Consider the following 121,896-nt stretch of genomic DNA (forward strand, 5'->3'; position numbering starts at 1 on the left):
ATTAATTGCTCTTAAAACTTATTAAAGCTATTGAATTTTTTTGGGGGGTGGTACTGGGGTTCCTGGAAACCCTTCTACCTCCAGGCTACACTCCCAGACCTATTTTATATTTTTATTTGGAAACAGGGTCTCTTAAGTCAGCGAGGCTAGCTTCGAACCTGCGTGACTCTCCTGTCTCTGCCTCCCAAGTGTGGGGATTACAAGCATGTGCGCCACCACGCCCGGCAAGCTATTGAATTTTTAATTTTAAAAAACTATATATTGCCGGGCGTGGTGGCACATACTTGTAATCCCAGCATTTGGGAGGCTGAGACAGGAGGATCGCCGTTCGTGGCCAGACTCAGCTACTTAGTGAGGCCCTGTGCAATTCAGTGAGACCCGGTTTCAAAATAAAGAATAAAAAAATAAGGCTGGGGGTATGGGGGTATAGCTCAGAGGTAGAATGCCCCTGGGGCCCATCCCCAGTACTACACACACACACACACACACACACACACACACACACACACACACTATATACTAAAACTTTGAGAGACTTTTTTTTAAAGCCAGGTTAGGACATTTCGTTTTCAACTTAGTGATCATGTACGTGTGAAGAGATTTTATAGGTGTCACATATCATGTTTTAAAATAAAATCAGATTTCCAAATATCTACTTTCAAAAACGCTTTCCTTGTAGCACAGGTTTCTTCCAGAAGCAGTTATTTTCTCACTCACTGTCAAAACATTGCTTCTACCTTTAAGGTAGAAGGGCTATCTTTAAGTGTATTTTTCAAAACACTTTATAAGCTAGAATCCACTAAAACCATTTAATGCACAAAGGTCAGGCAATTTGGGCAATCTGTCTTTTTGCAAAAGGACAATGGGTAACAACTTTTAGTTCCTCATGTTAAAATAACCTCCGTGTAATAGAAATTTGTTGATATTCATTATCCCTCTTATCACAAAAAAAATATTTTTTTAAAGCCAGTTTACTTTAAAGAACTTTCTTTTATAAAACCAACCAAGTAATATCATCCCACAGCACTTTGTACGCACCTGGCTTTCACTTCGGTTGCTCATCTTCAACGGCTTAATAGCTTGCTTGTAAATGAAGTCGGAAATGAGTTTCATATATGTCACTGTTAGCGATAATGTGTGCAAATCTTTATTCAAATAACCTGCTTGATTATTTTCATTGAGCAGGGCTGCCTTCTGCTCAGATTTCATTAAATTACTTTTGTTCCAAATGGGAATATCTGCCAGATGTCCCCCAATAACCACTCTCTCCTTCAGCAGCACTAGAACCTATTAGTGGGCATACGACTGCCTAGAGCAAGGCCTACGGTTTCCAGGGACCCCCTCCTGTCTCCCGTGGAGATGCACAGAGCCTTGAATCTAAGTTTTGGTCACCAGAATGTAGGTAGAATAATATATACCCTTAAAAGGAGGGGTGGAACTTCTCCCTCCTTTCCTTCTAACTAGCTGGAATTCAGATTTCTTGGCTGTAACTCAAGCAACCACCTTGAAGCAAAACACCAGATGTCAAGGCAGACAAAGCACCAAGAAAAGGGGAGCCTGAACCAGGAATGGTGTTGCACACCTTTAATCCCAGTACTTGGAAGCCTGAGATAGAATCGCAGGTTCGCGGCCAGCCTCAGGAACTTAGTGAGGGCCGCGGCAACACAGTGAGACCCTGTTTCAAACAAAACAGGACTGGGGATGTAGCTCAGAGGTAGAATGCCCCCTGGGTTTACTCCCCGGTATCAAAAAAAAAAAAAAAAAAAAAAAAGGAAAAAGAGAAAACCCAGAAGCCAGGTCTTTCACAACCATGCTGTCTCATTCAGTTCTGGGTTGAGTATATTTATGGGAGAAATTAAAATTAAGCTCTTTTTGTTGCTCCTAGTATTTGGGGTTTCCTGCCTCTCACTGGCAGGCTGAACCCTAATTAACACGCCTGGTGGTGGTTGAGGATGCGTTCACACCAGGTGTCCCAGAAGAGACAGTGCTGCTGTGCCCGCACACCTGTGCATGCTTACACTCGTGACAGAACCTTCCATCAGCAGTCTCCTAACAGAAACCGCTTTTAAGCCATTTGGCCATTTTGTAGAGATTAGTGTAATATTTCAATCCGCTTGATCAGATACGGACGAACTGTAACCTGTGTTAACAGATTGGAAAGCAAAAGTCCAAGGGGGCTGCCGCTGGGCGCGTCCACCTCTTAAGCAACTCGAGAACCATGCGGAACCAGCATCTGACAAGTACAGACCCTGGGAGGACACGGGTCCAGGTTAAATATCAAGAAGGCTTCACTGGGAGGAATAAATGAAGAAATCAATACACAGAGCTCCACTTTCTCCCTGTTCCTCTCCCCCACTACCAGCAAGGGCGTCTGTGCATCTGCCCAGTGTGCATGCACTCATGTGCCGTAGAGCCCACCTTCAAGGCTGTACCCAGACTCGCAGCTAACAACAAATTCTTGGATATTGACACTGTGCTGTGAGATGGAACTGTTCCAAAATGAAAGTCAGCACAAATAAAAGTTCTCCATAAAACTGAAAACTCATGAAAGCAAACAATAAATCAAAAGGTGGACGGACACAAACATGCTGATGCCTTACCTGAATACATCAAGAACAGTCCTTTCTGGTAATTTGGGAGCCACCTGCTTGAAGGCTCTTTTGAAATCTTCTAAAGTTAGAAATCCATGATCTGTTTGAAATCAAAACATAAAACGCCCACTTAATTTGATAAACGCTATCCACTACTTTTATTTTTTAATTTTTTATTGGTGCATCGTGGTCATACATCTTAATGGAGTACAAGATGGTAGAGGCGTACATGCACACATCACCCAGTCAGCGCCTACCCAATTCCCGCCCAATTCCCTTCCCCTCCCTCCTTTCTCATGCTTGGCTCGTGATCGGCTTTGATGTGTTTGTTACTGTACATCATGAGCATTGGAGAGTTTCCCTCTTCCCTCCTCCCATCCCCAGCTAGGTCGCCTTATTTGCTCATCTACAGTATCTCCTTCTTCGTCTAGAGTTCCTCCTTATTTCAGCTATATTTGTGAGAAAAGTAGCAATTAATATTTGATTTTACATATAGTCATCGGATTTTCTCATTGGGAGAATTTAGGACTCTAGTGATGCTCTCCCTCCAGTGCAGTCTCAGATGACCGCAAAGGTCACTGCCGGCCCTGCCATTTTGCTGACAGAAGTCCTAGGGGAAAGACTACACAGGGACATGACTGCAATCATGGATTCAGGCTTCAAGCCTTTGTAAGTTGCCAAAGCATTTCAGTCTCTCAATTTTACTCTTGTTGTTGCTGTGAGAGGAAAACCATAGCAGCAGCCGAGACACTAAAGCTAGACTCTGTGGGTCTTCATCCTGTCTGGGATCTGCCGGCTTTGAGGTCTCTGGCCACCCTTCTCAGCCACACCCAGTGTGGGAAACAACTCTTCCAGCCCTGCGTGGGTTAAAAGAGAGGAGGGCAAAGCCTGCATAATCTCTCGTACTTCCATAGGTGCACCAAGTCTAGATCCCCACGTGGCCCAGTCGTCTTGCTGTTGACATTACAATATATGTTTACTAGCCGGGCGTGGTGGCGCACGCTTGTAATCCCAGCATTCGGGAGGCTGCGACTGGAGGATCGCGGTTCGCGGACAGCCTCAGCTACTGAGTGAGGCCCTCTGCAACTTAGTGAGACCTGGTTTCAAAATAAAGAATAAAAAATAGGGCAGAGGGTGTAGCTCGGAGGTCGAATGCCCCTGGGTTCTATCCCCAGACCCGCCAAAAAAAAAAAAAAAAAACCCTATATATGTATACTAAATAATAAGTTCATATCTATAGTACCTAAGTACAAATCATGTAACTGCAAATATGATTTCACCCTGGTATGTGCTAAGAACTTAAAGATCATAGTGAAGAAGAAAGATTCACACCAATACCTAAAGCAACACTAAAAATAGAGTAAAATAATATTCCAAGTATACTGTATATTTGATTTACTGTGTACGAATTTGAATCCATACTTCCCTTAGCAACAATTTTCATATTAAAACACTTGAAAGATACTCACAGTGCACGTCAAAAGCTGTGAAGATGTGTCTTATTTCATTCTGATATAGTTGGGCCTCCTTCTTTTTCCTTATAGTATTTAAAAACTCTTCAAGTAATATACCTAAAAGTTGGGGAAAATAATGTACCAAAGATGCTGTCTTTAGGAAAAAGTAAAATAGACACAAAAGGTAATAAATATCACACATGATTACATTTCATCTTAATGCCAGTGAATGGTGTTAAATAAATCTTATTTATTTAATCCTAAGTAAAGTCATGCTCCATGTAAACCCAACCCTAGCAATCAACAGTGACAATGAAAGGAACCCCTAGACTCCCTGAGCTTTTTCAAGGGACAAAGGAAGAATGGCCTTGAAAAGTTTAACACTCCTTTCTAACAGATCTAAAAGACAGGCATGACACTACTTATTAAACAAGGTCTCGTAATTTTTCTTTCCGTAGGCTTCTTTGATCCCTTTTTTCCTAGCCAGATGTCGTTTGGGCAGGTTTTATTCCAACTGGGAGATGGGGTCAGAGAAGTAGTTTCTCAAAAGTCAATACCAATGGCACACCACAGATAAAGGTGGAGAGAATATTACATAAACAATGGATCTGGCACCATCCCCAGCCCCGGCGACACCCCACAATGTGTTCAGCAGCCTCAGGCTCGGCTTCCTGCGAGTCTCATAATAAAGGAGCCCAGCATGATGATATGAGATTGGGTACTGTGCTTACAATGTCTATTAAAATGAATTCTAATGTGATCTTTGTAGTAGGTTTAAGGAGCGGAGCCAAGAATTTGAACATTTTAGTGTACTGAGCCCTAAATATATGAAAAGCAGTTCATTTTTATAATGCATGATTTCCATTAAAAGAGTCATCACTCTGTTTTAAAAATAGCCCCAAATGGTATAATAACCACGTGTAGCCTTTTCCTTTGGGTGAGGCAACTATTCTCATGCTGTACACCTTTACTAAAATAGTTTCAGTAGCTTAAAAATGTTGATATGTTTTTATTAATTTCTCATATTTTCTTACTGGTTAAAATGTATAAAATAAAAAATCAATCCAGCCAGGTGTGGTGGCGCACACTTGTAATCCCAGTACTTGGGAGGCTGAGATAGGAGGATCTGGGTTTGAGGCCAGTCTCGGCTACTTGGTGAGGCCCTCTGCAACTTAGTGAGACCCTGTTTCAAAAATAAAAAAAATAAGCCGGGCGTGGTGGCGCACGCTTGTAATCCCCGCGCTTGGGAGGAGAGACAGGAGGATCGCGCAGGTTCGAAGCCAGCCGCGCGCACTGGCTTAGGAGACCCTGTTTCCAAATAAAAAAATGTAAAAATAGGTCTGGGAGTGTAGCCCGGAGGTAGAAGGGCTTCCAGGAACCCCAGTACCACCAAAAAATAAAAATAAATAAATAAAAACTTGGTCTGGGGGTGTAGGTCGAAGGAAGAATACCCCTGGGTTCAATACTCAGCAACACACACCACACACACACACACACAAACACACACCAATCTAGCTTTATGTTCTTAAATGATTCTGAATATTTTCCTACTTTCCAAGATCTTCTCTTTGCTAGGCACTAAATTACATTCTGAAAATAAAGGGGAAGACAACAGACACGATTGCTGTTCCAAGGGAAATACTGGGTTCGTGGGGGGAAATCATTATGCAGGTTCAACGGCAATGTTCACAGAACTGCAAACCATGGTTCGTGCAACGAGGGGAAAATGGGAGCGTGAGGATCCTCCTGTAAAACCAACGGTGAAGGAGACAGCACTGAGAAGAGATACTCAAATACTTAAGATATTTGAGACCATGAAATGATATCAGCTGGCTGGAGGAGGAGGAGGAGAGGAGCACCCCGGCTGGGGGAAAAGGATGTGTCAAAACCTTGGGGCAGGAGAGTAGGAAAACGAAAGGCGGCCATGTGGCTGGACGAGAGAGAGAGGGGGGGGGGAGAGAGAGAGAGAGAGAGAGAGAGAGAGAGAGAGAGAGAGAGAGAATGAATGTGAGAGAGAGGCAGGCTAAAGGTTAAAAGATGAGGCTGGCCAGGGAAGCGGGGCCAGGGCACACAGGCTCTGAGGGCAGCAAAAGATTTGAATTACGAAGTAAGAAGTGATATGATCTCATTTAGATTTTTTTTGTTGCTGTTGTTTGGTACTAGGGATTGAACCAGGGGTGCTCTCCCTCTCAGCTGAGGCTGGCCTCAAACCTGCAACCCTCCTGTCTCAGACTTCATTCACTAGGATTACAGGCATTTTTAAAAGACCTTTCAGGATACTGTATCGGGAAACAGATGCTTGTAATCCCAGTACTTGGGAGGCAGAGACAGGAGGATCTCAGGTTCAAGGGCGACCTTAGTAACTTAATGAGGCTCTCTGCAACTTAGTAAGACCCTGTTTCAGGATTAAAAAAATAGAATAGGGATGGGGGTGTAGCTCAAAGGTAGAAGAATGCCCCTGAATTCAATTCCTGGCGCGTGCATGTGCGCACACACACACACACACACACACACACACACACACAAACACACACACACAGGATTGGAGAAAAAGAAAAAATATAAAAGGGAGACCAGTTAGGAGGCTGTTGGCAAGAGGGTTGGCTGCTTGGGTGCTGGCAGTGGGAGTAAGAGTAGCGGAAGGCATCCAGAGATATTTTAGAAAAGACATGACACAGCGTGATGAAGAAAGAGACGCGGCAGGTGCGAAGGATGTCAAGAATAACCCACAGGTCCTGGATTGAGTACTAAGCGGTTAAAGGAATCGTTTAAACCCATGAAGAAAAAAAAAAAAACACCCTAGGGGAAGACAGGTTTAGGGGTGAGATGAAGAGTTGAGATTCTGGCTTGTTCTGTGTTCAGTGCTCTGGAGACAGTACCAGGAAAACAGTCAAGGAGGCAGCTGGCTTTCCTCTGGGCAGCACACGTATCTCCCAGCACTTGGCCCAATGTCTGGCAGGTATCTGATAATACAGCTGTCCCTGGGTCCCTGGGGGGGACTGGTTCCAGACCCCTAAGGATACCAAAATCTGAGGATGCTCAATTTCCTTATATAATGTCATAATATTTGCATATAACCTACACACACCTTCCCATACACTATAAATCATCTCTAGAATAGAGTACCTGATACAATGTAAGCTCTGTGCAAATACTAGTTACATTGTATTGTTTAGGGAATAATGACATGAAAAAGGTCTGTACATGTTCAATACAGATGCAAATTTTAAAAACTGTTTGCATCTGCAGTTGGTTGATGGCACAGAGGGCTGACAGTACCGCCCTGAATCAACATATGTAGCATTTTCCCCGGCAGTTACTGAGGCTAGAGATTGATGCAACTCTGTTCCCACCTCATCACCTCTGTGACCAGAGAACATATTTTAAAATGTCAGCTGAGGTTAAAATCGAAGTCTAGCCATGCATGTTCCTCCATAACTTTAGTTTCATGAACTCCAAAAGCTATTAAATAGCACCTTGGAGTTGTTGAAATCCTTGAATAATTTATTTTCTGGTGATGGTGCATTTGATGAGACCTATCCCAGTCTTGGCCCAGCCTTTCTCTCCCACTTCCCTAGCTAAGTTCCTGGTGCTTCCCTGAAACAACAGGTTCTTAGCACCTGGTACCTTTGCATGTGTAACACGCTATCTACAAAGCGCCGCATTTATTTTTCTTAAAGTTGGTTTTTTTTTTTTTTTTTTTTTTTTGGTACTGGGAGTGGAACCCAGAGGCATTCTGGGTGCCCCTCCAGTGACACTCCCAGCCCTATTTTTTATTTTTTGAAACTGAGTCTCACTGAGTTGCAAAGAGCCTCACTAAGTAGCTGAGGCTGACTGTGGACCGCGATCCTCCTGCCTCAGCCTCTCAAATGCTGGGATCACAGGCAGCGCCACCATGCCTGGCTCTCAGTCAGGCTTTACATTTCCTTCCAGATGCAATTCAAGCATTTCCTCCTTGTAGAAGGCTTTTCTGACTTTTCTCACCGAGTCCCTTTGCTATGACTGACGGTCCAGTGTTCACAGCACAACCACAGAATCAATCAGAATCAATGGTAATTACTGGGCCACGTCTGCCTCGGATACGCTTGCTAGCGTGGGGCAGGCATTTCACACGTGTGCTGGATAAGTAGCCTGCAGTGAATAAATAAGAACACATAGGAAGATGCTTTCTGGACGATCTCTAGTTTTCAACAAAAAGCATTAAAAAAAGAGTAGTCTAAATCATCGTTATAACTGTGAACTAATACCAAAAAGTAAGGTACATTTTATTCCCACAGCCAATGAAGAAACCATAATTTTAGAAACTCCTACTTTTTACTGGTACATATTAATTACATAGAATGGCAGGGCTCATGGTAGTGACGCAAACATACAAAAATAAACCTCACTGGATCACTGCACTCCCCTATGTCTTCCCTATTCTCCCTCCTCTACGCCTCTGCTTTCCTGGTATCTCTTTTTACATTCTGCCCCCCCATCAGATTCCACATGAGAGAAAACATATGATACTTTAATCTCTCAGTCTAACTTACTTCATTAAACATTATGATCTCCAGTTCCTTCCATTTCCGTTCAAATGCTATATATATATATATATATATATAATATATATAATATATATATATAATATATATATATATTTTTTTGGTAGTACTGGGGTTCCTGGAAGCCCTTCTATATCCGGGCTACACTCCCAGACCTATTTTTTTATTTTTGGAAACAGGGTCTCCTAAGCCAGTGCGGCTGGCTTCGAACCTGCGCGATCCTCCTGTCTCCGCCTCCCAAGCGCAGGGATTACAAGCGTGCGCCACCACGCCCGGCTTATTTGTTCTTCTTGATAAAGCCCCACTGTGTGTACATACACCTCTTCTTGATCCAGTCATCTGTTCTCCTAGACTGACTGTACCTTGGCTACATGAACTCTGCTGTGATAAACAGGGCTATGCATGTATCTCTGAAGTGTGTTGACTAATTCTTTGGAATAAATATAAGGATTGCTATAGCTGGGTCATACGGCAGTTCTGTTTTTAGTTGTCTGAAGAGCCTCCATACTGATTTCCATAATGACCATACTAATTTACCTTCCCACCAACAGTGCAGAAGAGTTCCTCTTTCTCCACATCCTTACCAGCATTTATTGTTACTTGTATTCTTGATGATTACCATTCTAACTAGTAAAACTAGGTCTTAGTACATTTACTAGGTTTTTAGGCCTGGTTAAAAATAAAACAAAACCCAGAGAGGGAGAAATTGTGTGCATAATCTCTATTCTTTATTTATCATTGTATCTGACTTAGAGAAATGATGGGGGGGGGCACAATTCTATGGCTCAATGTGTGACTCACAGGGAAAAATGTATGTCACTGTCAACACAATTTACAATATGTTGTGAGACTATAATGCACTAACAAAAGAATAAAAAGCATATGAGTGATGATATCTTTTAAATGACATATTCCTATAATATATCAGTGTTTGGAGCTATGAAGCATTCAGGTCTTTATTTCACAGGTATTTATTTGTAGGATAAAAAGAAAACGTTCTTTAGTTTTTACCAGGAGAAAAATATACGTGGATTTAAGCAGTATAATTATTACCACTTAAAAAGAGAAAAAAATTTAAGAACACAAATAACTTCGTATGTGTTATCAAGTTTTTCATCCCATTTTCCCAGAGTCATATCACTTATTTTTTAAAGTCAGTACTCTGGGAGTCAAAGGCACCAAGAATCTATTAAACTGTGTAAGCGCACCCTGCTCCAGCACGCCCTGTGTTATCAGCGGAGGCAACACACATCCAAATGCAAGTCCCTTTTCTAAAAAGATGGAGAAGTTTACATTCAGTTTGGCTTTCCTGTTGTAATAGTACAATCGCTTTCCAAAGCTAATGCTTAATAATTTGCTATTCCTACAGCTTTGTAACACAAACACATTAATGTAAGTTTTATATATCTTGCTGCTATTTAAATGGCCAAGAAATAGAATTCCTACTACTAGCTCCACCTGCTGTCACAATATTCAAACCCCAAATTGCCACTTTACACTTTCAATAATTCTATTGACATCGGATTTCATACCCAATAAGGAAATGCATTACCCATGTCACCCCTGGAGTAAAAGAACAAGTTAGGAAACTCTAATCTCAAATACAATGTTGAGTCCTCTGTGTATACCATTTCACTAATAACAGTTACCTAAACACACTTTACGGTTTACATTAATTACAAATTAGGATAACAACATCAGGATAACCACACAGATCTATGTATTGACCTGCATTTTTTAATATGTCCCACCTATACCAGGTTCTTGCAGACCTGACTCTGGAAGCCTGTATGTTGTCCATAAAACTAAGAACATTTTCTACTTTATAAACTATGATTGGCAAAATAGACAGTGGATCAGCTGGGCGTGGTAGCGCACACTTGTAATCCCCACGCTTGGGAGGCGGAGACAGGAGGATCGCTCAGGTTAGAGACCCTGTTTCCAAATAAAAAAAGTATATGAAATAGGTCTGGGAGTGTAGCCCGAAGGTAGAAGGGTTTCCAGGAACCCCAGTACCAACAACAACAACAAAAAAAAAAACATAGACAGTGGGCTTTTTTCATGTTCTGTAATAAGTGTGTGTATTTAATTTTTACTTTCCAAACTACTTATTATGTGTGATATGGATATGTCATATAGAGATATAGATTAGAAATATTTTTCTCATCTTTTGTGTTTTTTTAGCTGTTTTCTAAAAGGATGCTCAAAATTTTTTTTTTACCACAGGGATGAATATAGTCAATAAAGTCCAATAAAATGACATACTTTTCCTTGAAAGTTCTATTATGTATGTATATGTATATATATGTATGTGTGTGTGTATGTGTGTGTGTGTGTGTGTGTGTGTGTGTGTGTGTGTGTATAATTGGTGGGTCACAGTTCTAAGCTTCAGGGTTGGTGCACAAAGAGAAGTCCTCTTGAAAATGAAGTAGTCTAGTGTCTGGCTATCACAATGAGCTCAAGTTAGAAACTGTAATAAACCTGGGGAGAGTGGAGAAGAAAACAATAAAAATGCCAGGCTGTTTAGACTGTAAACCTGGTCTGAATTTAGCAGAAAAGAGAGGGTTCATGCTCATTGTGCCATAAATTAATTTTCCCAAGGACTGAAAATGCCTAAAAATGAGGGCTTAAGAGAATCAAGTGGCCTTTTAAGAAGTATAATGCTAGCCTTCCATAGCTTAAGAGGTAAAATGCAGACTTTGACTTTTGGGGGCCATTGTGAGGAAAAGGGGTATAATGTGTTTGCATAAAGACCGAAAGGGCAGAACGCAAGGGTGGCATCGATATGAAGCGCTGTCACTGCGAGATGGGAAGGAAATTCAGAGGACTAATATTTTCTTCCAGCTGCCTGCAGAAAAGTAGGGGAATAAAGAGAAAAGAATCTGCCTTAATGGAAGAAATCAAGTTTTACTATGTCATTGGGAGGAAAATGAGTAAAAACAGGTTACAGTGGAATAGAGAAATCCAAACCAATAAAACCTTATTTCTATCAAACGTGGACAGGAATCGTTACCCTTTTTATTATGTATATCTTCTGCTCATAAAGCTTCAAAGGTTGTGTGGCTTTAGCAGTGCAAAGTTATCTTATTCTGGGATTTAAAGCCTCATGTTGCTTCTTGGTAAATGGTCTTAACCCCTTCCCCGCTCGCAGCTCCCATCTGGTCAGTGGACCCCTCTGAACCAAACTCGTTTAGTTACAGTCTGGGGCTCTGCTCCTGGCTGGTGCAGGAGGGAACCCCCTCCAAGAGGAGCTTCTGCTCTGCTCATGGGAAGGTGCTTTAGCAGCATAATCGCTTAGAGATTTGGGTATGCAAATCCAAGAGGGGATGGGAAGTGGGTGTTATGAGGAGAGAAACAGAGATATGAGAAGGACTGAGAGAGAAATTTCCCGAGGGAAGATGGCTTGCAGAAAGGGCCTTCAATGGAAAGAAGGCTAGCCAGCCTCCCGGGGCAGCCACAGCCTGGGAGTGACAAAACCCCTCGGGAAATCCACTGTCAGGTGTTTCTACGGGAGTGGGGCGGGTGTGGCCACCTGAATTCAGGCTAAGTTCTGCCCAGCAGAGAAGGAGACCCGCACAGGATGGAGGAGGGATATGGTGGGCATCTCTCTGAACTCGTTTACCACGTTCTCTTCTTGGCTTCGTGGCTTCTCCAAATCCTGCCCATCTGCAGTGTCCAGCTCTAGGCCCACACGCTCTAAGGAATGTCACCCTCCTCAACTCTTGCTTGCCTATTTGTATAAGATCTGGTCCTAAAAGAAGGCCAGTGCTTCCTTCACCTTTCCTATCCCAGGACATATTTTTTGTTTATTTTTTGTTTTTGCGGTACAGGGAATGGAACCCAGGAGCATTCTACCTCCAAGCTACACTCCCAGCCCTATTTTTCATTCATCACTTTGAAACAGGGTCTCACTGAGTTGCAAAGGGCCTAAGTAGTAGCTAAGGCTGTCCTTGAACCGAGATCCTCCTGTCTCAGCCTCCCAAATACAAGTGTGCGCCACCACACCCGGCCCCAAGACATATTTTTAAAAACGTCCTTGGAACCAACCAAGGTCTCTATCAACAGAAGAATGAATTACAAAATTATTGAAAATACACACAATGGAACTGTATTCAGCAAAAAAGAACAAAATTATGTCATTCACAAGAAGATGGAAAGACCTGGAGAACGTTGTGTTAAGTGAGATCAGCCAAGGACAGAAAGAGAAGGGACATATGTTTTCTCTAATATGCTCAAGCTAGGGAGTATTAGGGATACCAGAGGGACTCCAGACAATGGAGGGGCCAGCGAAGCCAGGAAGAAAGGGTAAGGGAGGAAGAAGGCCGAAGTTTATTAATGGAAAAGCTATATTCAACTATGTGTATGCATGTGAATATAATATTGTTAACCTGGACACTCAGTACTGGGAGGGAGGGAAAAAGGGAAGCGGGGGGGGGGGGAGTACTGTGTGAATGTATGCCAGTGTCAACATCGATCCACATTATGATGTGAAACTATAGTGCACCAATAAAAAAAAAGAAAATTCATCCTTAAGTCAATGTCTATGTTTTCTAGTTCTTTCTTGTCCCTACAATGAAATGCATGCACTATTCTATAAATAAATAAATAAATAAATAAATAAATAAATTTATGAGGGACTATCTGTGGGTGATAGCACAAATTTAGCTCATGATTATGATTTCCTGATACAGAAACCTTAATATGTATGTAGTTTCTTGGTCACAGAAAAGAACCAAGAGGCTAACCGAAATCTGAAACCTTCAGCCCTGCTACACGTTGGCTTTTTTTTCCAAAGGAAGGAGAAAAAAAACAAAACAAATATAACTCTAGATATTTTATAACAGAAGACCAGCAGATAGAAATTTAAACTTAGAAAAACAGTATATTTAAGAGTCAACTTACAAGTCAGACAACATAGTAATAGATAAAAGCATATAAGCCGATTGACCATTAACCTAATCATCCACAAATTATTTTCCAATTGCACTTACACCGGATAGCACGAAGAGTCAAACAGCCCATAATTACCATTATGATAAATCAATCTCTTTGATTTTCCCATCATTCAAAATTGAAGGTTAAAAGTAAGTTCCTAGAAAGCTTTTACTTTCCTAGGTACGAAAATAAAGTATGTTCATTATTTTTCAAGGGCAATAATATAAAGAAACAAGAAGGAAAAAAGTTTGCTCGATCTAATCATCTAGTGAAAGCAAAATTCTGAGGTACTTTGTCCTGCTATTTCCTAGAGCATATTTTCTACATACTAGGATAATAACCAGGATAGCTGTGTGCTAATTCAATGGGACAATGCTCACTCCATTCCTGCCAGTAGCATTTAGCAGAGAGTAAGCAAGAGCCCCATAAATCTTACCTGCTATTATTCACATGAAATTCCCCACAATGTATCCCACTAGGGAGCCAGATCACCTGAGATCCATATAGCTGGAGCCCATGGTCTTCGCCATTCACAGAACCGTTCTGACATGTTTTGGTATTAAACATGGGCCTACACAGAAGAAAGTCTAAGGAACAGCTTTATAAACCTATTATATTTAGTGAACCATATGTGGAAGCAACATCAAGTTCATGGAAGAACCATGGCAGACCAGAAAAAAACTGTCTCCCTAGCAAAAAGAGAAAGTACTAACTGTATTGTACTAGATCCATCTAGTGTACTAACCACTGTGCTTGCCTGGGTTTTCCTGTTTGTTCCGGATGCTAGGTAGCTTAGGACCAAATTTGAAATTGGCTACTAGCAACTACACAGAGCCTAGAAATTGGTCAGTTGTGTAAAGAATGACCCCACTCCTGATTTCAACTCACTGATTAATTAAGTTCCTTATGGGAATGAACACTGGCCACAGTTATCACATGTGTGTTCAAGAAACCCATGGCACTCTTACATAGTCCAGGGAAGGGCTTACCAGTTGCTTACTGGGGTAAGTCTGGATGTCAGAGTCCAGATTGTGCTTACTGGCCAGCTGTACCACCATGGGCAAATTAGTTAAGCATTCTAATCTTTGGGTTTTTTTTAAACTTATCAAACAGGGACGGATAATCATAAGATTATAGAGTTGTACTAAATATAATATCCACTGCAAGTGCTCATCACAGATGTACATTGTAATTATTCAGGAAATGACAGCTGTAATTATCATCTAGAATAGTAACAAATGCTGTATTATATATGAAAGTATTTTATAAACAAGGAGTCATGCAAATGTCAGCTATAGATTCTTTTATTAGTATCCTACATTACTTTATTATGTCTCCCTGGAGCTGAGTTTCTTCCACTTACTAAAGTTATGAGCAAGAACTATGACAAAACCCTCTGCCAGCGGTAGCAGTACTATCCACTGAAACCAGGCTCAACAGTGATCAGCTGCTTTCTTGGATAACTGGCTTGATTTTGTTTTCCTCCCACAACACATTTCCTGATCTGCAAAGGCTACCCTAAATAGCCTTTGCTTCCACTCACTGGCTGGCAATAAGAACATCAGTACCACTTTCTGCCACTCATTCTGGCTGTCCTCAGATTCTCCCAGGATGTACTTTTCTTCCAGCCACTCTACTCTTATTTCTGATAGGTCTAACTTAACGTTTCACTCTTCTTAATTTTCACGAGGAAGCTCTACCGCAATGATGCACCTTGTAAGGGGACAAGAAGTCCTTGGGAAGCAGGACTGGGCATTTATGTGCTGTCGCAAATGAAAATCGAAGCGTGTGCGTCTTCGGGGCTCTACCCTTGCTGAGAGCAGCGTGAGTTGGGGTCAGTCCAGGACATGACTCTGGACCTCACCCAGGAAGCTCACCCGCAGCAACTGGGCCCTGCACAGACAGCTGGCACGACCTTGTCTTAAAGTCAGAAGAGCTCTGGGTAACAGAAGGAGAATCCTCAAGTCACAGCTACCCAGCAGAACTTTGGAAAGTTGATTACCAGAATAAATAGCTTTCAGGAAGCCAAGACCAGTATTTCATTTCTTCTTCAAGATTAAAACATTAAGAAGAGAGGTATTATCTTTTTTTAAAAAAAATATTTAATCCATGCACAAGCTTTCCTCTTCAAGAGGAATACCACGTGAACATTACTCATGTTGTTAATAGGGAAGAAAGGAATGGATGGTTTGAAACTGGTTGTGAATTGACTAGTTTTAATAGAAAACAAATCATTTTATCAACACAGTTCAGTAACGATTCTTGTTGGATGTCTATTTAACTGTTTTGCTTGAAGGTCTATGGTCTTGAGTTTCCTCATTCAAGTATACATGAAGAGAGTTAATGCCCTGGTTATAAATCTGTTGCTTTAATTCTGAAGAAAAGTGATGCTTTAAGAGTCAAGTTTTTGTGGTACTTAGGACTGAACCCAGGGGCATTTCACTTTATTCTTTTTGTTTTGACACAGGGCCTTTCTAGGTCCCTGAGAGTCTCGCTATGTTGCTGAGGCTGTCCTCAAACCTGTGATCCTATCTCAGTTTTCCAAGTACTAGTATTACAGGCATACACGACCATGACTGGCTGTTAATTTGATATTGATATCGAGACTGAAGGGAGAAGGAAAAGACCAGAAGATTGTTCACAGTGATTTCTGAACAAGGCACCAAAAGCACCTACATTTCATCTCATTCCTCCAAACTAATCCTCCTTTCAACAGTTCCCCTGAATTCTTCAGATGACTAATTTACTTTTGTAACCTTTTTAAATATATTTTAAAGTTAATTATTAGCAAAAGATGCTGTGAAAGGAAGCATCCTAATGACTCGATTGAAGAACGGATGTGAGAGTCGTTCTTTGATGTTAAATGCAAGAAAATGCATACTGGAACAGGTCGTGTCTAAGCATAGCAAAAAAGTCAGAAAGCCCTCACTCGTAGGGAAGGCTGTTTTCAGTGCCAAAAAATTCCTTTGGCCATAATGAATTTGAGAAAATGTTCCATCTGACAAGACAGTCTTCATTATACATAAGAGAACCCAGGCAGGAGAGAAACCATGTGGACAAACTGAATACAGAGGTGCTCTTGTCTGCACATCAGGACTCATCAAAGAGACGCTGTATGACTGCGGCAAATGCAGGCAACAGTTCTGTATGAAAGCAAAATTTAAGTGCTAGAGAACTCCTAAACGAGAGAAGGCGTTGTAAATTTCATGAACATGAGCTACTTTCCCCCACAAATCTCAGTATCAGAAAGTAAAATAAAATACACAGAAGAAAGTATTGGAGTATCTCTCCTAGAATGCCCGGTTGCCAGTCAGCCCTGCATCATGTCCAAGCAGTCATGCATGGGAAGCTTTTGGTAATGAAGGCGAGACGACTTCTGCCAAAATTTACCCCGCGATGGGCATCACAGCCCCACATGGGAGCACAGCAGTATGAACGTGAGGTGCGGGGGCAAACCTTCTCACGAAGTTGTATCTTGCTACCCCTGAGAAAACGCATAGGGAGAGGCCTACGCGTCCACCAGGTGAGGGGAAACGCTCTGTGAAGGAAGTCGCCTACACTGTCCGTCAGAGAACTCACCACACAGGAAAAGCATGCAGGAAGCCCTTCTTTCCGAACTCACACCTTTCTGTTCATTAGCGAATTCAGGAAAGTTCACTTTCGGTGTGAACTCCTTTAGCGTTAAAGAAAGAAGATCTACAGTGAGAAGTCGAATCCTTGATTCAGAGTCAGAAAACAACACAAGAAAGGAAATCTATGGGACAGTGAATATTAAGGTGCCTACTGCAATGGTCACGCCAGACCCAACAGAAGAGTCACAGGACAGAGAAACGCTAGGTAACAAATGGGGGAAGGCCTCTGTCCAGACAGAAAAACTCACTCATGCCGGGCGTGGTGGCGCACGCTTGTCATCCCCGCGCTTGGGAGGCAGAGACAGGAGGATCGCGCAGGTTCGAAGCCAGCCGCGCGCGCTGGCTTAGGAGACCCTGTTTCCAAATAAAAATGTAAAAATAGGTCTGGGAGTGTAGCCCGGAGGTAGAAGGGCTTCCAGGAACCCCAGTACCACCACCAAAAAAAAAAAAAAAAGAAAAAAAAAGAAAAACTCACCACTCATTACCAGGCGATTCTGTAAAAAGAAAAACGCTATCAAACAAAAGTGTGGGAAACTCGTCTGCCAGAAAACAGAATTCCTGTACACCGGAATAGTCTCAAAGAAACCCCAAGGGGGAGAAAAAGCGTAGGAAAAGCTCCACCGAGGAATTTTGACTATGGCAGTAGACTTTATGCTGAAGAGTGGGTTTTGTTAGGAGAGTACAGTCAGTTATTTTGCTGACCACAGCATGTGTGAGCTCAAAGGCTGTTGCCATGTGCGGCTCAGGTGCTGGGATGTTTTTCTTGTCTCTCTGTCCCACTTCTCTTGTAAACCAGTGTTCACCTAGTTTTATAACTGAGAAGCTACACATTTTTTTCATAGCATCAATTGTAGTGTTTATCTGTAGTCTGGATGTCTCTGTTAAAATATAGCGACCATTACCAGCCTTTCTAAAAAGACGTCTATGAAAGGCAAATTTGGGTGTTGGATTTTCTGGGGACCGTTTTTGTAACTTTTGCCCTTCATAATGTAGACTATGTCGTTTATGCCATTACTTTTTAATTCCAGGTTTAAACCCTGTTGAAAACTATATCTCTGCACAGCTTTCTTCCCCATGGGAAATCAGGTTTGTTATGTGATGGCTCTCAAAAATATTATGTTCTTTTTAAACAGAATTTTATATCTAATCAGTGTCTCAGTCTGGAAGAATCTGCATTGTTGTGTTTGTATAGAGTGTTGCCATGCATGGATTAGTTTTATGCATTTTATTAATGCTATTTGTGTGTGTGTGTGTGTGTGTGTGTGTGTGTGTGTGTGTGTAGTACTGGGGATGGAACCCAGGGCGTTCGACCTCTGAGCTATACCCCCAGCCCAACTTTTTTATTCTTTATTTTGAAACAGGGTCTCACTAAGTTGCAAAGGGCCTCACTAAGTAGCTGAAGCTGGCCTCGGACCTGGATCCTCCTGTCTCAGCCTCTCAAATGCTGGGATTACAAGCCTGTGCCACCACACCCGGCAATTAAATGATATTTCAATGGGGCATTACTGTTGTGGCTTAATACTACTACCTAAACAATGTTTCTACTATTAAAAGTGAATTATGGGCCGGGCGTGGTGGCGCACGCTTGTAATCCCCGCGCTTGGGAGGCAGAGACAGGAGGATCGCGCAGGTTCGAAGCCAGCCGCGCTGGCGTAAGAGACCCTGTCTCAAAAATATAAAATAGGTCTGGGAGTGTAGCCCAGAGGTAGAAGGGCTTCCAGGAACCCCAGAACCACCAAAAAAAAAAAAAGTGAATTATGGACTAAAACAAAGGAAATTACAACTAAATGAACATTAAATAATATTTTGAATATTTATAAAATGTAAAAATTTTCAACAGAAAATTTAATTTCAGAAAAACATTTAACAGTAAATTTCTGTAATGTCAAAAATAAGTTCTTCTAGTAATAATATTGTTCTAAAAGTCTTATTTCATATGGTATATCTAACCTTTCATACAAAAATAACAGATTTTCCATCTAAATATCACCAAGACATTTTACTATCTGATATGCTATATATGAAATAATATCTAACAGAATAATAATATCATACCACCAGAAATCCTGCAATACAAAAATGGCTTTGGCATAGTAGGTAAAATGGCCATTCAGTAAAGATGCCCAAGTGTTAAGTTTTAGGAAACCCTGATGATTCCTCATCAGGGATGTAGTCTATGAAACTATATGACATTTGCCAAAAGATGTTTCATAATTGTTAACAAAACAAGGGAAACAAACTATAACTTGTATACTACAAGTGAAAAAAGTGTTATGGTGTTATGTACAGACTTGCTGTGTGTATGGTGGTGGGAGGGGTTTTATTTATTATTAAAATTATTAATACATTTATTATCAGTTCAATAAGAAAATACAATTCTTGGGGCCAGGATGCAGCTCAGTGGCAAAATGCCTGCTTTGCAGGTGTGGCGCTCTGGGTTCCATCCCCGGTTCCAAAAAGACAAAAAAAAGAACCCCTTTAAGAAAATATAATTCTTGGTTTCAACTAGAGATTGTGTGTGGTACTGGGGGCTGAACCCAGGGGCATTCTACATCTGACCTACACCCAAACCCTGTTTTATTTTTTATTTTGAAACAGGGTCTCACTAAGTTGCAGAAGAGCCTTATTAAATTGCCAGGGCTGGCCTCAAACCTGTGATCCTCCTGTCTCAGCATCCCAAGAACTAGAGCCATTTGCTTTTTACATTTTTCACTAGGTTTGAATATAAAATTTCACAATATACCAAAGTAGAGAGAATACTGTAACAAATACCCAGAGAAACACCAGACTTAATGTTTAGAGAAAAAAAGAGAGAACGAGAGAGAGAGAGAAAGAGAGAGAGAGAGAGAGAGAGAGAGAGAGAGAGAGAGGAGAGAGAGAGAGAGGGAGAGAACGAGCAGAAAATGTGAATCAAAGTGACAACTTCATATAAACTTGGCACTACTTTTCCTTTGGTATTTGGTAGAGAAATCACCAGAAAAGCCATCTGGTCCTAGAGTTTTCTTTGTGGGAAGGGTTTTAACTAGAAATTCAATTACTTTAATAGAGCTAGAACGACTCCACTTACTATTTCTTCTTGATTGAACTCTAGAATCTGGTCATTTCATCTCAGTTGTCAAATCGTTAACATAAAGTTGTTGATAAAGCACCCTCATTGTTCTATAGATAACTGGAACCCAAGCAGACATAGCAGCACATGCCTGTAATCCCAGCTACTTGGGAGGCTGAGGCAGGGATCACTGCAGCCTGGGCAACTTAATGAGACCCTGCTTTGGAATAAAAGACAGCAAGGTCTGGGTGTGTAGCTCAGTGGTTGAATGCTTCTGAGTGTGATCCCCAGAACCACAAAAAACAAAACTACAACAAAAAGCTGTGGTTTCCATGATACCACCTCTCTTATTCCTGATGCTGTAGGGGTGCTGGAAAGCAGACTGGAAGAAGCGCTTCCCCCCCCCCCAGCATGAGAAGTTAAGCCCAGCTGCCCAGGTTGCACGATTCAAGGACCAGGGCAGGGTACCCACCAGGTCAAAGCCTCTAATCTCCAGCTTGCTGGCCAAGGTCTTAGTACATGGGACCCGATCCCCAAATTTCTGAGCCAGATCAGCAAATAAGGCCATGCTAATCTGCTCTCCAGGCAGATTCCTCAGAGCAGAGATAAGCCTGGCCCAGCCAAGGTGGGTGGGAAAGGCAGCCCTAGGAAGGAGCACATATCATAAGGGAGATAAGCAGTCCTTAGCAGGCTCTGACGTGTGTGGATGCATGTTTTAAAATTATTGGTTGTACTTGTTTGTCCTTGTATCTGATTGGTTGTATTCTAAGGTTGGCGGGCTCTGACGTGTGTAACCACTCCCTCCTGGGGCTATAAATCCAGACTGTGGAGTGAGCTCTGGGGCGAAACTCGACCATAGTGTCAGGGTCTCGACCCCTGGCTAGCCGGGACAGAGCTGCAGCACAATAAACCTTGCTTGCATTTTACATCTCTTGTGAGTCCTTCGTTATTTGGGTTGGTGGGCGATTCTCGGACCCTTCAATGCTAGTAACTGTGTTCATATTTTCATACTTATTCATCTTCTCTCCTCTCTCTCTCTCTCTTGCTATGTCGGTTTCTCAGTTTTATCAGTTTAATAAGAAAATATAATTTTTGATTTTCCCCTGTTAAGCTCATTATTTCTCCTCTAATTTTTATTATTTATTATTTAAATTTTATTATTTAGCCTCATTTGCGCTCCACCCCTACTCAGCTCAGAGCTCCTTTTTGTAGTTCAAGGTGAAAGATGAGGTTGAACTGCGACCTTCCTTCTTTTGAAACATACAAGTTAGTGCTACTGCTACACAAGTACTTGTGATGCACCCCCCCCTACCGAAATGCTGTCTGCTCATATTCACTTACGTCAAAATATTTTCCAGTGTTTACCTTTTCATTTTCTTACACCCAAGAGTTATTTAGAAATGTGCTAGTCTCCAAATACCTGGGGCCTGTTCAGACATCATTCCTTGGTATTTCTAATATAATTCTAACACAAAGAACATACTTTGAAATGCACTGATATGTAATGGCCCAGATTAATATCAATCTTATTAAATGTATATACATGAAAAGAAATACTCTGTTGTTGATAAGGGAAATGCTCTATAGATAAAATGCATAGAGCCGGGTGTGGTGGCGCACGCTTGTAATCCCACCATTTGGGAGGCTGAGACCTGAAGGATCATGGTTCGTGGTTCGCGGACAGCCTCAGCTACTTAGTGAGGCCCTCTGCAACTCAGTGAGACCCGGTTTCAAAATGAAGAATAAAAAAATAGGGCAGGAGGTGTAGCCCGGAGGTTGAATGCCCCTGGGTTCCATCCCCAGACCCGCAAAAAATAAAATAAAATAAAATGCATATATAGTATAAAACTTGTACACTATGCCACAGCAGACCTAAATTTGATCACCACTGATCTTTGTGATATTGTCATTGATTTTTTTTTTTTTTTTTTTTTTTTTGTGTGTGTGTGTGTGTGTGGTACTGGGGATGAAACCCAGGGGCATTCTACCTCCAAACTACACTCCCAGCCCTATTTTTTATTTTTTACTTTGAAATATGGTCTCACTGAGTTGCAAAAGCCCTCACTAAGTAACTGAGGCTGTCTGCAAACCACAGTCCTCCTGTCTCAGCTTCCCGAATATTGGGACTACAAGCATGCGCCACCATGCCCAATGTCACTGATTTTAATTCTACTTGTTACAAATCCAATAATTCATGATTATATTTGGTTTGGGAAGTCAATTATTTTTTGATGATATTTAAATAATAAAAGGTAGCCGGTGTGGTGGTGCACTCTTATAATCCCCGTGCTTGGGAGGCTGAGACAGGAGGATCACATAGGTTTGAAGCCAGCCTCAGCTAGTGAGGCTCTCAGCAACTTAATGAGACCCTGTTTCCAAATAATATATAAAATAGGTTTGGGAGTATAGCCCGGAGGTAGAAAAGCCCTGGATTCCACCCCCAGTACCACAAAAAATAAATAATAAATAATAATAAAAGGTATACTGTATATGTCTACATAGTTACTACTTCTGGCGCTCTACCTTACTTTATATAGATACAGATTTCCATTTAGTATCATTCTCTTTTGCCTAAGGAATTCCTTCTATATCTTCTGTAGAGGAAATCTCATGATAATTTGTTTCAGTTTTATATGGCTGAAAGTCTTAATTTTACTTTCAGTTTTGAAAGATATTTTGTTCCATACAAAACTCCAGGTTACAATTTTTGACACATACTTTTACAGATATGCTTCTACTGTCTCTTGGATTGTATCATTTTCCACAAAAGGACTGTTGTCATCCTTATTTCTGTTCCTCTGTATATAATGGATCCTTTTTTTTTTTTTCAGGATAAGTTTAAGATTTTTAAAACATTACCACTGGTTCTCAACAATTTTATGATTATGTGCCTTGGTGTAGCTCCCCCCACCCCAAATTTCTGTGTTTCAGTTTCACTGAACTTCATGAATCTGAAGGTTTATAGTTTTTTTTATCAGATTTGAAAATGTTTCATCCATTATTTCTTTAACTATTTTTTTTCTGTCTCTACCTACCTCTTTCTCTTCTCCGTTGGGAATTCTAATTATGTTTACATATGGCTCCTTAAAATTGTACTGAAGCCCACTGCTGTTTATTTTATTTTTATTTTATTATCATTATTATTTGTATGTGTTTGCAAGTACTGGAGATTGAACTCAGGGGCATTCTACCACTGAGATACACCCCCAGCCCTTTTTTATTTTTTAATTTTTGAAATAGCATCTCACTGAGTTGCTGAGGCTGGCTTCAAACCCATGGTCCTCCTGTCTTGGCCTCCCATATACTGGGATCATAGGTGTGTGCTGACATGTCTAAGCAGCCTTTTATTATGTCCCCTCTGTTTCCTGTTAGACTTTTTATTACTTGTTTTCAAGCTCACCAGTGTTCATCTCTAAAAGTTTGGAACATGTTTATATCTTCCATCTCTCCATCTTTCATACACCTGGATTAAGGGTAAACAGAAACTTTTTCTGTCTCTGGAACTCTTTTGTAAATATAAGATTTACAAATAAAAAGAGTTTTATAAAGAAAGAAAATTCAGACTAGTCAACAAAACAAAAACAGAAACATAGGAGCCAGCTTCAGGAGGCACTCACTGGTCAGATCTGTGACAATTTAAGCACTTAACTAAATACAGTCGTGAACTATAAATTATTAAAAACATAGAAATTGGCCGGGCGTGGTGGAGCACGCTTGTAATCCCCATGCTTGGGAGGCGGAGATGGGAGGATCGCGCTGGTTCGGAGCAAGCCTCACTGGTTTAAGAGACCCTGTTTCCAAATAAAAAAATACAAAATAGGTCTGGGAGTGTAGCCCTGAGGTAGAAGGGTTTCCAGGAACCCCAGTGCCACCAAAAAATAATAATAAATAAAATAAAATAAAATAAAAATAAAGACAGAAATTCACTAGTCCATCTTGATAACAGAGAGAGATGAACCAGGAACAGGGAGGTCTCCTGCTTATAGTAGATGCCAAGGCCGACAGAAGGAAGCACCAGGATTCGGTGATTTTGCAGCCATTATGACGAGCTCAGGCAGAATGATAAATATCAAACCAAGGGTAAATTCTTGATGGGGAGCAGAATATTTGTACTGTCTTAAAAGCATCTTTCCATACACTAATGATTAGTTGTGAGGAAATAATTTATTTTATTTTATTATTTTATTTTATTTTATTTTATTTGCGGGTTTGGGGGTGGAACCCAGGGGCATTTGACCTCCGAGCTACAACCCCTGCCCTATTTTTTTTTTTTTTATTCTTTTTATTTTGAAACCGGGTCTCACTGAGTTGCAGAGGGCCTCACTAAGTAGCTGAGGCTGTCCGTGAACCGCGATCCTCCAGGTCTCAGCCTCCGGAATGTTGGGATTACAAGCGTGCACCACCACGCCTGGCTGAAAGAAAATTTTTTAAAGAAAAGAAACAATATAATAGAGAGAGTGGACAACATCTTGCCTGGTGATAAAAAGTAAGTAATATCACTTATGTGAGGCAAAAGGACTCTATGAGCCTTCAGATGAGTGTCCTGAGGAGAGCCGAGTCATCGCAACAGGATTCTGCCCAAGAAGGCATGATCCCAGCAAACCACAGAGAACATCAGTGACGCAAAGTGAGGAATACACTTTAAAAATAAAAACAGAGCTGGGCATGGTGGTGCACCCTTGTAATCCCCACGCTTGGGAGGCTAAGACAGGAGGATTACGCAGGTTCGAAGCCAGCCTCACTGGCTTAAGAGACCCTGTTTCCAAATAAAATATAAAAAAATAGGTCTGGGAATGTAGCCCGGAGGTAGAAGGGTTCCATCCCCAGTACCACCAAAAAACAAACAAACAAACAAAGCCAGCCTCAGCTACTTAGTGAGGCTCTCAGCAACTGAGTGACACCCTGTTTCTAAATAAAATATAAAACAGGTCTGGGAGTATAGTCCAGAGGTAGAAAGCCCCCTGGGTTCCACCCCCAGTACCACAAAGAAAGAAAGAAAGAGAGAAAGAGAGAAAGAAAGAGAGAAAGAAAGAAAGAAAGAAAGAAAGAAAGAAAGAAAGAAAGTTGGTTGAGGAGTATGCTATTGTCTTCAGAACTATTGATATAGAGCTGGGCGTGGTGGGGCATGCATGTAATCCCAGTCCTTAGGAGGCCCAAACAGGAGCAGGTTCAAGGCCAACCTCAGCAACTTGTGAAACTCTTTAGAATTTAGTGAGATCCTTTAGAATTTGGTGAGACTCTGTTTCAAAATAAAGAATAAAATAGAGCTGGGGGTGTAACTCAGAGGTAGTCCTGGGTTCAACCCCCAAAACCAAAACCACTCCAAATTAAAGAAGGCTAAAAAGTTATAACATCAAAAACTAATTCCTATCCAGGTGTGGTGGTGCATGCTTGTAATCCCAGTACTTGGGAGGCTGAGACAGGAGGACCACAGGTTCAAAGCCAGCCTCAGCTACTTAGTGAGGCTCTCCGCAATTTAGTGAGACCCTGTTTCAAAATAAAGAATAAAAAATAGGGCTAGGGTGTAGCTCGGAGGTAAAAATGCACCTGGGTTCAATCCTTAGTACCATGCAAAATAAATTAATTAAATAAACTAATTCCTGGAATAAAAGGAGAAAGAAAGGAGAAAGATACTATTATGGACATTATTAGAACTGACAGAAAAAGGAATATAGGTAGCAAATTAGATAAAATACAGTATTGATTTAGGAAAGTTGATAGGTGTGCTGTAGTTATATAAAGTATGGGGACAGACAAGGCAAATGTGGGAAAATATTAGCAATGAGTGAATTCAGGCAAAGGGTATACAGGAATACTCTATACTTTTTTTTTTTTTTTTTTTTTGGTGGTACTGGGGGTACAACCCAGGGGCTTTCTACCTCCGGATCACACTCCCAGACCTATTTTCTATTTTATTTGGAAACAGGGTCTCACTAAGTTGCTGAGAGCTTCACCAAGTAGCTGAGGCTGGCTTCGAACCTGTGTGATCCTCCTGTCTCAGCCTCCCAAGCATGGGGATTACAAGTGTGCGCCACCACGCCCGGCCTCTATACTATTTTTATTTTGTAGCCTTTGATAAGTTTTAAATTATTCTCCCCAAAATTATAAGTTTTGAAAAGCCAATTCGAGACACTCTAGATTCTATCCCTCACACAAAAGGCATTTTTCTCTCTCCTCTCTTTCTCATCTTTCTTGTTCTTCTTCGCTGGATCATTCTGTTAAGCTTAAAACATGTATTTCCATCATTTAAAAAAAAAACAAACAAAATATTGCTTGACCTCCGGCCACTCCAGAATTACTGAATAATCCATCGACTCACACTGTCACTTTATCACTCCCCACTTATCTTGGAGCCACTCTGGCTTGACCTCGTCCCTCAACACACAGTGAAACTCCCCTTGCTAACATCCCCAAACACCTCCCGGCTGCCAGCTCCCTTCAGTTCTTATGCTACTTGACCTTTTAGCATTTGGTAATGCTGAGCGCATACACTTCGTGAAATGCTCCCTCCTCTTGGTTTTGAGTTAGGGCCCTGGTTTCCTCCTACCCCTCTGCCATTCCTGTCTCCTGGACCTTTTCTTTATCCTCTACCTGACTCCTGTTTCTACTGTTCAAGGTTCTCAGTGCACTCCATCTCTCTAGGTGGCTGGTCCATCCCATGACTTAAAAAACCATCTCCTTGAAGGTACCTATGTTTCCTCTAATATGTCCAAACTAGGAAACACAGAGGATACCAGTGGGACTCCAGATAATGGAGGGGAAATACTAGCTAAGTTTGAATGGAAAGATAGGAGAGGAGGAAGGCTAAACTTGATCAATGAGGGTCTACATCTGAATATGTGTAAAATTATGAATATGACATGGTTAACCTAGACAACCATTGGTGGGAGGGGGGAAAGGAAAATGGGGGTGGGGGGGGAGAGGGCACCAAATATAGTTTAAATGTATACTATTTATGTTCAATAAAAAAATTGTTAAAAGAAAAAAAACCATCTCCTTGCTGATGGCTCCCAAATTTATTTCTCTGGTCCAGAATTTTCCTCTGAGTTTCCTATTCATGGGTCCAATTCTTTTGAGCTAATAAACTGAAACTTCTCAAAATTAATCTACGCAAAACGGAATAGCCGGTCCCCAACGAAGCCCCAACCTTCCCCCCCAGGCTCCCCATTTCAGAGGTGCCTCATCCCTTCCTCCAGCTGGCCACGTCAGGAAACCCAGAACCATCCTCTGCGTGTCGGAACCATGAGTGATGCTTTGGCCTTTATGCTTCTCAAAGGCTTCAATCTGCCCAACGAGATACACAGTTATAAATTAAATAATCAAAACTAAGACACAAACCATCTCTGGTGAATAATGACAAAAGATGCACTTGAACACAGTACAGTTTCTGTTTTCAATTTTAGTCTTGTGAGTGTCTAAATAGTAATACTAAAAATTAAAGTTAATTATCATATTACCAGAAGTAGTGGGATTTACTGAAGACATCACAGAATCCGCTTCTATCTAGAAAAGAAGAAAGAATAATGGAACACAAAATGTCACCAACTGTTTTCACAGTACAAGTTCTTAGTTCCTGAGCTGAGGAATATTTCATAACAAACCAACTTTATCAAAACCAGCACAAAAAATAATGCCACTCGGTCACTGTCAAGTCAGTTTGCTTTCCCATCGGCGGTTCTAAGATACCAGACGATCACCTGCCATAGACTCTGCTGCTCTAGATCTAAAATTTGACTCCTATGACCGACACAGTCGAAGCGTATGAAATCAATTCAGCGGTCCCATACAGATCTAGCCTTCCTGCTCAAGAAGAAATCACGTGACTTTATCCTAATACTTTATTTTTTTTCTATGCAATCTAAAACATTTGAATATATTGTAAGTCAAGTTTAAGGGCCTGCTTTCACTAGATATTAAAAGAGAAGCATTTTCTTTGGTTACAAAGGTTTTCCAAACATTAAGGCCTTAGGCCTCGACACCATCTGCCGTACTCTCTCCACTGTCAGCCTTGACTTCCCCACCGTCTGGGAGGCCCTGCACCTTCTTGCCTCCTCTGTCCCTCCCAAATGGTTCCCTTTCCATCTTCCTCATGGTGTCTCCTGCCAGCCTTTGAATATTGCCTTCCCTAATGCTCTCTCCCAGACTCATTCTTCATACAAGGTTTCTGCACAATCAGAATACCATCTAATCTCTTATTTTGAGTTTCTCCCTATAAACCAAAGTCCCAAATCTATCTCCAGCTCTCACTTCTCCACCGAGATTTCAGTTTCTATATCTGAGGCAGGCAGCAAAACCTGACAGATTTTTCCCCCTGTCTAATCTCAATACCCAGTACAGCATCTGATGAGCAAACGCACCCGGAATGCCCAAAGCCAGCCACACTCAGCATGTCCCACAAGGAACAGGCTCCCCCGGAACAACCCACTCCACCTCCACTTTCTGTTCCTGGGCAGCGTCACAATCCTTCCTACCACCAAATCCTGTCAATTGTCAGGGCACAACCCGTCCCACCCCTCACAAAATGTTCCTAGACATTTGATAGCACAGCCATCTCTCCTCTCTATCTAAAAGATACCCAGAAGAAGCTCCTCAAAAGTTTCCCAAAGTGGCCCCTGAAAAGCCCTGGCTAACCTTAACAGTGGAAAAAATAGGAGGTTAATTTTTGACCAACATAGCGGGGTCACCTATTGGGTCTTGAAAATCCCAAAGGGAAGTATAACCAAAGACAAATGTACTAGGGTCGGGCACGGATATTTAAAAGGGAAAGACAAGCCCGGCATGGTGGAGCACGCTTGTAATCCCAGCATTCTGGACGCTGAGACCAGAGGCATTGCGTTTCGCGGATAGCCTCAGCTACTTAGTGAGGCCCTCCGTAACTTAGTGAGACCCTGTTTCAAAATAAAGAATAAAAAAAAAAAAATAGGGCAGGGGGCATCGCGGTTCGCGGACAGCCTCAGCTACTTAGTGAGGCCCTCCGTAACTTAGTGAGACCCTGTTTCAAAATAAAGAATAAAAAAAAAAATAGGGCAGGGGGCACGGCTTGGAGGTCGAATGCCCCTGGGTTCCATCCCCAGACCTGCAAAATAAATAAATAAATAAATAAATAAATAAATAAATAAATAGGAAAGAGAAAGACAATGGTCTTTAACATGCAACTGGAGGAGTGCACTTGTGTCAGCCCTACCAAGGGCCCCCCTTGCTGTTCCACATCTTTGCCTGCAGAAAGTAATGTGGCGCAGGCAACACGCAGGTGCAAAGAGAGCTAATGCAACACTGTAAAACTGCCCTGACCCCTCCTCTAGTCCAGCCCTAGCTACCATCCCTCTATAAATATTACAGTGCAGACCGGCAGCTCTCCATCAGATGACCTGAATTGGCCTTTGACTCGGTATTCTTTGCTTTTACCCAAAAGTCCCCACTCAAGATGGCCACATTCTCCCTCGAGCGTGTACCCTGGCTTTACCCCCAAAGACACTTGCCTTGTGAGACAGTCTTCCTGCGAATGTTTATCTACTTTCCTAAATAAATCTGTGTCCCTACAATAAATGACAGCTGCATTCCTATTAAAGCTGTCTCTACAATTGGGCCCATTGTCCCCTTCTCTTCCTGTTCTCAAATACCTAGATATCTACCGCTCACAGTTTTATAAGTCAGTCAATACTAGACTGCAAACTGCTTCAACGTAGGGACTGTGTTTCATTGGTCTTTATTTCCCTAGCAGCCAGCAAGTGTTCCTTTTATTAAAATGGTAACACTTCATCAATTCATTGTATAAACAATTGCACAAGGGTATAAATGACTTACTATGTAAGCGCTTTGCTTATGAAATAACAGGATTATGTGATGACTATTCAAAATAACATTTTACAACACTTCAAAGAATATATTTTCTATGATAGGAATTCATACATTATCTTATTTGATTTAATGACCTAAAATCAATAAATATTTCATTTGTTCAAAAGCAATATTCAAAACTTGAACCCCGGGCTGGGATGTAGCTCGGTGGCAAAGTGCTTGCCTGGCAAGTGCCCCGCCCTGGGTTCGATCCCCAATCCAAAAAGACAAAAAAAAAAAAAAGATCCCCTTTAAAAACATGAACCCCAAATGTCAACATAGTCTAAAAATTTTAAATTGTTAAATTTTATGGAAGATATGGATACATTTAATGTCATCTATTTAATAAAACTTCATTGTACAAATGACTGATAAGTATACAGGTGATACACTGTCAGTACTGTATTTTTAGTGACACAGTTAAATATTTCATTTGCCTAAAAAATAAATCCAAAACCTCAATCCAGTAAGAAAAGTAAAAACCTGTTAAATTACATGGAGTATATATACAGTATGTTGCCACAACACTGTACCTGTTACTAAATTCTTCACATATTCTAAAGTTGAAATTAAAGACTTGAATAAGACAATGTGAAAAAGGCAAAATGAAACAAGATATCTTTCCAGGTTGAACACACGCTTCAAAGGCCCAGTCTTTTCAGCTAATTTGCTTTGAATTCCAGCTGAAATGACTGCAGGTTAGCAGGAGAGCTGCAATATTAGAGAGAAAACCCTGCCTATTCTCTGAGTGCAGGAATCAGCCTCTCAGCAACTAAGCGCCTCCAAATAGCAGAACCACTCTCAGTCTACCTGGGGTGTTCATGCAACCTATCTGGGTCAACAAGACCTACTTACTATGACGTTATGAAGTATTTCAGCACACTGGAGGATGCAGAAGTGGGACATCACAGCGTCCCTGGCTGCACAGGGCTTGCAGTCTCACAGAAAGGTAAAGTCCATGCATGAGGAGCAGTGGGTCGTCACTGACTGCCAAGCTGTTTGGTCTAAGGAGGGACTATGGGAGGGCTTTCTAGTCACAGTCCTGAGTGGCCATCCAGCGCCCTAGTTTAAGGCATCCAGCTCCAGGATGCATGTAACAGGCAAGCAGAACACGAAGACAGGAGTAAGACATCTGCTGTACCAAAGGAGGAGGTTCATCAAGACTTGGCGAAACGCTCATTACTGGTGAACTAGTGCAATCTTTTCTAGAGAGCAACATTCAACAAAATTGCAAAGGTACATATCCTAGGACCTAGCAGTTCTACTTCTAGGAATTTATTCTAAGATATATATCCATACGGCATAAATCTGTGTGTGTGTGTGTGTGTGTGTGTGTGTGTGTGTGTACTCAAGTATAAAAGAATGGCCACTACATCAATGTTTGTAGCATCAAAGAAAAATGCAAATAACTAACAAAGAAACGGCTAGAGAATACTATGCAACTACTTTTTATTTTTATTTCATTTTATTTTATTTTTTGGTGGTACTGGGGTTCCTGGAAGCCCTTCTACCTCCGGGCTACACTCCCAGACCTATTTTTTATTTTTGGAAACAGGGTCTCTTAAGCCAGCGCGGCTGGCTTCGAACCTGCCCGATCCTCCTGTCTCCGCCTCCCAAGCGCAGGGATTACAAGCGTGCCCACCACGCCCGGCCTTTATGCAACTACTTTTTAAAATGAGGTATTGGTAAGTAAGAAAAGCATGTTCAAATAAAATGGGCATATTCTGATGTCTTCAATAGAAAACTATATATATATATATATATATATATATATATATATATGCACTTACATTTGTTGTGAATGGAAAATTTTAGAACAATACTCAAGAAATTGGCTAATAATGGAAACTGCTGAGAAGTGGGACTCTCTGGTAGAAAGGGAAGCAATTTTTTTTTTACTCTGTGAATATACAACTTTTATAACTTAAAGCAAATTTGTAAAATTTACTTAAGGGGAACAGAGTGTGCGTGTTAAACTCCTAGGTGAACCCTTCTGTTACCAACATCCTCATCCTAGCCTTTCCTCTTGACATCTCCCTAGCATCTCCTACTTCTTATCATTACTAGCAGCCTGGTAGAGATACGTTTCCTGGGCCCAGTGAGATAAATTCCTGACTCATCACTGGATTGGGTCCTTAAAAAGAAAGTAAAAATCAGCATGGGAGCCAGGTGTGGTGGTGGATGCCTGTAACCCCAGGGCAGCCTCAGAATTTTAGCAAGGCTTTGTTTCAAAAAAAAAAAATAGAGCCAGGCATGGGGGCACATGTTTGTAATCCCTGTAGTTGGGAGGCTGAGACAGGAGGACTTCAGGTTCACAACCAGCCTCAGCTACTTCATGAGGCCCTCCACAACTTAGTTCAAAATAAAGAATAAAATATAGGGCTGGAGATGTAGCTCAGAGGTAGAATGCCCCTGGGTTCAATCTCCAGTACTGAAAAATAAAAAGGGCTCAAGTAGCCCTTTTATATTACCAGTACCTCTGTAACTCAGAGGTAGAAGCCCCAATAATAATTTTAAAAATGCCCTGGCGACACCTCTGAAGTTGCTTATAAATCACTGATGCTTTATTAACAGCCAAAAGCTTCCTAAACAGCCTAAGCTAGATTGGGCACTTATTAAAGGATCCATTCACACTGCATTGTCTACCCAATCCCCAAATACATAAGAGAGCTCTACCTTTGAAGGCTTGTACCCAAAGAGCATTGCGACAGCAACCTTAAAGTCCTCTCTGCTCAAATAGCCTTTGTTATCTTCATCACACGCTTTAAATACCTAAAGAATATCAGACATCTCCAGTTAGTAACATCGGAACTGCTCTTTTGTTTTTACGACTAGTTCACATTAAATTTGAACCACGGAAATCTGAAACGCAGCCCAGCGGTAGAGTTCGGAAATGGGGCTTCATCATCCCAATTCTAATTCTAAAGAAATCCTAATGCTGGGCCAGAATGTACCTCAAAGACGCTGCAAACGACTTAACCAAATCAATCCCTTTAAAACCACTGGGATGAACTCTACCCACAATCCAGTCCTGTAATTAAAAAGGTGAGGCAAGGGGACTGGCTTGAAACCGCGAAAGGAGAGATGAAAATACGAGGTTATTAGTACTAAGAGTAGGTGACCTGGACGCGGTAGCGCGTGCCTGCGATCCCAGTACTTGGGAGGCCGAGATGGAAAAATAGCAGGTTCCAGGACAGAATCGGCCAGTCAGTCAATTTAGAGAGATTCAGACGAATCGGGGAGCAAACCTAGTGAGACCCTGTTTCAAAATAATAATAATAATAATAATAATAATAATAATAACAACAACAATAATAATAATAACAATAATAAATACTACTAATAATAATAACAATAATAAAATAGGCCTGGGGTGTAGCTTAGAGGTAGAACGCCGCCCTGGCTTCAATCCCCAGCTCCCCCTCCCAAATGGCTACATGGGACGGGGAGACTTGGGAATAACCAGACGGGCCGGGGACGAGCAGTCTTGCGGCTATGGGCTTCCCATTAATCATAATTATTTTAAGAGCCGTCCAGGTCTAGTCTACAACCCAAGTGAGACCCAAGCGCGGTGACTCAAGAGCCACGGGCCACGCTGAAGTCCGAAACTCAGAGCAGCCCCTCGGACACCTACTTCCACCCACTTCTTGTGTTCCGAGGGGCTAGGCTCCCACGTTCGCGGCCGGGCCCCAGCCCAGGAGGAAAACATCGCGACCGACGACCAATTCTGAATCTAAGTCCTCTCCCGCCAGAGCCTCGAGCCGGCCCGCCGCGGCCACGCCCACCCCGGCTCAGGGAGCGACACTTCCCCGAGCCGCTCCAACGTCTCCTGCCATTGGATGGCCTGCGAGTCACTGGCGTTGACTCCGCAATCCTATTGGTCAGGCGCTTTGTTTAACAACGTTTCCTTGGACCCGCCTGGAGCGGGGAGGTTCTCAGGCCCGCCCCCAGGCGTAGCTCCGCCCCCGCCTGGTTTACTTAACTCCTTGTGCGCTGTGGCATACCCAGTGGTGCTTTCCCCAAGTGTCCTGATTCTTGATTTTTTTTTTTTTCTTTCGGTTCTGGGGACTGAATCCATGGGCCTTATGCCTCTGAGCTACACTTTCAGCCCTATTTTTAATTCTTTACTTTGAAAGAGGATCTCACTAAGTTGCAGAGGGCCTCACTAAGAAGCTGAAGCTGGCCCTGAACCTGCGATCCTGCTGTCTCAGCCTCCCAAATACTGGGATTACAAGCCTGCACCACCACGCCCGGCTGATTTTTTTTTTTTTTCATTCTCTCTGCCAACCTTGCAATAAATCCCTTTTGAATATTTTGATCCGTGACTATACTAAACATTATGGGAGACGCAAAAAGAGTGTGAACAGGGCATAAAAAGGCCCAAACAAATCTAGCCAGGTGCAGATTCTCTTGTTTAAATCAAGTCTTTGGGTCCAGCACTCAAGCTGCCGAATCTGTTTCGTCCTTGGGATAGATAACCAGAGCACTGAGCACTGAGTCTGGCACAAGTAGACCTTCAATAAACAAATGAAATGAGCCATTAGGATATTTACAAAGTTTATTTCACTCAACCTCTGTAAGGGTGTCTGACTTGAGGGAGACTCAAGGAAGAATGTAAATTAAAAATAAAATAAAAATAAAAGTCTAAGCCTGATGGGAATGCATTTTAACTGTTTCATTTACGGCAGTTTTTATTTTTATTTTTTAATTTAGTGTGTAGGTGTCGGTACTAGGGATCGAACCCAGGGGCATTCTACCCCGATCCACACTCCCGGCCCTATTTTATTCCTTACTGTGAAACAGGGTCTCAGTAAGTTGCAGAAGGCTTTGCTAAAGTGTTGAGGCTGGTCTTGAACCAATGGTCCTCCTGTCTCAGCCTTCCAAGTACTGGGATTACAAGTGCATTACTGCACTTAGCTTATAGGTTTTAAAAGTGCGCGCCCAATGGAGCCAGCTCCTGGAGGACACAGATCTCTTAGTCAGAAACTGACTCTTAACCTCATCTCCTACTTTTCAAAACACAGAGGCCCATTTTGCTTGGTTCTTGTCTTCCCAAAAGAAAGATTTAGGGGCACAGATAGGGTGAGCGCCTTCAGCTGTCCCTGAGAACGCCCCCTAAAGGAGCTGAACGCCCTTTTGTTTCTCCCTTTCTTAGAAGACACCCTTAGGAGAGCCAGGAGTAAGAGGAGCCAGGTCTCTCCCATCCACCACTCCCTAGGAAGGCACTCTTGGGTCCCTACTGATTCGGCGGTCTTTAGGACCCAGGGGCCGGCTTCCCGGAAGGGGAAGCGGGGCGCGGGGCTTGAGCGTTTAAACTGCGCGCATGCGCAGACGCCGCGCAGGGGGCGGGGCCAGCGGCGGAGCAGGCGGCGTGCGCAGGTACGTGTCCCGGGCCGCGCGCCCCGGGCCGGCGGCGCCGCTCCTTCCCTCCGGAGCAGGATTTAGCTGGTGGAGTCGGGCCAAATGGTGGATGGCCGGCTGGGCGGAAGGCAGACGGCGAGGGGAGCGGCGGGGCCGGGGGCCCTGGGTGGGGTCTCCTCCGACCCGGGCCTCGGTCTCCTGCAGTAACAGCACCCCTTAGCGGGGCGCAGCGAGCTCTGCAGCGCGGGTCCCCGAGTTCTGCGGCGTCTTCCTCCCTCCCTGGGTGGCCGTCTAGTAGTAAGACTACTTGAGCGTTCTCTACGTGCTGGACGCCTTCCTAACCCTTCTCCGCTGTTTCCACTGAAGGGGGCAGCCGTAGTTCCAAAGGAATGGAGTTGTCGTGACGCTGAGATGAGTTTGTACTGATAAAACACCTCGAGTTGTCTCGGGTGAGCGCACGGGGAAGCGCAGCTCGCAGCACTCAGTGTATCCCGAGTCGGCCACTTCTCTCTATACCCACTGACCTCAGTGCCCCCCCCCCGCCAGCCTCTGAAGGCGCCTCCTCACCCAGACCGTTGTAGCGAACATAGTATTTTTAAAAGGGAAATCTGGCCAAGGTACTCCTTATTAAATCTCACTGGACGCCCATTGCCCTTAGAATAAAATCCAGTGTTTTTGCTGGGCATCGCGGTGCACTGGAGGATTGCAAGTTTGCAGCCAGCCTCAACAACTTAGTGAGATCCTTTTTCAAAGTTTAAAAAGGGCTAGGGCAGCAGGGCATGGTGGTGCACACTAGTGATCCCAGTACTTGAGAGGCTGAGACAGGAGGATCACAGGTTCGTGGCCAGCCTCAGCTGCTCAGGACCTTTGCACCTCCGACCCTGTTTCAAAATAAAGAATAAAAAATAGGGCTGGGGGGTGTAGCTCGGAGATAGGATGCCCCTGGGTTCAATCCCCAGTACCGCAAAAGGGGGGTGGGTGCTAGGGCTGTAATTCAGAGATGATAGATGCCCCTGGGATCAATCCCTAGTCACACACACACACACACACACACACACACACACACACACACACTCACTCACTCCAGCGTCATTAACTTGCCTTCTTCCCCTACCCCTTCCTCCTGGGCCACTCCCCATCTTGCTTGAGACCTTCTGTTTGCTCCTGCAGTTCTTAGGACCGCACTCCCACCTCCTGACCTTGGCAGGCTGGCTTTCCTCCATTTGGAATGCTCTTCACCCCATCTTTTAGCTACCCAAATCCTTTTCATCCTCCAGGTGTTACATGTTACTTCAAAGATTATTCCAAAGTAAAGTCACCCCTGTAAAATGTAATGGCGTATGGAATCACCTTGGCTTTTAAAAATTTTATGTGTTAATCTGACTCTTCCATGCTGAAAGTAAACTCTTTGAAGGCAGAAACCATATTACTAACCCATCATTCTTTAGCGCCCAGTACATAGTAGCTACTCATAAGTGTGTGCTGAGTGACTGGACTGTGGGAGGTAAGCGTGATAGCCATTTTACAGACGAGGAAACTGAGGCTCAGCAGTCAGCCAACCTGCCTACCTACAGCTTTTTCCCCTTGCAAGGCCTGGGTTTGAGATTGGGACCCACGATTACCTTCTACTAGCTCCCGGAGCCTGGACTGAGAAACCTGGCTCCCACCCACGTGAGGTCAAGCTTTATGAGGACGAACAGCAGGGTCTGGCAAGATTCGGGAAGAGGAAGCACCCCAACCTTAGATGGAGTGCCTGTTCACGTACATAACATTTTTCAAAGTCCTTAATAAAAGCTGGAATCTTACAAGGTTCTCTGGTGGCATTTGGTAGGAGAATTTCGGTTTTCATCTTCTTAGTTCACTGTTTGCCAAATTTCACTCACCTGCCTCCTGAGTTTTTATTTTATTCCCTTAACACATCTGCTATTGTTGACTTAATATTTATATTGGAATTCATGCTTATAAAAGACAAACTGTGTCTTTTAAGAAGTACATTTTATTTTGCTATTTTAAGTGTAATGGAGCCGTAAGATAGTTCTGCTGAGAGCAAACGGAAGTGTTACAGGTACTTGCAGAAGAGCCCAAAGCTTGCTACTCATTTGAAAGCAAGATTAAAGCAGTTCTGCAACACCACAGCTTTCTCCTCGATTTAAATGGAGAAATGGGATTGGAATAGAAAGAGAAGTGCTGTGATAATGCCATTCAATTAACGTCCAGCCCCAGTCACTTCCACTATGACTGGAGACCTCTGCTGCACCAGGCACTGTCCAGGGAGACAGACAATAACCAACTAACGGGAGCTCTTGGTTATAAAACTGCCTTGGTAATTAAAGCTTCCCAGCAGGCTAGGAACCTGGGCCTGGAGGAAACAAGTAAAATTCGGGTTTTGTTTTTTTTGTTTTTGTTTTTGTTTTGTTTTGTTTTGGTGGTACCGGGGTTCCTGGAAGCCCTTCTACCTCCAGGCTACACTCCCAGACCTATTTTTATACTTTTTATTTGGAAACAGGGTCTCTTAAGCCAGCGTGGCTGGTTTCAAACCTGCGCGATCCTCCTGTCTCTGCCTCCCAAGTGCGGGGATTACCAGCATGCACCACCACGCACGGCACAGGTAAAATTCTGATGCTGATAATCAGATCCACTTCTCCAAAGGAGAAGTCCATTCTTGATTGACCTTGGCATTTCCCAATAGGCCTCTTCAATGGCCAGAGGGAGTTGGTAACCTGCTTGATGTAATGAGACAGTCTTAATGTATTGCTAGTGTTATTTACTTTAAATTGGTAAACAACTCAGGCGTATATGTTTAGTGTCATATTGCCCCAAACTTAACTCTTATGTATAGAGCAACTTCCCCCGCCAACAAAGGACTTTGTTATCTAGGAAATGTCTTATTCAAAACTTTTTTTAACCCACTCTATTGTTGGGTATCCCAGTCCACCTCCCTCCATGTTGTTCTAGAAAATATAGATAAAACTAAAAACTTGAGAAATTGTCTAGTTTGCTGTTGCTAAAGACTTTGCCAATAGAGTTGTCAGGATTTGGAGATTCTGGTTCTTTTAAATCATGAAATACACACTGCAGTGTTTGTGACCTCCTGGGGAAGAGATGATACCTAAGGCTTTGCAAACCATATGCAACCAAAACCTGAACAGTATGGAGGCTGTCAGCATGACCTCCACTCAAGGTTGACAAACACACGAAACGTTCCATATGTTAAACTTAAGATTCCGTAACAACTCCTTGACTCAGACTGGGAGCTGAACTCTTTCTCACCCTAAACTCTTTTCAGACTCACTGTTTGCTCTAGAATGAGGAAGGAGCTAGAGCAGCCAGCCCGAGGACTCTTGTTGCTCCTGTTCTTCTTCTGCAGCGCTGGGAATTGAATGCTGGGCTTCTGGCTTGCTAGCCAAGTGCCCCTTCACTGAGCTAAATCCCCAGCCCTTTTTATATATTTATTTTTATTTTGAGACCTGGTTTGGGGAAGTTGCCTAGACCGGCCTTGAACTTGTGAGCCTCCTGCCTCGGCCTCTAAGTATTGGGATTATACGCCCGCCTGCCCGCACGAGCCTGTTTACTGTTGCTTACTGAGGAGCTGGGCCAGAGGCATCTTAAAGATTCTCTTACTCAGTTCCTTGCCTTAGAACTGTTATAGAATTCAAAAGAAGCTGGAGCTAATCTTCTGAGTCATTTTCTGAAGGTGATTCTTAAATAATTTTTTTAAAGTCCTGAGATTATAACCACTGAAGTAGTTCCTTCAAGGTGAATTGTGCTGGGCATGGTGGTGCATGCGTGTAATCCCAGTACTTGGAAGGCTGAGTCCAGAGGATCTCAGGTTCGAAGACAGACTCAGCAAAGTATTGAGGCTCTTAACAACCTGGTGAGACTCTGTTTCCAACAAAAAAATAAAAAGGGTGCTGGGGGTATAGCTCAGAGTTAAAATACCCCTGGGCTTAATCCCCTGTACCACCAAAAAAATAAAAAATAAAAATAAATAAAAATAAAAAACCTTGAGGATACCGTAACAATCTGGACACAGACTTGAGTGTTCTAATTTTCTTTTCTTCTTGACTGTTAAATGGATCACATCAAGGAACTGTTCTTTAGCTATCTGGGAAATCTACCTAGTCCTGTAACCATTGAATTGACCGCATTCTGTAACTAACACTCTTAAGTATATATTTCATGTGTTTTCCTCTTCTGAGAGCAGTGAAGTGGGAACTAGACTGTGTGGTTTAGAAAATAAGTGTTTTGCTTCAGTCCAAGTTCTAGCGCTGTGGGTTTTGGTAGTTGAGCTTATAGCGTGACTAATAAGATGATTATCTCAAGTTACTTGGGTCCCCGTGGAAGTACTTAAGGTAATACATGTGCCGCCGTGGTCGTTTGGCATTCCTCTGAGGGCTTTACTGGGCTTTCTCTGGGAAAGTGAGACTTACCTAATCACCGATGTGCTGTGGCTACCTGCACTTGAGCAAGGATAGATTTGTGAATTCCAAACCCACCTTCCATAGTTGAGCACAGTCAGCATTATTCTTAAAATTCCTTAAATTGGCCTTAGCCCTGAGCACCTGGTGGAAGCTTTAGGTTTAAGAGTGTTTTGTGTTGAAATTTGGCGCCATCCCTCCTTCCTAGGGCGTCTCTACAGGTCTAGACAAAAAAAAAGGGCCAGAGAAAGTGAAGAGGACTTTGGCTGTCGTCAACTTCTTCTAGAATATTCTGGTACCCGTCACGTGGCTCGACCTCTGAGCGGGGACAGACGTCCTGCACGTGCTGCACCTGGCAAGGAGTCTGAGCAGTGACGTTATTACATCAATGGCCTAGTGAACGGGACATGATATTTCTGCCTTTTCTTTCCAGCAGTATGTCTCAGGAAGGCGACTATGGGAAGTGGACCATATCCAGTAGTGATGAAAGTGAGGATGAGAAGCCCAGACTGGACAGACCATCGACATCTTCTCTCCCCCGGGCTGGGCAGGCAGCTGCAAAGCAGCCACAGTACACCTGTTCCGAGGCTCGGAAAGCCGCGCACAAGAGACAGATATCACCTGTGAAATTCAACAGCTCAGATGCCAGCTCACCTCCCAAAAAGCCGAAAAGTGGTTCCCAGGAAGACCTGGGCTGGTGTCTCTCCAGCAGTGATGATGAGCAGGCAGGGAAGGTGGTGGTCAAAGAGGAGGAACATGTCCCTCCCCACGAGGGTGCTGCCCAGAGACCAGGGAAGCAAGGCCCCCCCGTGGGCCCTGGGCACAGAGAGAAGGCAGATGAGTGTGAGACGTCGGGGGAAAGCCAGGACATCTGGGACATGTTGGATAAAGGGAACCCCTTCCAGTTCTACCTCACCAGAGTCTCAGGGATTAAGCCCAAGTACAACTCCAAAGCCCTCCACATCAAGGGTAAGGATGCAGGGCGTCTAGGAGCTGCGGCGTTAACTCTTGACAGTTCCCCTCTGCAATCCAAGGAGGGCAGCCTGCATGATCTCCAAGAAACCTGGGATTACAAGCTTGCACCAGCACGCCCGGCTATTCTTTATTTTGAAACAGGGTCTCCCTGAGTTGCAAAGGGCCTCACTCAGTAGCTGAGGCTGTCCACAAGCCACAGTCCTCCTGTCTCAGCCTCCCAAATGCCGGACTTGGAAGCGTGAGCCACCAAGCCCAGCTTAGAAAAATCTTTTTGATGAGTGAGTGAGTGAGTTCGGCAGCAGACTGTTTACTTAGGGCGGGCAGTGGAATGATGTTTCTCAGGATCATGTAGCAAGCCCCTTGTATCCCTTAGCGCGGTGTTCAGAATTGTTGACTTTGAAGGATTAAACATGACCCTAATGCTTTACTAACAAAGTAGGAAAATCCCAACAGCAGTAGTCCTAAGTGGTTCTTAAGAACTAAGTAGTTTTTAGTTCTGGGCTAAGCAGCATCAGAATCACTTTGAATTTGTTGAGAAAGCAAATTCTTGGCTCCATCCCAGATTCTTTGAGTGAAAGTCGGGGGGCCAGGCCCTGTGTTCTGTGGTTTCACAAAGCCTCCAGGAGATCCATATGCTAGTCGAGTCGAGTTGGAGAACCACCTCGTGAAAGCCTCGTTGTGGTTCCTTGTAATGAAAAGAGCGCTGGCTTGCATGTGGATGCTCCAGTTATGAACCATTCCAGCCCTTGGTGGCTTCTCTTACTCCCAACAGAGGGAGCCCTAGAGTCAGGGCCACGGGTTCCTGCCCCATGGCTCATCTGCTCTGTGCTTAACACAGGACATGACGTCCTTCAGATTTTAGTGTAGTCAGCTCTAGACTGGGATTCAGAAACACGGGAGCAAAAATGTGGCTTGATACAGTATATTCACAGATACACACAGTAGACGGTATTCCTGTGTGCGCGTGCAGGTGCGTGAGAGAGGTAGACAGGCACTGGGATTGAACCCAGGGGCTTTCTTCTTCTGAGCTACACTCCCAGCCCTTTTTCCTTTTTCTTTTTGAAACAAAGCCTCCCAAGTACTGGGATTATAGGAGTGTGCCACCATGCCCAGGTCATTATTACCCTTAACTTTTTTTACCCTGGCTCACATTCAAGAATATATAGCTGGGCATGGTGACACACACTTATAATCCCAGCATTTGGGAGGCTGAGACAGGAGGATCTCAGTTCGCAGACAGCCTCAGCTACTTAGGCCCTTTGCAACTCAGTGAGACCATGTTTCAAAATAAAGAATAAAAAATAGTTGGGATTGTAACTCAGAGATAGAATGCCCGTGGGTTCCATCCCCAGCACCACACACACACAAAAAGAATTGATTGTCAACAGTGTTTTTATTCATTACATATAATTGTGTATTAGATTTCTCTGTGTGACATATAAAATATTCTAGCAAGTTAGAATCGTGTGTGTGTGTGTGTGTGTGTATGTGTAGGGGGTATTGGTGATTGAATTCAGGGGCATTCTGTCTCTGAGCTACACCCCCATCCCTATTTCTACTATTTTTTTTTTAATGTTGAAACAAGATCTCACTAAGTTGCCGAGGCTGGCCTTGAACCTGTGATCTTGTCACAGCCTCCCAAGTAGTGTGATGGATGACAGGTATGCGCCATCACGCCTCACTGCAAGCTAGACTCTGTAGGTTTCATTTTGAGATTCTCCTAAGTTTTTTGAAGAAATGTAAGACAGTTGTGGGTGGTTTTGTTTCGTTTGTGAGAAGAACACAGGAAATAGAGAACTCTGCCATGTTTGAGTTGCCATAAGGAAAAGGTAGAAAGTGGCCGTGAGCCCCCAGACCTGAGGCAGCTCTGTCGCCTGCAGGAGCCTTTCCCTTACATTAATTCTCACAGCAGCCTTAGGAGCAGATGTCCCAGGTCCTTCTTGGACAGGTGATGTATCTGTCATTTAGAAAACTTAGGTAGCAGCTGCACATGGTGGCACAGACTTAGAATTCTACTACTTGGGAGGCTGAGTCAGGAGGATTGCAGGTTGAAGGACAGCCTCAGCAAGTAATGAGACTCTCATCAGCCTAGTGAAACCCTGCTTCAAAATAAAAATAAAATAGGGCTAGGGGATAGCTCACAGGTAGAATGCTCATGGGCTCAATCCCTAGCACCACCCCCACACACATAAAAATTACATAGTCTGCCCAAGGTCGTAGAGCTGGCAAGTGGCAGAGCTGTGACTTACCCCCAGGCATTCTGGGATCTAAACCTGCGCTATTTAATGTGTACTCTAGCATACGCCATGATATGTTGTCCAGAAGTTCCTAGGGAGGAAGCGGAGCGTCAAATGGTCCTTTAAAGATGAGTAGAAGTTGAGCTGGGCGTGGTGGCGCACGCTTGAAATCCCCGCGCTTGGGAGGTGGAGACAGGAGGATTGCGCAGGTTCGAAGCCAGCCGCGCTGGCGTAAGAGACCCTGTTTCAAAAAATATAAAATAGGTCTGGGAGTGTAGCCCGGAGGTAGAAGGGCTTCCAGGAACCCCAGTACCACCAAAAATAAAAATAAATAAATAAAAAAGATGAGTAGAAGTTAGAAAGGTAGAGATGCTGGTGGAGTCAAGCAGAAGGAGGTATTGCAGCTTCTCTCTTAATTGTGTAACTTTCCCAATAATGGAGGAACTTCCTTAAGAGCATTTTCTCGTTATTTTAAAATCCCCCATCTGGGCGTGGTAGAGTACACTTGTAATCCCAGTACTTGGAAGGCTGAGACGAGGAGGACCACAGGTTTGAGGACAGCCTCAGCAAGTAGTGAAACTCTCATCAGCCTAGTAAGACCCTGTTTCCAAATAAAAATAGAGCTGGGAGTGTAGCTCAGAAGTAGAATGTCCCTGGGTTCAATCCCTGGATCACACATACAAAATAAAGTGTGTGTGTGTGTGTATACACATATATGTATGATATATGTATGTATATGTATGTATATATATGTATATATACACAAACATATATACTGCTGGAGTATAAGATAAATCTATCTCAATGTATAGAAGACAGCAGGCACCAGTGACTATCTGTCAAAGAAGTGAACTGAGTCCACTCTTAAACTCGGGCGGCTGAGTGGGTAAGAGCAAGCTGGAGCCAGCCATCCTGGGTCCCACCTGGACTCCGGCCCTTCCTAAATGTGTGGTCGTGGGTAGCCTCCTAATGAGACTGTCCTCGTCCACAAGGAGAACCAACAGATGTCACCTCAGAAGATGGCTAGGAGGAGTAAGAGGGAGCACCTAGGCAGTGTCCTGCACAGGCGTGACCGCCAGCATTGGGTGGTGATGACTGAGTGCGCCTCTCAGCGTAGTTTGTGAGCGGTGAACCCTCTGTCTAAAGGAAGCTTGAATGGGTGCCAAGTGGGATCCCCTTAGAGATGACCAGAAACACCAAGGACGTGAGTTTAGAGTTGTGGGAACCGCTCAGGCTCCAGAGAACCACTGGGAACATGAATGGCGCTGCAGGAGCTAGTGATTCAGAGGTCCTAGAAGAAAACAAGTATCGTGACGATGTTGACAGTCGCAAAAATTGGCCAGTCTTCCAGTCCTGAAGTTGAAGATTTGAGTTTTGCATTGTATATTTGTGAAAGAACATGCAATTAATATCATTAAGTAGCATAGGAAATTCTTTTTCTTGGCTTTTATGAAACAATAAAACCTGGCTATATAGTAACCTTTTGGTTTGCTGCTTTCTGAGCCAAATACTTGTTGTCAGTGACTACTGAGTAGGTTAATTGGGACTGTTGGGACTAGAGGATTTTTATCTTGAGTGAGAATCATTTACATGGTTTGTCTTTGTAGATATTTTGTCTCCTCTCTTTGGGACACTTGTTTCTTCGGCCCAGGTGAGTTTATGGGTAAGTTGTTTCTCATTTAGGTGAAAAGAGACAAATTAAACAACTTCTTAAGCAAATACGAGACACAGGGACATGTGTCTTAGTCCTTTCCCAGTCCTTGGGGTAGCACAAGCCTGGATGCTGGCATCAGGCGCCACTGTTGTAGGACCCATAGCCATCGACATAGAATGTGGGTGTCACTGTTGGTAAAGCATCTGACTCTCGGTCAGGCCACAAGGACCGGCCAGGAAGCCACATTGGACACTCCAGGAGAACCAATGAGCTCATGAAACTCTTGGTACAATTACCTGCAAAGGTGTGGGTAGAGCCAAGTCAAGTTTAATTTTATTTTAAAAAATATGAAATGTACTGTACCTACCAAAAAGGAGTGAATAAAAGCTAGAGGTTCCCTGCAGGCCCCATGGCTTCTGCCTGACTAAGCTGATCCCTGTGAGTTGATCTATCACAGTTAACGGTCCAGACTCTCAAGGAGAAGGAATGGGCCAAAGAAAGGGGTCTTGTCCCTGAAGCAAGAAAAACGCCCTGTGCCCTTTGTTGGTTTGGCCTGAGATCCCTGGTCTCACATTTTCAGGGGCTCTCTCAACTAGACTGTGCCCAGGAGTGCCCAGGCTTGAGCAGAGACTCCCGAGGACAAGACTGGCGTGAACTTGTGGCCATGACAGGCCTGTGTACCGAGCCAGCTGCTATGTTAGGCTGAAAGGAGATATCTTTTTCTAAAAGTTCTGAGATCTTTATCTTGAGTATCTGTCTTTTTCTAATCACCTAGGGAGAAAAGAATACATTTATAAACCCCTTTATTTAAATTAATCTCAGGACCTTTAGAAACAATGCAGTAACACCTCGTTGACAAGAACAAAGGCTGCCAAAACATGCAGAGATGATTTCCGTAAAACCTATTTTCTCCTGCAGTTGACTCTGTTCATGTGAGCTCCTTTCACTGTGTGTTCCTTTAAAAACAAGTTTTAGGCTTCTTTATGAGTGTTGCAGCACAACTATCCAGGCTTATAAATAATATATGTAGTACATTATTATTTTAGAGTTTCTTTCAACTTAACAACTAAACAGTTCCCCTTGTGAACTGCATGGCTGAATTACCTGCAGCGTAGTTACTTTTCTCTTTCCCCCGTCTAGTTTAACTACTGCTTTGATGTGGACTGGCTCGTGCGGCAGTATCCACCGGAGTTCAGGTGAGTTCTGTGGGGGGCAGGACACGTAGACTTCATATGTGGACAGAATGTTATTTGAACTGTTCCCTTCCTCACACCACTTTTTCCCCTCCGCCTCCCTTCTCCAGCCCCTTCCACCATCCTACTGGTCTCTCCCATGGGTCTGAAGCCCCTTTTAGTTCTCATTTTCTTTCTAGCTTCCACATGTGAGAGGAAACATATGACCCTTACTTTCTGACACTGGCTGATCTCACTTTGTATAATATTCTCTAGTTTCACCCATTTTTCTGCAAATGACAGTTTTGTTCTTTATGGCTGAGGAAAATTCCATTGAGTATATGCACATTTTCTTTATCCGTTCATCTGTTGATGGACACCTAGGTTGGTCCCATCATTGGGATGTTGTGAATTGTGCTGCTATGAACACGGGCATGCATATATCACTATAGTGTTCTGACTTTAATTCTTTTTAGAAAGATACCGAGGCATTGTATAGCTGGGTCATATAGTGATTCCATTCCCAGTCTTCTGAGGAACTTTCATACTGATCTCCTCAGTGGTTCTACTAATTTACAATCCCATCAGCACTGTATAAGAGTTTCTGTTTCCCCACATCCTTGCCAGCATTTATTATCGTTTGTATTCTTTTTACGATATACTTCTTTTGTGTGGTACTGAGGATTGAACCCAGACACATTCTACCTTCAGCTACATCCCTGACCTGATTTTATTTCTTACTTGGAAACAGGATCTCCCTAGATCGATGAGTATCACCACTTGCTGAGGCTGTCCTCAGACCTGTGGTCCTCCTGTCGCGCCTCCAAAGGGCAGGCTTGCACCACCACACCCCGCTTGTTTGTCTTCTTAATGATAGCTATTCTAACGAGTTAGATGGAATCTCAGTGTTGCTCTGACTTGCATTTCCCTGACTGCTAATGATATTGAACATTTTTTATATACTTGTCCATTTGTATTCTTTTGAGAACTGTCTCTTCAGTTTAGTAGCCCCTTTTTTTTTTTTCTATACTCCCAGACCTTTCTTTTATATTTTATTTGGAAACAGGGTCTCACTAAGTTGCTGCGAGCCTCACTAAGTAGCTGAGACTGGCTTCGAACCCGTGCGATCCTCCTGTCTCAGCCTCCCAAGCACAGGGATTGCAAGCATGCGCCACCACGCCCGGCTACTAGCCCATTTTTATTGTGTTATCTGGTGTTAAGTTTTTGAGTTCTTTGTATATTCTAGGTATTAGTCCTCAATCAGGTTTTCTCCCATTCTGTAGACTCTCTCCAGGCTCCTGTTGCCTTTGCTGTACAGCAGCTTTGTAATTTGATACCAACCCATTTATTGAGTCTTGATTGTATTTCCTCAGCATAGGGGTCTTACTGAGGAGGTTGTTACTGGTGACTGTGTGTTGGAGAGTTGCTTTTTCCTTCTAGTAATTACAAAGTCTGGTCTAATTTCTATCTTCCATCCATCTCAAGTTGACTTTTGTACAAGGTCAGAGAATAGGGTCTGTTTTCATTCTTCTTCGCCGACACTGTTTCTTGAAAAGGGTGTCTTTTCTCCAATGTATATTATTGGCACTTTTATCAAAAATCACCTAGCTCCAAGTGTGAAGATTTGCTCCCGTATCTTCCGTATATTGCACCGGTTTGTGTACCACATTCTGTCTATAGTTTTTAGCATTCTCTTCTGTGCTCTGCTCAGAAGTAGATGAGGACACATGGACGTCAGGTCCAGTATTCGCATAAAGAAAACGATCATCCTCACACGGTGTGTAGACCCCTTCACACGCCAGCATGTGGCCAGCACACTGCTTCTCTGAGCACATCAATACCATTCTTTTTCAAGGATCTCTTTGTACTTCTCAAATGATTCTTCCTGTAGTTCTGGGGTTAAGAAAACAGGTCGTGGGCTTTTTCTTACCCAGCCTGTGGAGGGGATGGGTTTCCAGTTCTGCCGTTGGCAGTTCATTAGTCTCATGTTGGGCAGTGCTGACCAGATACACACAACTTGAGCACAACGACATGCCACGTGACTCTGCTTCTTTTTTTTCTTTCTTTTTGCAGTTCTTGAGGTGGAACCCAGGGGCATTCTACCTCCAAGATACACCCCCCCCCGCCCTATTTTTTATTATTTATTTTGAAAAAGGGTCTCGCTAAGTTGCAGAGAGCTTCACAAAGTAGCTAAGGCTGTCCGCAAACCACAATCCTCCAGTCTCAGCCTCCTGAATGCTGGGATTAAAAGTGTGTGCCACCACGCCCGGCTTTGTCTCTGTTTCTAATACGTCTGTGTGGCAGGATCCCACACAAGTGGGTGAAGGAAGACACACATGAGAGAAAATGATTAGCAGATCCTCAGAATCATCGGTGCATGTAAAGCATCAGATTGTGGAAACCTTTGTTGTTGTTAAGGGTAAAATGTGGAAATGGCCCTCGAGGGCTTGTATTTGAGCTATAGTGTAGAATATGTGTAATGTGATTCGTTTTTGCTATTTGTTGGTAATACCCCAAATCACAGTGACTTGAACCAAGCAGAAATCCATCTTTCCAGCCCAAGAAGTTCAGACGGTAGATGTGGGCTAGATGAGGGGCATTATGGTTTTCTCCAGTAACTTTGGTCTCCAGCATCACCTCGTGGTCCAGTCTAGCAGCCAGAGCTCCAGCTCACTTTTCTGTGTTCTAGGGAGCAGGAAGGAGGAGAAAGAAGAAAGGGGCCCTCTCCCAGCTGTGCCCCTCTGAGCAGCCACCCCGGATGGGCCAACACAGCCTGCTTTGATTTCACCGAGCAGAGCTCTGCCACGTGGCCATAACCAGCTCCCAAGGAGGCTGGAAATGTTGCCTTTCGCCTAAACGACAGCTTTCCCTGCCAAAAGCAGCGTGTTGCTGAGAAGGAGATTGGATGGCCTGTCACAGGCACTTCCTGGCCGTGTGTCCCTGGCTGTCACATTGGGGCTTTCTCTTCCTCCCCTCGCTTCTCAGAGAGCGAAATCTAATGGCACCCTTTGACGGTGTCTGTAAAGTGTAGACTCTAAATTCCTTATGGGTTGAACTGTCTCCCAAAGAGTTCTGTTGGCACCCTAAGCTTTAGTACCTCAGAAGGTACTGTATTTGGACTTAGAGTCTTTCAGAGATAATCAAGTTAAAATAAGTTCATTAATGTGACAAGTAACCCACAGTGAGAATGCCCATGGCTCTCAGAACAGAGTCTCCTCGCAGCCCTCAGAAGGAACCAACCCTGCCAACCCTCTGATCGCAGACTTCTTTCTCCCAGAACTGAGACAACAGGCCGGGCGTGGTGGCGCACACTTGTAATCCCCGCGCTCGGGAGGCGGAGACGGGAGGATCGCGCAGGTTCGAAGCCAGCCGCACTAGCTTAAGAGACCCTGTTTCCAAATAAAATATAAAATAGGTCTGGGAGTGTAGCCCGGATGCAGAAGGGTTCCATCCCCAGTACCACCAAAAAGAGGCAGAACTGAGACAAGAAGTTTCTGTTTTTTCAAGCAACCCAGTTTGTGGTACTTGGTTATGGCAGCCCCAGAAAACTAACATGGTGTCCACTGGACTCTCAGTCAAGGGACAGGAGCCCTCCCTTCCCTCATTGCAAAGTGCGTCTCTCTCGGGAAAGGACAAGGCGTGACCTGTGAGTTTAGGTAGCATCTAGAATCTGTGCAGGGACTTGAGGATGTAAAGGATTTTACCTCTCTGTTTTAATCATATGCTGCCTTTGGTGACAGTTCAGAGAACCAAAACATTCCAAAGGATTAATGAGAACTTTAGCTTCTATCAATAACTAATCTCTTAATATTTAAAGATGACTTTATGACGTGATAATGTTTATTTCTAAGTGATAGGTGTCTTATGCCATGTTTTTAGTTCTACTCTTTTCTTCCTATTTGGAATGCAAACTTCCTCGTTTCCTTTTACTTCTGCTAGAATAAGGCTAACGTGAGCACGAGGTATTGGGCTTACGACTGGCCGTGCATTTCTCATGTTTCTTTCTAGTCGAGTGCCGTCCCTTTGTGTATGGCAGAGAGTCATTCTGCAGTGTAATTGATAAATGTGGAAGTGGTTGCAGTGTATCTTGCTCAATTGTTAGAGAAAAATCCAATTTTTGTTGTGTTGGGAGAGCTCATAAAGATATATTGATTTCTAAGGGTTGTCTTGCTTTGCATTAGCTGGAGAAGATCAAGGATCTCTTCAAAGCATTTTTAGCCTATTCTCACATAACATTTTTATGTAGTCTTTGGAGCTTGAACATTTGTTATGTGCTTTGGGCTCTAGCTCATTGAAGTGTAACTATCTGGTTTTTTTGTTTGTTTCTTTGTTTTTTTGGTGGTACTAGGGATGGAACCCAGGGGCCTTCTACCTCCGGGCTACACTCCCATACTTATGTTTTATATATATTTTTTTTAATTTGGAAACAGGGTCTCTTAAGCCAGCTGAGGCTGGCTTCGAACCTGCACGATCCTCCTGTCTCAGCCTCCCAAGCGCGGGGATTACAAGCGTGCACCACCACGCCCGGCTGTAACTATCTCTTGATAAGTCTACTTTGTGCGTGGGCATGGGCCTGTTCACTGTTGTATCTTGGGTCATGCACAAAGTACATAGCACACTAGGCATTTGTTAAGTGTAGGTATGAAGTAAAATGATTGCATTGTTGGGCCCAAAGGAAAAGGGAAAAAGAAGCATTATACTACAAAACAATTGTCTATCTTCAATCTATTTGATGCTAAATATATTCACACTCATTCTGTCTTTTGGACTGAAGAAGATAATTACTCTAGGACTTTGAGTCACGAGCCCTCTGTGTCAGGCAGGCTTCAGGATCAGGCCCGGTTACAAAGGTAACTGGAGGCTAAGCACTGAGTGGTCGCTGCTCGGTTAGCCTCTGTCCTCGGTCACTGCGGGGGCCAGAAGCACGGGTCAGTGGCGAGAAAGCCAGCGTTCACTAACAAGGCTAGGGTCCAGCTTCACGAGCAAGGTCTTCAGCACTCTCGATCTCCTTTCAGGAAAAAGCCGATCCTGCTGGTGCATGGTGATAAACGTGAAGCCAAGGCCCACCTGCAGGCCCAGGCCAAGCCTTATGAAAACGTTTCCCTCTGCCAGGTGAGCTGCCCATTGCCACTTGACATCTTGCTTCATCCAAGAGGGTCGGAAGAAAGGTTTAGTTCATCCTCCCAGCAGCATCAGCAACAGACACTTGCCTCGCCTCGGCGTATGCGCTTACTGTCCAATCGTGGGAAGCCCTGTGGTTGGAAAGTCTTTATCTTGACCTGAAGTCTCTGTGGACCTTCCACACGTTGGCCCCAATTCTTCCCCCTCTGGACCATATAGAATAAATCTCCTTGCACACATCGTTGATTCATAGAGTAAAAGTAATCAGTCCTATGACTTTCAGGGTTAAGGATTCAGTTTCTTTGGCTGTGCTCAGCTCAGCATTGATCCATATCTTTCCCCAGCCTGCTGGTAGTCCTGGTTGCATCAGGTTTGTCAGTCAGTGTGCCTCTCGAGCCTGGCTTTCAGCACTGAACAGGTGCTCCGGATGCAGTGTAGTAGCCCAGGGCCTCTTTCTGTGAAAGCAGCTGTTTCAGCACCATGCTAAATAATGTATGTTAGCTGCCACTGACGCTGTAGCTATGTCTTCAGATCAACTGCATCTAAGGTCTGTACTGGAGAGACCCATAGATTAACACCTGTGAGGAAACTTACGGGATCCCTTAGCTATATCTTGTCCAAGCCCAATGAAGGAAAACTGAATGGTCTCCTGGTAGGTAGACCCACTTGCTTTGCTGGAATCCAAGCAAAGCGAAAAGAAGACGAAAAATTAATTTTACAAAGCTATTGTCGAGCCGGGCGTGGTGGCGCACGCTTGTAATCCCAGCTTTCAGGAGGCTGAGACCGGAGGATCGCGGTTCGCGGACAGCCTCAGCCACTTAGTGAGGTCCTCTGCAACTCGGTGAGACCTGGTTTCAAAGTAAAGAATACAAAATTGGGCAGGGGGTGTAGCTCGGAGGTCGAATGCCCCTGGGTTCCATCCCCAGACCCGCAAAATAAAGAAAGAAAGAAAGAAAGAAAGAAAGAAAGAAAGAAAGAACGAACTAGCTAGCTATTGTCCAATCTATAGGCTCCTATAAGTTTCTCCTAATACTTTGTAGCCAGCCTAGAGTGAGTCTTAGACTTTTGTCACAGCCTGTCACTTTATACTCCATATCCAAAAGGATCCCTTAATTCCTCTGTCATTTTGAACAAGAATCAGGCAAAAGTAGGAAGAAGAGGAATTTGGAAGAGTTTTTCACCTTTATGATTTCCTTCCTGTGGGGCTGGTTATCAACTAGCCAGTGAGACCTTCCCCCGTTTCTCGTAGGGATTGTGAGTGCACTCTTGAGAAAAAATGGCGACAGATACTTTGGTAGCTCCCTGCTCTCCTTGTCACGGTTTCTTCTCAGGAGTGCAGAGACGTGGTGCCTGGATCCCTTTTCTTTGCCATTTTCCTTCTAGTCACAGCTGCAGGTCAGTCTCGGTCCTGGAGAAGACCCTGTCCCTGGCTTGTAGGTGGCCGCTTCCTCCTGGTCCTCACACGGCAGAGGCGGGAGCCCACACCAGTGCCCTGGTGTCTCTAATGACACTAATCATACGGGATACGCTCCCCCTTCTACTTCATTTAGACTGATTACCTCCATAAAGTCCCTCTCTCCAAATACAGTCACAAGCCGGGCATGGTGGAGCATGCTTGTAATCCCCCCCCCCTTGGGAGGCGGAGACAGGAGGATCGCGCAGGTTTGAAGCCAGCTGTGCTGGCTTAAGAGACCCTGTTTCCAAATAAAAATATAAAATAGGTCTGGGAGTGTAGCCCAGAGGTAGAAGGGCTTCCAGGAACCCCAGTACCACCAAAAAAAAAAAAAAAAAAAAAATATATATATATATATATATATATATATATATAGTCACACTGGGTGATGAATTTGGGGGAGAGGGCACACAAATGTTCAGTCCATAACACTGTCATTTTCTCCTGCTCACAAAATACAAGAATTTCAACTCACATTTTATCACTCTTCTTCCAACCAGAAGTGATGTCTCTGTATTTTTAAAGATTAAAACAGCATGCGAGGCCAGCCTAATCGGTTTTAAACATAGTTCCAAGGACTTCCCCTCATCCAGCCCACTGCACTTTATATAGTTGTGGTTTCAAAACATGTTTCTTCCTCTGACATGTTTGTGGTGATGAGTATGACATAAGCCTTTGCTTAAGTGGTGGTCTTAAAATTCCATTGTTTTGCTTGCTTCCAGCAACAGAGGGGTTAAAGTACAGTAGGACAGCTCTCCTCAGACTAAATGTAGGCAGAAATAAACTGACACGGAAATCCTGAATAACCATGATTAAATAAATGGAAACAGAATGTGATTTTTCAAACACAAACTCCGGTTCTGGAGGGTTTAGGAGATGATCTGGTGTCTCATAGCACGCTCCTCACCGGCCACCAGAGGGTGCAACCAGCCGCTTCTTCCAAACCTCATGCAAAGAGCTGAGCAGAAGTTCTCAGCTCCCGTCAGAGGCCCAGTTCTGACCTTTTGAAATGCCTTTATACCTTGTCTGTAAGATGAATTGTTGAATTTCTCTAGTGACGCTGTCACTGAGGCAGAGGCACATTAGTAAAGGAGTTTGCATGTTGACGCTTCTCCCATTTTCTAAACAGGGGCCTAGGCCTGAGTTTGAGGCCCGTGGTGATCAGGGGCCAGCCTGTCTGCGCTCTGGACCACCTCTCTACCCATGTGTAACAGTGTGACCAGGCTGCTGCAACAGAGCCTGGGTGGATTTTTTTTTTTTTTTTTTTTTTGGACTGGGCAGTATAAACAACCGATCTTACTTTCTCCCTGTTCTGGAAGCTGGAAAATGTTAAGATCTGGCTGCAGGTCAGTCCAGGTCCGATGAGGACCCTCTTCCTGGCTTGTAGGTGGCCACCTTCTGGCGTCCTCACATGGCAGGGGAGGCGGGAGCCCACACCAAGCTCTAGCGCCTCTAATGACAGTAAACATGCTGAACGAGCTCCCTCAGGACCTCATTTAGCCTGGTTACCTCCATAAAGGCCCTCGCTCCAGATAGAGCCACACTGGGGGTTGACTTGGGGGGACCCAAATGTTCAGTCTGAAACACTGTCATTTGGGTCTTGTCACTTAAGCCCGATTGTTTAAGCCTAATTTCTTCATGGTTAAAATGGACTGCTAATGCCATTCATTACCGAGTTTAAAGGATTTGGTGCATTAGCCCAAAAAAGCACTCATTAAATATTATCCGTTGATGTTCTTATCATTCTTTTTTCTTGTGCTTAGACTTGCCCAAAAGCATATAACTTACAGCAAAACTCAACTCAGAAGCCAGATCCCTGGACCATTGCTCTTTCTCAGCTGAGAATCAGTTTACAAAGTGACAGTCTTCCTTCTAACTCTGTCATTTTAAAGGCATGCGGTACCGTGTCCACATCTCTTTTCCATGGCCAGAATGCACAAATGCATGCTGGTCTGTGAGCACCCCCCAACACTGCATGTACAGGACTACCGGTTGGCAGCTATCCCCCAAAACAGGAACTGTATTGTGCCCGCCTGCGTGTTCCAGTGGCCTGTTACCACCCCAGCAAGCAGTTCCACCCTTCGGGCATGTGTGGGGAGGTGGGGTGGGACAGGGCCGCAGTAGTGACGGCTTCCATTTATACAGCGCTTCCTGAAGGCAGACCCCTTTCCTTCCTGTTTTTATATACATTTTCTCATGTACTCCTGACTGCTCTGAATCGCATAATAGTACTGGTCTAACGAAGAGAAAGCTCAGGCTCAGAAACAAGTCTTTAGGTCACGCAAAACTGCGAAACTATGAAGATAGAATTTGAGCCCATGTACGGCATTCCTACGCCATTTCCCTGGCGGTCTATTTTGACTTTTTCATAACCTACACCTTCCGGCATATTCTGCTTAGCCAAGGTCTTGCTGTACTGGAGATCAGATAAAAATGTTTTACTTTTCCACATAAGCTCCATTTGTTTGTAAAGATGTCACTTTGTAACCAAAGTGGATGTAATATCTCTTTATTTTCAGCACTTGCCATGTTTTCAGCATAAGAAATTTCTATTTTAACATCATAATATGTTTTTATGTTGCCACCACATTCAGTGTTTCTTTTAAATATGCTCTGAAAACTTTGTGCTTATTAGTTTCTTCTGTAACAAACCATGTTTAATTTTAAACTTTGCTTTGAATCACATTTGTTTTTATTAAGTTTCTGACAACTAAAGAAATTAGATTTCTCATTCCTAACTACTGTAATTAAAATACAGTCTCTACTGAGTCATTTTGGGTAATGAAAATTTGTTTTGTTTTTTTTAATGAGCCTCATTGGATGTTATAATAAAAGCTGTTTTAGCCGGGCATGGTGGTGCACACTTGGGAGGTTGAAACAAGAGGATCCAGGTTTGAGGCCAGCCTGAGACTCAGCTACTTAGTAAGGCCCTCTGCAACTTAGTGAGACCTTATTTCAAAATAAAGAATAAAAAAATCGGACTGGGGGTGTAGCTTGAAGGTAGAATGCCCCTGGGTTCAATCCCCAGCACCACACAGACACACACACACACACACACACACACACACACACACACACAAAGGTGTGTTTTGTTTTCTAAGATTTTGTGCAATAAAAGTAAGAACAGTTTTTTAAAAAGTTGTCCTAGCCAGGCATGGTGACGCATACTTGTAATCCCAGCATTCGGGAGGCTGAAACCCGAAGATCACGGTTCGTGGACAGCCTCAACTACTTAGTGAGGCACTCTGCAACTCAGTGAGACCCTATTTCAAAACAAAGAATTAAAAAAAATTATAGGGCAGAGGATGTAGTTTGGAGGTCGAATGCCCCTGGGTTCCATCCCCAGACCCATAGATGGATGGATGGATGGATGGATGGATGGATGGATGGATGGATGGATGGATGGATGTCTTGCCAGGCGTGGTGGCACATGCTTGTAATCCCAGTACTTGGGAGGCTGAGAAAGGAGAATCACACAGGTACGAAGCCAGCCTCAGCAGCTTACTGAGGCTCTCAGTAACTTAGTGAGACCCTATTTCCAAATAAAATAGGTCTGGGAGTATAGCCCAGAGGTAGAGAGCCTCTAGGTTCCATCCCCAGTACCCCCCCACACACACACAAAGTTGTCTTGATCATCTTCTAATTTAATTTCTAATAGGTATATTATTAATTGAGTTCTTTTTAATAACTGACTTGTCTTCTTCATCCTAGGCAAAATTGGACATAGCATTTGGAACACATCACACGTAAGCAACTTTTATGAATTTGAGAAAGATACGATTTTAATAGATCAAACGATACTGTCACAAAAAGTGTCCTTAAAAGGACTAGTGTGTGATTGTTTTGCTAGGAGAGAAAAAAATTAATCTGTCAATAGTGGATTAAGTGAAGTTGTGTTGTGATAGCTTTAAGACATAATGTTAGCCGGGTGTGGTGGTACACTCCTGTAATCCTAGTACTTGGGAGGCTGAGACAGGAGAATCGCGGGTTCACAGCCAGCCTCAGCTACTTCGGTCCTTTACAACTTAGTGAGACCCTGTTTCAAAATAAAGAATAAAAAATAGGGTTAGGGATGTAGCTCAGAGGTAGAATGCCCCTGGGTTCCAGCTCCAGTACTGCAAAAAAAAAAAAGATACAATGCTGGGATTCTGACTGTCAGCATGAAAGTATAAATCCGACTCTTGAGATTTTCATCTTTGTTAAGGAATAAGATTGTGTGGTCCTGTGGTTACAGGTGATTATATGTATGCAAGTCCCGTGCCTATGGATTTCCCTGCTTTTAAAAAGTTCTGTGATTCTTACTCATTCCTTTTAAGGATTAATTTTATTGAGTAGCATATTGTTAAGTCAATTCCATTCTACAATTGTAAGAAAAACTATTTTATCAAAAGTTGTCGACTTGAGGGGCCTGTCCCAGTACAGGTACAAGTACAGCTGAGTATGGCGGCCCACTCACTGCTTCCTGTGCTGCTCCTGGGGGCACTGAGTGCGGAAGCCTGCCCAGGATCTTTGTCTAATGGTCCTCAGCGAGCATTCGGAGCTGGGTGTGGTGGTGCACGCTTGTAATCCCAGTACTTGGGAGGCTGAGACAGGAGGACCACAGGCTTGAAGCCAGCCTCACCTACCTAGTGAGGCTCTCCATGACTAGGTGAGACCCTGTTTCAAAATAAAGAATAAAAAATAGGGCTGGGGGTGTAGCTCAGAGGTAGAATGCCCCTGGATTCAATCCACAGTACTGCCAAAAAAAAAAAAAAAAAAAAAAGCATTTGGTCTTTTTAATTTTATGGATCAGGAAACTTAGGCCCAAAGTGGGGACAGAAAGAGAACACATTTATTTGAACTTTAGTTTTTTTTGTTGTTGGGGTTTTTTTGTTGTTATTGTTGTTTTGTTTTGTTTTGTTTTGTTTTTGGTGATACTGGGGTTCCTGGAAACCCTTCTACCTCCGGGCTACACTCCTAGACCCATTTTTATATTTTTATTTGGAAACAGGGTCTCTTAAGCCAGTGCGGCTGGCTTCGAACCTGCGCGGTCCTCCTGTCTCCGCCTCCCAAGCACGGGGATTACAAGTGTGCACCACCACACCCAGCTTAACTTTAGTTTTTTAATTTGTTCTTGTTTGCTCCTGGCTACAATTGATCTCGTAGTTTTCGCTGGTCCATTTGTCTTCCCTCCCTTCCCGCCACACACACATGGACTCCCACCACAATTTGCAGGTTAAACCTAGTAGAGGTTGGTTTCTTCCTCTTCCTTCCTTCCTTCCTCCACTTGTCAGTGCCAGGATTAAACTCAGGACTTTGGGCCTGCTAGGCAAACACTCTACCACTGAGCTGCACCCTCAGCCCCTAACAGAGTTCTTAATTCAAAGTTTAATTTTTCTTTTTCCTTTTTGCACTACTAGGGATGGAACCCAGGGGTATTCTACCTCCAAGCAATACCCCCAGCCCTATTTATTTATTTATTTATTTATTTATTTATTTATTTATTTATTGAAACAGGGTCTCACTGAGTTGCAAAGGGCCTAAGTAGCTGAGGCTGTCTTCCAACCTCCATCCTCCTGCCTCAGTCTCCCAAATGCTGGGATTACAAGTGTGCACCACCACACCCAGCTCAGGAGTTTAAGATTTTTTTTTGAAATTAATTAAAATAGAACCTTTCCCACCCTGATAGTATCCATAGTTTGCATTTTGTTGAAAAGCTGGGCAATATCTTGTAGAAGATAGAGCTCGTGTCTTGACATTACTTTTGGTGGCTTATTGTTTGACTCATTATTTATTAAGTACCTGTTCTGTTCTTGAGTCACAACCCTAGAGAATATAGTTTGTATCCTCACAACTTTTCGATTTTTGGTGAGGTAGTAAAGGAGAAAGTCCTCAGCTCGTGGTGATGAGCTCCAGCCTGGCCGGTGGAGCTGTGAGTACACGGGGCTTTCTCTGCAGCGCCACACCTGGGAGGCAGGTAACGCCCAGTACTGTGCGCAGCACGTGCAGTAACCAGGGTGCAGCCCCTCGTCCCTAAGCCCAGTCTTGAGAGGCACTGAGCCTGCCTGTCCCGCTGCCGCAGGGTGCTGTACCACCATGGCCGGTCTCAGCCGTGTTTAGGGTGATAAAGCTCTTTGGTTTTCCCCAGCGGGGGCCCTGACAAGTGATGGGGAGGCAGGGCCAAAGCAGCTGAATGGCAGCGTCATGACCCAACAGGAGCTGGTCACAAACGTCCTGGCGGGTAGAGCATGCCTCTTCCCACAGTAGCTGGGCCGCCCACACCACCGTTTAGTCACCAGGACTCCCAGTTCCCTGCCCCTTTCTCGATATCATGGTGTGTCCAGTCGTCACTATCAGCCCTGTTAAAGTTGTACAAGGCGAAGGGGGCATTTGGTATCTGGCACATGTGACCCCAGCGAGCTGTCCCGCTGGCTCCTTTGGGGACCTGGATAAGCCCTGGTGATTCTCCCAGCCACAAGTGCTGCAGTTGTTAAGTTGTGCTGCAGGGAAGAGTCCTTTCCCTGCCTTGCTGTGAAGGTTGGGCGTGATGACCCACGCTAGGCGTCTAGAACTGCGCCTGGCACCAGGAGCCTGATAGATGTTCGTTTCCTTCCCTCCCGGGGCCTGGCTTCCAATTGGGAAGCGTCACTTTTGCCTCCCCCGCTACTAAGAGTCAGGACCGTAGGCCCACTGCCTTCAGTGGGGACGCCGTTCCTTGCTTGCCCTTTTCTACTTATTTTGAGCTGGGACCTTTTTGACACGCACCCTTTTATCTATGAGGAGATGAATACAGCTCCCCTTAAATTACTTCATAATTCTATTTTGATAGGATTCACTGACATCAGTGCACAGTTTTCCTTATAATTGATGCCTTGATTAATGGAAATATTTGTAAAACTTGCATCATAAATCCATAGCCGGCTTACCCTTAATTGTAATCAGCTGCTAACATGGCATCTGCGTATGTAAATGTGCCCAGATCTCGGGGAGCGCGTTTCATAACTGGAAGGAAGATGGCTTGGCAGCTGTCACTCCCCAGCTTGGCATTCACCTACTGTTTGCCAGCTTGGGTTAATTTCTCATTTTGACAAAAGCTAAAAAGCCCATTCTCTTTTCTGTTCTTGTGTTCTGTTCCTTATCCTTTTATGCTACCTCCATCCTGCCCAACAGTGTTTATGTGGTGGTTTCTTTGGGGAGAAATGGTGGTTCATTTTTTGTCCTTCATAAGTGAACTGAGTGACATGAGTAAGTGTTAAGTAGCATCTGGGCCTCGGTCGACATGATAAAGTAAGTCAAAAAAGAGTTACAGGCTGAAGAAGTGACCACTAGTTGAGAGAAAATTTAAATTCCTGACGTAGTTAGAAAATAATTGGGAGGTAAACATCATCTAACACTAGATTAAGAAATCAAGGCACTGACGGCATCATGGGAACCTGTGTGCTGGTGTTTGACACAAACAAAACGTGATTCAACTTCATTTACAAGGGTCCCGAGGTCGGGTTGACCCGTCAGGTTACAGGTGAGAATTAAAGGGTCAGGGATACGGAGGCTGAGTGGAGCTTGGGTCTTCAGACTTCAGGGGGAAAGCTCTTCTTTATCTCCTTGTTCCTGCCTCTCACTGAAAATACACAAGAGAGATATGTTGGGTGATGAGGGGCCTGGGGAAGCCTCCCGGAACCAGGTCTGATTTGAGTTAATGAAGAAGAGACTCACCTCAAGCCCAGGTGCCTACTGGCAACAAGTGTGGCTTTTTTTTTTTTTTTTTTTTTTGGTCATTAAGTCAGTTTAATGAGGATGAGGCATCTTGTGAATTTTGTAAAATTGCAGCTCACAATTAGGAATGTGTTTCATACATTTCACTTGTGATGTTCACAGGCATAACCTTGTGCTAAAATGGAAGCTTCCTGAACCAATAACATCTTTATATAGCGCAATATATTCAGATTTATTCTACTTCAGTTGTTTAAAACATTCCAGTCATGCCACTGCAAGAGGTTGTGCCGATTCTTTGAAAAACACTGTGGAAGACGGTCCCTGTTGACTATACTAGCGCAGTGCTGGACAGATAACAAGGCACCAGGCAGGAGGGGCTTGTTGACGGAGCAGGACACCAGGTGGCCACGTCGGCGGGAAGGGCTGAAAGTTTCCTTGCCACCAAAACCCGAGCACGTGCGGAAGGGGATTTCCTCCCATCACTCTAGCAGACCCTCATGATGGTAATGTGTAGAAGGGAAGATTATGAACGTTACATGTTTGAGTAATATGAATTTAAGAATTCTTCTAGCTATTCGTTACATTTACATTAGGAAGGTATTGCACATTTTGAAAGCCCCAGATGCTTTTTAATCCCTTTTCCATTTTTGAAGGAAGATGATGCTGCTGCTCTACGAAGAAGGCCTCCGGGTTGTGATCCACACCTCCAACCTCATCCGTGAAGACTGGCACCAGAAGACCCAAGGGTTCGTGGTGGCCTAATCACTCCATTCTATTCTTTTTTTCTTTTTCCTGTTCTTTTACTTGTCCAAATAATACACAAGTAGCATTGAAAAGAAGCATATGCAAAAATGGTTGCCATGTTTTCTTTATTTTTTATTTTTTGTTTTCATTTTGCAGTATTGGGGATGGAACCCAGGGACTTATGCATGGTAGGACAACACTCTATACTGAGCTACACCCCAGCCCTACGGTATTCTTTATTAATCCCCCCTCTTCCATTTCAAGGCATAATCATCCACAGCTCTCTCTGTTACACATGAAAACGTACGTAAATATTTACTCTGTTTACAGAGAGTAGTTTTCCCCCAGTTTTTATGGAACTTAGATTTTTCTCTGTCACACACACTCTCTCTCTCTCTTTATTTCACTCTCTCCCTCTCTCTCTCCTCTCTCTCTCTCTCTCTCTCTCTCTCTCCCTCCCTCCCTCCCTCCCTCCCTCCCTCCCTCTCCTCTCTCTCCTCTCTCTCTCTCTCTTCTCTCCCCCTCCCTCCCTCCCTCCCTCCCTCTCCTCTCTCTCCTCTCTCTCTCTCTCTTCTCTCCCCCCCCCACCAGTTAAAAGGAATAGCTTGTGCAAAGGGTCTGAGGCAGCAAATAGGCTTGAACCCGTTGCTTTCCCAGTTTGACTCACCAGGTAGCTCTCTTGGTTTCTGCTCACCCTGTACTCATCTGGACTCTTGCCCATCACTTCTAAACAGGTCTCAGAGGAAAACTTAGTATGGGGCAGGATTATGTTAACAGTATGCTAAAATTTTCTCCCACTCCTGATCATTTTGTTTTCCCGTGAAACAGAAACTGGTGCCTTTTTAGAGCCTTTAGTATGCAGTTGTCTGAAGAATCGAGTATGAAGGTTTTTCTAAGCTTTTTGTTGATTACTCACCTGTTCCTGGTACAAATATACAAGATCTGTTTTTTTTTTTAACCTGTTTTATTAAAAAAGTGGGGGGGAGGTTGCTTTTTAAGGGGGATTTTAGGCATCTGCACAAAGCAACTTTAGTTCTTTTTCTCTGCCCAGGTAGGCTCTTTACTGGGGTAGCTTTAATTTCCTGTTCTAAGAGCTCATTAGCAGTTTGGGCTCTGTTGGGAGAAATGGAAGAAACAGGCATTTGTCTAGCACCGTTTCAGGCCTGAGCACCTCTCCTCTGGTCCTCACCTGCCTTCCTCTGCCTGTTCCATTTCGTAGGCTCGGCTGGAACTCCTAGTTCGGAGCATCCTGTCTCAGGCTGAGCTCTGCTGGGAGCACAAGTGACTCCTTGGCTAAGCTGAAGCAGCCGTCCAGATGCCACCACCTGGGCCTGCTTCAGCCTGAGTGTGTCCCGCGGGCTAAGCGTGTTCTAGTTTCCCAGGGTCCCCCTTAAAATACGCTTCTCAAAGTATCGCACAATTCTCCTGATACAAGTCAAAGGGATGTGTCTCCACCCTCCAAAGGCCTCAGAGACAGGACTCCCTTGATCCTTTGCTGCCCTGAGAGCTTCTGAGGCAGGTCTCAGGCTGCCAGATTTGGTCTGGGAACTCAGATTAAGCCCCTGCAGGAAAGGATAGGGTGGAACCTGAAGGGAGTCGCACTGAAATCTGTGCGCACGTCTATCCCTGGTCTGTCCCTATGACTTGGATCTCACTAAGATGTATAATTACAGTGTATCGGTAAAGGTATCCAGGCGTGGTGGTGCCCTTATAATCCTAGTACTTGGGAGGCTGAGACAGGAAGATCACAGGTTCCCAGACAGCCTCAGCTATTTAGTGGGGCCCTCCGCAACTTAGTAAGACCCTGATTCAAAATAGAGAATAAAATAGGCCTGGGGGTGTAGCTTGGAGGTAGAATGTCCCTGGGTTCCACCCCCAGCACCACAAAAAAAAAAAAAAAGAAAAATTTACTAAGGTAAGTTAAATAATTTTTTGCATGTATAATAATGATATAAAATGTAAAAAAAACTTAAAAAAGAAATCAGATTTAATTTCACTTACTCTTAGGGAATCAGTAATTAATGTAAATAAAGGAATTTTTGAAGTTGGCCTGTAGTCTTAAGTGGCTCCAAGAATCCCACGAGGGGAAGACCTCTGTCTCATTCTGGAGACTGGCGCTTATGAGCAGCAGTGTTTCTTAGGCTTCTCTTTCAGTTGCCATGAAGACATGAAGGATAAAGGCTTGGGCGAAACCTCTTTCCTTTATTAAAAGGTATTCTTCATTAAAATTTTTAAAAATGTGTGGATTATGTAGTAGCTTCATATGGTTCAAGGGTCAAAGTACTGAGAATCTGAAATTTCCTCCTGCCATCCTCATGCCTCTGCCAGCCTCCTTGGCGCCTGGCACTCAGCGCCTGGTCTGTGTTCTGTGCTCCCTAATACCTTGCAGTTTCATGTCGTAGAGTATGGCGGTTTTCAAAACCTCATAAAGGCGGTTTCTGCACATCATCTTCCATCATAACTGGCCTGCCATGGCCTTGCTGGTCCTTCTCTGTTGTGTGAGTGTTCCGGCTAGCTCGCCCAGCTGAAGCTTGTCCGCCTGTTAATTCCTCACTCTTAAAATTATTTGTCCCACTGTAACGTTCTCCACTAATTTTGTGAAGTGTTAAAAAGGCCTCACGTCTCAGCATCCTACCTTAGAAAGTGATTTTCTGCCCTGGTCCTCACCCAGGGATGCTCCTGTGAGCGAACGTCTCACCTGAGGGCTTCCGGGTATCTCGCGAGGAGGCCTGGCACATCTCTAGCCCAGCCGGTCACTTTATACACCAAAAGCCAAGGCCTGCAGCTCACCAGTCTCCTTTGAGGGCAGCCAGGTGGCAGAGGAATTGGGCAGTTTCTGTTTGGGCTTAGTGAGAATTGCAGGGTCGGTAGCCACAGAAGGGGAAGGCCAGGATCCCCAGTACTTGCGCAGTGCCTCTGAAGTCAGCCGCTGTGTTCACTGCTCCGCATCTGTGTAACAGCCTTGTGAAGCAGGCACTGCTAATCTAGTTTGCCATTGAAGAAACTCAAGCACAAGAGGTCTGGAGCCCTACTTTTTTGTGACCTACCACGAAGATTATAGAAGGATTGAGTTTAGATATGGCTGGTTTCCATTTGTGGATGTGATACAGAAGTTTTGGCAAGTGCATTATTTCCTTTTTAGGAAAAGAATTGTTAAAATGAAAAATGTCTTTAATGTTTCATTGCCGAATTAAATGTTTGAAAATTTGAAGTTAATGTAATATTAAATTATACTTATTCCAGATACCAGAAATACAGGATATGAAAATATCTCAAACTGCTATAGCAGATAACATTATGAAAATGAGCTTGTTTATGGAAAATAGATTCGCGCATACATTTTTCATGGTGTACATAATTTCGGGTCCTTATTCCCATTTGCCTGAAAGGCTACCCTGATGCAGACATGATGTGGACCTGAGGTAGACTTCATGCTGTGATTACTAGAGGTGGTGATTTTCTATAACCATTACAAAAACTCTGAGCTATTGTCATCCAGTCTTAGAAAGCAGCCTAGAGAGAGAGAGACAGCAGGAAGAGGAGCAGTAGGAAGCGTGGTCAGTGCATAAGAAGGCGATGGAGAGATGTGGGTTGGGAGCGGTGGACAGAGGCCAGGTCTCAGGGCCTCGAATTCATGACGAGTCGTTCAAAAGCAATTCCAGCTCTGAGGGCGAGCCACTGGATTGGCGTGATCAGGTCGGCCTCATATTCCCTGAGAGTCGCTCCGCTACCAAGAGGAGCTACGTAGTGAGAATTCACCTCTCCCGTAGAGGGTGCACAGTCAGGGTACGGGCGTCATCGTGAGCCCTGCTGCTCCCGACTATTAACACTGATTTCTTTTCCATTCCAGAATATGGTTGAGTCCCTTATACCCACGAATTGACGGTGGAGCCCACAGATCCGGAGAATCCGCAACGCATTTCAAAGCTGATCTCATCAGTTACTTGATGGCGTATAATGCTCCTCCTCTTCAGGAGTGGATAGACACCGTCCGTGCGCACGACCTCTCTGAGACCAAGTACGGGTCGCCTTTTCTATGTGGGGTGCTTCCATAATAGGTTCCTACTGTAACTTTGAGAGGGTCAGTTGCTACTGTTCATGAGGTAGCCCAAGGCCACCGGTCAGCTTCTAGAACATTGCATATTGTATCTGCCTTCAGTGCATATTTTGTGATTCTTAGGTGGCATATAACACATGACTGTGTTCTATAACTTTTAACTTGCTTTTTATTTCTTTTTAGTGTTTACCTTATTGGTTCTACCCCAGGACGCTTTCAAGGAAGTCAAAAAGACAATTGGGGACATTTTAGGCTTAGGAAGGTAAAAAAAAAAAAAAAGCTTTTACTGTTTTAATAATTTTTTAAATTTTAATATAAATTCTTTTTTCTTTTTTACTCGTAAATGGTCTATTTTGATGGCAGCTTCATAGTATTTCCAGTACAATTCTGGAAGAATGTTAGGCACTTGGTAAATTATGTAATTTTAGTTTTCAATAATTTAATTTTTGCCTCTTTTATAGCTATGGACCGTTCTGAATGGTATAAGTATTTGGACTTTTTCTTAGTTTTGTCCATGACTTTTTTTTTTCTTTTTTTTTTTTTCTGGTCTGGAGACGCAACCCAGGGGCATTCGGCCTCCAAGCTATACCCCCTGCCTTATTCTTTATTTTGAAACAGGGTCTCACTAACTTGCGGATGGCCTCACTATGTAGCTGAGGCTGTCTGCAAACCCCGATCTTCTGGTCTCAGCCTCCCGAATGCTGGGCGTACAAGCGTGCGCCACCACGCCCGGCTCATATCAAGAATTTTTAACAGTCACATTCAACCAAAAAAAATTAATGTTGAGTAGAGGCTGCAGCTTGCTATAATGTATTTCATTTTTCAAATTATCCCTTAAGGAAACTATGATAACAAAAATGACATTTACTTTTGGTCTGATATGAACAGAGAAAGGACATTAACAAGAGAAAACAACAAGTGGAATTTTAAAGTTTTCTTCAGCTCTCTTTAAGTAATCCTAATAAATTCTCCAACACAGCTTTTTTAAAAGCGTTAACTCTTTTTATATAGTGGCTGAATATTTATCTGAATACATGGCAGCAGAATTGTTTTGACTTTCAGATTACTTTTAAATGTCAGAATATTTAGATGTAGATAATGAAGTATCTTTGGGGCGGGTCCCAAGTCTAAACACAGCGTTCACTAGTCTGATATTCGCCTTCCACAGGTAGCCTAAATGTAACCATAGGTGTTTTTTGTTTGTTTTTGTTTGTTTTGGGTTTTTTTTGTGTGTGTGGGTCTAGGGATGGAACCCAGAGGTATTCAACCTGGGAGCTATACTCTCTCCCCCATTTTGTATTCTTTATTTTGAAACAGGGTCTCACTGAGTTGCAGGGGGCCTCACTAAGTAGCTGAGGCTGTCCGCAGACCACGATCCTCCGGTCTCAGCCTCCCAAATGCTGGGATTACAAGCCTGCGCCACCACGCCCAGCTAAAGGTAACTGTATACGGTGGTTCCAGTGTGGCTGTGTCTTCACTGCTGCTTGTCACGTGAGATCAGGAGGAGTTCTCTACTTGTGGCATCATACTCATGCTCAAAAAGTTTCAGATTTTGGAGCATTTGGGATTTCAGGTTTTAGGATTCGAGATGTTCAGTCTTGTGTTATGTAAGAATCCTCCTCAGTTAGTGAAACTTTTTTCAGTTTAATTGCCTTTTTCTAAAATGATACCATAACTTAAAGCAAGCAAGATCTCAAAGGCAGCATCTTCTTCCTCGAGAGAAAGAACAACGGCCCCCACTGGCTCTGTGTACAGCTGTGGGGCAGATGCCCAGATCTGTGTTCAGATCCTGACTCGGATGTACCAGGCATGTGACCTTGACCTTGACTTGTTTCCTGACCCGCCTCTTCTCATCTCTAAAATGGACCTAATAAAGGTTCCTCCCTTGCAGAATTTTGTAAAGATGAAGTGAAATGGTGGATGTAAAACAGGCTTGTGGACTATTGGTTTGGATGGCTAGGTAACTGCAGCCATCGTGTGTGGTCGCCATCTTACAGAAAGTTGAATGGCTTCTGCAGAATTTATTTTCAAACCACTTTTCATACTCAGTAGTTCGTGTTGTATCAAAAGCACCTTCCGGGGAAAGCAGGTAGTGATCAGGTAAAGTATACTCCATAGTGCAAGGCCTTCTCCAGGACCAGGTAGCCCTTTAGGGGCTGAGCCCCAAATAGAAAATGGTTATTGTAGTTGTTGGTGCAACTCTGTCTCCAGCACCATGTCCCAGCAGGTGGAAGTTGAGAACTTTGGGCTTTTTAATATATGTAAATATTAATGTCAATTCTCTGTTAAGGAAAATAATGCATATTAAAACATCAGTCAGAATATGAGCACCATGGGTCAACTGCTGGGGCTAATTTTTCTTGCTGTCTCTGGCCTCTGGGTAACCACACTTGATACACGTTTAAATGCCTAAAGTTTCCAAATGTTTTCTGAATTGTTTCTGCAACTTTGCATAAGTATCAAAGCAGGAAATGCAGATCAACCTTCTCCTTGCTTTAGGGGGACTATGTATATGTAAATATATTCTAATAAAGGAGCCAAAATAGGCAGTAATTTGACCCTGTAGGTATTGTTTAGATACATTTTAACAATTAGAATGTCATGGCAAAATTCTATTTTCTTATGCCAGGTTGATAGTTTATCTTGACATTTTTTTACAAAAATGGAGCTTTTAAATTTTTAAATCTGTTTTTGCTTTTAGTATAAATCAAAGAATTTTGAAAAGGAAAATTTCTTCATTTCCCTGGCAATTAGGCATTTCAAGCTTAGAAATCTATGTTTTTAGGTATTAGACATTTCTGTTCCTATTATTTGAGTAACTGTAGCATTTATTTTAATTCTTTCACAGCTTCTGAAGGAACATGCCTCAGCTGTTCCAAAGGCCGAGTGCTGGCCTGTACTGGGTCAGTTTTCCAGCATTGGTTCACTGGGAGCTGATGAATCAAAATGGTTGTGTTCTGAGTTTAAAGAGAGCTTGCTAACAGTGGGGGAGGACAGCAAAACCCCAGGAAAAAGCTCCGCCCCTCTCCATTTGGTGAGTTCTTTTCCTTGTTAAATTACCTCAGTCCTCCTCGTAGTGGAGAGATGCTTTATTCTGTGATTCGGGGTTAGAAGGAACAATACATTAGTACTTTTATTTGCAGTTGAGTGGTCTTAAGGTCTTAAGTCTTCAGTGCTGAGAGTTGGCTAGTTTACTGCCACAGGCTAGCCTGGGATTTTTCTTTTTTCTTTTTTTTTTTTTTTTAGGTTATCAAGTCAAGGGAAGAAAATTTGGTATAAAATTGCCAGCAAAATTATAAGTTCTAAAGCTGGGTATGGTGGTGCACGCTTGTAATCTCAGCCTTTGGGAGGCTGAGACAAGATGATCAAGGTTTGCAGCCAGCCTCAGCTACTTAGTGAGATCCTTTGCAACTCAGTGAGACCCTGTTTCAAAATAAAGAATACAAGAGCCAGGCGTGGTGGCGCATGCTTGTAATCCCAGCGCTTAGGGGGCTGAGACAGGAGGATCGCACAGGTTTGAAGCCAGCCTCAGCTACTTAGTGAGGCTCTCAGCAACTTAATGAGTCCCTGTTTCCAAATAAAATATAAAATAACTTAGTGAGACCCTGTTTCCAAATAAAATATAAAATAGGTATGGCCCGGAGGTAAAAAATAAAATAAAATAAAATAAAGCCCCTGGGTTTTACCCCTCAGTACCACAAAAAAATAAAAATAAAAAGATAAAGAATATAAGCTGGGCATGATGGCACACGCTTGTAATCCCAGTATTTTGGAGACTGAGACAGGAGGATCTGGGTACATGAACATCCTCAGCTACTACTTAGTGAGGCCCTCTGCAACTCAGTGAGACCCTGTTTCAAAAATAAAGAATAAAAAAATAGGGCTGGGGGTGTGGCTCGGAAGTAGAATGCCCCCATGTTCCACCCCCAGAGGCACAAAAAAAAAAAAAAGAATTATAAGTTCTATTAATTATTTAGAGACCTGTGATTAGTGATTTATTTTACATTCAGTTCAATATTAACTTGGTATTTCAAAGGAATATTTAAGTCAAAGTATAATTTTTTCAGTGTGTGTGTGTGTGTGTGTGTGTGTGTGTGTGCCTTCTGTAGCTTAATTATTAGACGCCCAATTGCTTTTTCAGTAAGATGGATCCTTTTTAAAGTTTAAAGCATAGTTTCTAAAATTTTAAAGTATTTTAAACTGACATTTTCATCTTCTTAAAAGCTAGTCAATTATTTTTACCCACATGGTACATTCCAAGTCTTATTGTTTTTCTTTCCTTACTTTCAGATTTATCCTTCTGTGGAAAATGTACGGACCAGCTTAGAAGGATACCCTGGTAATGGCTGGGGGAATCGCCTCAATTGCGGTTTTTGTGTCTGTTCTATAAATGTTTTTGTAGGATTTTTAACAGTACTGTTACAAATCTACTCCAAACCCTTGGTCAGAAGTGTGGAGATGTTTTTTTTTCTTTTCTTCTTTTCTTTTCTTTTCTTTTCTTTTCTTTTCTTTTCTTTCCTTCTTTCTTTCTTTCTTTCTTTCTTTCTTTCTTTCTTTCTTTCTTTATTTATTTATTTATTGGTGGTACTGGGTGGAACCCAGAGGCTTTCTACCTCCAGGCTATACTCCCAGACCCATTTTATATTTTATTTGGAAACAGGGTCTCACTAAGTTGCTGAGAACCTCACTAAGTAGCTGAGGCTGGCTTCGAACCTGCGCAATCCTCCTGTCTCAGCCTCCCAAGCGCGGGGATTACAAGCGTGCGCCACCACGCCCGGCTTGGAGATGGTTTTCTTTTAACTGGATAAAAATCGTGAAAATAGGTCTTGATGAGGTCCTTCTGTTATTGAAGATGGTACGGCGCAGTTTGGCTCCTGGGTTTGTTATTTAATGCTCGTACTCACTCTGTGTGCAGCTGGGGTTCTCATTTTTACCATAAGGTATTCAGTGGGTTCATGGTCCATACAGGATTTCCAGGTAAAGGCTTCTCTCCTGTATCCAGGGCATTTTCAGACCACGTCTCACCATCCTTTGTGTCCATTGTCTCCACATCCTCCCTGCCCTACTGTACAGCTCTTCCACACGTGAATCTCAGATTCTGATACATTTTAGGTCTGGAATTTATGTTTACTCTTACTTTGGTGTAACGTGGTTGCTGTGTCTTTTTAGGGCCTTCTTTTGGAGTTTTCTAGTAGTAATCTGTAAACATCCATCAATTCTGTTCCATCATCCTAGTACTGGGCACCAAACGTTTATGTGGCTCTCGCAGCACCCCCGATGGCATAATCAGGAGGTATTAACTAAAAGCCAAGAGTGTGCACCTCTGGAAACAGCTGACTCTGACTGGCATTCTCTGATGGCTGAAAGCAGAATACACTGAATCAAGACTAATTTAGTCCATTTATTGCTTATCAAACCAGATGTGACCTTGCCAGGAAAATCTCAATAAAGTTCAGAGTGTATTAGCCCACTTGTTTCTTTTTAATGGCAAAACTAAAATTATTTCACTGTGACTCTGGGACACGGTGGTGGTTTTTCTTTTGTCATCTTCCTGTATTTCTAATAGGCTGGAGCTATTCAAAGTGTGCTTTTAATGGGGAAGAACATGGTCTTTTCAATACAGCTATTTTATAACTGGCTCTAAAACAGAAAATGTTTTTAGTTATTTGCAGTAGAAGACAGGACATGCCTTACTGGATGTCAAAGTTGTTTAAAACCTTCTCTGGATGTAGATTGCTGTGGAGAAGTCCCAGCATGTGTTTGGATAGTCACTAATGAATCTACAGTGGAGCTTTCTGCTTCTCAAAGATGAACAGAAATTGGCTTCTAATTGTGTTCCCACGTGGAGCTATGTCTTCATTCTCTTTGCAGAAAGGAGGCTTTTAGGATTCCTTTTTTTAAACCTGAACTATTTTCTGAATGTGCTGTTTTCCAGTCCCATAAGAATCTGTTCAGCTAGTACAAAGCCTATTTGGAAATAGCGGTGCATAAAGGTGTAGTAGAATGGAGAATTGCATTTTTGTCAGAGACTATATCCCCAGAGTGCCCTGGTCTTGGCAAAACAAAACTGATGTCTTAGCTGCATATGGGTAGTAGGTTGGGCCAGGATTCTTTCTGTGTGTCTTCAAACGTTTGAAATCTGTGCTGAATGTCAAATTACCATCATTGAGTGGTTAAGTAATACCCTTTTCTTTTCAGATAGTAAACATTTACCATTTAAGTGTTCCTTTTTCCTAAGAAAGGAAACCCCATTAAGAAAATATGCCTAATGCAAGTCTAGACATTTGTTTTCAGAGAAAAAGTCTATAAAGTGTAATATTGGAAATAGCTGGCTTTCATTTACCTTCTCACTATTTATTATAGATTTTCTTAATGAGGAAGTGACAAATTATATTTAATTATTTTTACTTGTTTTATTTTCTTTTAAAAGCTGGAGGTTCTCTTCCCTACAGCATCCAAACAGCTGAAAAACAGAATTGGCTACATTCCTACTTTCAGTAAGTAATTGGTTCAGAATGCTGCTATTACTTCTTTAGGAATAAGAATGTTATTTATATTGGAGTGTTTTCTTTAAAAAAAGAGTCTTATATAAGACTTTCATCTACATATGTTAGTGATAGAAATAATTTAAAACAAGGACTTGAATTTTATTTTGGAATAGATTTTTAATACCAGTGGGTAAAATTTATCTCAGTGAAGTTTCTATTTAAATATTTGCATGCAAAGAAAAGATAAAGATAATATTGGATAGTTTATAATATACATAAGCCGAATTTTAGTTCACTTTTCAAAAATACAAAATACAGTCATTCTGTCTCTACCATCCTATGATATGTGGCCCGCGCCTACTGAGAGCAGAGCCTGCACCACTGTGCTCAGCAGTAGGTGGTGAATGGAGAGGGAGGGGATTCCCTTTTCCTCCTGTATCTGCAGCACTTGCTCATACTGCCTGTTCCATACCAGTTTGTTTCACATTGGCTTCGACAGGTGTTTATTGTGCCGGACAGCAGGGAACGAAGGCAGGATTCCATTTCTGCAGCCGTCAGCTGCCATTCAGCATGACACCTCTGAGGCTTTCTCTAGCACTTTCTGGAAAGTGTTCCTTACAGAGGACATTTCCTTCTATTGAGCCCCTTTCAGTGTCAGATTACTAACTTCATTTGAATGAAGAAAATGGTGGCCCTACCTAATTCTGATTCAGTTCTTGCAGGCCACCTGGTACAGTGAAGGTTCCTCATTCTTAATGGTTGTCTCAGGAGAGAGGCCATCTTGTCCCATGGAATCTTGGTTCTCCAGTGTTAGAGAAACAAAACTCAAATCTAAAATTAAAGCCACTTTTGAATTCTCTGCCTGATTTTCAACACTCATTTGTGATGGACTAATTGTATTTTGCCTTTTTTGCCCTTTTTTTTGGCAGTACTGGGGATGGATCCCAGGAGCATCATACCGCCGAGCTACATCCCCAGCCCTATTTTCTTATTCTTTACTTTAAAACAGGGTCTCACTGAGTTGCAAAGGGCCTCATTAAGTAGCTGAGGCTGTCCACGAACCGCCATCCTTCTGTCTCAGCCTCGCGAATACTAGGATTACAAGTGTGCACCACCACGCCTGCCCATTTTGAATTTGTTTCATTGGACAAGCTGTACAGAGCCTCTCCCCTATAGAGCACTGTGTCATTCCTACCTTTAGGGACTCATAGTCCAGCCAGGTGACATGAACACATGCAGATAAAAAGCACAAGAGGCCGGGCGTGGTGGCGCATGCTTGTAACCCCCACGTTTGGGAGGCTGAGACAGGAGGATCACACAGGTTCGAAGCCAGCCTCAGCTACTTAGTGAGGCTTTCAGCAACTTAGTGAGACCCTGTTTCCAAATAAAGTATAAAATAGGTCTGGGAGTATAGCCTGGAGGTAGAAAGCCTCTGGGTTCCACCCCCAGTACCACAAAAAAAAAAAAAAAAAGCACAAGAGAAATAATATATATGCACACATGGGTGTGTTCATGGCAAGAAAGGTGGAAAATTGTATTCCAGAAAGTGGTTTTTGGGGAGTAGTGACAAATTTTCTGTTTCTACATACCTGCTATTTAAAGTGAGCATGTATTATTCTATTATCGGAGTAAAGATTAATAAACTATCACAAGTCACAGAACCCTGTACCTGCTACTATCTTGTAGACCAACGGATTTTACTTTTCATGCAGTCACCCAGTTTCAGCATCATGACCAGTTTGTAATACTTTCCAACTAGCGTTTGTTTCTCTCCCATTGCCAGCAAGTGGTCAGCGGAGACATCTGGCCGCAGCAGTGCCATGCCGCACATCAAGACGTACCTGAGGCCCTCCCCAGACTTCTCGAGGCTCGCCTGGTTCCTCGTCACCAGGTACATAGTTAACTAATGAAGTCACGAGGGACCCGGACGTTTCAAGAGACCAGCGTCAGCGCGCCTGTTTGTTCAGTAATTGTCCTTTAAACCAAGTTTCAAGTTAAAACACAAATCAAACAAAAAACCCTGGGTATATACTTCCTGGCCTGTGCGTGGCCTTCACACACAGGATACTCTTGATAGTAAGCTGACAGAACTGGATGAAGTAATCAGCTTGCTTCCAATGATAAAATGCTGTGGTTGAAAGCCGGGCGTGGTGGCGCACGCTTGTAACCCCACCATTTGGGAAGCTGAGACCGCAGGATCGTGGTTCACGGACAGCCTCAGCTACTTAATGAGGCCCTGTGCAACTCAGCGAGACCCTGTCTCAAAATAAAGAATACAAAATAGGGCTGGAAGCCAGGTGTGGTGGGGCACGCTTGTAATCCCAGCATTTGGGAGGCTGACACAGGAGGATTACAGTTCATAGACAGCCTCAGCTACTACTTGGTGAAGCCCTTTGCAACTCAGTGAGACCCCGTTTCAAAATAAGGAATAAAAATAGGGCTGGGAGTGTAGCTGGGAGGTAGAATGCCCCTAGGTTCCATCCCCAGTACTGCAAAAAAAGAAAAAAATAGGGCTGCGGGTATAGCTCAGAGGTAGAATGTCCCTGGGTTCCATCCCCAGAACTGCAAAAAGAAAAGAGAAGGAAGGAAGGAAGGAAGGAAGGAAGGAAGGAAGGAAGGAAGGGAATGCAGCGGTTGGAAACATTTTCTGAGTATTAGACCATCATGTACCTCATGATTCTGTTGATGTTTTGTGTTATCTTAAATGATGTGACATTTTCCTCTATCAGGTGTGACAGTTTTCTAAAGGTTCAAATCATAAGACTCAATCCATTATATTACTTTTTTATACTAATCAAGGCCCTTAATGAAATCAGTTCGTTTGGATTTTGTGTGTGTTTGTGTGGTCGTACTGGGGATTTAACATAGGGACTTTCTATCTCTGAGCTACACTCCCAGCCCTATTTTATTTTGAAACAGGGTCTCACTGAGTTGCTAAAGGTCTTGCTGAATTGCTAAGACTGGCCTCGAACCTGCAGTCCTCCTATCTCAGCCTCCTGAGTACTGAATTACAGGCCTGCACCACCATACTTAGTTTACTTGAAGGCTATACTTAAAACTTGGGTTAAATCCTCTTACCTGTTAACGTAGTTATCTGATTTTTCTCAAAATGCAGTAAGAACAATATGGAGAAATATCAGTTTATTTTATTAAAAATGGTATTATTGAGCATCTTAATTTCTTCCTGCCAGGAACACTGGAGCCAGAGAAGTTAAATTAAACATCTAGGACTGTAAACCTCCTATCCAAACATAAGGAACAAAGCAAAGTCATTTCCTTCCTTCTTTTTCCTCTTTTTTTCTTTTCCTTTTTCTCTTCCTTTTCTCTTCTTTTTTCTTTTTTTTTTTTGTGATTGATGCATGTGTTTGCGCACGCACACACGCACATAAACACAGCCTATTGGAGGGATTTATTTTAAGGAATTGGCTCATGTTATTATAGGCACTGTCAGAAACATAGTCCATAGGACAAACTGGAAGCCTGGAGATAGTGCAAGACTTGATGTTGCAATCTTGGGTCTCTTTCTACTGTATTGGGAAAGTTGGGTTTGATGTGGGGATTTTTTTTCCCCTCAAAGTAGAATTGTAAAGGTAGGTTCACTTCACAGAAATTACATTTGTATTATTGATCCTGTTATAAGGGCCGTAATGGAAATTGACATCAAAGTAACCATGTGAATAATCCTTTTCTAAAGGCAGCGTTTTTGTACCCTGGTTCAGTGACAGACTGTACTTAGCCTGGAACAGAAAGAGCAAGGATTTGCAGCCTTGCCATACACGTGACACCGTGCCCTAGTTGTTGACCAGTGTGAGGACCTTAGTGGAAGCACTGCCAAGATTTATTTCCAGTCGGGATGGTGGACCAGCTGAAGCTAAGAAGGGGTATTGCAAGTAGACCTACCAGCGCGCCGTAGGGTGAGCCATGTGGACCAGTGGGATTCCAGACAGGAAGCTGGCAGGGACAAAGACCACAGAGATGGGGAAGTGTGTGAAGTTCTCAGGGGAATCTGAGTGATTCTGTGCAGCTGGATAAAAGAAAACACAGGCCCATGATGCTTTAGAAGGGATTTCCTAAAATAAGAGCTCCGTGTATTCTCACTATTAAGTCAAAAGGTATCCACTGCCAATTTATCACTTAAGACTTATTGACTCCTCTAGATCGGATGAATATCTGCTGTAATAATGGCTGGCTGTTACTAAATTAAGTCCATTGTAACTATGAAGTTAATTCACCTTCAGAATTTGAAATATGTCATTATGGAGTTACAGCCTCCAATCTTATTTTGGAATATATACTCTATTGACTTGCCAAAATCTTTAAAGAATAATAGCAACAACTAACATCCATTCAGTGAAATCAATGTCCCAGACACGGTCCTCAGCACCTTACGTGAATTTACTGGGCGCTGCTCATGAAACTTGGAGGCTCACCTCGGCTTGCTGTAGCCGTCCGGTGAATTCGCCGCTGCCACCGGCAGTATGGCGCTGCTGCCGCGTCCTCGGGCGTGAGGCCGGTGTATCTCCTCTGTGGCTCTGAGCTCTGTTCTCAGTCTGCTTTCTCTCTGGAGCCTGGTGATTTTTTTGTTTCTCTGGTGATGGTGTTTTCTGGCTATGAAAGGCACTGATTTTGTGATAATGGAGATTGGTTGTTAGCGGGGCTCTTAAGCCCCGCTTTTCTCGTTCACCATCTTCCCGGAAGTTCCTATTTTATTTTGAAACAGCGTCTCTTGCTATGTTGCTGATGGACTCGCTAAGTTCTAAAGCTGGTATGAAACCGGTGATCCTCCTGTCTCAGCCTCCCAAGTACTGGGATTACAGGTATAATTACCACTATGCCCAGTCTCCCACTCTCTTAATTAAGGTAGATTGTCAGGCCAGGCGTGGTGGCGCATGCTTGTAATCCTCGCGCTTGGGAGGCAGAGACAAGAGGATCGCACAGGTTTGAAGCCCCTCGCTGGCTTAAGAGACCCTGTTTCCAAACAAAAATATAAAATAGGTCTGGGAGTGTAGCCCAGACGTAGAAGGGTTCCATCCATCCCCAGTACCACCAAAAAAAAAAAAAAGATGGACTGTCAGGCCAGGAGTGGTGAAGTGGTGACGCACACTTGTAATTCCAGTACTTGGGAGGCTGAGACAGGAGAATCGCAGGTTTGCTACCGCCTCGGCTACTTAGTAAGGCCCTCTGCAACTTAGTGAGACCCTGTTTCAAAATAAAATATTAAAAAAACAGGTCTGGGGTATAGCTTGGAAGTAGAATGCTCCTGGGTTCAATCTCCAGCACTGAAAAAGGAACAAATGATCGTTGGGTGTGGTGGGTCTTCATTGGAGCATTGACCGGTGACTTGAGGCCCCCCTGAGGATGAGGCGCGCTCAGGACAAAACAGTGAGCAGGCGTGGATGATGCCTTTCTCTGCCTGTGCAGCGGCTCATCTTCACGGCTTCCTGAGGTTGTCGCTCTTCCCAGAGGCTCTTCCAGCCTCTGCTGGTCTCCTCCCCCAGGCCCTTAGACCACCCTCAGCTCTCTGCCAGACTGGGGCTTGGAGCTTCTGCATCGCTACTGGGTGACCTTGTAGAGAAGGAGCCTGAGCCGTCACCTTGTGAGACCGTCCTGGACGAGGTGCCCGTGTCTACCCTCAGCGTTTCCTTGGACAGTGTCTTAGCCTCTCTGAGCCTCACACTCATCCGCACGGCAGATGTGAGGGTGAGATGCCAAGCGCGGTGACAAGACCCATAGGCTGATAAGAGTCTTCGCAATTAGAAGTTGAGTGTGATGAATTCACTGATAGAATATGAAAGGGCCTCAGTAGTTCCTAGTGATGGTCTGGTGTAGCCGCTCACTCCCCAGCCCCTCCTCTGCTCCGCCATTGCGTCTCTCACTCAGGGCTGCCATGCTGCGGTGTGATGTGTCCCTCAAGGTTCATTTGTGGGATCCTTGATCCGCGGTGTGGTAGTGGTGAGGGGGGCATCTTCACGAATGGATTAACGCCGCCATCACAGGAGGGAGGGGGTCAGTAGTCATGGCAGTGGGTTTCTGATAAGAGGATGCGGTCAGAACTACGCTTTCCTCTTTCCCCTCCGCTCAGGTGTCCTGATAGAACCTCTCGAAGTGGACGAAGAAGTGTCTCCCGTGCCCTTTCTTCACGCTTACAGCACTGCCAAGCCTTTGCTTCTGGCGCTCATCCGCCTTCTCCCTCCTGAGTCCCCATTCTGTTTACTTAAAGGTCCAGTTTAAAACATACAGTCATTAAGTACTGTCTAGTTCCCTTTGTAGTGATGATTGCGTCACTTTGAAGTGCCTTAAAAAGTACCTCCCTGCTCAGTCAGTGTGCCAGCGCCTTCAGTGTTCTACCTTGGTAGGCTCCCCTGCCTCCGCTAATCAGCTACGAGCTCGTGCAGATGAGGGAACAGTACTTTACAATACTCTGCATGTGTTTCTTGAATGCTAATCACAGAGTGGGCAGAGTGGAAACAAGAATGATAAAACACAGTGTTTCGAAAATTCAAGAAATCGAGCCGGGCGTGGTGGCGCACGCTTGTAACCCCAGCATTTGGGAGGCTGAGAAAGGAGGATCGCAGTTAGCGGCAGCCTCAGCTACTTAGTGAGGCTCTTTGCAACTCAGTGAGACCCTGTTTCAAAATAAGAATAAAAATAGGGCTGGGGGTGTAGCTCAGAGGTAGAGTGCCCCCTGGGGTTACATCCCCAGTACTGGAAAAAAAAAAAAAAAAGAAGAAATCAAATGAGCCCTGGATGCAGGTTCTGTGTGAGATGCCATGAATCAAAGGAACCCGGCAGGATGGCGCACACTTTTAATCCCAGCATTCGGAGGCAGAGACCAGAGGATCAAGGTTCACAGGCAGCCTCAGGTACTTAGCGAGGCCCTTCGCAACTCAGTGAGATCCTGTTTCAAAACTAAAAGGACTAAAAAATAGGGCTGGACGTGTAGCTCAGAAGTAGAATGCCCCTCGGTTCCATCCCGAGTACCTCAAAAAAAAATAAAAAGTTAAACAGGGCACAGTTCCCGTTGTACTAAGGGTACTACTAATGCCCTACGAAGCTCAACATATACTGTAGGTTTATGATTGTATTTGAGAAGCTGAAAGGAGCTTTAGGGGCTGAGTTGATTAAAATAATTGAGTGCATTTTTTATTTATTTTTCTTTCTGTTTTTGCACTGGAGATTGAATCCAGGAGCCTTCTACCTCTGAGCTACAACCCCAGCCCTTTTTATTTTTTGTTTTTGAAATAGGGTCCCACTAAATAGCTGAGGCTGGCCTTGAACCTGCTATCTTCCAATCTCAGCCTCCCAAGGACTGGGATTACAGTTGTGTACCATCATACCCAGCTAGCTGAATGCTTTTCAAATCACTCGTTGTGTGAGACTTTTTAGAATAAGACAGGGTCTCATTGGCACTTTGTTCAAAGTAATTATCTGTCAGGCAAGATCGTCTCCTACATCATAGTATATATATTTTTGTGTGTGGAGGTACTGGGGTTCCTGGAAGCCCTTCTACATCCGGGCTACACTCCCAGACCTATTTTATATATTTTTATTTGGAAACAGGGTCTCCTAAGGCAGCGCGCGCGGCTGGCTTCAAACCTGCCTGCGTGATCCTCCTGTCTCCGCCTCCCAAGCGCGGGGATTACAAGCGTGCGCCACCACACCTGGCCATCAGAGTATATTTAACAAACTGGCCCTATAAACAAATGCCACGTCTTGGTGAAGTCCAAAAATTGCAAAAATCATTCATTTCTAAACATCCTCCAGCTTGTTTGTCCCAGTGGATAATATTAGCACCCTTGAGAATAAATTCAGAACTTTAAGTACTACTATTCTCTTCTTTACATATTTACCTACTTTGGAGGCAGAGTTTTAGAGAGTGCCTTGGATTCTAATTTAAAAGAAATGATAAGGCCTCACAAATATAACACTCCATCCACAAAGTGGCAGGTGCATTAGATTTTAAGAAATGGGCTTTAGCCAAAGCTAAGATATCGAAGGCAGTATAAGTTTAACTTTTTTTAAACATTTCTACTTTGATTTGTTATTAACAATCTACATTAACGCTCATGTTTGGAATGAATAGCTCCTTTTTATTAAATGCAGCAAAATTAAAATAATTACCAAAAAATATAAAGGTAATGAGCAAAATGGATAATATAAACAATATGAATTTTGTCTTTTAACATAATAATGATAATTTTCTTTAATAATATAAAGAAGTGTTGCCTTTCAAGGTGGTCACCTTTTGAAACCAGGTACTTTATCCCAAGATAACTGCCATCGTTCAAATTTTTCGGCAACTCTTTGAAATTCCCTTCAAAATAAGTTTACAAAACAATAGGGATAATTTTTTTAAAAGATACTCTTTGATTTGGGGCTCCTGCTGGTTTTCTGCTGCTGTGTAATAAATCACCACAAACTAAGCAGTCAAGAGTGGCTGAGCTCATTGCCCTGGGCTTTCTGTGGGTCAGGAGTCTGGGCCTAGGTGAGCTGGGTCTCCAGGCCAGAGTCAAGGTGTCGATTGAGGCATGGGCTCATCTATAGCTCAGGGTCCTCATCCAAGCTGCTGGCTGTTGGCAGAATGCAGTTCCTCATGGCTCCAGGGCTGGGCTCCCTGCCTTCTTGCTGTGGACTGGGCTGGCCCAGCTCCGGGTGCTACCTATGGAGGTGGTTCATCGCTTTGCCTCTTAGAGACCAGCAGGAGAATCTCTTCTGGAAGGATGCTGGCCCAATCCAGGATGGGTTTCCTTTTGATGGACTGAAAATGGCCTGATTATTAATCTAACAATGCCCCTGAAATCCCATCGTATTCACAGTTCCTGCTAGTGCCAAGAAGCAGGGTGACCCAGGTCCTGTGCTCTGGTGCTCGGGACCATCATCCGTGCTCCTTCCCACTGGCCTCAGTGGGGTTTATCACCCATTTTGATTCATCCTTTTACTTTCCAACCGTGGCTTGAAATAATTTCTTGCTATTTCCAAAATTGAGCTTTATGCTGGGTGTGGTGGCGCACGCTTGTAATCCCAGTACTTGGGAGGCTGAGACGGGAGGATCGCAGGTTCATGGCCAGCCTCAGCTACTTAGTGAGGCACCGCTCAAGTTAGTGAGACCCTGCTTCAAAATAAAGAATAAAAAAATAGAACTGAGGGTGTAGATCAGAGCTGGAATGCCCCTGGGTTCAATCCCCAGGGCCACACACACAAAAAAATTGAAGCTTCTTTTCCATAGATAAGCAAAACTATCCTTGAATATACTCAAAAAGCTGAACCTCGGGCTGCAGCGGCAGCCCAAGGGCTTCAGTTCTGCACTTATTTGGAGCCAAAGGAGGCAGCTTTTATTGGAGTGAGAAGGAAACCCTGCAACAGGGCCACCCTGAAGAATCATGTTCTTTTGTGTTATGGAGTTGTTAAGTATGGTAGTCTTAGCCAGGCATGGTGGCGCACACCTATAATCTCGGTACTCGGGAGGCTGAGACAGGAGGATCACAGGTTTGGAGACTGCCTTCGCGACATAGCAAGTCTCGGCAAAGTAGTAAGACTTTTGTTTCAGAACAAAAATAAAAAAGGACTGGGAGCAAAGCTCAGAGGTAGAACACCCCTGGGTTCAATCCCCAGTACCATAAGTAAATATTTTATAAAAAATTAGTGGAATTCCAACAGATCTGGTTTCCTAATCTCAAAAGACTCGTCATCTTAGAAGCTCACTTCGTATGTTCTCTATGCTGTATGCATATCCACCGTAGCGTGTTATTTCGCTGGAAGGTGCCGGCTTCCTGATAATGGGGACTTTGCTTTATCCCGCTGACAGTCACCTGTATGAAAACTTTGACTACTCAAGTTCAGGGACTAGAATCTTATTAAAGTACTAGCCTTAATGCAGTTCCATTTTTTCATTTTATTCTTGTAAATCCCAGTTGTTATTTCTTTCCTTTCATTATGTGTCTTGATTGTGGTTCTGACTGGAAATAATTTTTATAGATCCTGGGGCATGTCTTAGTATATAGTTGCCATGGTTACCACATTACTGAGAATTGTGAAGTCTGCACTGAAACCACTTTTTAATGAAGCTTCTGTTTTGCTGGAATCTCCACATTAGAAGTTTTTGTTCTACTGTAAGAGGAAATGAGCTTTATCATATTTCATTTCCTACCAGGACATTCATAATGACTTTTGGTGATTATTCCATGACATGTTTTCTGACATCCTAACCAGTGTGGCATCTTGTACTGTACCTGGTCTGTAGAGGCCCGGAAAGTTTTGAAGGAATGAAAATGAGAAGTGCCCTCTACTACAGTTCCTTTCCAGATTGCGTCTCAGATTCTTAAGTTTGTTTTTCTTTCTGTCATGTCTAGAACAATCATACTTCTTCAGGGTCTACCTCACTGTCCCCCTTCAAGTGAAACTTCCAGCTCAGCAGACACATTCATTGTCGTTTCCTTTGTAATTTCATAGCACTCTTGCCTGGTCCTTTTTACATCTTGCTTGTCAGTTCTTTATGAGTCCCTTTGCTTCCTAATATTATGAGCTGCTTGAGAGCAGATGTCTGATCTCTTTCATTCTTAAATCCTTCTCATCTGTCACTGTGCATAGCATGTAGTTTGTGGCCAATAAGTATAGTCATGTGTTGTTTAATGATGGGGATATGTTCGTGTGTGTGTGTGTGCTGAGACATTCTACCTCCAAGCTACACTCTCGCCCTATTTTTTATTCTTTATTTAGAAACAGGGTCTCACTAAGTTGCAGAGGGCCTCACTAAGTAGCTGAGGCTGGCAGCAAACCTGCAATCCTCCTCTCAGCCTCCCAGGTACTGGAATTACAAGCTCGTGCCACCACGCTCGGCTTGGGACGTGTTCTAAGAAATGCAGCAAAGCCAGACGTGGTGGCGCACGCTTGTAATCCCAGCTTTCGGGAAGCTGAGACAGGAGGATCACAGTTCAAGGACAGCCTCAGCTACTTAGTGAGGCCCTCTGCAACTTAGTGAGACCCTGTTTCTAAATAAAGAATAAAAAATAGGGCAGGGGGTGTAGCTCTGAGGTAGAATGCCCCTGGGTTCCATCCCCAGCCCCACAGAAAAAAAAGAAAAAGAAATGCAACATTGTCGGTTTCATCATTGTACAGACCTTTAGAGAGCACGGACAGAAATCTACATGGTAGAACTCATCGGTCAACGTGGCCTTGATGTAGTCAAGAGACGGGGTAAACACAGGTGTACAGGGCTCCTGTCGCTTAACACAGCGGGCTGTTTTGTGGTAACCAAAATGTCCTATGCAGTGTCCACACTATACTTGAACAAGAGCTCTTTTAAATGTTTCCTTCTTTCAAATAGGTAATATATGTAATTAGTAATAAAGAGATAGAGAAGGAAAATTTGTCTCCCCTCTCTCCTGTGCCCCGGCCACCGTACTCTTTAACTTGAAGCATTATTATTGGGTTCTTGGGTTTGATCACGTTAATGCTATCCAGGTGTTCAAGCCCAGGGTCCTCAACTGGTGATACTGAGAAAACCCGAGACAACGATCCAAGTTTCCATTTGGATTGCCATTTAATACCAGTTAAGTTAATACCAGTTAAGTTAATTGCCAGTTAAGTTTTGCAGAGTTGTTGTTGCTGTTGTTGTTGTTGTTGTTGTTGCTGCTGCTGTTGTTGTTGTTGTTGTTGTTGTTGTTGTTGTTGTTGTTGTTTTGTAATAGAGAGTGGAACCCAGGGGCCTTTTACTCCGAGATACATCCCCAGACCTATCAGATCTATTTTATTTTTATTTGGAAACAGGGTCTCACTAAATTACCGAGAGCCTCACCAGGCGGCTTACAAACCTGCTGTCCCGTCTCAGCCTCCCAAGTACTGGGATTACAAGCACGCTCCACCATGCCCAGCTGCAAGAATGTGGGCTTTTATGTGATTTATGGAATGCTTTGGGGATCATGGCAGAAAATTAGGAGGATGTTACCTCGTGTATGATGTATTCAATATCAAGTGCTTGCTTTGGGGTGGGTTATACTATTGGAATTTACAAAAGCAGCTTCAACAGTCTTTCCCTGTTCTGCATAGAGAGCATATTGATGTATAATACGTGACTTAGACTTGTCTGTCGCTATATAGCCCTTTCTAAACTCAATATGAGATTAATTTAAAAATTAGTCAAATTATTCTATTCGGTTAAGACAACTACATTCAACTGAATGCCTGTGCTTAAAGAGACTTAAAACTAGCATTTGAGCTTGAGTTTTTCTATTGGCTGGCGATTTTCTCTTTTGTCTGGCTCCTTGCGCTCATGACAAGTTATATAGAGTTTTAATAAGATTCTCCTTCTACGTGTTTTGACCCTACCATGAAATCATCCCATGTTTGATGAGCAGCCCGTCGTTAAGGAAGTCACTGGGACATGATGACAGATAAGTAGGACCAAGCAGGCAGGAAGAAGAGTTTTTAAGAAAAGGCCTTGGCTAAGATAGTGCCTAGTTGTAATTGGCAAACCCAGGGAGAACAATTAGGAAAGCTGTGCATTGTGGGAGGCAGGAAGCAAGGCAGATACTAAAGCATGCTAGAGCACTCTTACTGTTGCCTAGCAACTGACAGGCAATGCAAGCTAGTTAGGGATGAGCAGAAATGTTGGTGCTGCCACTTTGGGAGAAAACGAGACAAGTGCTTGACTGTTACAAAATCGCTCTGGCTTTTTGAAGAAACATAAAAGACATTCTCCCCTCCTCTGCCTTTCAGTATCACCACGCAGATCTTCTCTAATGTCTGTTCCTTTGATTCCAAAACAATCTTTTTTTTTTTTTCTTCCTAATGTCTGAAATTTTTTTATGAAAACCAAATTGGATCACACACACAAAAAATACTTGTAGATGCTGTTGGGTAGACTTGGTTGCCTGGCACTTGTTATGCTTCACGTACTTTGTTGCAGATCATGGTTAACCGTCCTACAGGCTGCCGGTGATTTCCTTTGCGCTTCAGGGATGATTCAAGGTCATTGGCTGCCCTCACTTTCTTGCATTCTGGTACAAGCAGACCAAAGGCAGAGCCTGCCCCTTCCACACCCACGTGAGCAAGTGCATCCCCAAATGGGGAAGAGCCCGGGAACAGTGACCTACGCCGGCATTGCTGTGGCCGGTGGACTGAGGCGCTGTTCAGGAGTCCCCCCATCCCAGGTGCTGGCCTCCAGTGAAAACTCACAAGTATTAATCATGCTTACCATTTACTGTGTAAGTCTGTTTCTATACTAACTCATGTAATCTTCCCAATTAGGAGCTAGGTACTAGTATTACCCCCCTGTGAAGGGTCTGCAAACTAAAGCATGGGCAGCCTAAATAGCTTGCGCCCACGTGAGCCAGCCGGGGACTGGGGAGAGCTAAGAGTCAAGCCACTTAGTCTGCCATGAGTGTTTCCAGCCTGGGCTTTGGGTACGGTTGATGGACAAGACAGGCGTGGTCTGTGCCCTCAGGGAACTTGCATTCTAGTTGGCACAGTCCTCTTGTCCCCCTCCTTTGGTAACTAAGACCCTGGGGAGAACACATGGTTTAGAAAGCCCCTGCAGCCCCACACGCCCACTCCCTAGAGCACAACCGCCCAGTCTTCCCTCCTCTCTGCTGTACCTCCTGCTATAGCCGGGCCGGGCCCTCCCGACCTCTCCCCCGGCCTCCTGCCTTCCTTCACCATAGCGTCGCCTGCCTGTGAGGATGGCACGGTTTCTGCTGTCGCTGTCATCTGGGGCCCTTGCTCAGCAGCTCAGATGACTGTGTGGCCAGCGGCGAGTCCCCCGGGGCTGCTTTGTCTCCGTCTGTGCGCCCTGCCTCTGCTAGTTCATCCAGCAAGTGTCTGTTGAATGTCTATTCTGTGCCAGGCTTTGCTGGATACCTAAAGCTCCAGTGTTCTTTTAAAACACTTCTTCACTGTGGTCATCCGGTTCCTAATTACTAGTCAATAATACCTGGGCGGCTGGAGCACAGAACTCCTTCCAGCTCCCAGCTAGCCATTCTGTTCCCACTAAGCTCAGCCACACGGCAGGCAGTGAGGGCACCTAGAGTCTGAGTCATCTGTTCTGTTGTCCCACTTTGCTTTTAAGTCTCTTACTCATCTGTTCTGCCATTTGCAGATACACAGTCCGTACCTACTCAGGGCACCACGCTGGGCCTGTGGGCCTTGGGATATTGATAGGTAGATCTGATGACTGCTGAGAGCTTGGTGAGGGTGTGGCTTAGATCTCAGTGTGGGTGAGCCAGGGAATTCACACAGCAGCAGTTAAGGGCATCCATGGCAGTTCCTGCGCAGAAGTGGAGGTGGGGGTGGAGACTCAGGAGAAATCACTTCCGCATGGAACAGCTGTATGAAGGCTTAGCAAGTGGTACCTGTTGTGCTTGGTGGAGTAGGTGTTTCATAGGTGCCGTGATTTGGACGAGCGAGCCCCACAGGTCCGTGTGTTAAAGGCTTGCTTCCAGGGTGGCCTATCGGGAGGAGGTAGAACTTTTGAAAAGCGGGGCCTCGCTGGAGGTCCTTACGGCATTGGAAGCTTGCCCTGGGAGGGAACTGTGGGGCTCTAGTGCCTTCCTCTTTCCCGCTTTGGGCTTTTCTCCTGGGCCGTGAGTTGAGCGGCTGTGCCCCACACCTCTTGCATGCTGAGCTCTCTCACCACGGACCCAAAGCAACGTGACAACTGCTCGTGGACTAGAACCTTTAGAACTGTGAGCCAGAAGAAACCGTTTCTCTTTGCAAGGTAATTACCTCAGGTATTTTGGTATGGCCGTGGAAAGCCAACATTAGGCGTAGCTGAGCATTTTTGCCAGAAGAAACCATGACCTTGAAGTTGTTGAGACAAGGCGTGTTGGAGAGGTGAAGGGATCACTGAGCTGGCACCAAGTGCTATGTAGGGAGGGATGGGAAAGAAGCCTGGCCGGGGTCAGCTTTGTTAGGGATCACGAAAGGTTTTTGAGCCAGAGGGTGAAGTGATCAACAGCAGTTTATTATTATTACTGAAGGTGTCTTATCATTCAGGCCTGTATAATTGGAATAACATTTAATTTTCATGGTAATGTTGCCATGTGCTTTCTGAGATCTAGATGGTGCAGAGGTCATGATTACCATAGTATCTGTGGTTTTCTTTTCTTTTCCTTGGGTTGAACCCAGGAGCAATCTACCTCTGAGCTATACCCAAAGTCCTATTTTTTATTCTTTATTTTGAAACAGCATCTCACTAAGTAGCTGAGGCTGACTCGGAACCTGGATCCTCCTAGCTCAGCCTCCCAAGAACTGGGGTTACAAGCATGCGCCACCACACCCAGCTCTACCTGATTTTCAAAGGTAGAGTGGGGCACGGACTTCAGGCTGCTCACACAGTAAGTGGTTGAACTGGACTCCAATCCAGACCTTCCATTTCCTCCAAGTGCTCTTCTGGATGAGTTGATAGGATGGATCGGAGGGAACGGCGCGGAGGCAGGGTACCTGCCTGATGCAGACTTCGGCCATGGGCCCATCGGTGGCAGTGGAGGGGAGGCAGGAGACAGACATACAGAGGGTGAGCAGGTCCTGGTAACGGGCAGGGCAGGACGGGGAGCGGGTGCCTATAAGGTTGTGGCAGTTCTCTAGACAGTAATAGACATCGCCAGGCTCTGTGAGCCACCGGGCACCAGCCCCAAAGAGGCTGTTCCTCACGCTGTCTCAAAAGATGTTGGGGAAAACCTTCCATATGCCTGGTGCTACTTACTGTGAGGCTCCAAAAACCAAAATGGTTTGCCTCAGGCCGCGCCACTGTGAGACCCAGGTAAACAAATCCTAGGTATGGGCTTCAGAGACTCGGGGCTTCCGGAGGCGAGTTGAGTTTGGAAAGCTTTTCAGGGTCTCTGAGGTGAACTGACCAAATACGAGCCATCCATTGGCCCTCTCGGTCTTGTTTGGCTGTGTCAACAGTGCCCCGTCTGCAGCCGCAGTCCTCTTATGGACATCACGCCGGGCCTGTTTACCCCTCTGTTTATCCAGGGGTTGGATACACCTGTGGTGTTTACGCTGTGGTCCTTGGAGCCCTGAGGGTGCTAGAAACCCCCTTCTGAATCCACAGCAGTGGGCAAGGAGAGGAGAGTGCAGGAAACGCCTGTTCACCCGGGGACAGTTGTCTTTTGTTTACTTTCAATGTTTCCTTTGAACAAAGGGTTGTCTAGGTTAAAAAAATAAATCTTTTGAACCACGATGAAAGATTCTCCCAGAGCCCATTCTAACGGGCATTTCATAGCTCTGTACTAACACTTTGTAAAAACTTACTTTTGTGTTGTGCCTTAACAATTTACTAAGCACTTTTACCTAGATGACCTCGTTCATTCCTCATTATAGCCCGGTGCCATGAGTAGCTGGCGTTGAGTCTGTATTATGGGCACTGAAGATGGCAAACGAATTCTAGAACTGCGAGTGACAGAGCCACAGGCAAAGCCAACCCTCAGACCTTACGCCCGTTGCTCCTTTCACATTCTTGTGTCTGTTGCCTCTCCGTAGGACGTTTACCAAACAGTGGGACATTTCAGGAGGAAAGAACGTAGTGAGCGTGTTTGGTGTCATATCGGTCACTATGAAGCACATACTCATATTATTTGGTGTTGATGTTCTAATACCAACTCTGATCTGATATTGAAAAAGCAAATTTGATCTTGCTTCCTAAATTTTTGTCATTTTGGATCCTCGGTGCTTCTAGAGTGTTTATAATTCCATGTGTGGGATTAAGGACAGACAGGTGCATTTAAAAGCTGAACTGTGGCCGGGCGTGGTGGCGCACGCTTTGTAATCCCCGCGCTCGGGAGGCGGAGACAGGAGGATCTCGCAGGTTCGAAGCCAGCCGCTCTGACTTAAGAGACCCTGTTTCCAAATAAAAATATAAAATAGGTCTGGGAGTGTAGCCCGGAGGTAGAAGGGTTTCCAGGTACCCCAGTACCACCTAAATTAATTGATTAATTAATTAATTTAATTTAAGCTGAACTGTGTCATGGATTGCCAGAGCCCTCGTTTCGGTTCAGTGTGGAAGTGAAAGGCTATGCTTGGGGGTCGTGATTCACCTGTGACTGAGCACAAAGCAAAGCCGCCAGTGCCTGCCTCAGGATGCACTTGGGATTTGTCAGAATTTATACTTAGCTTACACCCAAGTATGAGTCGCCCACAGTCCTCTGCTTTTGCTTATCTGTTTGAAAGCATGGGTGATAACTGTTTTCATTTTTCTTTTCCGGCCGGCATTTCATTGCTAAAACATCCTATCTGTAAGAAAAGATACTCCTACTCGAAACACCGCTGACGTGGGGCCTCCTCTTTGGTACTTCCTCTCACAAGATTGTTCAACATCTGCCGAGCTGGTTTAATTTTAACCACGCTCTGACATTCTGGCACTTTACCACCATCTGTAATAAAATCTGGAGGACATGTATCTGTATCAGTATCATCTATATTAAAAGTTGACATAGATATGTAAAGGAAATCTTCTTGATTTCCTTTAAAATACAATTGAAGTTCACCGTATTTCTGCCTTGGGGACTCATGCTAGGATTATTAAGTGATGTGATGTGATGTGCTGAAAAATTTTTAGGTTCCATCTACACCAAAATTCTGTAGCATTATGAGGCCTGGAAGGACCTGCCTTCTGGAGAATTCAATCGTTTAGTGAGTTGCATCAGAGAAAAGGACCAGTCACCTCCCATAACTTACAGACTATTGAGGATGCTGACAGATAACATTTATTAAGCACCATTTCTTCACTAGGGGCTTTCTACGTGTATCTGGTTGATCCTCCATCAATTCTATGAGGCAGAGAGATTATTATCGAGCTTCACTGCAGGTTAGGATGCTGTGACCAGTAAGATTAGCACTAATCATAATCAGAATAAAATGCATCCGAATTCAAGTTCTGCTGTTACCCCTACCCAACTTTGCCTGCATTTTGTGCTTAATTGTCAATAATTAGGCCTTTCCTCTAAATTTTGATTTAAAACTTCTTAGTTCTCTAGCTATAATGAACAAAACAGTCTTGGTAAATTGTAACTTTTCAGCCCTGCATGTCAGTCCCTTTTCTTGTATTAATTAGATGTTTCTTGCCTGCCTAACATCTGCAGGATTCCACATTAGGGGGGATCTGAAGGTTAGAGGAGCTCTTGACTGCTTCTAGGGAGAGATAGGGCTCGTGGGGGAGGAAAGAGCTCAGACACACACGGGCGCAGGCGGGTGGGAGGCGTGCGGGCAGGAGATGGTATCTGCGGAAACATGGGGGCAGCGGACACAGGCTGGAGGTAGTCAGTAGATGGGTGAAGACTAGGAGCACAATGGAAAATGGAATTAAAAAGCATGGATTCAAGCCCCTTGTGCAGGATCCTAGATGCCTTATTAAGAAGAAAGGACACACTGATACCTCCTAAGGACCACTGGAGGGTGTAGAATGAAAAACCCAAGACAGGGTAGTCTGTCTGGTTCTACATTCTAGAGTAAAAAGGACCTGAACTAGAGGGTTCGTACTGGTAACTGGATGCCACAGGGTTGGAATAGAGACATTAGACCTGGCTGTGGTGGCTCATGTTATAATCTCGTACCGGGGGATGGGAGGGCAAAGCAAGAGGATCACAAGTATTTTTGTTTGGTTTTTTGTTTGGTTCTTTGAGTTTTGTTTTTGTTTTTGTGGGGGGCTTTTGTGGGGGGTTTTGTGTGTTTTTTGTTGTTGGTGGTGGTGGTGGGTTTTTGGGGGGTTTTTTGGTTTTTTGGGGTTTTTTGTGTTTTTTTTTTTTTGGTGGCACTGGGGTTCCTAGAAACCCTTCTACCTCTGGGCTACACTTTCAAATAAAAATACTTTTTATTTGGAAACAGGGTCTCTTAAGCCAGTGAGGCTCGAACCAGTGCGATCCTCCTGTCTCCGCCTCCTAAGCACGGGGATTACAAGCGTGCGCCACCACGCCCGGCGTATCACAAGTTTGAAGCCAGCCTGGGGCACTTATCAAGACCCTGTCTTTGTCAGGTGTGTGGTGGCGCACAGCTTTGATCCGAGTACTTGGGAGGCAGAGGCAGAGCAATTGCAGGTTCAAGGACGGCCTCAGCATCATAGCAAGACTCTCAGCAACCTAGCAAGACCCTGCTCCAACAGACAAATACTTTTAAGGTGGAGGAGAGGGGCTGAGAATGTAGCTTGGATATAGAATACTTTTGGGTTCAATCCTTAGTACAACCACAAAGGGAAAAAAATATTTTGAAAGGGCTGGGGTTGTAGTTCAGTGGTAGAGCACTTGCCTAGCAAGTGCAAAGCCTTGGGTTTAATCCCCAGCACTCGAGGGTGTGGGGGCCCACAAATTGCTAACTAGCTGTGGTGGCCTGTGGAGTAGACAAGTCCAAAATGCCTGAAATTTTTAACCTAAATGAGACAGTTGAAAAAGGAACCAGTTTTAGGCAGAGGCTTGTTTTCAGAGCAGAAAGCATGCTGATAGATTCTAGTTTTGACATATTGCTTTGAGGATGATGTTAACATCCAAATAGAGAGATGCAGTTTACGGTTGAAGATGCCAGTCTGGAAGTTTGATGATAAGTCAAAACTGGGGCTGTCAGGAAGTTGTCCTTGGCCAGGTAGTGGTTGCAGTTAGTAAACAGAAAAGCCCCTACGGAAGAGAGGAGGAGAGTAGAATAGACTAAGAGCAAAGCGAGCGCTTAGGGGGTCTAGGTGGGGAGGGCACCACTCGGAGAGAAGCAGGAACAAGGGAGACCAGAGAGCCAAGGACGGGGAAGGCCTCTGAGGGTGAGTGAGCTAGTCCAGGGACTCTCAACCCTTAGCAAAACCTTCCATCAGTTATCTACCCAGGGATCTCGAGAGTCCACAAAAAGTATACTTAGGTATACTTTTGATGATACTCTAAATACCATAAAAAATGTTTTAGAGGAAAATTTGATAAGTCCTATCAAAATAAAAACTTACAGCCTGGTGTAGACCCACACACAGCGTCAATCTTTTAGGGTGAGAATATCTTTCCACATCTCTTGTGAAGCTTTACTTCAGTCCATGAAAAGAAACCACGCCCAAGGACAAGGTAAGAAAACCTACAGCAAATGCACTGCTGAAGTCGGGCTGCCAAGGAGCCTTGGGTGGTGGCAGCGTTGGCTGGAGTTCCTCCTGCTCCCCAACCCCAGCACCACAGCTGCTCCTTCCAGACTCCAACATCCACCGTTAACGCTTGATGTTGCATCTGCTTGTGAAAACGCCAGTCCCCACCCGTGGCCCTCCAGAAGTATGGCGGCCAAGCCTCGGTTTAGGTTGCCTGCACTCCCCATGCACCTGCGGCTTGAAATGTGAAGTCATTAATGACCAAAAGGAGTGTTTGTTCAGCAGGCACATGTTCCTATCATGGCAGTGCTCCTTGAGGGTTCCTCCATCTTGTAGCAGAAACTGAGCCATGACCCCAGTCAGCACCTCTAACAGTGCTCAGGCTGTCCTCAGCCACGGCAGCTGCCGCCATTACAAGTGTTCAGACTCTGAGAGATGCGAGCATCAGGGTTTGGCCCAGAGGTCACCTTCAGAGCGCCACCCTCTGCATGGGCAGCCGTTCCCAAAGTGTTCTGAGCACTCGGGTACACACTCTGCAGTGGGAAGGTCCTGCTGGAAATCAGTGGGTTTCTCTTTGGGGTAGAGGGGAGTTTCCAGTGAGATGTGAACAAGAGTGTCTCCACAAGGTCTTGTGAGCTCTTGTTGGAAAAGAATTTTCAGTCTCAGGCCAACATCCCTCATTTTAGAGACAGAAACCTAACGCCCAGGGAGCTAAGGAGGTCGCAGCTGAAGTGAAGCGGGGGCAATAGCTTCTGCTTCTGGTTCCAGATCCAGGGATCTTGGCTGAACATATGCTTTTCTTTTCCATGTACCCTACATATCATTCCTATACTTTCCTGAGATTTCCTTTTGATTTTTTTGTTATATGTTATCAAATTTACTCTTAACATTGTTAACTATGGTACAAAATTTTTTATATTGTGGACTGAGGTTAAACCTGTAATTAGCAGCCACACCTGAAAAGCTGTGGCAGAATGATCCCCCACCATCCATGCTTTAGTAGGCCAAGGCCTGCGGTATCTTGGTTGCTCTACAGACTACCATAGACTGGGTGGTTTATCAACAACAGAAATTCCTCTCTCGCAATTCTAGAGACGAATCCAGCAGCAGGCTGGCAGCAGGGCTGTGCTGTGGTGAGGGCTCTCTTCTTGCTTGCATGCTGCTCCCTTCTCGCTGTATCCTCACCTGGTGGCACAAGGGCGCTCTGGGCCACTGGGGGAAGGCCACTACTCATTCATGGGGGCACTGCCTCATGACTCCATTACCTGTCAAAGGCTTTACCTCCAAATAGAGAAATGCTGCCGACAATGGAAGACGCCAGTTTGGAAGTATGGTGATAAGTCAAAACTGGGAATGTCAGGGAGTCGTCCTGACTCCACAGAAGAGGGGAGGATAATAGAATGAGCCAAGAGCAAAGCGTACACATAGACATTTGGTTCGTAGCATCTGGCAATGGGGTCAAAATAGCTAGGCTGGATCAGCATTTTCCAGAATATTCTTCCTTTTGTTTTTCAGATGAGAGTGAGCCCCAAGAGATTTTTATGGGTTATTTTGAGGATGAGTGTGTGACAGCTCGCATTTTTATGATACACACTTATCACCGTGTGCTGTCTCGCCCTGTTGGCTTGAGGCAGCAACAGGACCTGGTGCCCTCTCCTGGGTCCTCCCACACTTTGCCAGCTCCTGGGCCTCGCCCTGTGTGTATTTAGCCCTGCTGAATGGCCTGCCTTCTGCAAGACGCTCTTGCCTTCAGTGCTAGAGGTGACAGACATTGACACGGGTGTTTGTCCTCGTGGGCTTCAGCTTCTGCTTGTGATTCTAGTTTCTTTCTTCCCACTGTGTCTTCCCAAGTCTTCTCCCTGCCCCGTCGACTCCTAGCTCCGGTGTCAAAGCAAAGACAAGTCTTAAGAAGACTTTAACAAGCCCCCATAATTGCATAATGTCAAATACACATTATATATAGACACATTATATATAACCGCTTAGCTGTTTTTCTGACTGAGCCCTGAGCAGCACCTTTGTTCCTTTGAAGCCACTGTATTTATTCATCGTTATTTTATCAGTAGCCCTGGCAGAGCTCCTAGTGGACAGTGGAACTTGGGACATCCAGATTCTACTCTCTAGAACCCTCCATCGTGCACAATAGTTCCACACATCAAAGAATCCACAGTAAATGAAATACTCCGCCCCTCTTTAGTGATTGAGAATCACTTACCTCCCAGCAATGACAGAGTGCACCAGGGCTCTGAGGAGAGAGAAAGCAGATCAGTCCTGACAGAGGCAAGAAAGATGGAATAAAGAGGGCCGGGGCAGCAGAGAAATGGGACCTTGTGTGTGTGCGCGCGCATTCTACCCCCGAGCCACATCCCCTGCCCTGTATTATTTTTTATTTTGAAACAGGGTCTTGCTAGGTTGTTGAGGCTGATCTTGAACCTGAGATCCTTCTGTCTCAGCCTCCCAAGTACTGCAATTACAGGTGTGTGCCACCTCACCCATGAGGAAATGAGCTCTTGACAGAAACTAAGGCAGGCAGCAGACAGTGGGTCAGAGGGAGAACAGAAGCTGAAACTCCTTTGGCGGCTCAGGAGCAGTGAGAGCCCCGAGGTGTCACTGTCAGCCCTGCTGCTGCACACGGGGGTGCCTGTCGACACCGTCACTCCTGGGGCAGCAGCGTTAGCGTTTGCAAGTACACACCCCATCTTTTTTGCCGTTTCAGATGATTCAGAGTATTTACTCAGAATGTAAAAAATCACCAAAGATGATATTTCAAGAATTGTTGACTTATCACCTAGGCAACCTACCAGTAACTTTTGTTCTTTCAAGACTTAGGGTAGTTTTTAAATTTCCAGATACTTAGAAATCTGTTAGAAATACAAAAGTGGGATCGGAAGAAACCATGAATAAGGGTGTTCTTCAGTCTCCATTGATCTTTCCTGTGGAATAAGCCCTCAAATCTTGGCATATTAAGGGAAGAATGGGAACAAGTTTCCAGAAGGCACCTCTGGTTGGGGTGTCCATCAAGAGAGTTACCCAGAAGGTAATAATCTAGAAAATGAGAAGAGCTTTCATCAGAAGTGTGCGTCCGTCTTCCACGCCACCTTCTATGCTCTCGTGAGTTTTGTCATGAGATCACTGTCTTGGCCCAGGAGGTCATCTTTGATTGCCAACAGGTGAGAGATCTAAAAGCAAGCTGCCCTCTTGGACTCTATGTTGTTGTTTCTTTCTTTGGGAGATGGGAGTCTTGCTAAGTTGCCCAGGCTGGCCTCGAGCTGTTGCTCCTCCTGCCCCTGCCTCGGCCTCGCGAGTAGCCAGGTTTGTAGGTGCGCACCAATGCGCACGCCTCCTCTAACGCCGTAACACCGCTTCGTCATTAGCATCTCTCTTCCTCTGCATCTTCTGTCTCGTGTGACACAGCACGGTGACGTCGGTGATCCTGATCTTTGTGCATCCAAGATAGAGAGGTTCGCTGTCCTCAGCGTGGTCCACTTAGGGAGGGGAGTCTGTCAATATTCTTTATTGTTGGCAAATAAGCTCAGTCACTTGGAGAGTTTTCCTTAGCCGTGATTCCTCCCTCTGTGTTCCCAGAGAACCCTGAACACGTCCTTCTTTTCATCTTCTTCGATAACTATTTGTATTTGCCCTTTCCACTCCAGCAGACAGCAACTCCAGCACGTCCACAGCCGTGCACCAGTGAATGGCCTTTGAAATATGGTTATGAAGGAAGTGATTGAAATAATGCTGTGTTCATAAGCGAAGCCATCAGTACCAATCTCAACACCATGTATGGGAAGGGGGTGGGGAGCCAGGGGGAGCCAGAGGAAAACACACCAAGTGCAGTGCCCGTGTCTGTTTCTCTCACTCGGAACCCCATGGTGTAAAATTGCAACGCACCGTTAAAGCTTATTGGAAAAGAAGAAATGCTGTTACCCACAAAGTCAGGCTTGAAAGGTTCTGAATGGCTGGGGCTTTACTGTACATTTTAAAAGTAAATATACACGCTTATAGCAGCACAATTCTCAAAAGCCAAATCCCAGAAACAACCTGGGTGTCCATCATTAGATAAATGGATAAGAAAAATGTGATATGTATATATCATACATACATGTATGTACACATATATACACACACAATGGGATTTTATTCACCCATGAAAAACAACGAAATTATGTCATTTGTAGGAAAATGGATGAAACTAGAGATAATGTTTGCTGAGTGAGATCAGTCAGTTGCAGAAAGTCAGGGCTAAATGTTTTCTCTCATGTGGAAGTTAGAGAGAAAATAGGAGATGGGGGAGGGCGGTGGGAAGAGAAAGGCAAGGACTGATGAAGGAAGGGGTGCGCTGCGCTGCGCCGCGCACGAAGGTATCGGGTCTGGCTGCTGTGTGGGTCGTGTGGTGGGACCTGAAGGGAGTCACACCAAGACCTGCCTGCAGGTGTCTTTGTATGACCTTGAACCTCACGAGGATGTGTAATCACAATGCACCATTGAACATGTGAAAAAAGAAAGGTGCAGTTGAATTTGGGTGAGCCTAATTTTAAAACAGCCACACAGTAGGTTTATTTCAGTTAATCAGTAAATAAGAGTAATCTGCCGCGTTCGCAGGAAGAGAGAGTTTTAAAACGGTGCCTCAGATCTTAGGATCTCTACTCCTGAGCATCCCAGTGTGCATGTGTTTTGTTTTGTTTTGTTTTGTTTTGTTTAATTTCCTTTTTGACCCTGGTATAGTAGTGCAAACCTATAATCCCAGTACTTGGGAGGTTGAGACAAGACGATTGCAGGTTTGTGGCCAGCCTCAAAAACTTAGTGAGGCCCTCTGCAACTTAGACCCTGCTTCAAAATAAAACATAAAATAGGGCTGGGGGTATAACTCAGAGGTAGAATGTCCCTGAGTTGAATAGGACCACAAAAATAAATTTTTTTCTGTGGTGTGTGTGTGTGTGTGTGTGTGTGTGTGTGTGTGTGTGTGTGTGTGTATTAGTGGAGATTGAACCCTGAGGCATTCTACCTCTGAGCTATATCCCCTGTCCAATTTATTTTATTTTAATTTTTTGAAACAGAGTCTGACTAAGTTGCTGAGGCTGACTGTAAATCTAGGATCCTCCTGTCTCAGCCTCCCAAGTACTGGGATTACAAGCGTGCACTGACACACCGAGTTGCGCAGATTCACATGCTACAGTGAGAGTGCTTAATGCACTTGTACAGCGTGATGTAGTCACATCCATACGTAGCTTTTTCATCTCTTAAACACATGCCATTTCCTTGTGTTGGCAACCTTCAGGTCCTCTCCTCTGGTTCTTTATAAAATGTATAATTATCACAAAGCGTGCTACAGAACACTGGTACTTATTTTGATACCATTATTCAACCTCCCCCGTCCTCCTAGGCCCCTCCCCTCCTATCCTGTGGCAACTTCTAGTCTACTCCCTGCTTCTTCACAGTCAGCTTTTTTACCCTTCGCATATAAATGAGAGCCAGTGTGCATCCGGGCACCTCTTGTGCTGTCAGTTCCTTGTCTCCTTCCTCCCACTGCACCACGTGAGATTTTTAGCCCTATCTACAACTCCAAATGCACCGTTTCCTTCTAGACACAAGTACCTATCTACTGCACTCAGCGCTGCTTTCTTTAGCTTGAAAGTAGAAATTAGCACTACCTGGCCTGGTGGGCGGGAGAAGGAAATATGAAGCCCAAGATACCCCTGTTCAAAATAATATTAGCACTTCCTTCCTTTCTTCTTCCTTCCTTTCTTTCTTTCTTTCAGCTACTTCTATATACATCAAAACCAGAAGTCCTGGCCACACCAGGGTTATAAAGGGGAAAAGAAGGGAATGGCAGGAGTTGGACAGAAAGAAATAGGAAAGGAAAAATCAATTTTTTTTAAGAGCAGCTCTCAGGGAAAAATGCAGATAAGGGCGAAACTCTCCCAAATTAGCAATTAGATAAATCCAGGGGATTATAACATAGCAGGATTTAAATTCTCTTTAAAAAAAAAAAAAAACACAACTAGGAGGACTGAATCAATGTGATTGCAGCTGTGTGGGTTTTTTTTGTTTTGATTTGTTTTTGACCAATGCCCTTGCAGCTGTGAATATCTGACCCACGCCGAGATGCCTCACTGAGTCAGCCCTTTCTGTGTCCCTGTCTCTACAGCGCAAACCTGTCCAAGGCCGCCTGGGGCGCCTTAGAGAAGAACGGCACCCAGCTGATGATCCGTTCCTACGAGCTCGGGGTCCTCTTCCTCCCTTCAGCCTTTGTGAGTTCACACTTCCAGTTGGTGGGTGGGTTGCACATGAAATGAAGTGGAGTTTTGTGTTCTCTTCCTTTAGTTGCAGGGGTCCGTCCAGGGCCGGCAGGTAGCAGGATCAGGATTCTAAACCAGAACCCGTGCTCTTACCCACGGGTCTGTGCCGATGAACTTGAAACACTTGGATGGCTGCTGCAGGTCACCTGACTAAAAGTTGACAGATAAAGATACTACAGTATTTAAATAAGCATTGTGAAACATGCTGTGAAGATTTATCAGAAAGTAGTAGTGCACACTTGTAATCCCAGTTAGTACCTGGGAGGTTGAGACAGGAGGATCACAGGTTCGAGATCAGCCTCAGCAACTTAGCAAGGCCCTGTTTTGAAATTAATGAGAAGGACCAGGGCCATAGTTTAGAGGTATATGCCCATGAGTTCAATCCCCAGCACACACATAAAAAATTATTACAAGGTGGTAAATGGCAAGTCACCAAAGCAATGTCCCAGGCAAGCAAGGTCCTCCGAGGTGGAACCGATTGGAGGACACAGTTGGGAAACAGAAGGACATGGCTGAGGGTAGGAGGCTGTTGAATGGTGTAAAGGGTCCAGGGTACCAGAGGACCAGAAAGGCATCTCACCTGGAAAGAATCGGCCGCGTAAACCTGGGAAGCAGAGAAGCTCATTGGCCAGAGTTCAGGCCTTAGCAGAGGACTTGTGTGGCCACCCGATGAGCCTCTGCAAGGTGCCGCCTTCGAAGCCGTCTCTCCAGATGTCCAGCACAGCCCGTTCATCTCTCTGCTCTGGAATGGCTCGTGGTTTTCACAGCTGAACACCAGATAAAGTGGCTGGCTTGCATGGAGAGACCAGGTTGTACACACCATACGTTTCTCCAAACATGAGGATCACACTTGGCCCAGAGATTAACAGACGCACAATCCAGACCTCCATCTCCCTCCTCGAATCCCTCTGGGTACACACTGGGCAGCGGAACGCCGTCAGAGATGCCCACCCAAGGAGACGGCTCAGAATTTTTTTCCTTTGTCTTTTTTTTTTTTTTTTTTTTTTTTGCTACTTGCAATAGTTGAATTTATGATAAACGCACATGACACAGCATCACTGAGAACTACCTCAGCTGGACTAGAGTTAGTTAAGGGGTGCTCCGCACTAATCCTCACTCTTAACTCTAGACTCTGGTCCTAAGGCCTGCTGGAGCCCTCCTTCCCAGCCCACCCACCAAGTTCCCTGTTTCCACTCACCATACACCAGAGGATTAACCCTTTCCTCCCTTTCTCTCCTGCCTTTGCCTGGCTTTATTCACCCTTCTCTTTGTCTGTCTCAAGGATATTTTTTTTTTTTTTTCAGTACCAGGGATGGAACCCCAGGGGCATTGGACCTCCGACCTCCGAGCTACACCCCCAGCCCCCTATATTTTTTAGTCTATTTATTTTTGAAACAGGGTCTCACTGAATTCAAGGGCCTCACTAAGTAGCTGAGGCTGTCTGTGAACCAGTCTCCACCTCCCGGTTGCTGGGATTACAAGTGTGCACCACCATGCTCAGCTCTCAAGGATTTTCTACAAGACTGTATAACTGGCCTCTTTAAGGTGTGGTACCGTGAGATTTCAGTGTATTTCGTAAAACAAAGCAAATCCATGTGCTACTTGCAGCTAAAGGTTCCGGCTTTCATATCCCTGCAAGGTAGATAGACATTTACCGTGCTTTATAGGCAAGAATATGATATCCCCAGGGTGCCGCAGCCAGAGTGGGTCCACCCTGAGACCTCAGTCTTCTCGGTGCCTCTCTAATCTTTCAGCTTTATCACAGCTTCTGCAAAACAATGAATTCACAACTCTAGGGTAATAGTATTCATTAATTTGGTGTAATTATAGTAACTGTGGCTTTAAACTGAAGCTAGAGCTATCTCCAGGGATAACTAAAGTAATGGGAAAATTCACTCTTGTTTTTGCCAGCTTTTGAAAATTCTAGCCTTTTGTGATTGTTCTGAGATGATCCCTGATTGTGAAAATGGTAGTAGGAAAGAAATATATTGCCCTTCTATATCCTCTCCAGGCCTCTCCGCAGCTAATTCTTGTCTCAGATAGTCTTTCTCTGTACGTTGGAGAGGGGAAATCGAGGAAAAAATGGGTAATCATTATAATTCTCAAACTGAATTTATACTAGGCTTTCATTTCTCTGCTTTTGGAATAACAAAGAGCCCTGTATAGCATATCCTAGGTAAAATAGAGATCCCATTATTTAGGACAGTCTGTTATTTAAGAATACACAAAAAACGGAGGAGCTGGAGGTGTAACTCAGCACTTGCCTCACATGCTTGAGACCCTGAGTTCAATCCCCAGCAAGGGAAGGGGGAGGACTGCCTAAGCCTGCAGTCTCTTAGCGATGCCTGGTGCCACATGCCTATAATCTTAGAACTTGGGAAGCTAAGACAAGAGGATTGCTGAGGACAGTGCAGTATAAATCCACTTCCAAAATTTAAAAAAGAAAATTTTTAAAGAGCTGGGAGTATAGCTTTAAAAAAAGAAGAACATAAAACATGGAATCCTAGCCGGGTGTGGTGGCGCACACTTTTAATCCCAGCACTTGGGAGGCTGAGACAGGAGGATCACGCAGGTTCAAAGCCAGCCTCAGCTACTTAGTGAGGCTCTCAGCAACTTAGTGAGACCCTGTTTCCAAATAAAATATAAAATAGATCTGGGAGTATAGCCCGGAGGTAGAAAGCCCCTGAGTTCCACTTCTAGTACCACAATATATATATATGTGTGTGTGCGTGTGTGTGTGTGTGTGTGTGTGTGTGTATATGATTTATATATTGATTTATATATATTTATAAATATAGTTATATATTATATATATTATTTTATATATTATATAAATATATTTATATATAAATATATATTATTTATTTATATATTATATAAAATATATGTTATATATTATTTAATATATTATTTAATATATTAATATTCCTCTTCTGCTGTGTAAACAGATTCAGAAGCAGGCCCCAACCAGGGTGACCATGTAATTAACACACTAAGAAGATAACCGATTTCCCTAACCGTTTGTTGACTTGTCTCAGGATAGAGCCTGAAACAGTGCTCTACAGCCAGCATCCTTCTTAGCAGTGATAAGGACTCTCGAAAGGCCGCTGTCTGGTCCCTCACCATTTTCCCATTTGGTGGCTTGTCTGTGTCCTTCGAGGGATCCTAAATGACTGAAACAGGTTCCTGAAGTTAGGTGTTGTGGATGATGCCCAGGAAAGTTACGACCGTGCTCTCCCAAGGGTGTCCTAAAGTCGGGCAGGCACCCGTATGTAGATAATATGACCAGATACCTGCTGAGCACTAAGACATGAGGCAGGTGCCCAGCCTGAGCAAGCAGAACCCAGATGCTAGAAGGACCTTATTCTTTCAGCTGTTTTACAAAAATCAGTGTAAGCCTCCAAAAGAAAGGAGTTTTGTAGAAAGATGCAAGGGAAAGTCATAGCATCCAAGGAACTGTTGAACCTCCAAGGCCTAGAAGATGGGTGCAGGCTGGCTCGGAGACCTCAGCCGTAACCTTCTCTCTAGTCGCTCCCCCGTGTAGGCCCAGGCTCAGGCTGGCCACTCTGCACTTCAGTGGCTTAGGCCTGCCTTCCCGCCTCTGGGCGTTCCCAGCGCCTCCCCGCATCTGACCTGTTTCCAGGGAAAGGAGGGTTGTGAGCTAGGAAGCCACCCTGAGGTAGACTCTCAGGCTCATTGTATCTTGTCAGTCTATGAACAGTAGTGTTGGGTTTGGGGGTACAGGAGACATTGTCTTTAAACAAACACACATTGCTCACTGTTGCGAGGGGCTGCTGGAGACGCAGTAGACTTTTACACAGATATCACGTTGTGTTGCTGGCTTTGAGGTCAGCCCAGGGTCTGTGTCATGGGGAGTCTGTTGACTTGCTGAGATTTTACAAGCTCCAGAACAAGACATATGACTGCAAAGGAGAAGTGCGTGGTGGGCTGTTCCCTGGTTCCCTCCTCAGGGCACATCCCAGGCTTGGAGCTGAACGTTTCAGTCACCGGGAGCTGACCTCATTGATGCCAGCGCAGCTCCACAAGCCCCTGGGCCTCCTCGGTGGCAGGCCCTGGAGGAAGAATGAGGAGTGTGCCAGGGTCTTTGTTCTCGGGAAATTCAAAGATAAGTCAAGGGAACAGACATGAATTTTTACACTGTGTAATGAGAACCGTAGTGTGCCTTGTTTAAAATAAAGAGCTTTGAGGAAATGTGGGGCCTGCCAGGAGGTTCCAGAAAGGCTTTTGTAAAAAGGTAGCTTTTAATGTGTCCCTTGAGAAATATGTGGGCTTAGCCCACTGTCCCACCAAGAGCCTTCTAGACAGACACGACCATGTGTGTGATATCCGGGGAAAGAAGAAACAGTACCCTGTGCCCGGCGAGGGTTGGAATCCTGTTTTGATGGCGATGGCAGGCAGGACTCATAGGATATTGTCCCGCTTGGATAGTGGAAAGCCATCAGTTAACTCAGGTCAGTTTTCAGACATGTTGAACCTTTTAAAATAAAAGTCTTAAGTTATAATGACTATAACATACTATTCAGAAAGTACTTGTGGATATAGGGCATTGCAGATAATCAAAACCCTCTTGATCGTGTAAACCACACAGCCTGGTTATTAGTGAGATACTGTTACTGTTCATCCACGCCGAAGGATGGCAGTCATCCTCGATAGCTCTTTCACCCTCATATTAATCACATAGTCTCATCATTCCCAACTCTTTGACGCTGTTTGGAAAGCTGTTCCCTCTGGCCACCCCTAGCCACCACCAGCTGCTCCTCACCCTGCTTCCAGAATGTTCTGTGTCAACCACACGTCCTGTCATGGGCCCAACTGGTGCAGATGTGGAAAGCGGAGCCCAGACTCCCAGCACAGCCTCCTTCTCTTTCGGGCTCTGACTCCTGGCTGCTCCGGCCTCACCTCTCTCCTCTCTTTCCTGGCACAGCCCCTTACTGTGCAGAACTCGTGGTTCTTGTGACCAGCCATGACACTGTGCTAGCCAGACCTAATCTATGTTAGGAGGAGCACCCCTACCTCCACCTGCCATGCTGTCTCCACTCAAGACACCCCCGCTGCATGCCACAGCTCTCTGGAATCTGGGCTCGTTACTTATCCCACCGCTTACAACTGTTGCAGGGGGGTGTCCCCTCAACCAGACTGTGAGCTGCTCTCTCCTGGGGACACAGGAGGCTCTCAGCAAATGGCTCTTAGTTGGTATTGCTTCTTTAAAGTACGTGGAGAGCCGGACATGGTGGTGCACACCTGTAATCCCAATACTTGGGAGGCTGAGACAGGAGGATCACAGGTTCAAAGCCAGCCTCAGCTACTTGGTGAGGCCCTTTACAATTTAGTGAGAGCTTGTTCCAAATTAAATATTCAAAAAAATAAATAAAAGTCTGGTGTGGTGGCGCACGCTTGTAATCCCAGCATTCGGGAGGCTGAAGCAGGAGGATCGCAGTTCGCAAACAGCCTCAGCTACTTAGTGAGGCCCTTTGCAACTCAGTGAGACCCTGTTTCAAAATAAAGAGTCAAAAAAGGGGGGCTGGAGGGTGTAGCTCTCAGGTAGAATGCCCCTGAGTTCTATCCCTAGTACCACAAAAAAGAGGGGAGGAGGGAGGGAGGGGAGAGAAAGAGAGAGAATGAACCTGGAGTTCACACCTTCCTGTTCTTAGCAACTTGATGTGTTTATATATAGAATGTCCACTGAAGAGATTGTGTATCCGTGTTCAGAGTTGAAGCAATTAAACTACAAGGGTTATAGTCTCATCGGTGGATACAGCTCTACGCATGGGTTTAATGCATGGTAACCTATGGCTGGAAGAGGTACACCCCAGGGGTGTGGCCTTAGGGACTGTGCTTGTCTTTGAATCCTTTTGCTCGCTGTCTTCCTTTGGCCCCCACGATGTGTGAGCATACCCCTTGCTTTCTCCCTCTGCTTCCCATTGCTATGAGCCCTGAGCTCCATAGACCCAGCCTGACAAGGACTGAACCCCCGAAATCTCCAGAACTGTGAGCAAATAGAAATCTTCCTTCCTCTGCGTGTGTGGTCACTTGTTTTGGATTACAGTAGTGAGAATGCTAACCAAAACAGTGCCTGTGAAGATGATGCGACCAGTCCACAGAGTATTATATTTAGTAGGTGCTTACATAGGGTCACAATTGTGCTATAAGCAACTTGCTTACAACTTGAAATAGCTTACTTATTATAGTTGTATTGTGAAATTAAAACACACACATACACACACACACACACACACACACATACACTCTTAAGAGTCGATTGTAATACAAATGTCAATCCCTTTATATTCATTTAATAATATCTTGGAATTTCTTATTGATCGTAACCCTAATTATTTACTGATAAAAATGCTGTTTGTTGCAAAATGATTTGAGTATTATTTCTTTTTTAGGTGGTGGATTTTTGCTTGTTGTTTTGTTTTGTTTTAGCAGTACTGGGGATTGACCCCAGCACTTTGTACATGCTAGGCAAGCACTGAGCTTCATCCCCATCCTTTTTTAACTTATTTTGGGGCGGGATACACTAAGTCGCCCAGCTGGCCTCAGACTTGAAATCCTCCTGCTTCAGCCTCCCAAGTAGCTAGCATTACAGGCCTGCCCCACTGTGCCTGGATGAAAGATCCTTTTTAATGTTTTCCAAAGACATGCACTTTATTCAGAGCTCTGCAGTCCTCCTTCTGACTGGACACCATCCAGAATCCAGTCTCCTGGGATCAGCCAGCCCCCTTCGTGCCTGCTGGGCAGAACACCAAGTCCACACCACCCATGTTTCTGAGTTATCAGCACCCAGAGTTGCCTCTCTGTCCTTTACCAGTTGGCCACCTTGATCACTGTGTCCTGACCACTGACCTGAGACCAGTGTCGCAGATTATCAGGGATGGCACAGGGACAAACACTGCAGAGGCAGAACCCTAAGGACCCTTGCAGTCCTCTGCTTTCCCACACCTGTGAATAGGACCTGTCATTCACCGGCCCCGTAGCCATGTGACATGATACACTTTGGAGCCAAAAAGCTAGCGGATGGAGAGCCAGCGTGTCCATTCATAATAAAAATTCCATGTGAAGCCTCTGGGGTCAATCTGAAAGCAAAATCCCTAATCACTAAGTAAAGATTTGTTCTCAGTTTTTTCTACTTCTTTTGAATGAATGAATCTCTAAACACATCCTCTCAAGATCAGCATCACCTGCGATTAAAACCTTCCTTTTGATTAAGAGCATGTTCAAGGCCTCAGAAGTGAATGTCAAAGACCATTTCACATAGCGGGCCTGACACTTAGAAATGTTGGCATACAGTAGGTACTTAATAAAAGCTTTATAATTTGAAGTCAAAGACTTTTGAGATCTAGTATCAGCTTATCAGTTCTACAGTGTTTGTGGATTATCCCTTTACTATAGTTGTATATAACTTTCAAGTTAGACTCACACATTTGGGTTTGAAGTATCTCAATTTTAGGAAAGATTAGTGATGTCAAAGACCAGTGGCTGCATTGCAGACCCTAAGACGTCTGTGCGTACATCAGGGAGGTACACACATTTTTCTTTGCGCTTTCTTCCTTTTGGTGTCCTTTGGGCACATACTTTGCCAGGCCTGGACTGGAACCTGCCTTACACGTTGTGGCTAGAACTTCCCCCACCTCCATGAATACTGCACACAACCATCTGAGAGCCCTGGCCTGGTGCCCTGTACTGTTTCCTTCCAGATGAAGGTGGCCCAGGTGTTCCTGCCTTTGTCGTAGGGCTGGGCAGCATCCCCTGAGCCCCAGGCTATTTTTGTTCCAGAGATGGTGGTGGGTTTCCTCTTCTCCATGATCAGAATCAAAAATTCTTCCATCAAATCTCCAAAGAGTCAAATCTCTGCCTGACCTCAGTCTTCAAGTCTCTGCTTTCTCTTTTCTGTGTTCTGGTTGAACAACCCTTTATCTTTTTGTTCTCAAAGATGGCACCTACCATGAGGATATGCTCTTTTCTTATGACTTAGGCCCTGAACGAACTAATGCATTTGCAGGAGGTCCTGATGAGTTAACTTTCCCCCCGGTCTCTAGCCATCTGCCTCGCCCCTTGCCTGTGGCCTCCCAGTTGTCCACAGCTGGACAGCAGTGTTTCACCTGAGATTTCATGGCGACCTCACACCTTCTCCCTCCAGCTGGTGACACCGGCCTCTCACCCACCCAATTGCCTTATCCGATCCCACGTGCCCTGGGCTCGCTGCCCGTTGCTCCCCTTCCCCACCTTAGGTGTCTGCCCTGCTTCAGAGCCCAGTTTCCACCCACGTGTCAGGGTCTGTATTCCTCCACCCTTTGACCTCGGTGACTCCCCTTGGCCCGCAGAGGACAGTGCCTCATGGTTTCCTCTCTTGCCCCGTCCTCACACCCTGGGCTCTGGCCACCAGCTTTGTACACAAGTTGACGGTGTAGGCAGCAGAGCAACGGCCCCTTGGTAGTTGTATGATACAGGGCTGCAGCTCTCCGCCTCAGCCAGAGACTCTCAAATAGACAGAATCTGGGAGAACTCGTGGCAGGATACCAAAAAAGGAATTTCCCCAGAACCCAGGCCTAAGATCTAGGGGCCTCAGGTCTATGCGAGCCAAAATGACAGAGGATGGACTTAGAAACAAGGCAGAGCAGAGGGAGGGCCCCTGGCCAGCCGCGGCCCAGGCCCTCTCCTGCCCTGGCCCCTTTTTTCTCAGCTGTAACTAATTCACAGGGCGGTGTGAGAGTTCAGAGTTAGGACTTGTGAAGAGTTCAGCAGTCCCAAGGGCTTTGCCAGCGCTCAGTAGAAGCCAAGGGCAGTGGCGGCAGCGGCACGTAACCCACCTGGTTCAACAGAAGGGTGAGCGCTGAGGCCGGTCCGCTGGGCTTTCCATCACATCCTGATGGTGGCTTCCAAGACATCACTGTCAGCCCCTTCTTTCCTCCTGAGCCACACTCATCTCTTTGCATATCAAAAGTGCATCCTTGAGCCAGGGGCGGTGGCACAGGCCTATAATCCCAGCACTTGAGAGGCTAAGAAGAAGGATCACAGGTTCGAGGCCACACTCAGCAATTCAGCCAGGCCCTCTGCAACTTAGCAAGACCCTGTTTCGAAAATTAAAAATAAAACAGGGCTGGGGGTACAGCTCAGGTAGAACGCCTGGGTTCAACCTCCAGGAACTAACACGTACGCACGCAAAGCACACCCCCAGAGCCCTGCCAGGTGAGCACTGCGCCCGGAGTCCCCAGCTGGGTCAGATCCTGCCTCACAGGAAGAACCGGCCCCCACCTTCCTGTGACTGACTTCCCTGACAGCTAACGCATCTGTGATGGGGTGCTCCTTCTGGGGAGTTCTGCTGCCCCCGCTCTTCTACCAGGGAAACCCTGGAACACTGCTACTCAGACATGAGCACCAAGCAGAGTAAGCGTGCCTTAACTGAGATCCGAGCGGCCTCCTTGTCTGGTGGAGCCAGACTGCCGAACGGAATCATCACAGCGGTGACCGACGCACACGCCTCCACTCCCGGATCCCGCAGAGGGAAAGCCGGCAATTGCTGCATGGTCGCGCCGCCCTCTCACCTGGTGCTGCGTGAGCAAGGCGTCCTCACTGGCTCCTCAGGGTCTGCGCCCCGGAGGGTGCCTTCCTCTGTTTTGTAAAATACCACGTGATACAGCTGTGATAGAGAAATAATGATAATCAGGCGACAGCTTCAAATTATTTGACAACCAGATTGAAGGGAAAAGTGGTGCCTTTTCATGTAATACCCCAGCATTTGGATCAGAAATGGCATTCAAGGAAAAAGCATATTGGTTTCTGTCAGATGCTGATGGCTCAAACCTCAGATCTGAGGTCAGACACCACGCAGTGGAGGCCTGGGTAGGCGTGTGGGGTGTTGGATCTGGGTCCAGGCCATCAACAGTCTGTCGTTTTTTTCTCCTTTTACCCGAAATTCAATAATAGTATTTGTTTTGGTGGTGGTGGTGGTACTGGGGATTAAACTCATGGGCATCCTCCCCTGAGCTCTACTCCCACCCCAGTTTTATTTTTTATTTTTGAGATAGTTTCCCTAGGTTGCCGCGGTTGGCTTTGAACCTGTGAATCTCCTGTCTCAGCCTCTCGAGTACTGGGGTTACAGGTGTACGCTACCACACCTGACTCATAGTGGTACTGAATAATCATTAAATCAGCATCACTTCCCGTCTCTGACCTCACCGATGCCAGGGTTTCCAGAATTCAACTGTCCTGAGGCAGCCTGCCATGATCTTGTGCTTTTGCTGAAGCTCTTAACATGTACAAGCCCTTTAACATACGATATTTTATTTGCTCTAATGCAGAAGTCAAGCAGGGATTTTTTTTTGTGGGGGGGGGGGTTGCTGTATTGGGGATCGAACCCAAGGGCATTCTACCTCCTAGCTATACCCCCAGCCCTATTTTTTATTCTTTATTTTGAAACAGGTTCTCACTGAGTTGCAAAGAACTTCACTAAGTAGCTGAGGCTGTCCGCCAACCATGATCCTCCTGTCTCAGCCTCCCAAATGCTGGGTTCACAAGTGTGCGCCACCACGCCGGGCTAGGGATGGTTCTTTAACCCTATGTCTCCAGCTCAGTAGCTCTTGTCACCTCCTGTGCACCAGGACTCTTGCTGGGGCTTACGTTAGGAGCATTAACATGATGACTGCCCAGAAGCTTGACTAGCCTAGTTTCACACATAAAGAAACTTGAGACCTGAGAAGTTAAGTGCCCACCTGTCCCAGTGGCCGTCATTCTTAGATCCTGGAACACACCAAGCTCTCGGCCGCCTCTGGGCCTTGACCAGTGCCCTTCCCTCCACCTGGAACACCCCTTCCACCTCCAGCCCTGCTCTTCTCGCAGTTTAAAGACAGCGTCACCTTCTTTAGAGAGGCTTCCGCCAAACCCACACCTGCCCTGCTGTTCTCTTGTGGGACTCCTTGACTGCTGTTCACAAGGCTTACCACAAATCATAACTGTTTCTTTTGTGAAGCATCTGTTTAATTTCTTCTCCCAGACTGTGCACTCCATGAGGATGAGAGTAACGCTGCATTTATTGACTCTATACCTGCCCCACAAGGGAGAGTGTGTTAGCCGTACCCACCTGGGCCCTTACCTTTGGTGTATGCCAACAGGGACTCCAAGACTGGTTCAAGTCAAACAGAAAGGAACTTTATTGAGTCACACAAAAGGACCTTGGGCATTCTAACAACACAAGTTCCCACATTTCCATAGGAAAAAGAGTTGTTGGCTTTTCTAGAGTCTTGGGCTATTCAGGAAAGAGGGACTCCTGGAGCCGGGCGTGGTGGTGCACACACTGGTAATCCCAGCATTCAGGAGGCTGAGACCAGAGGATCGCGGTTCGCAGACAGCCTCAGCTACTTAGTGAGGCCATCCACAACTTAGTGAGACCCTGTTTCAAAATAAAGAATAAAAAGTAGGGCAGGGGGTATAGCTCAGAGGTTGAATGCCCCTGCGTTCCATCCCCAGACCCGCAAAAAAAAAAAAAAGAGGGACTCCGGGAAAGGAGTTAGGAGGTAGACCCTGGAGCAAAGTTTATCATATGCTCCTGCTTTCTGGAGTCTGTACTATGTTTGGCAGGTGTGGATTTCAGTATTATAATCAGGAATGGACCTCTAATGCTGTTGTCTCGGTTGGATTCTGCTTTTTGCTGTAGCCTGCAGCTCCTATTTCAGCCTGGTGGGGTTGAACCTGGCACCATTAGTGTCCTGCTGAGCCAGTGTTTGTGAAGGTTAAGCGAAAAAGCAACAGTTGCAAAATTACAAGAAATAGGTCTGATGACCTTTGGCTCTCACAGCGCCTCCATCCCTTCATTTGTTGATTGAGGGAAGGAGGGAGAACCAGCCACTCACTGGCTTAGTCACTGCCAGAACAAAGGCTAAAGTTTGCATTGTCTGGAGCCAAGGCCTCCTGAACTGTGCCTCCCTCACCAAGTTCCATGATCACGGGGACAGAGAACCCTGGCCCTTATTTGTATATTACCTTAGCCATCAGCAGTGTTTAGCGTACGGGTATTTAGGAGGTGAGGGGCGGATCTGTGTCTGTAACGTGGGCAGAAGCAGTGGAGGGGCTCGGAAGATGCTCAGGTGAGGAGACCCAGGGGAAAGACCAAACATGCTGATAAACCCTGTGCTCAGCATCCCCGTGAGAGAAAGAGGTGTGTGCACATCAGCCTGCGTGGAAACCTTCCCCCCCCCCCCCCCGGATTCACACCAAGACTCAGGCCCTGCTCTGGAGTTCTGGCAGTTCACCTTCCATTTTGATAGGTTGTGAAAATTTTTCGCTTTTATATTCCTGTCACATTATATAGAACACTTTCATAATATGTGAAAGCAACTCTTCTAACTCCAGAAGAGGCAGCCTGTTACTATAGCAATACTGAAAACATTTTGAGGTATTTTTGTAGTGAGTCCCACAAATGCCCCACCAACTGTACAGTGTTCAGTAGAAATGGGCTACGGTGCCCCAAATTGTTTCTCTATATCCTTTGTTAGACTTTTGCAAACTTGTCATTTAATTCCAAAAACGTAAACCTCTCATTTTTAGGAAAGAGAATAATGGGGGGGATTATAATATATTTGCCTACCAAACATTGAAAATTGCTCCGAAATCACATGAATCTTGTTGTGGGTGTCATAATGATAAGATTGTTTCTTGTGATATTCTGGGATCAGGAGGGTTTTGTCGTCTTTCATAAAGTGGAGTATAATCATAGATTCCACCTGTTTACAGGGCCTAGAGAGTTTCAAGGTGAAACAGAAATTCTTCTCTGGCAGCCAGGAGCCAACAGCCTTCTTTCCTGTGCCGTACGATCTACCCCCAGAACTGTATGGAAACAAAGGTAAGACACAGGAAGGGAGCTGGGTGGGTGTGCCCCAGTAGAAACTACACCCAAGCCTACGATGCATCAGGGGTCTCTCTGTGGGAGCCTGTTTCGTGGGACCCCCTGTAATCTCAGGTTTACTGAGTGCCCCCCCCACCCTTCCCCTGGCTGTGGCCAGCAGACGCGCATTTCTCAAACTGGCTGGCTTAGAACCACTTTATACACTCAGGATTATCAAGTAGCAATCACAAAGAGTTTTTATTTACATGGGGGTTTTAAACCATTTGAGGTATACTATGTCTGAAATTTAAACTGAGAAACTTTCAAATATTTACTGATGGATTCGTTTTAAAGTAGGAAGCCCACTGTAGCACATATTTTGATGAACAATTCCAAAATCAGAAGGCAAAGTGAGCAAACGGTATTCCGTAATGTTCCCTGCAGACTCTCGTGATGTCGCTTCAAGTGACAACAGCGAACCTTGGTTTAGGATTATCATGAAAAGGCATTGTGATTTCACAGCTGCCGCCGCTGCCACCACCACCCGACGCCCTCTGCCCGCACTTTGAAAACTGCTGCCCTCGCCCTTGACTCTCCAAGGGCGGTGAGCAGGTGTGTGCCAAGGTGGCCCGTCTGTAGGCATCCGCAGCAGGTTCTGACCCTCGGAGCTAGCCTGGCCGGCTCAGGCGGCCTGCCTCCACCTGCCACCTGCCACCTGCCCTGCTGTGGCCCGGCCTCACAGGCTGTCAAGCCACTTTTATCAGTTCCAAGTGTGTCTGTCTTTGAGGTAGGTCCATACTCGGCACGAGATGTATAATTAGGACACGCTTAATCATTTTAAATGGCCAGTGTTTATTACATCACCAGAACCGACATACTCTTCCCCTGGCAGGTAGAAGCCCCCATAAGCAGCCGGATTTTACTCTGCAGACGTCTGCACAAGTACTGAATCTTAACTGAGAACATGTCTCTGATCAGGGGCTTTAAAGGACATCACTACAGTAACGTCCCCAAATCTCCAGCTCCGGGCTGGGGCCAGCTTCACCCTGTGGGTCTCTGTTCCCAGGCAGTGCTGGCTGGGTTCTGCCAGCTTCCCGCCCTCATTTACCCTTGCAGCTTTCATGGTGGGCAAACCTCTTCCCCTGGTGGACCCGTTTCTTCGATAATACCAACACGTGACATCACTGACCCTATCTTCACGGCATGCCACCCTGCCTCCTGCAGGTGACTGCGCCTCTCTGACCATTTGTATGGATACCAATCTTCAGAGGCATTCTTCTTCCCCTTCTTTCTAAAGCAAGCGCATCCTCTAAATTTGTTGTGTATCCATGCATATTCTTCTGTTGGCAAGGTTATATAGATTTTGTCAGGATTTTAAGGAATTTGCGACCTGCCCCCATAACCAAACACAATGGGTTTGAATCTCAGCAAGAGCAAAGCCAAAAAGTGCAACCAGGAGGCAGCAGAGTGGAGAAAGATTCATTGCAGCGAGTAAGGAGAACTTTATGGCAAAGCCGCGCTCTCTCGGAACAGAGGCAGCACGGGGACTTTATTTGTGAAGCAAATAGGGTCCTCTCCCTATTCATGCAGGAAAGCACACGTTTGGGTAGGCACATGTCTAAGCATGCTCAGTTTAAGGTTTGATTTAAAAAGGAAAGTTGATGGACACAGTGCTCTGGGCTCGCTCCACTCGGTATTTTAACTGGCCAGGTTACTATCAGTTGCCTAAAACAATGAGTCCCAGTGGCCTAGTGACCTTGTCCAGTTCTCTGTACGTTTTTTCAAAGCTAAAAGAAAAAGAAAGGACTCCTTTGCAGGAATATTAATATAGGAGCTTGCCCTGAAATCTGCCTGCGTAATTTGGTGGCTAACACCACCAAATATTTTAAAAAGGAAAAGCCTGCTTTAAAGCCAGGTTGTGTTTCTGCACCAACTCTATGACTTACCAAATAGCCTTGGGTAGTTAGTTACTTCCTCTCGGCTTTCCTGTCTCTGGCTGCAAAATGAGGAATATGTGAGTGCCTGCCTTACAGGGTTGTTGAAAATATTAACTGAGATGGTATCTGTGAAGTGCTTAGAAGTGATGGTATCTGTGCAGTAACCAGCCCACACAGTCTAATCAGTAGTCAGTAAACATTAGCTGCTTTTACCATAACTGTTCTGATTACAATGCCTAGTTCAGTTCCCGGCACACATTAGATAGTGAATTACTGTGGCTCCCCTCCCCTCCCCTCCCCCTTGGTAAGCCATGGCTTTTGAAAGCCCAAGCCCTGCAGTCAGCCCCTTGCCTTCTGGCTTCCTGCCACACTTCTTTTCTCCCTTTGTCTAGCCTCCAGGTTCCTCCTCTTTTTTTTAAGCCCTGCGTTCTCCTGAATAAACAAAGTAGAGGCGGAGCCCGGTGTGGCAGCCCAAGACTCTACCCCATACCCTGGCTGGATTCCCTGTAGTCCTAATCGCCAAAGGAGTAGGAAAGCTAGGAAGGAAGACATAGAAGAACTTAGAAACGTCCTGAGGTCCCTTCCCCTCCAGCAGAAAAAGCATTCCCAAGAACCCCAGAGTCTACCTCTGGGTAACGTCATAGACTATGGAACAAGAAATCTCTTATTAGCCAGCAAATAGGACATTTTACAGTGTTTCACTGAATTTATTTTTTGTCTCTTAGGCATTTTATTTGAAAGATACATACCAGAGAAACTGGAACATTTTATTTTATGTCAGTACTATTTTGCTGTGCTCCTCCAGTAGCACGTAGAATGATGCCAGTAATTCAGATGTCACCACTTCAGTGTAGCCAGCGGTCAGGGGAGCCAGGCGGACGAGGTGTCCTACCAAGATGTGGAAAAGCGAGTGGTCGAGAACATTTCAAAAGCACTTCCCTTAAACAGTGATCGTCAGACCACTGCGATACACACAAGGTCTCGTTCGGTATTTCTTTTTTCTTTTTAAATCACAATGTACAGAAGGCTTACAAAGGAATAAACTACTGCGGAAAGTTATGGCCAAATATATTGAAACCAAGAAAAGGATGAAATAAAGCAAAAACAGACGCAGCTACCGAGATTCCTCGCTTTATGCAGAAGTTACCGTTGACTCACTGAGTCCGCAGGTGCATGTTGGGCGCCTCCTGCGTGCGGGCGGCCTGGCCACTTGGGCTGAATCGGTGAAGCCAACAGGCACAGACCTGGCCTCTGCCAAGCTCAGTCACTCCTCTATGGCAGTGTGCGGTACCACAAACCCATTTTGCGAATAGGAATAGTTGTTTTTTAAGAAGTCTTATTATAAAGCAAAACTGCCACTTTTTAAAATGAATACAAATTAGTTCTGTGGGTCCCATTTACTCTTGACCCTAAGCCTGACAAGAGAGTGAAACAGATCTGTGCTCCATCTCTCCTGAGCTCTGTGCAAAGCCAACTGCTCTCTCCTCCCTGTTGCCTTGATATGCTTTCCAGTCTAATATAGACAGTAACATGAAGCAGGACTAACGAGCAGCCTGTCTTCTTTAGACTTAAAGAATAAGTATAAGCTGGGCATGGTGGTGCGTGCCTGTAATCCAAGTCCTTGGGAGGCTGAGACAAAAGGATCAAAACTTAGACCCAGCCTCAGCAACTTAGACCCTGTTTCAAAATTAATTAAAAAATACACACACACACACACACACACACACACACACACACACGGTTGGGAGTATAGCTTAGATGTAGAATGCCCCTGGGTTCAATCCCCAGTACCACACACACACAAAAGAATAAGTGTAAGTGTAAGTCAGGCCCAGTGGCACATGCCTGGAATCCCTGTAGCTGGGAGTCTAAGACAGGAGGATCGCAGGTTTGAGGCCAGCCTCAGCAACTTAGCAAGACTCTCAGGAATTTAGTGAGACCTGTTTCAAAATAAAAAGTAAAAAGGGCTGGAGAAGTAGAATGTCCTGGGTTCAGTCCCCGGTGTGTATGTGTTTTGGGCGGGGGGGGGGGATAACACATTTAGGAGGTAATTGAACACATAAACTTCAAATATAGTATTTCCTATTCACTAAGTAGGTTATTTTTACTTTTTAAGTGCACATGGTCCACATATTATATAGTGGTTTTCTTTTAAAATTTTTACAAAATTGCAGAGGTACAGAAAAATTTCATGAGGAGTGCACAGAATTCCTGTGCGCGCTTCACTCAGGTTCTCCAGATGTCAGTATCTTATGAGAGGTGCTTCCTTTTTCAGACTTTCCTGACCCGTTTGAAAATTGCATACATGACGTCCCTTTGCCCCTAAATATTCCATGTGTGTTTCCTAAAAACCAAAGGCATTGTCTTACACGGCCACAGGATAGTTTTCGGGTTTCCTACATGACCACGGTATAGTCATCAAGGTGAGCATCTGACATGGCACCGGTGCTGCCGTCTATGGGGTTATTCAGACTTTGTCAGTTTCCCCAATCACGTCCTTTATAGCGAAAAGGAAAGTCCAGGTTACGTGCGGTCAGTTGTCGCATCTCTTTAGTCTCTGTTAGTTTGGAATAATCCCACAGTCGTGTTTTCCTTGACACCAGGCTTTTCAGAGCACAGGCCAGTTGTTCGGCAGAGTGTAGCAGCACCCTGGACACCCTGGGATTGCCCGCTGTTTTTTCCATGAGGAGACCTGGGCTGTGCTTCACCAAAAGAGCCACAGGGTCCTGCTGCCTTTGCCTTGTGCCGCATCTCAGGGGCACCGGGTAATGACGCGCCTCGTTACTGGTGGAGTTCACTTTGGTAGCTTGGTTAAGTTGGTGGCTGCTAGGTTGTATGTAATCTTTTGCCAGGATGATATATTTCATATTTTTAAAAAATTTGGCTGGAACTATGCTAATCAGCAAATGTAACTGCTTAGCAGAAAAGGTCCTTAAAACTTGCTTGACACAATAGATGTGCATGATACAGATTTAGCACATGAATACTATACATAATCCACTAAGATGCTTTTAAACTATCGGTTTTTAAACAGTGTGACAAGTCTCCTCCTACCCAATTAATTTAAAATAGTCCCTTACATTCAGATGGTAGCAGAATAAACTTGTCTAGATGTGCCAGAATTATTGCTAACATCCGGATTCATAAAAGTATATTTCTAAGGGAAACAAAAAGTTGATTGGGCTGTCCTTCCCAAATAAGATTTTAGAAAGCTCAGATTATTTAGAATTGTTTAAGAGCCTGTTTTTGAAAATTATTGAGAAGTTTAAAAAATTTTTTTTAATAAGGCAGCTAAAAAAATTTTTTCTAGAATGATTTTGGTCATCTCCTTTGGTAATTTCTATTTTTGTCTCATAGCACAAACAGAAGGCTGAAAGTTAACTGCCAGCCCAGCTTTTAAGATGACTGTCTAACAAAGAATCTTAAGGAAAGCTAGAATTATCCAAATAAAAAACAAGTAATTGATCCAGTCCCCTTAAAATCAATAAGGACTTGGCTCACAGCAAGTTGGATTCTTCCTTCCACTAGTTAGACGGTTCTATCCTGCTGTAGTCACAGATTGATGTGTGTGGTTCTTTACAGAGAAAGGTATTGATGGGGTTCAGGAAACAGTGACAGTGCGATTATAAATTAGCGTATTTCTGCTAAGTTGGTAAACCGGTGTAACACATTTTAGAACTTCATTTTTTGGTGTATTGGCATGCCTTGTGTACGCCTTGATTTCAGAGTACGCGCAAGTAAAACATTTGCTCATTGGTTCATCTCTTTCACACGCGTGTCCAAGAGAAGTTAAAAGTGATCGCTCGGGGGACAGACGGTGGCTTCTGGGGTTGGTCTACACGTCTCCGTCTGGAGCAGGTGGGAATGACCGAGGGGCTGTTTGAGCCTAGGTGAGAGCACAGGTCCTTAGCCCACAGCCATTGCAGAGGGTGGGAAAACCTCGTCACCTGGCTAAGTCGGACATCATCTTCTGCACTTGGAGTTGCCTGGCCTTTCAAACACCTGTTAGGACCCACCACACGGTACACGGTCGTGGCAGCTCTTGACCTCGGGGATGGGGCAGTGGTAATCCTACCAGCAGCTACACTCATGAGCAGCCTCTTACGAGCTAATCTGAGCACAGGACTTGAGTTGAGCCTCTGTATCCTCACAGCCCCATGATGTGAGCACGGTCGTGTGACCCCCCATTTCCAGATAAGGGACCTGAGTCACTCGGGTGAACTTGGTCAGGGTCCCTCGGGCAGGCTGGTCCAGCCTCCGGGCCCCCTTTACCATTACCCTGCACCCTGTGGAGGGCTGAGTTCCAGGGCTGACAAAGAACACAGACCGCCCAGGGAGTTGGGACAGAGATGAGAGCGCGACACCCTGTGGCTGGTGTTCCCGGGCTCCCCCGTGGCCTCTACATCAGACTCCTGGGTTCTCACCTGGACCTCGCCTCCTGTCCATCTTCCCAGCCCCTCCTTCCACTGGAAGCTATGGCCACATTCCTCTCCTGTTGTAAAGTCTTCCATGAAATTCCGGGGGGGGAGGGGATAGCATCCCATCCCATTCTGCCTGGGATTGCAAACTCTGAACGCATCCAGATCACCTTTGGAAAGTGAGGCAGATACACACAGCCAGGCCCCAGCCCTGAACTGCTGAACTCAGCTCTCTGGGCAGAGGTCCTGGGGAAGTGCCCTGACTCTGCCAGGCTGCCCAGCCATCCTCGCGTTGGCCAGGTGAGGGGACCACTCCACAGACATGGCGAAGTCCCAGCTCCAGCTCCATTTCCATGGGGCGTGTGCGTCTCAATTCTCTTCTGCTCTGTCCGTAGCACCTGGCAGAGTCCCTGGCATCTAGCCTGCAGTCGACAAGTACCGTGAACACATGCATGGATAGAATAGAAGGCCAGTCATTCTCTCGTGGGATGAGAGGTTCCCCCGAGTCAGCAAGCATTAGTGTTCACTGTAGTAAAGGCTAAAAAGACACAGCCGGGTCCCAGCCACCCTCTGCTCCCTCTGGCCACGTGTCCGGCTTTTTCTCCGAGTGGCGGTGCACCTGCCGGGCAGCATGGGAAATGGTCAGCCCACAGTTACATATAGTCTGTCATCTATAAAGCAGAGCTGCAGGGATTTGCCTGTAGTATGAAGGCTACCCATCCTCGCCTGGTGGTTGTTGCCTCCTTTTGAGGGAAGGAGTAATTTCATAGCAGTGATCTTGAAGCCACTGGCCAGCTGGTGAACGTCTGCCTCAAGAGTCCTGCGCGGCTGTGAAGACCATCTCAGTAGTGACTCGAGTAGCGGGAAACATGGTGTCCTCTGCCTCAGGAGTGAGCAGAGCTATTGGCAGGCAAGAGAGGGCAGGCACAGAAGATGGCACTCCCAGCGGGAGAGAGGGAGGGCTGGGGACCCATCGCCCTGCCAGCCCCTCTTGTCCCTTAGGAAACACACTTGTAAGACAGGCCGGGGCTACAGCCCCTAACAAGCTCTGTAAGTTAAGAAGGGTTGGCTTCATGCTTTTAGACCAAGGCCAGAGACCAGCCACAGTGTTCTGATACCTTGTCCCCCCTTTGGAATTCTCTTTCTGCGCATCCTGCTGGGTGTTACTGTTTACATGAGATTATCCAGCACAGAGAGCTAGGCTGCTGCAAGGAAAGGTGGCAGAGACCCTGTCCTCTGAGCTACCAACCCTGTTGAGAAGGGGGACGGTCCCCAGAACCCAAGACACTGCTTGAACGTGGCAGTCCTTACACCCGTGAAGAGGAGGTTCACAGTAACCTCCCAACCCTTCCAGGTCTGTGGGGATTTGTGTTTAATTCTTAGTATCATGGTTCTTTTGAGATGATTTGGGCCTGGCAGTAACTATGTGTAGTAAGAGTGATTTTTTTTTGAAGTTTTTTTTTCCAATTTATGAAACATGTATTAAAACAAAGAAAGAGAAGTTGGCACTTACTGAGTACCTACAACGTTCCAGGTGCCAGGGACAGGGGTCTCATTTGTGCTCAGGGCATCCCTGACGAGGGCTACTGTGATCAGTTCCCGGAGGAGAGGCCCAAGGCCGAAGCCCCAGTGCCCTTGCTGAGGCGCTGAGGGGTGGAGGTGGGGTTTGAACATCAGGGTCCTTCCCGGAGTACCATGCTCAGGCCTGCTGCTTTCTTCAGCAGTGCTCTGCAGGCATTTTGACAGGGGTTTTCACATCTCAGTGATTATTAACCTTTAACAACAAAACAAAAACGTTCCATGAAGGGCCCTGGTCCTCTCGGTTAACGTAACCAGCTGAGAGCAGAAACGTGGCCCTTGACTGAGGCAGCGCTTGCTGATTTCAACTTCCTAACAGCAGACAGGAATGGCAGGCCGTGGGAATGGTGTCTGCTGCTGGCCTTTCTCTCTTCCCTCCCCTTTCCCCCACCTTCCCGGCCGCCCAGCCTTAGGCTGTGTTCCGTGCCAGATGTAGTCCTGCATGCCGCCTGGAATCATCTCCTGTATTCCTCAAGACGACTTCACGACAGAGACAGATAGATAAAGAGATTGGTGAATTAACTTGCCGGTGTGGCCCGGCCAGAGGGCCAGGCCAGGATTCACCCCGGCGCCCTGCCGCCTGCTTCTCCCCACTCAACCGGCTCTGTGTCCTTTAGAAAGCCATTGTCCAAGTAGGATGTCATCCGCGGTTGATTGAGAGATCATTGTTTACGGTCTGGAGAATTGAGTGTCTGCCTGCTTTTGTCCCATTGGGTAAGTGAACTTTCTGTGATCCTGTTAAAAAGAATATCGCCATGTGTTTTTCCCCCAGATCGGCCATGGATTTGGAACATTCCTTATGTCAAAGCACCGGATACACATGGAAACATGTGGGTGCCCTCCTGAGAATCTTAAAGTGCTGCAGAATTTGAGTGTAAGACATCGAACCCCCGACATCAAAAGCTCTCGTCGGTCCTGGCTGTTCACGTCCCATAAATCTGACTTGCACCCCGCAAAACTCTCTGCAAAGGCCACTCTGTGAACGTAGATGTTGGTTATACCTTTAGTGGTCTTCATCAACATTCGCCACTTAAAAAAGTGTTATTTTCTTAACTCACGTTTTATATGTTTTGGAAAGAAAGCTATTAAACTTCCTAATGTTAAAAATATGTCCACACGGAGACATGAAATTGCCCTCATGAGGATGGGAAATCTCACTGTGGTGTTGGCTATTGGGAACCGAAGCTTGACTGCTGTGTGTGAGCATCCTCCATCCTGTCTCCATCCCCAAAGACGCCCCTCCGCTGCCGGAGCTTTCCAGAGAAAGCGCTGTGGTTGGAGCGTTTGCCTCCTCACCCCTCCCCTCGCCTCTGAGTGTCTCTGAGGTGGCCCAGTGTGAGTCTACTGATGTTCCCGGGATCCATGGTGGAGGCTCTGGGGCTTCCACCCCCTCCCCCAGCATGCAGCTCTCCAAAACCTTTAGGCTTCGCTTCCCAGGCCGCTCCTCCCTCTCCACCGCCCTGCTGGCTGCCTCCTTGCCCACCGACAGGTCCCCTGGGCTGACCACCTGCCATGTGCTCTCTTTTCCCAGGCTGGGTGGGCATCTCCATAATGCAGTGGTTTGGATCTGCAGGGGCCCCCGCAGAACTCACATGTTAGGCTATGCCACAGTGCTCAGAGGTAAAGACAGGATCATGAGGGCGCCTCACCAGCAGATGAGTCCATTGATAGGTTAATCATTTGAATGGAGCCAGGCACCTGGCACACACCTGTAATGCCAATGCTTAGGAAGCCGAGGCAAGAGGATCACGGGTTCAAAACCAGCCTCAGCAACTTAACACGGCTCTCAGCAACTTAGCAAGACCCTGTTTCCAGATTGGAATATATATATATATATATATATATATATATATATATGGCTGAGGATGTAACTAGGAGAGGTAGAATGCCCCTGGGTTCGACCCTCAGCACCACAAAAAATAATAACCATAATTTGAATGTACTTCCTGGGAGGTGGTGAAAATCAGGCAGGTGTGCTATGGCTGGAGGAAGTGTGTCACTGGGTGGCCGTGGGGTCTCTCTGTTGCTGGCCCCACTGTCATCGCTACACACACACTCCTGGCTGCCAGGAGCTGAGCTGACACACTTCTCCACCGCCACACCTTCCACCATGATGTTTCCACCTTGGAGCCAGACGACTATAGACTGAATTCTCCGAAACCGTGAGCCAAAATCTTCCCTCCTCTAAGTTCTTACCAGGTATTGTCACAGTGACAGAAAGCTGACTAATACAATCCCCAGAAATTTCCAGAGAAGACAGTTCACAGCACAAAAGTAGGTTGCTTAGAAGAAATCTAAAAGGTGACTTATTTGGTACCTTGAGTTCATACCTGAGGAAACTGGCCCAGAAGGGAGGTCCCGGGTCACGCCACTGGCTGGGGTCACAGACGGAGTCCTGCTTCGCGCGGATCGGGCTCTCCTGAGGTGATGCAGAGCCTGCTTTCTCCTGCAGGAGGCTCGCTTTAGTGTATCACCAGCCTCGTAGGAGGAGGTCAGATTCTAGCTTTGAAAGACAGGCTTTCAGGCTCTCAGAGACCTGGGACTTTGCAAAGGCACCTTGGGAAGCTCAGGCTGAAGTGCTGAGCCGAAGCAGGTGCTAGGAAGACCGCCTGTGCCGGGCATGGTGGCGCACGCTTGGAATCCCCGCGCTTGGGAGGCGGAGACAGGAGGATCACGCAGGTTCAAAGCCAGCCTCGCCGGCTTAAGAGACCCTGTTTCCAAATAAAAATATAAAAATGGGTCTGGGAGTGTAGCCCGGAGGTAGGAGGGTTTCCAGGAACCCCAGTACCACACACACACACAAAAAAAGCCTGTGGGCTCTCACCAACCTTCCAGCAGAGAACCTCTGCTTTACACACTGGAATTCTGTGAGGGATATTACTTTTTTTCTTCTTAACAAAGAAAAAATTGAAAAGCCACTGGATTACTTTAACCAGTTCACTTCACAGGTAAGAAAACTAAGGCTTTTCTGAGCCTACCTTCTGTGTACACAGCATTCAAACCCTGCCCCAGACGAGCCCGGTGGCCATGGAAGGAGACTGGGAGGCCCTGTGCTGGCATTAGAAGCGACGCAGTGCTGGGGACAGCCCTGAGCTGGTGCCCAGCGGTCAGAACCGGTGGACAAGCCAGGCACAGTTGTGCGCACCTGTCATCCCAGTACTTGGGATGCTGAGGCACGAGGTTCACAGGTTTGAGGCCAGCATGATGACTTAGTGAGATCCTGCTTCAAAATAAAAGAAGCAAAAAAATCACAGGGTATAGGTCAGGGGTAGAATGACCCTGGGTTCAATCCCCAGTACCACCAAAAATAAAACCACAACTGGGTGACCAAAGGACTATCTGTGGCAGGCAACCTGAGGTTCAGTGGTTGC

The 121,896-nt window shown here is 44.9% G+C and overlaps 2 protein-coding genes across 2 annotated transcripts; one reads left to right on the forward strand and one right to left on the reverse strand.

The window, feature by feature from the left end:
* Positions 1-2,596: 2,596 nt before the first annotated feature.
* Positions 2,597-33,751, reverse strand: EFCAB11 (EF-hand calcium binding domain 11; the record flags this gene model as incomplete). Its single annotated transcript, XM_080707620.1, has 5 exons — positions 2,597-2,691; positions 4,061-4,162; positions 27,663-27,708; positions 32,719-32,814; positions 33,677-33,751. The coding sequence occupies 5 exons, from the start codon at positions 33,749-33,751 to the stop codon at positions 2,597-2,599; spliced, it is 414 nt and encodes a 137-aa protein (XP_080563746.1).
* Positions 33,752-40,258: 6,507 nt separating this feature from the next.
* Positions 40,259-119,371, forward strand: TDP1 (tyrosyl-DNA phosphodiesterase 1; the record flags this gene model as incomplete). Its single annotated transcript, XM_080707343.1, has 15 exons — positions 40,259-40,790; positions 44,641-44,684; positions 45,828-45,883; positions 50,875-50,971; positions 56,145-56,179; positions 60,779-60,871; positions 64,720-64,887; positions 65,110-65,188; positions 67,775-67,960; positions 69,217-69,265; positions 71,357-71,423; positions 73,198-73,305; positions 97,598-97,700; positions 110,502-110,610; positions 119,298-119,371. 15 exons carry the CDS (start codon positions 40,259-40,261, stop codon positions 119,369-119,371), a joined length of 1,800 nt encoding a protein of 599 aa, XP_080563469.1.
* Positions 119,372-121,896: the final 2,525 nt, after the last annotated feature.

The sequence above is a fragment of the Muscardinus avellanarius genome (assembly GCF_963383645.1).
Source record: "Muscardinus avellanarius genome assembly, chromosome: 12".
Taxonomy (NCBI): Eukaryota; Metazoa; Chordata; class Mammalia; order Rodentia; family Gliridae; genus Muscardinus; species Muscardinus avellanarius.